This window comes from Caretta caretta, chromosome 2, assembly GCF_965140235.1.
Source record: "Caretta caretta isolate rCarCar2 chromosome 2, rCarCar1.hap1, whole genome shotgun sequence".
In the NCBI taxonomy this organism is placed as follows: Eukaryota; Metazoa; Chordata; order Testudines; family Cheloniidae; genus Caretta; species Caretta caretta.
Genome location: NC_134207.1, coordinates 120,270,589 through 120,385,669, shown reverse-complemented (window position 1 = coordinate 120,385,669; position 115,081 = coordinate 120,270,589). Strand labels below are relative to the sequence as shown.

The 115,081-nt window shown below is 41.7% G+C and overlaps 1 protein-coding gene and 1 long non-coding RNA gene across 7 annotated transcripts; one reads left to right on the top strand and one right to left on the bottom strand.

The window, feature by feature from the left end:
• Positions 1-22,004: 22,004 nt before the first annotated feature.
• DUSP22 (dual specificity phosphatase 22) lies at positions 22,005-79,295 on the bottom strand. Of its 6 annotated transcripts, XM_048839746.2 has the most exons (7): positions 78,950-79,295; positions 71,466-71,499; positions 59,697-59,779; positions 43,455-43,504; positions 32,091-32,165; positions 30,263-30,434; positions 22,005-25,277 (listed from the first exon to the last, which is right to left on the bottom strand). In XM_048839746.2, the coding sequence occupies exons 1-7, from the start codon at positions 78,968-78,970 to the stop codon at positions 25,092-25,094; spliced, it is 621 nt and encodes a 206-aa protein (XP_048695703.1). In that variant the 5' UTR covers positions 78,971-79,295; the 3' UTR covers positions 22,005-25,091. The 6 variants fall into 6 exon arrangements, with proteins under 6 accessions (XP_048695703.1, XP_074981499.1, XP_074981500.1 ...); XM_075125398.1 differs by lacking the exon at positions 71,466-71,499 and having other exon boundaries at positions 78,950-79,294; XM_075125399.1 differs by lacking the exon at positions 43,455-43,504 and having other exon boundaries at positions 78,950-78,970.
• Positions 79,296-79,333: 38 nt separating this feature from the next.
• LOC125632089 (uncharacterized) lies at positions 79,334-113,444 on the top strand. The gene is made up of 3 exons (XR_007355183.1): positions 79,334-79,531; positions 112,024-112,089; positions 113,376-113,444. It is a non-coding gene; the product is annotated as an uncharacterized LOC125632089 (long non-coding RNA).
• The last annotated feature ends 1,637 nt before the right edge of the window (positions 113,445-115,081 follow it).

The following is a 115,081-nucleotide window of genomic DNA, read 5'->3' as shown; positions in this document are numbered from 1 at the left end:
AACAGTTCACTGTATTTTCATTCATAAAGTGAGGTGTTTTGATTAGACACACAAGTCACACACTATATTTCTGTTCATTCATTTTTGAGTGTAAATTCATTAGATTCCGGGTTTTGGTGCAAATACAGTTTCAATTTTGATATTTGTTTTTTGCAAAAATTCTGTAATATTCATAGTTGAAAATCTAAATGAAGATTAGTAGATTATTTTTGCAATATTCACCCCATCCTAATCATATTATTGATATACGTAAACAGTGATGCAGAGAAGGCTAATGACTTACCCCTGGGTACAGAGAGAGTCTTCGAAAAGGCCTTCCCACTATAAAAATGATGCTGGCAATACGGACACTCTTCTACACACAAACACAAAATCAACCTCTCCATCCCCCCAAAAAATTAAATTAAACAATTAAAAATCAGAAACAAAACTCCCACGCCAAAGTTCTTACCCCCAAAAGGGGGATGAGCCAGAGACTCCATAAAATCCACAAGGGACTTTGCTACTGCTATTGATTTTATGTGGTAGGCACTAGATAGTATAGCGATAGGCGGCAGCATAAAACCTTCACATAGTCCGTATGAACCTGGACTAGATCCCTAGTATTCCAACTCCCATTTCTTTTCACTACACCAGTAGGAAACACTTTCTCCTTTTCAAAAGCTGAAATATTTTACCTATTTATTTATTACTTCAGCAACTGATTTTTCCATTTTTAAAAATAATGGGGGGGGAGGGAAGGAAATCTCACCAAAAGGAAAATTTTCTTCAAAAAATGATCATTCTGGTCAAAAACCATCTTTGTCAAAACATCTTTCAATGCACAAATTTCAACCAACTTCTGACAATCAAAGAGGAGATGCATTACTGCTGACCCAATTACACGAAAAAACTGGAGACTGGTAAAAAGATTTTAAAAGTCTGATATTTTACTAACCACAAATTAAAGTGCATATTACAATTTTAAAACAGGGAAAACACTTGTGCTAAAGCATCATATGACAATACATTTATAAATGCAATTAACACGGTCCCATCCTCATTGAAGAAAGCTTTTAGAAACACAGTAACATCAAAGCAATCTCTCTTTATGTCTCAGATATAAATAAACTAAAAGAAGTCATGCATGAAATGTGACTAGCCTGAGGAACACAGGGGCAAGAAAAAAATCACAAAAATAGCAAGCTGCCAAACAAAGTATAATTTCTAATTAGTAAAAGTCAAGATAAAAAATAAACATTTTCTTTTTTGTACTGGTAACAGTAAATATTTTCTCCTACTAATTTTTACACATAAGAGTGGTACAGTATTGTTATCTATTACATTAGGGGGATCTTACACTGTGATTTGGGACCTTCTGGGATCTGAACAATCTCCCAGGAGCAAACCTGGATTAACCGATGTGCACTCTGTACATTTGCAGAGGGACCCTGATCTCTGCAGGTCCCACAACCATGTTTAGGCCTAGGTTTGCTGCCTGGCTGGTTTTTAGCTGGCCAGAAAGCGAACATTGAGAACATTATGCTCAGCAGGGATTTAATTTTAGTAAACAACACTGCTGAGATTCTGAAGACCGAGCGCGTAGTCTCAGAGAGGTGCCGGTTCGACGTACGGGCATGTACTGGCTATTTGTGAGCCCTGTCTGTTGGTGTAATGAGCACCCCCATTTTTGAGAACCCGCTCTATCTTAGTCCTCCTATTTGCTGCCACTGCTGGGCACCCTGGCTCACTCCCATGGAAGGTGACAGAGAGGAGAAGTTGGGGGGGAGCAAAGTGGGACAGGGCAGCCAGAGATAGCCTAGAGCAGCTTGACAGGGGCGGGCTGGTTGTCAGGTGTGTGGGTAGGTGGTGCCAATTCAGATAGTTCTTGCAGGTGGGCAAATTCTCATCCTCCCCCTCCCCAGCAGGGGGGTCCCTGCTCATTCCCCTTCCCGCACGGACCCCTGGTCTCCCTTGACAGGGGACTGTGGGTCAAATTTCAGTGGTGCTGCAACCACGCAGCCAGAGGGATGCTCCAGACCTCTCTGGCAGCAGCCGTACTGCTTTAGTATGGAACCACTGCTTAAAAGTGGCGAGGGAAGGGGCCCCCCCCGGTCCATGGAACTTCCAGTAAGTGCAAAAACCTAGATGGCAGCAGCAGCGTTCCCCTCCCCCGCCTCACTCCTCCTACTTGGCACCACTGGGTAGCAGGTAGTGGGAGGTGGCTGATGAAGAGGGGTTAGGAGTTTCCTTGTAGACACCTTCTTCGGCCCCTGTCCTCTTCGGTATCTAGGGTTGCCAGCACTGCATTTTAAAAATAAGGGTCTGTTTTCTTAGCACTCCCACCCACCTCCCCTCCTGATATCATTATTATGCATAATAATTAAGCAGCAGTACTCACCTACATTCGTCAGGGGTATTTCTTGCTGCTTTTTGCAGCATTCAGCAACTCCTGATCTTGTGGTACAGAGATGAAAAACATAAGGGATTGTCCATTGTAATCAGGGACTGTTGGCAACCCAAGATTTGTATCCCCCCTTCAGCCCAGGCCCTATTCTGCTCTGATCCTGTCCCACTCCTTTAAATCCCTGTCATCTATCACATGCACCATTCTCTCCCCTGCCTTTCTGGCCTCTTTATCTTTCTTACTGCTGTGGGGAGGTTAGGAGAGGGAAGAGTTGGAGTAGAGGAGAGCTTTGTTCGCTCTCTGCTCCCTGGGTTGGGTGAGCAGCACTCCCATACAGCTCCACCTCCTTTGTTGGTGTGGTTAGAGCTTTCCTTTCTGTTTCAGACTTCATTGGGACAGCCAGGCACAACTCCTTTTCCCAGTTCCTTCATTTTGATTTGGATCCAGCAGGGGGAGCAGTAAGAGAGGAAAGCTTTGGCTGCCTTATATTCCTCTCCAAGAGCTCAAAGAGAAGCTTTGGAGAAGGGATTCACCAAGGGTGCAGGCCTAAGATTCCAAAGGGGCAATGGAGAGGTATAACAACTATATGAACATCACACCAGATGCCTGAAACTTGGCAGCCACCTCTGTGTTCCCAGGATTAAGCTCAGAAAAGTTTCAGAAGCCTCTCATTATGACCACCTGCTTGTTACAGGGAGGGGGAAAGAGGCCAGTTACCAGCACTTACATGCTGCCTTGCTCCACACTGGGAAGTGCTCTCCGGATCCCAATTCTTCCTCCTTCCTTTCCACTAGAAGGCAAGAAAAAGGGGAGGTGGGACTTAACCTCTATAGTAGTTTTCCAAGACTAGGAGCTGGCAGCCATGGTTATAGACTTCCCATGCAACAATGAACTCTAGGAGCACTCCTTGTTTCTTTGAGGAAGCCAGGTCTAGTGGCCTGAACTGCTACAGGACGGAGGTTGGAGGATACCATATCTGATGTGGATCTGTGGACTTTAATGGGAATTATTAGTGCTCAGTATCTCAGAAAATCAGGCTGGTTATCTGGGTGCTTAACTTTAGGAATCCAGGTTTGAATATTCTTACCCTAACCAATTTGTACCTCCATTCACCCAGGTATAAAATGGGCATAATACTTAGATGGATGAACTAATTGTGCCTAATTTCAAACCCTCACAGACATTATGGGTTCAGAAGATCAGTTACATTTTGAAAGCTTCTGGGTAAGCGCTACCCTTCAGAGAGACTCAAAGTAAAGAGTAGAGAAAAACAAAAATGAACTGGGAGCAAAAGAGAGAGAGATTAGAGTAGAGAAAAAATAGAGAGTCTAAGGGGTGTGGCGTAAAAAGAAAAAACCCTATATATAAGAAAGATATTTATGGGGTATTTTTCTTTTTACGCCACACCCCTTAGACTCTCTCTCACACTTTATTTTTATTTTATATATATATATAAATAAATTTAAAAAGTGAGGAGGAAAAACCAATCCCAAAACATTCCCCATTGGGATTTCCTCCTTCCACCCCACACATAAAGGGAGGAGATCTGCAAAGGAGGCAGGTCTCTATCTCCCTGCCGCTTTCAGCAGGGCAAGGAGCTAGATCCTAGGGTACTTGCGGTTGTTTAGCTTTTGTGGGTGTTAGGGAATGGTCTTCTACCCTTATACATAGCACAAGCAGCTCTTAACTAGAAAATAAAGCATCTGGGGTTTTTTGTCCTTCTGTTTTTGTTTTTAAAAAAGACATCCTTGGGGTTTACATTACAGAAAAAAGGTTCATGAATGCAAATTTGTTTTGCAATCCCTAAGTACAGCTGGAAGGTTCACAACATCCCAAATGTCATGAAGTTCCCCAGCCCTGATGATAATATTTATTTGCCTCAGGGAAGTTGTGAAGCATAATACGTGTTCATAAAGTACATGGAGATCCACAGATTGTAATGATATGTGGCGTGCATCTGAACATTCTAAGTGACTGCATGATCAGAGGTTTTAGAAAGTGAAAAATCATAGTGAAGGCACTATGTGCCTCATACAATTAAAGATATTAGTGTATTGTTTTGTCCTAACTGGATTGATGAGGAGCAAAGCCTCAACCCTGGGCCTGTTCAGCAACTGTTACTAGTGTGGTCAAGTGCTCCCTCTCCCAAAGCTTGTAATACCTTCTGAAAAGAAGAACTGCACAACCCAGAAAGAAAGACTGACCACTGAAGTACACAAGCAGGGACAAAATCTAAATTCTTCAAAGGAAAATCCCAGTGATTCATTATAATGCTTTAGGCAGCTGAATAAACACATCTTTTTCTGTAGAACATTGGTCTCATTCGGTCTTCAGTTACATCACTACAACATGGTAGTAAAGTAAAGTAAGTGAGAGATCTATATGAATGTACACTGGCAAGTGCATTTCACTTTGAAAAAAGAGTCAGTGCAGCCCCAAAAGATGAGCAGAAGAATGATTTAAACAGAAATATCTGTAGCCAAGGACTTAATGGGGCTGCATGGTGTCTAAGTCCAGTCAGAATTTGTCCCACTGTCAGCGATCAGTCTGATCAATATAAAAGCCAGAAAATATTTCCATCTCATTCTCAAAAATAGATAACTCCCTCGCCCCTTGATACATGATGCAATCATACTTCAACTTACATCAAATATCCAAATGTTTTTTAAAGAAACATTTGTTTCACTTCTATAACATGTGGACCTGATCAAGTTGCATTGTGATTTGACAAGTGGGTAAATGCTGCTAGAAACAGAAGTGCAGGCAGTAGGTTGATTTTCTAAACACCCTGTATCAGTGGTTCCCAACCTTTCCCATACTGCCTCCCCCACCCATTGCAGCTATCAGGGACATAGCTGGGATTCTTCCTCCCATTTAGCAATATGGGATGGGCAGGGTAGTCACAACTTCCTGATACCGGTCTGCAGCCCCCTAGATTGAGAACCCCATCTGATCGGATAGTTACCTAGATTCTGAATATTATTGAACATGATGGAATTACAAGGTTGGCTGCGAGCTCTATAGGATTGAGACCATATCTTGTTCTGGACAGTGCTGATCACATTCTTGTGACTCAACAAATAGTGCTAAATTGTGCCTTTAAGGCATGGTGCACATTAAGGGGCACTGTAGAGATGCCCCACCCAAAGGGAAGCTCCTTGAGGCATTGTATCTCAGCCAATGAACCTCCTGAACCACAGTGAGACTGCGGTATTCCTTAGTGGGATAAAATGCATGCTTATCCTGCCTAGGACAAGGTCCAGGGTGTGGAGGGGGACTCTTCACCGCCCTATATATTCTGGGAAATCCATTAATGCTAGATTTCTGGGGCCTAATTTTCAGAGGTTCCAAGAACCTGCTGCTTCCCCTGACTTCAATGGTTGTGTGGGTGCTCAGCATCTCTGAAGATCAGGGTCATTGCATGCAGGAGGATACACAGCTACAGGTGATAAACTGAGCTGAGCCCTTGCTCTGAGATAAGGGGCTGTGTGACATCTTAAAATGCCATGGGCAGGGGGCGTGGGGGGGGGGAAGGAGAATTATTTAAAAAGAATCACAAAGACATTCAGTTAGAATCACAGCAGTTTGATGTCTCTGTGCTGGAGGGATGCACCTCTTTACAATAGTGAAGATGAAGTTTAACAAAAAAAAAAAAGGGGGGGGTGGTGGTGGTGGTAGCAAAGCCTATTATTAAGTTTGCCCAACACATCCCATTATAAGATCCTATTTTCAGTTGCTTATAACTTTGCCAAACTTTGACCATTTGGCCTAAAATTTTCCATATCAGGGGTTTGCCTCAGGCTGTGTGTTTTGGTAACATTTCAGCTGCAACAGTTGGGCCATTTCTGAAAACAAGAGTAGGGAAAGCAACAGTGTTTTTCAATGTTAAATACATTTTGGTAACCTTGTTTTTGAAAGCCCTCATACTTTGAAGATGGGACTTGAAATATTGCAGGTGGTGGACTGTCAGATGTGCCATTGATCTTCCCTTTGAAAATCTGTGCAAATCTGACCAAGTTTTAAGCCTCTGACAAATTGTAATTCACACATTCTCAGTAGAGACTTACTACAGCTTGGCAGCTAAAATCCTTAAAAGTTCCATCCTCAGAGAGCTTCTTACAGTTTCTAGAGTTCTGACCAGACCGTGCATGTGCCTTCCCCACGGAGCAACTCAACATATTCTAGCCCCAGGCTACAGGGAGAAAGCTGGATTCTCCCTATAATGCCTGCTCCAGGCTGGGGTGGGACTGAGCACTAGGACTGACAGCAGGTAACCTATCTTCAGCTCTGGGAAAGGTAATCAGAGTGTCCCAGCTAAATACAAGATCGATACAGATAAGTAATTAGCACATATTCTAGGGATCATTCAAGGGGAAGTGACCCCATAACAGTCCCTTAGTTTAGCATAAGTAGTTAGCATATATGTTATCTTCTCAATCTTATATTTATCTGGGACACTCTGAGTACCTTTCCCAGACTCGAAAAGCAACTCTGAGTAGCTTGAAAGCTTGTGTCTCACCAACAGAAGTTGGTCCAATAAAATATATTACTTCACCCGCCTTGTCTCTCTAATATCCTGGGACTGACACAGCTACACCACCATTGCATACAGCAGGGAACCCTCTCTCCTTTGCTATCAGCGACCCTCCTGCTGGCCTCCAGGCAATGTGGAGGAGGAAACCATCTGATTCAAGTGAAGAAAGGACAAGAGAGTGAGAACTACAGTGTTACGGGAGAAAGCTGGATAAGTAGATTGGGACAAGGACTCCTGGGGTATGGAGACTGGTACTTGAGGCTAGTAGTGGGGGCACGGACTAACCTGGCAAGGAGACTATGCCTGGGAGCTGAGGAGCAAAAGCAGTGGGGAAAGAGACTGGGAGTCAGTGAGTGAGGGAAATTGGGTCAGCAAGGCAAGGAGACTGGGCACAAGGAGCGTGAAGTAGAGCGTGGGAGGGGACGGGGACTAAGGGTTAGGGCAAGATTGGGATGGGTTGTCTAGAGGGGTGACACGTTTGTGGCACAACCTTAATTTGGCCCCTTTGTGCTTATGCATTATGATACAGTCTTTAATTACATGATCACATTTTTTCTGCAGTACCCCTGCCTCTAAGTTCACAGAATGGACAGTGCTCACTTAATGAACAAGCTATTCGATATTTCATTTTCTCCTTGTTGTTCAATGTGTGGCCCCAGGCCTTACGTACTACATGCTATTCCAACCCTACTTTGAAGATAGAATTAATAATTCCCCTCAAGAGATTTTATATGATGCCTATGACTAATATGAGTGCTTCACAAACATTACTGAACATATTTTCAGCCTGGCTGTGAGAGAAGAGGATATTATCATCCCCATTTTACAGGTCGAGAACTGATGAAGAGAGAGGTCAAAATACCCATTAATTTTGGGTGCTCAATTTATGATGACCTGATTTTTCAGAGTACTCCACTTCATATGTTCAAAATTCAGCTCCCATTGACTTCAGTTGCCGCTGTGGGTGCCCACACACCCAGGTCTCTAGTAAAGCACCCAAAAAATGAGAGAAACACAATTAGTGACCACCTATGAAAAGCTGGGTGTAAGTGACTTGCCCAGCAACACATAGGAACAATGGCAGGAATAGAATCTAATTCCCCAGGGCAGCAATTAATTATCTTAACTGTGAAACTGTCTTGTCTCTTCCTGCTATTCCCTGCCTCATTCATTACAGCTCTTCCAGCTTCTGAAAATAAATGAAGCAGGGGTCCTAAAGACAACAGTCTCCTTCACTACACAACCCTGATTCATTCCAAGAGCTGGTCCATCCAGTGCACTGAATGAGGTAGGGGGCCAGTGGAAAAAATATAATCTGATCATGTACCAAAGATTGTACCATAATGCTTACACACAAGAGGGCTGCATTAAAGTTGCACCTGGTGTTGGCCACTGTTGGTAGACAGGATACTGGACTGGATGGGCCATTGGTCTGACCCCGTATGGCCGTTCTTATGTTCTTAACTGTTGCACAGACTACCTTAATTCTGGCACTTCCTAACTTTTGAGGGTTTCACTTTGCAACCTTGTTAATATTCTTTTTACACAGATTACACATGCACACGTGGACATAACTTCACCAGATAGCTGGTGCCTTATTGTGCAATTTTAAAAACCTGTTGAATAGGCAGAACACAGAAGACATGTCTGTATTAATGTATGGGGAGGAAGGTTTCATGTACATAATGTGTGTTTTTAGAACTACTTACCCCACAGTAGCCGGTTGAAGCAAGGTACTTGGGACAGTAAAAGGGAGATTTTCAAAGGCAAAAAGAGGAAATCAACTTTCAGTGGCAGTTGGATGCCTAACTTTTTTGTGCCTTCAAAAAATCTCCCACTTAGCCATTTAGAAACAAATGAGTTCTCCACCTTGATATTTCTATTTAACTTAAGGATATACAGGAGTTCTGTGATTTTCATCTGACAGTTGATGTTGGCCCACAATATTTTTGACAAACAGCCAGCTGCAGTGACTGTTGACAGCTGATCTAATCGGGATGGTCTATTTCATGAGCTCTGGCAACTTCTGTTCTTTTCTTCTGGTGGAAAAAAAAAAAGTCTCTGCCTGCATGGTTACTCTTGGTTAACACGAGCAGGAAGGACGTGCTGAAGGGGGAGTTCTTAGCATGGGCAAATGCTTCTCTTCTGAAGCAAAATAAAGCTTTGCACATTACTAATGAGGCAAATTTAGCCATGCACGATATGTTTAAGTAAAGCAGGATAGAAAACACCAAGAATTTCCCTCACCCACTCAATAGTACTCCATTTATTGCATAACTGTTTTGTTTTTTGGGGGGGGTGGGGTGGGGGGTCTGGATTAGATTTAAAAATCACCTCTGTTCAAATAAATTCTGGCTCCTGTTTTTCATTTATGGTAAATGTGATTATACACATCACAGAAAGGGAGGTAGCATCGTCTAGTGGTTAAAACAAGGATCTAGATGTCAGGCAACCTGCCACTGCTTTGTTGGGACATAATGGACAAGTCACATGACACTCCATACCTCAGTTTGCCCAACTGTAACTTGAGGATGCTCATACCTAGCAGTCTTCACAGAGCGCTTTGAGATCCTCATCAGGCGTTATGTGACAGATGTTTTTATACTCCATGTACAGTAATAACTGCTAAAGTTGGTTTAAAGACTGCTTATTTTATAGTAAAAATCTATTAAGTTTTAAGATCTTTATAACACCAATTTGCTTTCAGAGGCATGTATTCCTTTACTCCAACACACAAGAACTGTTTTTGCTGTGACGGGGTCTGGTATGTAGAGGAAGAAACTGACTTCTTTAAAAAAATTATATTTATACACACACACACCCCCCACAGAATTCTTACAATATAAAGAATATTATAAATTCTTTTAATGATATATTAGTGTTTACTGACAGCTCTCACTCTGTTCTCTTTTCTATAACACTGCTAGTGAGAGTGTTGAAAGAAAGAACTAAATGACCACATACAGTGAGTGTCCTTAACAAGCGTTGGGCCTGGGAAACTTAAAGATCGATCATGTTCTCATTGTGGTCAATAGGAGCTTAGCCATTGATTTCAATGAGAACAGGATCCTGGTTTCTTGTCAATTACAGAAGTTGTGGACTGCAAGTGAGGAAGATGGTGCACTGAACAGATTGTTTCTGATCTACCTAGGTCCTAATACGTCTTCCATCAACACGGAATCTGAGAATCAAATACATGGGAGAGATTTCCACACGAACAGCAGGCAACTAGTTTTTTTTAAGTATCTAGCAAAAAGATGGGAAGTGATACTTAAAAGGACACACAAGAAAAATCCTCACCAGTAGAATTGTTCTCAGGTAAAAGTAAATGTCCTGTGAAAAACTGGAGCAACAAGGTGGGTGAGGGAATCATCTCTCTAATATCCTGAGAGCAACACAGCTACAACAGTGCCCACTGTGAAAAATTGTTCACTTATACATTTATTACTCTGTGTTTGACTGAACTGAGAAATTAATTTGGATTAAGGGTGTGAATTTAAAGCAGACTATCTGTTCCTGATTAACTCCCTGCATGGATGCTCTTATTACAGAAGGGAAGAGCCTTATTCCAAATGAGCTCAATCCAAGTGGATGGGTGAGATACCACAGCTATATCTCATGCACTAAAACAGCACCAACAAGGGAGCTCAAGTTTACCTTAAAAAAAAAAAAAAAACTCCAAGAACTACTCTCCTAGTCTACCCACAACTCACTGTGCACTTAGCCAAGCTTCTCTGAGCACAAGATGCTGCAGAATCCCAATCTCCTATGCAATGGGAGGATGGAAATTCCACTGCATTTGGGGTCTTTTGTGGCCCCTCTGCATGCAGGCAGAACTTTTCCTCTAACATATGAAATATTAGCATGAAGAGTCAAAGTTAGGGCTAGCATGAGGATGCCTATTAAAATGTCAAGATCAGCACCTGCACTGTAGGCTTTTCAGTCTTAGATTTGCTTAACTAATCAGTTTTCTCAGTCTACATGATTATGGCCCTCTTTTGGCCAATTTAAAAAAAATCACTGTCTGCCTGGTGCTTGTTCCTGAAGAAATGCCTTCTTCATTTTGGTTTGCCTCTTTCCATCTAATAGCTGTAAAAACCCTATTGTTGGTCCTCTTTCAAGAAAGACATATTGCTCCTAAAAGCTGCCCTGGATCTCACATCTCTAGTTGCCACCATCCCCTATTTGTTTGATTATAAAGCCCCCACAGTTTGATAAAGCCACAGGAGCCTAATAAGCCAAAAATCAGAGTCCAGCCTAGCTCACATTTGAATGTGTTCCTATGTTTTCTTACCTTTAGTGACCAAATGAGCCAGTCCACTGTGACACTGGTTTAGTTCTCATTATCCATTATGATTTTCAGCGATCACACAATCTAAGCAGCTGTCCACTGCAGGGCAACACCACCAACTGTGATAGAAGCTGAGAGGTGGCTCATTGCTGTCATCCCTTGGGAGGGAGAATGAGTGTGGGGAATTTCATTATAGGACTGAAATAGATGATGACTCTGTGATCTTTCTTTTTCCATCATGTTCGGTAAATTACTTTCAAAGATGACAATCATTATCATCTGCATATCTCAAATGAAAGACTGTCCTGACTCCCATTCGAGTCATCAAGTGCTATGATGCTTTAAGACACACCACCTTACTGGAAATCCCTTCAAAATCTCAAACCAGCCTATATTCCATTTGCAATCTTGTAAAGATTACATAGAGCCCATCTGAGATAAAAAGTCTGCATGAAATGTTACCACACACCAATGTCTGATAGGGAGGCCTTGCTGCCAAATGAAAGAGGGCTGTTGTGATTTCACACCCTCTGATGGATTTCACACACTCTCCGGATGCTGCTAAACTAACTTCTGCCAGGGATGGCTTTTATCCTTAGGGCTCTCAAATATGCATCTGGAGAACAAGGCCCACATTTTCCAAAGTGACCAATGATTTCAAGTGCCTCGACTTTTGAGTGCCCAACTTGAGACACCAGGACTAGGCCTGATTTTCAGAAAGCATTCAGCACCCATCCTCTTCAAAGGGGGCTAATTTTCAGCTTCTCAGATTGAGCACCCAAAATAAATTTGTTAGATGTTAGATGAAAAAATGCTCAGATAAATTTGCTAGTCTCTAAGGTGCCACGAGTCCTCCTTTTCTTTTTGCGAATACAGACTAACATGGCTGCTACTCTGAAACCAAAATCACTAGTCACTTCGGAAAAGTCTTTTTCTTTGGAATGCACCAAATGCCTGCAACTCCTGCTGAAGATTTGCATTCCATTCTCCTCCACGATCTGCTGCTTTCAATTCACAAATGGGAAACCTCCTACAATATCAATATACTCAGTATGTCTTTCAGGAAGCAGCCAGTGCGTGCACTTAATATAAACTTATTTGCCAAGTGGTGAAGCCTCCTTCGAATACAATTTTGAGTTTCTATTTAAATGGGAAAACAAATGATTAGATTTCTCCAGTCCCTTGCCCAAGCTCTCTCCAAGCTCACGTACCCCATGCTTTATCTCCATTAAAGGATTTTTTTTTTTAAATTGTAGCCCCTTATTAAAAGATTGGAAGCACATCACTGTCCCCATATATATTTGTGTAGCTCACAGGTTTTAAAAACTTAATGGAACATTACTATCTAAACCATACTGTATTCTAGTCAATAACTAATTGTTTTTCTTTGTGGCTCATAGTGTTCCTGGTTTGAACAAAAGCCATGAAGAGACATTTTTAAATGAACCAAGCGGACTGATTCATGGATTGCTGCCTCCTCCCCTAAAACTTTCCCATAGTAATTGGGCAAATTAAAAAGAACCTGTTCCCTTGCCCCACAGTTGAACTGTTTTCAAAACCCAAGTCCCTATATTATTTGGGGGGTGTATGTACATAATGTGCGTTATCGGTATCCAAACAGTCTATTGTACACAATTAAAATAATCAGTTAAAGCATCATATTGATTCAAGTTATTTAATTGAACTCAGAGTTGAGTTGCCTTCCTCCTTCAACCCTGGAGTAAAAGGGGTCATTTGGGACCAGATTGTGAGTCTGAATCATAATCTGTTTTCTTAGCTGCTCCTGGGCCAGTATAACTATGCACTGCTCCTTGCTCAATGCCCGTAGCAAAGCCCCAATTCAGACCTAAGGACCAAATAAATGCAAGGCTTTCTTGATCAGTACCAATATAAAGAATTCCAGCTCTTTGTTTGGGTGCAAGGTAGAACTGGCACATGGGTGTTATATGCTCTGTCTGAGAAAAACTGCTCAGAAGAGGGGCAGCCACATTCGGCAATGGCTGAAGTTGCCAAATATTTTTTGGGGAAAAAAGGCGTTGCTACTTTAAATCAAATCCCAGCTCGACAGCAGCCCAGAAGCACCACCACTAGGACAATGGTCTGGCCCAATCAGCACTATTTTATGACCTGGTGAGTCACTTTGCCATACATTGTAACAGATTTCATTAAAATGTACTAGCTAGCCACATGTTTTTCCCTATAATGAGCCCATCTTTAACCACGGAGACTGTGGGCATCACTTCTTTTTAGCATTCTATTCATATGTCCAAAATACTGGCGGGACGGAGGTTCTCTCTCATTTCCATAGTGAATGAATTCTCGATCGTCTGGAATACCCTTTGGCATGTCTTATAGTGCTCACAATATTTTGGTCAATGCTAATTTCTGATACCTTTGTATTCTCGGTATGCCATTTTACCTCTATGGTTTCACTGCTCTGAATAATACTATGGAGGGGTGTAGTTGCATGACAATTACGGCTCACTAGATCCTGTATATGGAAAGCATGTTCAGTGCTTTCCTTAGTTTAAGTCAAAATGCAGTAATTTGTAGCCAAGGTTTACTACCATGATTTGCCTCCACTAGGGTCAAAACTTGGCAAGCAAGCATGCTCGGTACGCAGCTACCAGAATGCACTCCACCTATTAATGGGAGTATTGATTTGCATATTCTCTTGCACCGAGGATTAACAAAATTCAAAAAGGAAATGTAATAAATTTTCTCCTATAGATGCTCATAATTTAATAATAAATACTTAACTCTTATGTAGTGCATTTCACCAACGTATCTCAAAGTGCTTTACCAAGGAAGTTAGCATCATTTATCCCCATTTTACAGATTAGAAACTGAAGTAAAGAAGTGAAGAGACTTGCCCAAAGTTTCACAACAGATCAGCAGCAGAGGTGGGAACAAAATCCAAACCTCCAGACTCTGTCTAGTGCCTTGTACACTGGACTATGCTGCCTCCCTGACGGCTGATGGAAATAAATTGTGCCAATCATTCAACATTTCCTTTAAAGTTGAATCTTGACCTTTTGTTGACCTCTGCAAAGGACAGTGGACAATTTAGGATCAAATCTCAGTCTTACTTACAGCATTTAAGCTGTTCACCTGACATTTTGAACCAGTCTTGAAATTGGGTGCAATTTTAATGGACCGCTAATTAGAGGGGAGCACAAGTTTGACATTTTTAACGTAGATAATCAAAAGATCTGTTAAACAATTTGCAAAAATTGAATTATTTTCCCTCTATCATGGTCATGTTTGGTATGAAGCATCCAATCTGGGGAAATTAAGGTCAGCTCTATTTACTGAATTTTAACCAAGAAAATTATTGAAGGTGAGTGTACTGCAGATGCTGAAAGTGATAGCAGTCTGTCCCTTGTGTGGACTCGGCTGCAACTAATATATTAATAGAATTATTACTGATTGTGGCTGAGTCATTGTGAAACAGCCAAAAAACCTCTTACTAATGATACAAATAACAAATGACACTGATAGTAGTAAGCCAGTAGGGGCTGAGAAAGGCCCAGGAAATCCTTGTGTGATCCCTAAGGTTTCTAGAATTACAAACATTATTCAGTATTTTTCCACCCAAAAGAGCATCTTATTTCCAGAGCAGAAGGCAGCATTACTTCTTATGGAGCTTAAAATGTAGGGCTGCCAATCAATCACAGTTAACTCACACGATTAACTCAAAAAAATTAATCACGATTAATCGCAGTTTTAATCGCACTGTAATACAATAGAATACCAATTGAAATTTAATATTTTTCATGTTTTCTATATTTTATATATATTGTAATCTGTGTTATAATGGAAATCAAAGTGTATATTATTTTTATTACAAATATTTACATTGTAAAAATGATAAACAAAAAATAGGATTTTTCAATTCACCTCATACAAGTACTATCGTGGAATCTCTGTCGTGAAAGCGCAACTTACAAAAGTAGATTTTTTTTGTGACAACTTCACTCAAAAACAAAGCAATGTAAAACTTTAGAGCCTACAAGTCCACTCAGTCCTACTTCTTGTTCAGCCAGTCACTAAGACAAACAAGTTTGTTTACATTTACAGGAGATAATGCTGCCCTCTTCTTATTTAAAATGTCACCAGAAATAGAGAACAGGCATTTGCATGGCACTTTTGTAGCCAGCATTGCAAGGTATTTACATGCCAGATATGCTAAACATTTGTATGCCCCTTCACCCTTTGGCCACCATTCCAGAGGACATGCTTCCATGCTGATGACGCTCATTAAAAAATAATGCATTAATTAAATTTGTGACTGAAGTCCTTAGGGGAGAATTGTATGTCCCCTGCTGTTTTACCCGCATTCTGCCATATATTTCATGTTATAGCAGTTTTGGATGATGACCCAGCACATGTTCGTTTTAAGAACACTTTCACTGCAGATTTCACAAAACGCAAAGAAGGTACCAATGTTAGATTTCTAAAGATAGCTACAGCACTTGGCTCAAGGTTTAAGAATCTGAAGTGCCTTCCAAAATCTGAGAGGGACGAGGTGTGGAGCATGCTTTCAGACGTCTTAAAAGAGCAACACTCCGATGTGGAGACGACATAACCAGAACCACCAAAAAAGAAAATCAACCTTTTGCTGGTGGCATCTGACTCAGATAATGAAAATGAACAGGCATCGGTCCGCACTGCTTTGGATCGTTATCGAGCAGAACCTGTCATGAGGATGGATGAATGTCCCTTACAATGGTGGTTGAAGCATGAAGGGACATGTGAATCTTTAATGCATCTGGTACATAAATACCTTGCAACGCTGGCTATAACAGTGCCATGTGAATGCCTGTTCTCACTTTCAGGTAACATTATTAACGAGAAGCGGGCAGCAGTATCTCCTGCAAATGTAAACAAACTTGTTTGTCTGAGTGATTGGCTGAACAAGGAGGAGGACTGAGTGGACTTGCAGACTCTAAAATGTTACATTGTTTTATTTTTGAATGCAGTTATTTTTGTATATCATTGTATATTTGTAAGTTCAACTTTCATGATGAAGAGATTACACTACACTACTTGTATTAGGTGATTTGAAAAAATATTTCTTTTGTTTTTTTACAGTGCAAATACTTGTAACCAAAAATATAAAGTTAGCACTGTACACTTTCTATTCTGTGTTGTAATTGAAATCTACGTATATTTGTAAAAAGTAGAAAACATCCAAAAATATTTAAATAAATGGTATTCTATTATTGTTTAACAGTGTGATTAATTGCAATTAATTTTTTAATCGCTTGACAGCCCTATTAAAATGGAAAGTCGACATGCCCAAGGCTTTAGCTCAGTGGTACAACGTTACTCCAAACATGGTTAGGACCCGTAAACATTAGAAATTGCAGCCATATTGTAAACGGGTCAGCCAGGTCCCGTGAGTTGGTGATCTTTGTAAAGAGGGTGGGACTTTAGACAGGAGGTAACAGCTGGCCAACCACTGCATGAGGCAGAAGATGTCCCCAAATGTGGGGGCGGGGGCCTAATCCAATACCCACTGAATTCAATTGAAGCCTTTCTATTGATTTTAATGGGTATTAAATCAGGCCCATGGGAAAGATACTACTAAAACTGAGCTAAATAATCATCATCAAAGGATCAAATTAAAGAGGCACTGCAATAGATCAAAGGCTTTATGGCAAGAGACAAAGTTGGTCTCACATCTTTTTGAGGACACACAGGGATTGCAGAAGGGCTGTTACTTATTTATGAATGGTGAAGGGAGGCACCCTCTGTGATGATACATGTTCCACAGGCAAAAGACTGGCTATATCAAGGTCATCTCTGCATTTGCTCAGAATATGGTGCACCACTCTGTACTGATCACAAGCAGGATGCAAAACAGAAAGAATTAGGTAAGTTCATGGAGGACAGATCCATCAATGGCTATTAGCCAAGATGGTCAGGAACAGAACCCCATGCTCCAGGGGTCCCTGAACCTCCAACTGGCAGCAGCTGGGACTAGAAGACAGGGAATGGACCACTCAATAATTGCCCTGTTCTGTTCATTCCCTCTGAAGCATCTGGCACTGACCCTTGTCAGAAGACAGGATTACTGGGCTAGAAGGACCACGGGTCTGACCCGGTATGGCCATTCTTGTGTTCTTAAGCTGGATCTATGAGAGCGCCACTGCATAACTTTCTCTATAGCATATATGGATAATCAATAAGCTGATCACAACAGAGTGAAATGCTATTTAAAATCATTATGTAATCTAGAACCAACTTTTGGGTGGGTCATTCAAACAAAATCTCTCCGACATCTCAGGTAGAAGTTCAGGATCCTATGGCTCTTTTTCAAAACAGGTCAGGGACAACCTCAGCAATGTTGTGGGTCAACATGCCCTCTTAAGAGCAAACTAACATCCAGTGTTGTGAGAGCCATTACTGGGCACATGACTGTTGTAAATGAGGTCCACAGACGTCAAAGGACTGTCTGTACTTCAGGCATTAGTGTACACAGAGCAACAGCATACAAAGTTTGCAAGATGCTCCATGGCAAATATATTCAGTTGTATTAAATGTTAGTGATACTGTAAAGGGAGCACTCACCTCTTGAGTGCTTCCTAGCAGCTGGGTGTAGTACCACCGTCCTTTTCTCACCCCTCATGCCCACTGCAGGCTGCCAGCCAACCTTGGTGAATCTTCCCTGGCTTGGTTTCACAGTCCAAATGAACCCCTTCTGGGGTAGTAAAGAGTTCAATAAATGAACAGTCCCGTTGCCCTTGTGAGTGTCTTCCACTCCAGCTCTAGGCCCTTTAAATTCACCCCTTTCTTTGGGCTCTCAAATAAGACCTGTGCCCTTTTGGGGTTTATGCCACTGTGGTTCGTAGACAGGCCCACCCACTGCTCCAGGTTCCAACCCAGGGACCCTATAAACAGCAGCTATGCCCTGCTTGACTTCAGTTTGTTGCTGCTGCTTCCCTGGGCCTCCTCCATACCTAGCCCCTTTTAGCTCCACCCTTACCTCAGTGTTAAGGTTCTTAGGTCCTCGTGCCCTGCAAACCCAGATCAAGCAAATGCAGCCAGAAAAACTCTCATTATCCATCAAGCTCCTTTGGCCAGAGAGGAGCACCCTTCCTTGCCCAGCCAGGAACTCACCTGCTAAGGCCCTGCAGCTCCTTTTATCGGAGCCTTCTGGGCTCCAACTGGCTGCATCCATGAGGCCTCTAGGCAGGCCTTTGCTGCTCTTTTCCTGTCATTTCGGTGCTTCCTGGGGAAAGATGTAGCAGAAGCAAGGGGACTCCTGTAGGAAGCCGCAAAGGCCAGATATATCCCATCACAGACACAAATAAGAGATCTTGCAAAACTGTATAGTATGCTGGCATTTGCATTAGTTAACCTATCTCAGGGGTCCTGGGATAAACATCAGAATTTAAAAAAATATATATTTAAATTAACAAGGAAAAAGTTACTTAGAATTCACTTATTAAAAAGGTAGTCATAGCAAAGATTCTCTTCCTTGTGTCTGAATAGTCAAAACAAACATCACTGCCTTTTAACGCAACCTAGACACAGATTTTCAAACAGGACCTCCAGTAAATGCATGTGCACAAAACTTAGGCTATATTTTTGCACCCCTGATTATCTGTTGGCCCAAGCAGCAGACATATTGAACTACATGTTTGAACCTGAAGCCAAGTAGTTTAGAGGTCAATCTCAAAATATTTGATCAGTTTACACCAAGCTCTTCTTCAGGTCTGGAAAACGTACTCAGAGCATCGCAGCTAAATACAAGATGGAACAGATTATGCTAAACAATTCATCCCACCTTGTATTTAGCTGCGACACTGAGTAAGTCTTCCAGACCTGAAGAAGAGCTCTGTGTAAGCTCAAAACCTTGTCTCTCACCAACAGAAGTTGGTCCAATAAAAGATATTACCTCACCTACCTTGTCTCTCTAATATCCTGTGACTAACAGCTACAAAGACACTACAACTTTTTATTCATAATTCGTTGGAGATGCAAACTGGAGGATACAATTTTTTATGTATGAGAAATGCACCTGGAATAGAAGCTGGAATAAAACCATCTGAAAAATCTATATTAGCAACCTAATTCTGCCTTAATTTGATGAAGCTGGACCAGGTTTATCTCAGGAAGACTTTGACCTTTCATTAGGATTATGAGCTCTGCTGTATTTCCATGGTAATAATGCACCTGCTTATACTGTTAGGTGACAACTCCTAATAATTGTACTAGAAACTACACGAAAGCTACAGTATGTAATCTTGCAACTTGTGAGTGATTAACTCTTTGTAAACTGCAGTTTGCATAATTAGCTACAGCAAATGCAAACCTAAACTTGCAGATGTTCAGACAAGAATTTGCCCACTTGTCAAAGGATAAGAGAAAAATATTGGAGAGCTACAAAGTTTAGTCACAGATCGTTTAATTTAAATGAGCTCGGCCCATGTGGTAAAGCAAGAACCATATTTAAAGTTCTGCTGAGAATATAATTTATAAATAACTAACTTTGTAACAGTCACATATTTACATCTCCAGGGGATTCTATAAAATCATCATCAATGCCTTGAGACATTGCCCTCAAAAGAATCACCCCACTGTCACATTTAGCCCCCTGTATGCTAAAGACAGGACATGGGAAGTTTAGTGAGTACTGTCATGCAGTCCTAATATGAGCAATAAAGCAACACTGAGGCTCAGTGCTTTGATTTATTAAGATCCCAGTAACCTAGGACACATCATCTTAATCTTCCTAAGTGAGAAGAGGATGGTGGGGAGATGAAAATGATCACTGGTGTCTGGTTATTTTATAGTCAGTGATATAGAAGAGGATGCACCTCACACTCATACTGAATAATTATTAAAGATTCATGGTCAAGTTAGCAGTTGGCATTGAATAGAGTCATGCAGCAGTCAGTTCTGGGTCTGATAAAGTCCAACATTTTTCATTAACACCATGGAAGATGGAATGGAAGGTACGCAAATCAAATTCACAGATAATACACATCTTAGAGGACTGCAAATTCATGGAAAGTATAGCATTACATTGGCGAAACAGATTAAGGCCCCCAATTCTCTCCTCATACTGGTGTCCTTTCATTTGATTTCTTATTGCCTACCATGGTGTAGATGAGAGAAAAATCAGGCCCTAAAACTCAGTGCTAGAACAGATTATGTTGAAAAAGCTGTGGTTCACAAAGGAATAAATAATAAAATGAATCAATATTATGGAATCATGCTAACTCCCCAGCTGACTTGGGCTCTGGCTCAATTCAGCAAAGAACTTACAAATGAATTTTACTTTTAACATGTGAGCAGTCCCAGCAATGGGCTCTGGATCAGACCCGATATCTGAAAATCGTTGAAATATATCAAATTTTGCATTAAATGTTTCAGAGCCTCAAAATTCTCTGGGACCAACATCTTGTTTATACGACAAATGCAACTCTTACGTCAGCATAGCCGCATCTACGCTGGAAGTTTCGGAAGCATAGCTATTCCGGTTAAGGGGTGTGGGTTTTTTCCCCCCCATACCCAACCAACCTTTGTAGTGTAGATCTGGCCCGAAGTTCATTTGTTTTAAACCATGAAGCCATGTCTTAGGCAATGGCTAAACTGGTCAATAGTTTTGGTTTCCCAAAGACTACTGACCAGTTATGAAGCAATAATATCTTAGTGCCATAAAAACTATCTGAGTTAATTCGGCAGTTCTGGGAAGCTTAACTGTTTAACGCATTTCATATATTGTAAATGGAATACACTTTGTGATGACTGTCCCATAAGGGTCTGATTCATCAGCCTCTTAGATGGACCAGCCACTAGAGGGTGAACGAAGACCCACATTGTGGTAATGTGGGTTATAACTAGCACAGTGAGCTCCTAGGCGCTACGTTAGTAGAAGCAAGAAATACCACTGCACTGCCACACTGCAACACATGGTAAAATACAGTTAGTTGAATGAACAGCTAAAACAGCAGCATACTAGGAAAAGAATACATGCCAAAGGGGAAAATGTCAGCAAGTCACTGCATGTCTTGTTCTAGCTCTCAGCTGCCTGGGGAACTGCGTGCAACAGTTCTTGTCTGCTACTGCAGTGATAACCAGTTCCAGACAGGCTACTTATATGAAGGGGGAACATAGATTCATAGATACTAAGGTCAGAAGGGACCATCTAGTCCGACCTCCTGCTCAATGCAGGCCACAGAGTCTCACCCACCCACTCCTGCAATAAACTTCTCACCTATGGCTGAGCTACTGAAGTCCTCAAATCATGGTTTAAAGACTTCAAGGAACATGGGAATACACTAAGCAGAGCACAGGAGCTATTTAAATATATACATTAACACCGGGATTCCTGATTTTCAGTTTCAAGGCAGTTTTCACGCTGGTCTTTAATTGGCTGAACACTGACAAGAATTCAGACTCTTACAGCCCGGGTACGGCAGACAGTGGCACTACAGTGACCAAGTTTAGCAAGGCTTCCATTGTTCAGAGTAAAAGCATTTGCTAGTACTCCCTTCCCTTCCCTTCTTTTTTTTTTTTTAAAAACAGGTGGAGTGAGTGGGGGGGGGGAGGGGAGAGGGACATTGACTCACCTGGCCGAGATCAATGAACCCATGGAAGGATTCAGGAGATCCTTCTTGGGCTGCAGAGAGCTCTGTGATGCAAAGCACAACTTCACTTGAACACCAGAGTGAATCAGTTCATGGTAGGCTCTGTTTGTAAACAGTAGGGATGCTAGCCAAGGACCAGGGATCTAGCAGAGAATATTAATTTAGGTCTTTCAAGAAAATACACAGATAGGCTATTAACATTTACTTTTATTTACAGAAAATTGTAGAACTTATTAAATACAAACCATCGAGAAAAGCAACCAAAGATGAGGCTTTATTAGAATGCCAAAAGGAAGACAGAGAACCAAGCTTACTGGGCTTATAGTTCCTAACTGGCTGAAGTATTTACTGTAATCTTTCACTGACGTAGTAATATACAGTGACCATTATAAACATTTTGTTTTGTTTTTTTTAAAGTTAGAATTTGCCATAATAGTTTTCCAATCACCCCAGAAAAATAATCAAAGCAACAACTGTTTCCAGGTTAAAATCAGGGTAAAATACTTATGAAGTAACCTGTAGAATCATGCTAAAATGTTTGCTTGCAGTCACAAAAAAATATTAAGTTTACAAAATAGTACGTTATCCGTGTAAATCAGGATGCTCAATAAGTTGTTAAAAAGTTTCATGCATTTGATAGTGGAAGGCAAAATAAAGCAGAGAGGCTTAGAAATACAAATACAGAAAGTATGTGAAAAAACTGGACACAGTCTACACTGCTAAAGTCAATCACCTGAATGTTGACTGTCCTCTGGTGGATAATTATATATCCACATAGTCAATTAGCCCTTTAAGCTGTCACTGGAAGGCTGGTAAGAGAAGAGATTGTGTTATGTTTCTGGACAATGTCTGTTTCGCTCCTTTCTTAAAGGAGCGGAGGAAGGTTTAGGTGCGACTGCCATCCCTTCTGTGCCTTGATAACTTACTAATGCAGGGGATCCTACTGTCCCACTCCCCACATGGACAGGGCAGCCCAGGCTTCCCTATGCTGCTGTTGCCCTCTCTCTCCCTTAATTCTGTTCTACTCTCTTGAAGGAGAGGATGGTGCAATTGTGGCCTAGGTTTAGGAGGGTAATACACAACCATTGAAGATCAGGGAGATGAAGATCTACTCTACCCCAGCTAAAAGTATCTATGCAGATACCTTCCTCTGGTCCATTAAAGAGAAAGTGTGTGTGCTGGGAACAAACACTCCAGTTCCCACCTATGGATCTTCTTACTTTACTCTTGAGTCTGCTTTCCAGTTGCAGCTTCACAAGTGTGTGGGCTTTATGGCTATTGAGACATGTCAACTATGCAGGCATCAAATGTTGTTTCAGAGGTTGACACTTTGGAAGTCAACCAGCCAATTAAAACAAAAAAGCAAAGAACAAACCTGAACACAACACATTAGCAGATGTCTCCAACTGTTCTCAGCATAAAGGAACTTTAAATTTTTCAGCACCCACAGTGTTGCTGTGGAAAAAGAAATGCAACACCACATTCTGGAACATGTGTCATATGCAGTTAACATTGGTATATACAACTGTATGTTGTGTACACACACACACACACACACACACACAGACTTACTTCTGCTGTAAATACTTGGAATACTTTTGACAACTGTGTCTTTTTTTGGTACATGTGCCAAAAATGCTATACATATCTTATTGTGAATACAGGTTTGAGTTCATCATTCTCAATCTTGTGTGTAAGACTCTTTTACAAAGAGGAAAGTCTGCAGTCTACAAAAATTAGTGACCGTGAATGGAAGCTTCCATCAGTTGGATGCATAGAAGGTAGTATTGTCTTGGGCAATTACTAAACCTGTCTCCTATTGAAATTCATATAGTCTCCTGTTTGCCTGCTAGCCAAGTGTTATCTATGAACGATGGTGGTCTGCAAAGATTAAGTAACATGCACACATGGTATTCAGCAAGCTATTAGGTTAGAAACAAAAGTTAAGACTTTTCCACGTCTACAATATCCCAACACCTGCCACCAACAGAGTAACAATTTGTTCTGACCATATGTAATATACTAGCACTGTGTGGTGCGATAAGGCCCACAACATAAAGTTCTGGTGCAGACTGAGATGGAATATAGTAGTAATGTAAATCCTAATTTTTGCGTTAATGGATTTTTAATATCCATACTTTCCATTCCATTAAAATGGATAAGATGTCAAAAATATTTTGGGGCTTACTTTACCCCTACAGTCCGTCTCCAGTCCATCCCAGAGTTCATCATTGTGTGAAGACATTGGCAGCAAGCATCAAGGGGACCACGTTAAATGTTTGTAAGTTAGGGTGTCATAGGACATGAAATAAAAAAAATTCTGGTTAAGTACAGTGTGCTGAATCTCTCTCTTACTGAATGTCCAAGTCATCCACAGTATACACTTGAAATGTCCTTGCAGGTTGGGAGAGCATCCTTTTCTGTTCTGGAATCTTTAAGCAATACCCCTACATACTCTGAATCAAAGACTAAAAGTAAGGATTCTCCTCACCATAACACCAGTGTAAAACTGGAACAACTTCAGTAATTTGCTTGGAGTTACACTGTTGTAAATCCAGAATAACTACAACTGAGCTATTCCAGATTTATACCAGGATAACCAGAAGCAGAATCTGGCCTCTAGTTTTTTACTTTGGTTTAAAATTTAGTTTACATGTGCACTCTGACAAACTTGACCACTGGTTTTAAATTGGCAAAATAGATGGAATTCACACATCTTAATTTTTAATTCAAACCAGTGACAACTATGAATAATTTAAATGAAAACCAGAAACCTCTCAAATTTTTTTTATGACACACACACTTTGCATTCATCAAGTGTAAAATTGAGATTATACGAGGCAATTTTCAAAGTTGCATTTACAACCTCAGTGACAAGAACAGCATTTTTGAGGTAGCTAAGTTCGAACGGCAACCCGCAGCACAAGCAAAAAATGCATAAGTACTCACACACTTTGGAAGCTCATTCTTTGGAGACAATGTTATCATGCGCATACGAGTGTCTTTTAGAGAGGCACATATTACGAAGGGGATGGAGTTTGAGGGCAGTGAGAACCTGACATAAAGGGTGCCTCTCTGCAGGGAAGCTTACAGAGAGTGATGTTACATAAAACTGTAAAATTGTGTCTCACACACACACACGCTGTATAGTATTTTCATCACATTTTCCACAAGGGTACAGCTCGCATGACTTCTGTAGAGAGTGGAGGGGAAACTGGTGACATCTGTTTTTAAACAGGTCAAAGGAAAAAAGAAAGTGAATCCAGCCTGGAGTGATTAGGTCTCTGTTGTGTAGTTGTTGTATGACAGGGAAGGCAGTGAGGAAAAGTTATTATTCCACTGTCTCCCACCAGGACTTGGTTGCGTCACTGCCTGCTCTTTATATTTACTCAGAAGAACTTTGGCTTCTTGCTCATCCTGCAAAGAATTTTCTCCATATTCTTCCTTCAGCCACTGCCTGAACTGGAGAAGTTAAACACATAGTAGATATGCTAGTTATTAACACAAACCGGATGCAGAAAGAACACTCTTCTTACACCATCATTTAATAGTAAATAACATCTTTTTCAAGAACATTAAAGTAGTCAAAATAATGTCCAAATCACATAGTTTAAACCTTTTACAGTCTAACCCTGATTGTCTAAAGAAGAGTGCCCCAAATACTGCACTATATGGCTTTGAAACAGCAAAGCACTTAAAAACGTGTGATGAAGCATAGTTGTCGGCCCATTGAAGTCGATGGGACCACTCATACGCGTAAAAAGTTACACACATGCGTAAGTGTTTTGCTGAATTGGGCTCTAAATTTAGAATAAGGGACTCCCGCAGCACGTGCTTGTCCACAAATACAAGCACACTTTGGGCGGAAGAACTGGCAAAGTAATGGCCATTTTTACCAATTTAAATGTCACAAAGGTAAATTATGGAACTATTCACAATCATGGTGTCCTTGTCTAAACAGAAGCATCAACAGAGGAGGTTTTAGAATAAATTAACAAATTAAACTGATAGTATTCACCCAAGAGTTCTGAAGGAACTCAGATATGAAATTGCAGAACTACTAACTGGGGTATAAAGAAAAGGAGGACTTGTGGCACCTTAGAGACTAACAAATTTATTTGAGCATAAGCTTTTTCCACTGAATGCATCCGATGAAGTGAGCTGTAGCTCATGAAAGTTTATGCTCAAATAAATTTGTTACTCTCTAAGGTGCCACAAGTCCTCCTTTTCTTTTTGCAGATACAGACTAACACGGCTGCTACTCTGATAACTGGGGCATGTAACCTATTGCTTAAATCAGCCTCTGTACGAGATGACTGGAGGATAGCTAATGTAATGCTGATTTTCAAGAAAGGCTCCGGAGACTATCCTGGCAATTACAGGCAATTAACTTCATTACCAGACAAACTGCTTGAAACTATAGTAAATAACAGAATTAGTTTGGGGGGAGGGATAGCTCAGTGGTTTGAGCATTAGCCTGCTAAACCCAGGGTTGTGAGTTCAATCCTTGAGGGGGCCATTTAGGGATCTGGGGCAAAAATTGGGGATTGGTCCTGCTTTGAGCAGGGGGTTGGACTAGATGACCTCCTGTGGTCCCTTCCAACCCTGATATTCTATGATTCTATCAGACACAAACATGAACATAGTATACTGGGGAAGAGTCAACATGGTTTTTGAAAAGAGAAATCATGCCTCACCAATCTAAGAATTCTTTGAGGCTGTCAACAAACATGCAGACAAGGATGAGCCAGTTAATACAGCGTACTTGGACTTTCAGAAAACTTTTGACAAGATCCCATACCAAAGGCTCTTAAGTAACGTCAGCAGTCATGGGATAGGAAAGAAGGTGCTATAAGATCAGTAACTGGTTAAAAGATAAGAAACCAAGGGTAGGAATAAGTGGTCAGTTTTCGCAGTGGAGAGAGGCAAATAACAGAGTTCCCCAAGAATCTGTACTGGGATCAGTGCTGTTCAACATACTCATAAATGATCGAGAAAAAGGGCAAACAGCTAGGTGGCAAAGTTTGCAGATGATACAAAATTACTCAAGACAGTTAGGTCCAAAGCTGACTGCAAAGAGTTACGGAGAGATCTCACTAAACTGGGTGACTTGGCAACAAAATGGCAGATGAAATTCAGTGCTGATAAATAAAAAATAATGCACATTGGAAAACATAATCACAACAATACATACAAAATTAGGGGGTCTAATCTAGCTGTTACCACTCAAGGAAGAGTCTGGAGTTTGAGTGGCTAGTTCTCAGAAAACACCTGCTCCATGTGCAGCAGCAGTCAAAAAATCTATGATGAAAAGTTAGAGTGTCGGGAACCCTTAGGGGAGAGGGATAGAAAAGAATACACAAACCATCACAATGCCACTCGATAAACCCATGGTGCACCCACACCTTGAATACTGCCTGCAGTTCTGGTTGCCTCATCTCAAAAAGGATGTATTAGAACTGGAAAAAGGACAGAGAAGGTCAACAAAAATGATCAGGGGGATGGGACAGCTTCCATAGGAGGAGAAATTAAAAAGACTGGGACTGCTCAGCTTGGAAAAGAGACGATTAAGGGGGCGGGGATAGGAGAGAGGTCTATACGATCATGACTGGCATGGAGGAAGTGAGTAGGGAAGTGCTATTTACCCCTTTATAACACAAGAACAAAGGGTCGCCCAAGGAAATGAATAGGCAGCAGGTTTAAAACAAACATAAAGAAGTACTTCTTTACACACACGATATACTCATTGTCAAGGGATGCTCTGAAGGCCAAAAGTATAACTGGTTAAAAAGAGAATTAGATAAGTCCATGGAGGATAGGTCCATCAATGACTATTAGTCAAGATGGTCAGGGACATAACCCCATACTCTGGGTGTCCCCAAATCTCTGACCTGCCAGAAGCTGGGAGTGGACGACAGGGGATGGATCACTTGACGATTGTTCTGTTCTGTTCATTCCTTCTGAGGCACCTGGCATTGGCACTGTTGGCAGACTGGGCTAGATGGACCACTGGTCTGACCCAACATGACCGTTCTTATTTCAACACATCAATGCTGGGGCGGGGTGTAGTATATCGGCTGTTTAATACATACCTGGAAGTGCATTACTGTGCTTTTTAAATGGTTTAGTTGGATGTGGGGAGAAGGGAAGGAAAACTTAAATGTTTAACATTTTGTAAAATATGCATCTGCCAAAAAAAAAAAAATCCATTGCAGAGTGTGTGAGTGTGAAAGATACAACTTCAGCCTCAGATCCTGATTCTGCAAAGATTTATGCATGTGCTTAGTTTGATGTTGATGGGGCTACTCATGTGTATCAAGTTAAGTATGTACATAAGTCTTTGTGGGATCAGTGGCTAAACCAGGCGTTTTAAGCATTCAACGTTTTACATAAGGCCAGTTCCTCAGCAGGTATAAGTCAGCATAGCTCCAATGACTTCAATGGAGGCATGTCAATTTACAACCAGCTGGTGACCTGGCCTATATAATCTCTTGCTGTATCAAATAAACACATTACAAATGCGTGCAAATTCTTTAACCTGCCTCTCCTTCTTCCTGCCCTGACTCTTCTCCCACTTACCTGGCAGTGAAGCCTCAATGCAGGAACAATTACAATTGCTCCTACTCTGCTCAGCTGTTGCGGGGAGGGGGAGGCCCTCAAAGAATAAGTGGTTCCTGCTCTTTCTTCTTGCTTTTGTAGCTCCACTGCTGTCTATCAGCTGGGCAAAGCAAGGCTGGCAGGCAGCACCTTCCCACTCTAAGCCCTGCTATCACTGATTAGCTATGAAGGCAAAACTATTTTAGGTCACATGACTCTTTCCTAATCAACTGTGTAGTGTTTGGCAAGTTTAGGAAGAGTATGAAATATATTAGATTGGAGGTATCCATTCAGTTAGTAACTATACGGAGATCGATTCTGTAAGAAACTCAGCAATTGCGCCGTGACCCAGCAAAGCACTTAAACACAGACTCAGAAGCATGCAAATAGTCGTAAAAGTATTAATGGGACTGCTCACGTCTTAGAAGTTGAGCACATGCTTAAGTGCTTTGCTGGATCAGGACCATAGTGCTCAGCATCTTGCAGGATCAAACATACTGAATAAGCAAAATATATTTATATTGTAGTCATATCAAAGATGAGAACTTAAGGCACATTTAAGGGAAATTTATGAAGGATACACAACACAACACGTTAGGATCTTCAATGCCTAAAAGCCTAGAAGATCAAATCTAACGGATCAAATGTCCTGAAACCCCAATATACTTTGTACAGAGCTACCATGGACAAGTGGTGCTGTAATTAAAAACTCAGGCCCAGATACTCAGCTGGTATAAATTGGCATAGCTCCATTGAAATGAATAGAAGTACACTGATTCACATCTGCTGAGGATCTGGTCCCAAAAGTTGTGGTTGAGAGATACAACCGTTTGCAACAAGTTATGTCCACAGGTGAGCATTTCTTTTTGTAGCCTAGTGCCTCCCTTTCAGGGAAGAAACTGCTGCACCCTTCCATTGTGACATTAAAATAAAAAAAAAGACGTTACTCTCTTCTCAAGGTTATTTGCATATACAATGACAATTAGGGTTATTAGCTCAGTCCAATTAGATCTGAAATGACTGTAAACCTTCATATAAGGGAGGAAGGAGACTAGTCTGGAAAGTCCCTTTATATTGTATCTTAAAAAGTCAGTTACCCACCCATTAATATCAGTTCTGAATGATCCAGGAAATATTTAATTAAATAGTTTCCAAAAACAAATATTTACAGTTGAAAACTGCATTACTGAAATGCCACAGTAATTTCTCAGCTCTCTGCTGCAAGAAATCCTGGAAGAAAAATGAAGCCACCTCCCTACCTCATTTACTTTCTTTTAAAAAAAAAAGAGTGACTTGAGAAAGAGAGGACAAATGTGCTGAGCAATGTAAAATGGAGTTATGGTCAGAAAAGTGATTATGTAAAAACAGTGCCTCCTTACTCAACAGACCTGTTCCCAGTGTGTGTTCAGCTGTATTGTTTATGTTATTGACAAAAACAGGTTATTACTATTTTTCTAAACTCCCGTTAGCCCTGCAGAACCAACCCAGCTCAAGGAGAAGGAGCTGGATTCCATTCTGGTTCATGCATCATCCCCACAATTGTTAGTTAAGTTCCAGTGATACAAAATGTTGGTTACTGGTGATGATGCATAAGCCAGGAAGAGAACCCAGCTTGACTTTCAGATCTCAAGTTTTGTTTACAGCATTGTTAATTTGAAAAAACTATTTTTTCTTGCTTGAACATCCTAGGTAGATGTGAAAAAACAGTTTTTACATTAGCATCATTTGTACATTTGTATTATTGCTGCATTCTGGGCCATTTATCTTCTAATCTTTAACCTTCTAAAGTTATGAGACAGTCCAAAACTTTATGGCTTAAGCAACCAAATTGGTCAACAAAAATCACCTACATGGTCAACATCATGTTTTTCAAACTCCTGTAGCTGCCTCTGGAAGCCCATATTAGGATTGGCACAGGATCTCGATGCTCTTACAATAGACAATGCATCTTCCCAACCAAAGTCTGTGATTGTCATGACGTAAGCGACTACCAAAGTTACGCTCCTAGAGACTCCAGCAAGACTGCAGCAGAAATGAGACAAAATAAATAGATACAAAATATAAAAAGTCTTAAAATAAATACGCTCATTGTCTCATATAGCATCATAAATTTACACAGCACTTTACCAGGTAAAATATATTACCTAAACTAAGGAGATTAAAGTAATGAGCACATTGTGGTGGCTGTTCCTATATAACTATTAAAATATCTTTAGGTCAATGTACTGGACTTTGAAATGTAGAGAAGTGAATCCACGTGCAGTATGGGCACCCCAAGAGAGGAGCTGTACTGAAATTCAGTTCAGATGAGAGTTTTTTTAAACAAAGAACAAATAAAAAGCCTCCATGAGAAAGCCTGAGAACAATTTTGTATTTGTTGTTTTTCTTAAAAACTAGATACGAGTCACCCAGACATAAAAAACAAAACATGCCCCCAGAGAGAATAGGGTCATGAAATAAGAAGACAGATCTATATGTGCTGGAAAAGACTCATTTTAATGAGATTGGGTTTAAATTCATTAAAAACTTTCAGACAGAGTTGAACATTAGAGCACAGGACTCAGAGTTCTCAGTTCTATTTCTGAGTCTGCCACTGACATGCTCTGTGACTTTATTTCTCAGTGCCTCAGTTTCACCATCTGTGACACTGGGAGAACGAGAGAACCTACCACTGTCAAGTGGTTTGACAGCTCTGGATGAAAAGTGGTGTTATTACTATAGATAAAGAATACATTTGAGTGACAGTTGTAGATTTGCTCACTTAACACTTCACACTCTCAAAGAATATAAACAATAAAGCACAATATCAACCAACCATCTCAGAACACCCTCATGAAGTAGGTCAATATCCCCATTTTACATATGAAGAGAGCGAGGTACAGAGAGGTTAATCGACTTGTTCAAAGCTACACAATGAGCCAATGGCAGAACAGGATTAGAATGCTGGAGTTCCTACCTCCAAGCCCAGTGCTCAAACTACTGGACCTGACTCTAGATACAGGTTCTGAAATGCTAGTTAGACATTGCAGCAATGCACAGGGACCACAAGCAACGACAGTAAGAAAAACCATGATGGGCTTTCCTTTTCTATATTCTAACTCTTTGAAGGCAGTTAATGTCTCAGGACTCCCTCTCTAATCAGTAATCTGCTCGCAACAGCTGTGATATTTGAATGCTTCAGTGAAGCTTAAAACACCAGTTTCTGTTGAGAGGAACATTTCCAGCAGCCCTAAAGCAGCAAAAATAGTTGCAACTGGAACTGATAAAATTATTAGGATCACAGGAACTGTCTGTGAGAGAAGAAAATGGTGACTAGCATGAATCAGACAAATAGATGATGCAACACTACTGTTAAAATATAACACAGGGAACAGATAGTCCCAAGGTCTGAGTGGGGGACCGGAGTCAGCAGCTCTGGATTTCACTCCTGGCTCTGCCACCGACACATTGTGTGTTCCGGCAGCCACTTAACTTCTCTGTGCCTCAATATCCAGAGTGGAGCGAGGCTTAACAACCGTTTTTAATTTTGGCGGGGGATCCTCAGATGTGAGGTGCTGTATAAATGCAGAAGTATTATTGTTAAAAAAGAGCAGGGTGGGCAACACTCATTTATCACAGACTTAAAAAAAATATGGAGGGAAAAAAATTAGAATATTCTTAAACAATTGACATACGTACCAGTGAACAAGACAGCTCTCACCTCTAAGCCGGCACTCATGGATAAACTTGATGCTCTCTTTGAAATGTCTTGTCCTGAAAACAGAAGCAAGAGGGAAACACAAAGGACTTGGTTTTAGTAAAGTCATGACTCAGAGAAAAAATAAAAACTGAGAAAAAGATCTGAAAAGCCACTTCATATTGTTCCCAGAATACAGTACATTAAAAAGGCAACCAACAGATACTACGCAGTTGCCTTAGATTATTCCTTATTTTAAATATGAATGGAAACTTTGGTATCTCAGGCACCATTCTTATAATCACCGTTGACAAATACTTTCTGTGGTTGACTGGCAAATCTCCTTCCCTCCCGGCAAGCAACTATGTTAGTTTGTCTTTCTGACATTTCCTTGTGGAGGTCCTGCCATCAACTGAAATTTAGCACGGCCAAAACAGAGCTCCTGATTTTTTCCCGTAAAGACCTCCCTTCCCTCCTCTTTCTCTGTCACAGCAGACATCACAATGACTTGAGCTCATCCAGGCCACATCTAAAACTTGCCACTTCTTCCTGCACAATATCTCCAAGATCCACCTTTCCTCTCTGATCACACTGCCAAAAAGTCTTGTTCAGCCCTTGATCACTTCGCACTTTGACTACTGCAGTCTCCTCTTCTCTGGCTTTGACAATTCCAAACTCCATCCTCCCCCAACTCACATCCTTCCAAAATGCTGCTAAGATCATCATTCTTGGCTCATTACTCCACCTACAGCAATCCACTCAAAACTCTTCACTGGTTCCTCCTCTTCCACTGCATGAAATACAAAATTTATTCTCCTTAATTTCAAAGCCCTCCACAGTGTAGCCCCACCACTACGAAGAACTTGCGCTCCTCCTATTACAATTTGTTTCCCTGTCTTTCCTGCTTTCGATCCCAGCCTACTCGTTTGGCTCACCCACTCATTAGATGTCATCTTTTAGACTGGAAGTTCTTTAGTGTAGGTAGTCATTGTTATGTGTTTGTACTGCACCTAGCATAATGTGGCCATTAGGAGCTATTGCAATATAAATGTCTCATAACAAAAACCCAGTTACTTACTGGTACAGTCACGGTTGTTCTTCGAGATGAGTTGTGCACCTGTACATTCCACTGTAGGTGGATGTGCACCAAACACACTCCGGCTGGAGACTTACCAGCCATACCAGCAGGCAGCACAGGTGCCCCTGCTGTCTTCAGGCACCAAACCAAGGGTATAAAGGGGTGTGATCGCCATCTCCTTCTCCCTTTCTTTGCACTGCTGGTAAGCTAAACTCAAAGTAGTGGGGAAGGTGGGAGAGTCGCAGAATGTACATGTGCGCAACACATCTGGAAGAACAACAGTTCCTGTACAGATATGTAACCATTTTTTCCTCCGTGGAGCGACTGTGCGCACACACAGTCCACTGCAGGGGATTCACCAGCAGTTTCCTTGCAGCTGGTGGATATCAGATAACTTGAAGAGAGATTGCAACACCAACTGGCTGAAGTTGGCGTCCCCTCATGAACCTTGAGGTAACAGTATCTGGAGAATGTATGTACAGATGACCACATTTCTGCTTTGCAAAATGTCTGCTATTGGAACATTACTCAAGAAGGCTGACAAAATGGAAGGAACCCTAGTGGAGCGGGCTGCTTTCCTTTGCAGAGAGACATTTGCCAGATCATAGCAAAGCTCAATACAATCTGAAATTCAGTGTGAAATATGCTGAGCTGTGACAGGTTGCCCTTTAACCCAGTCCCCAGTAGTGTAGGCAACAAAACAGTCTAGAAGAGGATCTGAAAGACTTTGTGCAGTGCAGGTAAAATGTCAGAGCCCTCCCAAACATCCTATCATTTTCACTGACAGCAGCAGCAGGGATGTTGTTGCCAAAGGTTCAAAGAGGGGTCTCATCAAATGGGACAGTATTAAAATTCAGGTCCCAGGAAGGTACTGGTTCAGACTCTGGAGGGTAGACATGGATAAGACCCCTTCAAAATATGGGTACCAGAGGATTGAAAACCTCTCCACTCATGGGCATACTGCAGAAATTGATGCTCAATGGAGAGCTGAGAGACCAGAGGATTTCAGATGCAGTAACAGTCTGGCATACATATGTCTAATCTCTGTGTTACCAGGAGATAACTGATGCAATTCCACCCAGACTGAAAACCTTTTCCATTTTGCTTCCTACATGGCTCTGGTGTAATCCTTTCTGCTGTTCACCAGAACAGCTTGGACTTTTCAGGAGCAGACTTTCTCCTCATTGACCAACCAGAGATCATCAGGACTGTTAGGTGAAGAGATTGTAGGTAAGGGTGCAGTGACTTCCCTTGGTTTTGAGGCAAAAAATTCTCAAGCAGAGATAGAGGTGTGGGTGGCCAGATGGAGAGTTGCTGTACGTCCATGCACTAGTACTGCCTTGGCCAGGCAAGCGCTATGAGGATTAGGGTTCTTTGTCTTACTTTTCTTATCATCCTTGGAATCAGAGGAACTGGAGGAAACATGGGCAACACATGGGAAAAAAATAAAGCCATTGATAATGGAACCTGGGCTGTGACCCGCCCTAGAACAGAACCTCCTGCAGTTATTGTTCAGGTTGGTTACAAAGAGGTCTATTATCGGATAACCCCACTAATGGGGTTCTACTGCGGACCGGCCTCTTTATTGACCACTCGTGATGATCTATGGAGGTATCTGATGAGGGAATCTGCAATACAGAGTTCCTCGCTCCCAAGAGGTGAAAGGCATTTAGTGAGATATTGGTCTTTATACAGAAGTTCCACAAGTGGATCGCTTCCTGGCATAGCTGAGACAACCTTGCATCTCCCTGCTTGTTCAGATAAAACATATCGGTGATGTCTTTGGTAAGAACTGGAACCACCTGATGATGGTAATGAACATCTCACAGTCCCAAAGAATAGCTCAAAGTTCCAGCATATTTATATGGAATGAAAGTTCCTTAGATGTCCAAAGTGCTTGAGCCTGAAGTTGACCCAGATAGGCCCCTCAATCCCTGGTGGACGCATCTATTATAAAAGCCATAATTGGTTCTGGTGGAAGGAATGGAACCCCTCTGCCTATATTCTGAGGTGTTAACAGGGGCTGAAGCTCTTGGGCAGATACACAAAGCAGCAAATCCAGAAAATGTTTGCCGGATGCTATGCTAAGTGAAGCCAGGTCTACAGACATCTGAGGTAAAGTCTGGCATGCTGAGTCCACTCACACACTCTAGGCCATGTGACCCAACAATGCTAGACATTAATTCACTGTGGTCCTCAGGTTGGAACTGAGGCCCTCTGACAAAGACCATGGACTGGAACTTGTTTGTCGGGTGGTAAGCAATGGGAATCGTGGCATCAAGATCTACGCCTATGAAATTTACTTGCTGCATTGCTTGTAATGTTGATTCCTCTACATTCAGTTTTCAATCTGGACAAAAGAACAGATGTCTGACGATAAGATTGCTTTTTTGATTGTGAGATCCTGACCTTCCCTGACCAAGCCTACTGTCCAGGCAGAGAAATATTTTAACTCCTAAATGGTGCAGGTGAGCTGCCACTACCATCATACACTTGATAAATACCCTTAGGCCAAGGATAGGCTGGCAGGCAGCACAGTGTATAGGCAGTGCATGTTGTTTCCCATGAATCAAAGATACTTTCTGTGGCCAAGATGTATTGCCATGTGAAAATACGCATCCTGCAGGTCGAGGGCAGCATACTAATCTCTAAGAGAGGGATAATAGATGTCAGGTTGACTGTCTTTTTGATAAAATGGTTTGGATTTCTTAAATCCAGAAAGGGCCGAAGGCCACCTCTCTTTTTAGGAATCAGAAAGTAGCATAAATAGAAATCTTTCCCTATGTGTTGACAAGGAACTTCCTCTCTTGGCCCCAATTCCAATAGAAACTGTAATTCTTGATGTAAAACAACCTCATGGGATGGGTCCCTGAAAAGGGACAAGGAAGGCGGGTCAGGGAAAGGGAAGTATATGAACTCGATAACCTATTCTTCTCTTACCGGGCTGAGCACCTATTGGTCCAATGTAATCTCCGTCCATGCACTACAGAAGAGAGAGAACATTTCCAAAATGGAGGGTCTGGATGTAGAAGATGAAACACAGTCAGCATGCAGTCATCAACTGAGAAATCAAAAAACTGCTTCAAAGTGAACAAAGTCTGATGAAAAGGGTCTATGATGCTAATGGGGGACATCTAAGTGGCTTAGATCTCCTTCTAGAGGCACCCTGAGATCTCTGCTGGTAGTAAGATCTGTATTGTGTTCTGGGCCTCAAACTGCTTCCTCTTTTTATTACTGGGGTGTAAACACCCAGCAAACAAAACGATTGACAATCTTTCAACATGTGCATTGCATCATCAGTTTTCTGAGAAAACAGTTTAGCACCTTCAAATGGTGGATCTTCTACTGCATTTTTAATTGTTTAGGAATGCCAGAGGCCTAGAATCAAAAAGAGTGTCTCATTGAAATGGCTGTAGCCATCAGAAATGATGCAGGATCTGATGCACCAATAGCTGCCAGGACAGACGTTCAAGCAGTGAGATGACCTTGGAGACTATGACCAAAAACTGATCCCTATATTCTTCAGGCAGTTTGTCAAAAAAAATTCGGAGCAGTTAATAAAGGTGCATTTGGCCAAAAATGCCTTGTAATTTCACACCCTCATCTGAAGGGTCATGGTAATGTAAGCCTTTTCGCTATATAGGTCCAGTCTCTTACACTCCCTATCCTTCAGGGTAGCCTGAGGGTGAGACTGCCTCAAATGTTCTTTTGTTGCTGTTGCCACTAATGAGTCTGGGATGGCATAAGTGAAGAAATACACAAATTCTTGCTGGGGAACCTGATACCATCTGTCCATTCATTTGGCAGTGGGTGGAATGGAGACCAGTGTCTGCTAAAGGATCTTTGCAGGTTCAAACAAGGCTTAATTAATGGGATGGGCAACCCTTCCCAGAATGGGAGTTTGTAAGATGTCCAGGAGTTTGTACAAATGTGGCCACCCTCCTAATGAGGTCTTGAAAACCTTTAAAGTCCTCAGGAGGTAGTCATGTTTCCTCTGGGGAAGAGGAAGAAATATGTGGGGGAAATATTCTGGGGTTCCTCTCTAGGTGCCAAAAAGGAGGGAGGTTGTAGATTAGGAGGAGGAGGATCTTCTCTGGTTGCTATAGATACTGGAGAAGTTGACTCTCTCTGGGACTGAGTGGCTGAGAGGGGGCATAGATGCTCTTGGACCAGTCCAAGAGGTCCCATAAGGCCAAGTTGAGCAGTCACTCCTCTGATATGGTACCCACCACCAAGAGCATCTTTATAATATTGTTCCTTGCTCTCGATATTCACAGCCCTGGCCCTGGCCGCGACTCTGTTCCTGGTCCCAGACCTACCCCCACCTGTGGCCCCAGCCTCATCCTGCTTACCCCGTCTTCCCCCCCACCCCTGTCCCCCAAGCCATGGCCCTGGTTCCAGGAGGGCAGAGACATGGACAGGGGTAAGGGGGACTGAGCGTTTGGAGACTACTGGGTTAGATACTAGGAAACACTTTCTAACTATAAGGGTAGTTAAGTTCTGGAATAGGCTCACAAGGGAGGTTGTGGAATCCCCATCACTGGAGATTTTCAAGGACAGGATGGACAAACCACCTGTTAGGAATGGTCCAGGTTTACTTGGTCCTGTCTCAGCATGCCGGGAGGGATGCATTTGATGACCTCCCAAGGTCCCTTCCAACCCTACACGTATCTCTAGGATTCTATGAATGACCCTTTCAGAAGAGGATCTCCTGAGCAATTCTGCAATTCCAGACTTTAAAATGTGTGTCTATTCTAACATTTTGACTAGAACTGGTCAGGAAATGTTTTTTCCTTTGGATAAATTATTGACATTTTGTTGAAGAGATGAAAGCTGAAATATTCTGGTTTTCAGTTACTGAAAACCTGAAAAATGTAAGCTGAAAACTATGGTTTTCAGACATAAGTTTTTTGTCTGAAGACAGACAAAAGAAAGAAAGGTTGATACTTTGCGCAAACATTTTCATTCAGTCAAGAAAACTATTTTCCACTGAAAAAAGTTTCGACCAGCCCTAATTTTGACACCATATGGTGCTTGTGTTTGCTTGCAGGGATATAACCTGTAGGCAGCAGCTGAACCTAACAGACTTTATTAGCGGCATGCATGGCTTTTTAAAAAGAACTGTATCACAGTTAAGCAGTATTTCTCCAAGATCTAACTGCTTAGGTCAGTTAAAAACGTGATGCTTTTATCTGGATTTTACTCGACCCCTTTTTGCCCCTAGATCTCTAGAAAAATGACACAGGTTGATGTATGCAGTATAGTTGTAGCCTTGTCGATCCCAGGATAGAGACACAGACAAGGTGAGAAGTTGGTCCAATAAAATATATTACCGCACCCACCGTGTCTCTAATACGTTGGTGTGTTTTTCCACAGTAGCGCCAAACACCAATACATCTTCTACAATGACCTAACAAGTTTTTCTCACTTTCTTATGGAACATGCTTTGGGATGAAAAAATATCGAAGGTAAAGGGGTGATGTCTTTCTCGGGGAGGGAGGGAGAGAGAGTAATTAAGCATGGCTAATAGTGAACTTTTGGTCCAGTTTTATTAGTCATTTTCCAGATATGACATTTAGTATGCTGAGTCACTATGCAGCTAGTTTACTTGTTACAGCATCAAATTTAGACGTGTGGTAGTGTTCACCCACGATTGTCTTGTTCAAGTTTCATAAAAGTTAGAAGGGAAATCCTAATGCAGTCACGCCTGTCGAATTCATTACCAGTTCATGGAATCATGGAGCCCTGACTCTGATCAATGGGGCAGTTCACACCTCTTAGAGCTACTGTTTCAAGCAATCTGCCAGCTCAACCCGGTACTGGTTTATGTTCACCCCTTGAATAGCAAATTATTTTATAAAAAGAAAAGGAGTACTTGTGGCACCTTAGAGACTAACCAATTTATTTGAACATGAGCTTTCGTGAGCTACAGCTCACTTCATCGGATGCATACTGTGGAAACTGCAGAAGACATTATATACACAGAGACCATGAAACAATACCTCCTCCCACCCCACTCTCCTGCTGGTAATAGCTTATCTAAAGTGATCATCAAGTTGGGCCATTTCCAGCACAAATCCAGGTTCTCTCACCCTCCGCCCCCCCACACACAAACTCACTCTCCTGCTGGTAATAGCCCATCCAAAGTGACCACTCTCTTTAAAATGTGTATGGTAATCAAGGTGGGCCATTTCCAGCACAAATCCAGGTTTTCTCACCCCCCCATCCCCCTCCAAAAACCGCACACACAAAATCACTCTCCTGCTGGTAATAGCTCATCCAAAGCGACCACTCTCCCTACAATGTGCATGATAATCAAGGTTAACAGTGAAATAGGAAATCAATATTTGCTACATAAAAGTAAAACAACTGTCCTGATTAACCATCTACGCACTGGACTGACAATTCAGTGTAAAGACAATGTATTGTACAACATCCAACTTTAACACTTCTCTTGCCAACTTAATATTATGAACTGCAGCTTCTTTATAGTATCACTGGGCACATCCCACACGAAGTAAAGCAGTGAACGGGCTCTCCAATCATGCTTTAATAAAAAGGGTAATCTGATACAAATTAAATGAGGGATTTTCCATGTCAGCTCTACACTTCAGTGTTTAGTTGAGCTTTCAGAAATGCATTAGGGTTGAAAAAAGCATCAGTAGGGAAAGAAATGTAGTGGTATTGTCTCTTCAGCAATCCAACCTGGAATAGTCAAGAACTAAGAACTACTTAGAACTTTTGTATGATTCTTTGGCATTTTGCTACTGTAGCAATATCAGACAGACTGGCTGTAATATTAAATCTAAGCCAAAAGGAAGAGTTCAAAAGGCAACCCAATAGGCTCAGGATTACCATACATCCCATTTTGGCAAGGAGAGTCCCTTTTATTAGCCCTGATCAGTTGGCAAGAGCAAACAGGACAAATGCCCATTTTTTTTATTTTTATTTGTTTTAAATAAAAGTGGGGTGTGGTGAGGAGGAACATAAGCAGAGATGACAGCCCCGTGCAGGGGGGAAGCAGGGTTTGAGTGACTAATGATAGTCCTGTGGGAGGGGGATGAGAGAGGGCGCCAGCAGCAGCCTCGGGCAAGTGGCTGTGGGGAGCTTGAGCCAGCACCCCATGGTGTCCTGTTTTCACTTTGGGAAATATGGCCACCCTAAATAGGCTAGCATAACTGGGTATTAATTCCCTAGAAACACACAGTACAGAAATAAGATGGAGTGAGGAAGGGTATATTTAATTTCTACAGAATTAATTTTAGAGTAAAAGTTCCTTAGGAGAGGGCATTGTCAGGGAAATCAGTGACCAGCAGAAGTTAATGGCCTGAAGCCAAATTCCCACTGCAGAGGCCAAACTCACATTAAACTCCCAGGAAATGACCTAGGCCTCAATGATTGCTTAATTCAAATTCTAAGCAGGAGCAGAAAATGCTAGTAGAACTGAATCTTCTCACAGTTTGAAAGAACGTGAGCGTATTCTGTTTTCACTGTTGTATTTTATTGGGAATTGATTTCTCTCAGGAACAGGAGAGCCCTTAATATGCTTACTGTAAGTGCATCATGTATATTATACTTATTGAAAAATAAATTTCCGTGAGGAAAACATAGCTCATGTGAACTTAAGTTAGCAACTCCACAGTCCCAAGATCCACTCTGACCATGCATCAAGCCGGTCCCCTTCGACAAATGCCAGCAGCTGCAGAAAAGTAGTACCACCACCTCAGAAGAACTTTACCTGAAAAATCAGCTGCTGAGTAATACAGACAAGCATCTTATGTGATCCTAGTCAATTTCACTCGGCAGCAATCACTAGGTAAAAGCACTTTATATGCGATGCTATTGTTTTCCTCTGCAGCTGTCAGTCTCTCTCTGAGAAGGGGAGAGACACAAAGAAATCAGAAAGGGACAGATCCTCTCTTTCCACAGCCCCCCTCCCCCAAACTGATAAACACCCTATACTTTTAAACAGTGTTTGGATAAGATCATATTACATTCTTATGACCTGAATAAAACAAGCTTCTTTTGACCTTATGAAGTTTTTATATTAAAAGCAAGTACCATCAGTATTTAGAGACACTGTGCATTATACTTGAAGTTTTCCATCGTATAAAGAAGAAAAGTCAGTTACTCATCCAGTTTTCTTTTAAGTGATCAAATGTATCAATATCAGAAGTACCAAATTTGTTTGCAACCATCTGATACCGAAGCAAGAACCGTATATGCTTGCAGCATAACAGAAACAATACTCATGCAAATATCTTATCTTATTAATGCTTTAAGAATCTTGGTACAGTGCCAGAAAGCTAATTACTTTTGAATGCTTTTCAATGTATTTCCTTGACATGCAATGACTAGGGCTGGTTGCATTGCACGTGTAATTAACATTCGCTGGAAATTGTGTCCTCTTTCTATTCACAAAGTGGTCCAGATTTCTAATACAAGCAGCAGATTTGCAAACATTTTCACAACTACCCAGTACAATGACAGGTTTCAGAGTACCAGCCGTGTTAGTCTGTATTCGCAAAAAGAAAAGGAGAACTTGTGGCACCTTAGAGACTAATGACGTGAGCTGTAGCTCACGAAAGCTTATGCTCAAATAAATTGGTTAGTCTCTAAGGTGCCACAAGTCCTCCTTTTCTTTTTACAACTACCCAGTGGATCTCCAACTACTGACAAACGATTAATGACTACCCAAAAATGCGAATGAGGCCTCTGTAGTTTCTTAAGTTGCTTCCTTCCTAAAGGAAATGAAATGAAACTCCACAATTTTTCCAACCCTCCCTCAAAACAATGCAAAAAATTGCTTCCATATCCACCGTCTTAGTTCTGAAAATCCTATTCTGTTCTCTAACCTGGATTCCCACTTAATAGCCTATGGGCTACTATTATTTTTAAGGGAGTAATACACTCAGGGTCTGATTTTGAGAAGCACTGAGAACATGCAGCTCATTGACTACAGTTGCCTTTGAGGGTGCTCAGTACCTCTGACAGGGAAAAAACAGGCTCACGGGCTATGTTCTTACTACACAAAATTGTGTTAAATTGATTTTTATAACAACTGCAGAAACATGCCACTGAAAAGGGTGAAAAGAACAATTAAGAAACATCAAGTGTCATGTTGGAATCTCTTCAAGGTATGAGAAACAAAACACTCTAAAAATATCCACTGAAAGCATCAGCCGGAATATTGCTCTGATCTGAGAGAAAAAGCAGTGCTGCATTTCCTTCCGTAGGTACCAGGCCCTTTCAACTACTTCTGTTTCTCTACATAACTAGTTAGCAGGAAGTGGCTGAAACCCCCCCACCTCTCCTCAACATAAACAGTGAGCACTAGAAGACAGAGTTGGTCGCCATCCAAGTCTTCTTATGAAATATGTTTTGATTACTTCAAGATCATGGTTTCCTACATACCATCAATTCAAAGATTTGGAATGTTAAACCCAGGGTCAGCTCAACTAACTTTCAGGACAGTTACATGGACAGTGGATAGTTAAATAAAATAACAATTTAATTTAATTAAAAAAGAAGCAGCTTCACACAGATACATTCCTATTACAAGAAGCATAAGACCATAGGAATTGACATACTGAATCAGGCCTAACCCAGTATACTGTTTCAGCAGTGGCCAGGACCAGATGATTTGGAGGAAGGTGTAAGAACCCTACAGTAGGAAGACGTGCCATAATCTGCACCCCACATAGGTCTCCTCCGGGTCTCTAAAACGTAGAGATTGGCTACGGCTAAGGCTCTCTCTCTACCAGAAATGCTACAGTGACGCAGCTGCAGAGCTGCAGCTGCACTGCTGTGGTGCTGTTTTTCCATCGTTGTATTAAAAGTCAACTCAGAGAGGTTGTTGCTAGGTCAACAGAACAATTTTTCCATCAACCTAGCAGAGTGTACGCCAGGGCTTAGGTTGGCTTAATTACATCATACAAGGTCTTAATTTTTTCATAGTCCTGGAGGAATCTAGTTAAACTGACCTAACTTTGCAACACAGACCAGCCCTGAAGCACAAGGTTTAATATCCCTTTCAAAAATTTTGCCGTAACAACTCTGGATATTGTTGGTAGCAAAGCAGACATACCAAGTAGGAAAGCACTTAAAGAAAAGGGGTGAGGGGGGCGCTATTCTTCTGTCACCTCAATATAAATCAGGAGTAATTCCCCCTAAACCAACAGATTTAAACCTACATTGGTGTAAAATTGCTCAGCGATCAGAATCAGGTCCTTCAGCATATTTCAAAACAAGCATTCGTACTGAATTAAAAAAAACAAACCAAACTTACAAATTCTGCGAGGGTGAATCGGCAGCAGGAATGCACAGATATTTCACTCCCTGTATAAAGCAGTAAACAGGAATGAGAACACGACATTAGGACAGAAGCATAATGGTCACAGATCAATGGGCAAATTCTGCTCTAGTAGTTGTGCAGCTCCATTGATTATGAAAGAGGTGTAGTATTGCAAGTAACTGCAGATTTTGCCTCATCTGCCCAGATTTAAAACAAAGACAAGGTGGGTGCGGTAATATCTTTTGTTGGTGAGAGAGAAACAAGCTTCCCCAGAGCTCTTCTTCAGCTCTGTGTAAGCTTCCATATGGGCTGGGATGGTTCAGCTTGGAAAGAGAGACAACTAAGGGACAGATAGGAGAGAGGTCTATAAAATCATGACTGGTGTGGAGGAAGTGAATCAGGAAGTGTTATTTACCCCTTCGCATAACACAAGAACCAGAGGGTCACCCAATGAAATTACTAGGCAGCAGGTTTAAATACAAAACACAAGAAAGTACTTCACACTATGCACAGTCAACCTGTGGAACTCATTGCCAGGGATGCTGTGAAGGCCAAAAAGTATAACTTGGTTCAAAAAAGAATGAGATATGTTCAAGGAGGATAGCTCCATCAACGGCTATTAGCCAAGATGGTCAGGAATGCAACCCCATGCTTGAGGGTCCCTAAGCCTCCAATTGCCAGATACTGGGACTGGAGGACAGGGGCTGAATCACTTGATAATTGCCTGTTCTGTTAATTTCCTTTGAAGCATCTGGCATTGGCCCCCATCAGAAGACAGGATACTGGGCTAGATGGACCTTTGGTCTGACCTACTATGACCATTCTTATGTGATGAACCCACCCACCTTGTCTCTCTAATACGGGGGTTCTCAAACTGGGGGTTGGGACTCTCAGGGGATCGCAAGATTATATGGGGGGTCGTGAGCTGTCAGCCTCCACCCTAAACGCCGCTTTGCCTCCAGCATTTATAATGGTGTTAAATATTTTTTAAAAAGTGTTTTTAATTTTTAAGTGGGGGTCGCACTCAGAGGCTTGCTATGTGAAAGGGGTCACCAGTACAAAATTTGAGAACCACTGCTCTAATATTCTGGGACCAATGTGGTTACAACACCATTGCATACAGACTTAAAAAGTTGTTTTCACAAATGTTTTGTCGCTAAGAAACAGACAGCTTAGTCATGTTTACTCCAAAGATCCTTAAGTGAATTTTTTAAATGGCAGCATCTTTATTAGAAAGGTGTAAAACTTGTTATATTCATCATCTTAAACTATTATTCTTGTTATGTTTCATTGGAAACTAGTCACATCTTATACCGTTCTGACTTGTCAAAAAGAATGCTGAAAATGAAATTTGTGAAAAACTATTTCTCATGCAGAATGCCACATTCAGTTTTTCCCTTATGTATTTAGCAACACAAACAAAAAGGAGGGCATTTTGGAAGAGAAAATCGGTTATTTTTTTGAAAGCGAGGACTTTAAAACTCAGGCGTATCTTCCAATAAGAAGTCCTCACTTTATTAGTCAGCTATTAGTGTAATGAATTATGTACTGAAATAAGGAACCGCAATATATATATATTCTTAGAAGAACTCTGATCTGAAAAGTCAAGTAGGCAATGCCTTTTCAGGAGTGTTTTACAAAGGGCCACAGAAACAAGTTTAAAAAATGAGCTTGTCACTTTATTGTCCAAAGTAACAGATAAGTAACAAAAAGAGCGACGACAAAAGAAGTTAGTACTCCATACTCAACACACTAGTTTTAAATATACCTAGTTACTTCCCTCTTTAGGACATCTCCAGGATCTCAGATAGTGATCAGGCTCATTATGACCTCCTCAAATATAAACCTCTCCCCAGGCCATGATCTCCAACCCCACCTCTGGCTACTCCACACCTGAGCCAACAAACCTCTGATTGTGCAACCGTTATGTTCTCAATCTGAAGAGCCAGAGGTGGTATGTCAGAGCAAGCCAATGCATTCTTCACAGCCATTCCACTACCGCTTTCCAACCTCTTCCTAGCCCTTTAATCCACCTGTGGATTGTCAACTTGTTTCCACCTGAAGTGTGTCACAGAGTATACTGGTGAACTGTCAATGGTTCACTGAATAAGTGGCACAGACAGAGCGTGGGGATTATTGGAAGTGTGGAAGGCATAGCTGGGGGAAATCATGACTTAGGGAGAGGGGAACATTTGAAGAGGGGTTTACAGTGAAAGCGAGCATAATCTCAGCTAAGCTCCTGCAGAGTGGGAGCTGGTAATATTTCTGGAAGGTAATGTGGGGAGAGTTGTGTGGGCATGACAAAACATGGTTGGGGGTGGGGAAGAGAAGAGATTCAGCTGGTGAACAATGGAAGCTTGCCAGCTAAATGGCATCTCTGACATCTGTCAAAAAATGAAAACTGTCGAACATGGCAGCCACCCCCACTTGAATCAGGGCAAAGCAGCCCTAGTGTGGATGCAAGGATAATAAACCTTACAGAGTCAAGATGGCTAGCGGAGATGCACTCAACTGGTGGTAGAACAATGTGCATATAAAACAATAGATTGCTAATATCATGGATTGATTTCTCTAGACTAGACAATGCTACAATATAGAGCTGGTATCATTACCTCCTTACACAGTGGTATTCACCATGAAGCTTTAGCTTTGAACTTAAGAGGACTGCTCAGATGAGTAAATTTTATAGCATTAGGCCCTACATTTGCTGAAGCTTGGCAATTTACGTTTTCAGGTCATATTAAATGCTCTTTTCTCCTTTGGACAATTCAGTACCAGGAGCCCAGTACTCATTAGCTACCCTTCAACAAGGCAGAACATGGGAATGAAAAGAAGGTGGGGAAGGGGAGAGAGAGAAAACACATTGAGGCCAGCATTGTATCATGCAATTAAAGGTCCCAATCCTGCATCCCATACTCATTTAAATAGTCCCACTGATTTCATCAGTTACCACACATGCTGAATGCTTCCAATAGCTGAACTAAGAGGGGCTTTCAGAAAATGTTCACTTTAAAAAGAAGAAGTACTGTCAGTTTTAGAGCACACAGTGTTCTTTTCTGTCACAGATGGCTGATTCCCATTCTGCGTGATGCCAAGAGTGACGTGAATTCACAGCTACCACAGAACCACATGCAAGCATGAAACTAGCCTACAAGAGACCACATATTGTGCAAAATAGCTCCTCCAAGGCCTGATCCTGGGAGGTACAACCCAATAAAGCCAACGGGAGTTACACTCAATGGGAGGTGCTCATCACCTCTCAGGGTCAGATTAACAGGGCCATTCAACACAAAGGTTCTGGAATTCTGTGCTTTACCAATGCGTGCCACCTTGGAGCGTTTTAGCACCGCCTTCCAATGAACTCCCCTCCCAGGCCTCCCAGGAAATCCCCCCTCCTCCAACAGGAAAATGAAAATTATGGGTAGAATCTCAAAAATGCTCAGTGTTGGCCTCTCTCTGTCCCACTGAAATCAACAGTAAAACTCCCAATGACTTCAACTGGAGCACAGTTAGAACAGCACCGACCAACTTTTTAAAATCCCACCCCATAATCAGATTTTGATCCTAGATAGTTTTTAAAAAAAAAGTCTTAGAATCAAAAGCGTTAATTTTAATTGCATGAATTAAATAGAGGGACTATACTGGTTGATACTGGGCAGTTGTTTGTAAATGAAACACTTAGGCCACTGTCCAATAGAGATAATTTATGTGTTACTGTTGATAACAAGACTTGCCATGCTGAATTCGCTTTTCTTCAGGCAATTTTGATATATTTACAAACTTAGTGCACTTTAAAAAAAAAAAAAGGATATTGGTAACAGGAAGTTATTTAATTTCTGAGCCCTCTTGTCTATGTGATAATTTAAAAAAAAACCACCCAACATCGTAGTGTTCTTGTGCAGTTATGCCCCAGAGACATCACAGTCTTTCCTGTGCACGTACAATGCATATAACATCTAAGAATTGTCCCAAAGGGACTCTAAACAAAGCAGAACAGTTTGTGTCAACGTAACAAGTAAATACTGTAGACTAAGATTTTCAGATGCTCATAGCTTGTTCATTAGTGTGCAAATATGCCATAGGCTTCACAATTTCAGTAGTTAGTAGCGTTTGCAATCTTAGAATCGTCAACAAAGACCAAGTCAAAGGAGGAAGCAAAAACATCACCGAGGTGTCTGCTTCCTTGCTTGGGTATGTGCTCATCATGACAACAAGGAGTCTGTGCCTGGTCATAAGATTGCTGAAGTCAATGGGAAGACTTCCAATGCCTCAATGGGCCTCAGATTTATTCAGGAAGCTATAATATTGCTAGAAAATGTCAAGAATAAACCCTACTATGTGATTTAAATTAATAATATTAACAAAGATGGGACAGGCAAACTAAACATTAAGTGTATGTGTATAACTCAGTATTTCTTTCAAAAGGAAACTTGCATTTTGTCATCTGGTAGAATAATAGATGGATTTTTCAGTGAAAAAACTGGATTTAGGTTCCAGCAGACCAGTTCCACTCATTACATTTGTTGAGTTCATAGAATATTTGCCCTTCTCAAAAATGGAATTTTTTTTTAGGTCAGAGATAAAACCTTATTACAAGAGCTGATGACAAAGCAATTATTATAAATCCAACGTGAAGGAACGAATCCACATTACTTACTTACTGCTGCAGTTGGTATATTCACATTGAAATATTCCTTCAACCGATATCTTGCATGCCAACATTTTTTCCTCTTTCTCCCTCCAAACAGACCCTTCCCTGGATTAAACCAAACCAGCTTTTTCATAAAAAAAATTAAATATTTTCTCAGAGTTATGAAAAATGACACATTGCTGTAAAGCAAACCGAATTCTATGCTCCAACTGAGGGAAAAAAAACAAACCCTCAGCAGTTCACCACACAAGTTCAAGTGTTCGTACAAGCTTCCTAGATCTATACATAAGCTGAATAACCAACTACATCATAGTGCCTCTCTCATGACCACTTAATTCAATGCTATGCTCCAACTGTTGCTTCTAAATCCTTATCATCCCACCCCCACCCATACACCTACATTCATTTTTTAAGATGTTTTCTAAGGTTATTGATATTAGCTCGTTTTCGTATGATGCCAGAAGCAATTGAGGTCACGCACGTTTTTTCCAGTGCAGTTAATGATACGTGATAGACTGGAGAGCTAATATACTGAAAAGAAAATGATCTTTTAGTTTTCTATTTCAGCAGACAGAGTAACCACCAAAACTAGAATTTTGTCTCTTAGGCCCTGAAACTAAAGGCTACAGTTAAACCGATACAGTGAGAGCTAACAAAACCAGAACAAGTATTCTGATTTCAAGATCGTCAAAGCTGAAACAAGCGAGAGTTAAGTAAAATTTCTAAAATTCACTGTTATTTGTGAAACAATACCATGCTTGCACCATTTCGCCATACATCGTAAAATAAAGCCAAATCATTACACTATCTCTCTCAAGTTTTCAAAAATGAGAAACAAAATTTAAATATATTTTATATAGCCAGGGTTTACACTGAGAGCTAATAAAAACCTATCAACTGAACAGCAAATATGTTATAACTTCTAATTATTTTAGGTGTCATTACCTATTAAGTTCTGAACACTGCACACTTGTTTAATGTTTGGAATCTTCAATGAAACCATAACATATTGTGTGTGTGAGAGATTTTATTAGCTCTTTTTTTTTTTTAATATAAAGTCTTACATTTTTGGATTATATTCAATATTTTATATAACACACAAGAAAAAAAGTACAGGAAAAACAATGAGTATCTTTTATGACCTAGTTCAATTTTTTCCTATTCTACTTATCTGTGGCTAATTTGAAATGAAAAAAATAAAGTGGATGTTACTTTCCTAGCTTAATTTTATCAACCGAACTTAAACAATTTGAACTTTCCTATGCAGAACAAGACTTTGCAGCAGCAAAATGATGCAACCACATCTAGTGCACTTGAGATAGTAGGTTTGTATGTGAGAATGGGAAATCCAAACAGCACATTGCAGATTTCATCTTGACAAAAGCAATACCAAGAATCTCCAGCAAGAATAAGCTAATAGAAGCATGACAAAACAGATACGTCTTGTTATTTCTTCAGGTTACAAACATAGGATAGTTTGTTATAATCAAAGACACATTCTGAATTCACCAAGAATGATGCCTGATTAACTTAAAACTATAAATAAATAGTATTGTATGGTGTATTCAGAAGTATAAAAAAATCTAATAAAGTATTTGGGTGTTTTTTGCTTTAATGTTTTTGAGTAATCTAGCAACACTATGTGGGGGGAGGGAGAAGAAAGTTATAGAACTTAAAAAACAGACTCATAATGCAAAGTAACACTTAAGATAGAGTTTGACTTCAATGCTCTATCCCCTTTGAGAGTTCTCAGTTTTGTAACTTTAACATCTCCATTTCTACTCAATCAGTGGTGGGGGGGAAGAGAAATACGAACCCTGAGTTGTCCAAAACCACCACCACAATTTCTATTCTAAAATCATTATTTTTTAAAAGATAAATGTTACATTTTTGGCATTAAACTTCTCGGTATTTAAATTTATGTAAAGATACCATCAACGACTTCCAAGAAATTCTTTTTTTTAAAAAAAACAACCAAAACCCCTCAGCTTAAATTTGTGAACCCAGATGCAAATAGGAAACCTCTAGCACCTGGCAAGTTCTTTCAGGTTAGTCAAAAGCCATGTGTTAATCTGACTTGTCACATCAACAGATGAGGATGGGAGTACTTATTTTTGTTTAGGGGCATTTCAGCAAAAAAGCTAAAGTGGGAAACAGCCAGCAGATAAGGTTTCCTCAAGGCAAACCAGCAAGAGGTTACCAAGAGTTTTGTCCAGTACAGCTACAGAACCATCTAACTGAAAACCAGTCAACCGTTGTTTGTCCTTTCAGTTACTTTCTGGAGCAGTTACAAATGCTGTTGATTTTATTAATGACTCATAGAAAACACATTTATATTTCAGCAATAACCATTAATCGACCACATTGTAGAGTTATTTCATGTTTGCTTTTGAGGGCATCATAAATAAATGAAATAGACTTATGGGGAATCTGAACTACTGAAGCTGGGAAGGTCCTGTAATATTTATTTATTTTTAATAATACAGTAGCCTTTTTATATTCACAGCACTTGATTACATAAGGATCTTACAGCAATCTTATGAAGTATTTTCAGATTTTTTAAAAAAATCATTAAGATCAGAAACAGCTACATCTATTTTTAGAAATGAAAATTAACACACTTTCCACATCTTTTCCTAGATGGAAGTAGAAGGGCTCATTGTGTTCCAGTGAATGTGGTATGGGTCAATACTGACCCATACCAATCAATATCCAATCAATGGGTCAATACTGATCCGTACTTTCAACAACCTAACCCCTAGTAGAGGTGCCTCAATAGTGGAAAGATTCTAGAACCACCCTTCCACCAGATGTTAGTGCTACCCAACAAAGGCTGGAGTTCTCCTGGAAGGTGGAATAACTAGGGAAACCAAAGAATGAACCGAGTCAGTATATCGCCACAGCAGTCTCCACCAAAGATGACTAATGTTGAGTGTCTAACTTGAGACACTACAAGGAACCAACATCAAGAGGGTAAGTGCTCAGCACTTCCTGGAATTCAGGCCTCTTTCAGGTGTCTCATTGTGGACATACAAAATCACTAGTCACTTTTGAGAAATTAGGTCAGAGTTCCCAACTCCTCATGGACTCAGCCAAAGTCAGAAGAACTGTACTTTAAATAAAGGAGTCTTCTCGCACCACTACAGCTGAAAGAAAAATGGTAGCTATTTTGCTCAGCACAATCTTTTGAAACCTCTCATGGGGAAATTCTTCTAATCATGAATAAGCAGTGAAATGTATATGAAAATTATATTTATTTAAAATGGGCACTTCTGAGCTTCCTCTTGATTGTGACCAGACTGTTGAAGAATAACAATTTGTGACACTAGTTGAGGTAGGAGCCTATTGGAAGAGACCCAAACAGAACAGTTTAAATCTGACTTTAATTATTTAACAACTGGAAGAACTAATTTTCACTCTGGTAGCATGTTAATGACTTGGAAATTGCATTTTGTTGTATGCTATCTGGCCAGCAGAACGCACTCATTAAGAGTCCCCTAAGACTGGCCTACATACAAAAAGATTGCAGAGCCAGTGTACAGAATGTGCTACACAATCACTACTAAAGGATCCATTTCTTCTCCTCATCGGTTCCTCAAGAAGCAATTTTTATTTACAAATAGCTTCTTGCATCTCAAGAGCTGCTCCATGATATACAGTACAGAAGCTGTATTTTTTTAAAAGGTCTGGAGGTTTACACATAATGAGCAGCATCAGTCCAGATTTAGCCTGAACTCAAAAAATGCATGGGTTGATAGGGGAACATTAGGAAACCAATTTAGCCATCATGTGTCAGAGCAATGATGCACTTCTAGTCCAAACCAAAGACTTATGGGCTGGTTTCTGAGTGTGGATATTCCCTTGAGATTACAGAGCTAAAGAGAGAATACTGAAGGTTAGTTATCTTCTGCACCTGTAGTTCTACCAATTAGGGAGATGGAAATTGCTTCTTTCATCTTAACCCAGGGTTTTCCCCCAGAATTTTGGAAATCTCTTAAAGTGCATCAAAGAGAGGGGGGGGAAAGAGTCCATTTCAAAACTAAAGTTAAAGGTAGTGGAGGAAGCTTTCAGGACATGGAACATGGTATTAGAAAACTGAAACATGGTGTGGCTATCACCATTTAATATTTCAGTGGAAACCCTATGCTGAGCATGTCCCAAATAACATTCTTAGGCACCAAGAGCTGATATCTTAGGCAGCAGCAGGAATATCAGCCAAAGACTGTGTTGAAGCAGCTGATCTGCTCTATGCCAAGAAACTAGCTAGTTCCTCTGCTCATCTGGAACTTTTTTGAACCCAGAAGCTGCAAAATGTACAGCCCACTTTAAGTTTGATATCTGAAATGTTTGGCCATACACAGAAATTTAAGAAATTTCCACAAACAGCAAATCTAAGTGTAGGCCCATAAGGATATATTATGATTACCAGGTCTCTAATAAGTATCAAACTGACATCTCTCTTCCAGGATAATAGCTGATAGTAGAGAGATTGCATGGCTTTTGCTAGCAGATCAGCCACTTTTGTTAAGTTTCCTCAGAACTCCTAGATCTTCCATCCAGTCCAAGGAACTTGTTATTTTTCAGCTTGTTCCAGCACATCCTCTTTTGACTTCTCCATCCCTAAGAGTGCCTGAAAAGAACAGGTATGTCCGCAACATCGTCTGTGGTGAAAAACTGACGCAAAGAAATCATTTAGCTTCTCTGCAACGTCCTCATTCTTTTACTTCCCCTCATTCTCTCACACTCACTGATTTGAATATAAAAACAAGATACTCTAAGTATATATTTGCCTCTATACTCAACCATTCACTTGTTCCTCTTAAACTCACCTTATATTTTACCTGCCATGATTTGGGTTCCTTTCTATTAGCTTTAATTGGGCTGAATTTCCATTTTTTAAGAATCCCTTCAAAAAGTATGTGGGCTTTACTCTAAATCAGCTCTTAACTGCAGGCCTCAAAGAATTTGGCACACACTTTGTTGGAGAACTATTATTTTAAATCCTGGAGTCCAAATTAACATGCTGTCAACCTCTTGCCACTAGATGAACTAGCATCATTTATGCTAGCAGAACTGAAAATAAGCCATGCATTGACTACTTCTGCAAACTCAAGGAGCTTGAAGGATTGTTTTCATGGCTCTCAGAAATATTCCTTCTTGCCTCCCCCCTGTCAGTTTCTGAGTGACTGTATGGAAGATCAAATTTGGGATCTAAATTCTTTACAAGGGTCCCTTGAAACTTCAGTCTTCAAGCTACAGTTCATTCAAGATATGTGACGACAGGAGCACAAGAAAAGCTAATAAAATCGACCAAAATAGATAACTGCATTAAATTGTCTCGAGGTTTTTTGTTTTTTCCCTTTCTACAGAGCATACAAGCCATAGCTTATTTTACATAGCTATTAGTATGGGGGAGGGGAGGTATACACAGCACTATTCTGGAAATATTGTGCACAAGATCTATCTTGGCATAGTGAATGGGATCCGAATTTTTTTTTAAAAGAACAAATAACTCTGCTTCCTGCAGGTGCTCTGGTTAACTATAAAGAATGAAAAAACCACACTACAAAAATTTACATTATAGAAGAGCTAGTGGAGGAAGATTATGATATTTCATTGGCATGCACCATAGAGTGTTTCCTAAGCAGCAATCACAGCTATTTTATGCTCTAAACAACTATGTATAATACTTTCAAATCCCTATATTTGCCCTAGAAAGAAACTGATCATCAAACCACAGAAGCTCCAATGACAGGACTACCTTACTGATGGACCACTTATACAGACTTGTATCCCCACATAGGCTAGATATCTCTTATAGACCAAAGACTGCACCGGTGTGTGGATGGGCTATAGACATGTATTACAACTGCCTACAATGTAAAGGGAGCGGTGTGATCTTAAAAAACCCAAAAGCTTGTCTAGTTTGGGGGGATTTAAATATAACTCAACTACTTTAGCCTCACCTGGATGGTTTCAGATTAACAATTGCAACTATATATCCCTTTCTCTTCTAATACCCATGAAAAAGAAAAATCAATTCTTTTAGAAACAGAAAGCAAGAAAAAAAATCACACACGTGCACAAAGCACAAAACCTACACAAGGGCCAGCTTCAAATGTGACTCACTGTAAACGGAATGGTGAAGATCCAAGCGTTCTGTGACAGAAAACAGCACTACAGGCTACTTTAATGGGAACATTAAAATGCCTCTAAGGTCATGCTACTCTTCATTTTTTCAGAAGCATGAGTCTCAAAACGAAAATGTCTTAATTATGTCATAGAATCATCAAATCATAGAAGATTAGGGTTGGAAGAGACGTCAGGAGATCTAGTCCAACCCCCTGCTCAAAGCAGAACCAATCCCCAACTAAATCATCCCAGCCAGGGCTTTGTCAAGCTAGGCCTTAAAAACCTCTAAGGATGAAGAGTCCACCACCTCCCTAGGTATTCCATTCCAGCGCTTCACCACCCTCCTAGTGGAATAGTTTTTCCTAATATCCAACCTAAACCTCCCCCACTGCAACTTGAGACCACTGCTCCTTGTTCTGTCATCTGCCACCGAGAACAGCCAAGCTCCATCCTCTTTGGAACCCCCCTTCAGGTAGTTGAAGGCTGTCATCAAATCCCCCATACAAATCTGCTATACAACAGTGTTCCATCACAGCAAGTTCTGTACTGAGGCCAGTCTGCAAATGACAGAATATTGTAAATTAATGTCAGGAGACCAGATAACCCCAGGAGACGGGAGAATAGGAATCATACACTTACTGTTTCAACTCTGGTCTAGCTTAACAGCAAAAATAATATACTAGTAACTGACAAACATTTGTTGAATTCTATAAGAAGAGTTCATAGTGTCAATCCAGTTCTTGATGGACATATGGCTACTTCTCTTGCACACATCTTCTAGAGAAAATCCAGCCTTGACTTTACAATTGCCAGTAATGGAAAATCCACCACAAACCTTGATAAGTTGTTCCAATGGTCAATTACCCTGTCTGTGAAAAATATGCATCTTCTTTCTAGGTTTGAATTTGTATAGCTTCAACTTCCACACATTGGATCTTGTTATATACCTTTGTCGGATACACTGACGAGCCCTCTATCAAATTTCTGTTCCCCAGGCAAGTCCTTATAGACCGTGATCAAATCACTCTTTAAACCTTCTTTTTGTTAAGTTAAGCTAATGCTTGAAGACAGGCTAATAGTAACTTACTTAAGCCCTGCTCCAAAGCAGAGTTGGGTGACATTTGCTAAAATAGAAAGCACTCAAATGCACTCTCTCAGTATTTATGTTGTGCTCCTCACTGCAGGCTCTGAGCACCTCAATGAATGCAACACAAGAATAAAATAAAAACAAAAAAACTTCCACCATGAAACAATATGGGGAAAGCTCGTATTCCTGCTGCCAGTGTTGTACCTGCCTTGGGACAGATTCAAAGCCCACAGAAGTCAATGAAGAGACTTCAGTGGGCTGTGTGTCGGGTCCTTTGTGATAAGTTATCTCCCGTCAGCCCACAGCAACAGAAATGAAACCTGTAAAAATCAGCTTTAAGGATCATGTGTTGGCATTGCTGAGAGCCCTTGTAGATTCTTGTCTTCAGAGGTTTCAGAGTGCATGTGGACAACAACTCTAATGGCTTGGATATTCCTGGAAGCCACGGACTTTTTGGGTGTTCCACTGCAAAAAGCAGGGCTGGTTACATGCTTGTTCTCACCTCTGGGTTTTGTCTGAAGATCAGATATTTTGATCACACCCCTGGGTCAGGTCTGCCCATCAACCTGTGCATGTTGATGCTTGGTCTATTCCAAACCTGTGTCACCACCAGAGCCTATTGCTTGTTGCATCAGAGGCGCTGATGCTAAGACATAGCTGACATTCCCTTCATGCCATGGAATCCATCAGATCACTGACCGATATTATCTTTTAGAGGAGGCTCCCAGCTCACCGATTCCTTGTTATTTCTCATGCCCAGAGAGCACTGGGAGTTTATATCTGGAATTTGAAGCATCCAAGCAGCAAATTGGTGAGGTGATGGCCTGGAATCTGAGCATCTTCTATGCTAGGATTTTATGTGACATACAGATCTATGAACAATCATCTGTGGCCATGCAAGTTCAGCCTCTGCTCTGGAAGAATGCTTGGATTATACTGAGGAACTAACACGTCAGAGATACCTACTCCTTGCCCAGGCAAAAACAGAAATGATGCTGGTAGATAGAGAATGGTGGCCCACGTGTCCCTGTTTATTGGGGGCACTCATTTGAAGTAGTTCATGATCATATTTTGTAGTCCCTAGTGTGTTCACAATCACTTCATCCGTTTTTTCCTGACAAACTTTTAGGCATGTCTTTTTAAATTACAAATGGCTGTATGCATTGTTAGGATATCTGTATGAAGACTGTGTTCAGCATTTAGATTGCTTCAATATTGGGGCTTCATAAACAAATTAATTACAGGCTCTATTTTTAAAAAGATAACGCTAGTTTACATTAAAATAGTGTTACATAGAGAGCAAAAGAACTAAGCACACAACAGTGACAGATTGCTCAATTCATGTTCTGTTAATTTTTTTCCAATTTAAGTCATGTCAAGCTTCACCACATACCTATAATATGCCATACCCTTCCCTACAAAAAGTAAAAACAATCCTTTAAAAAGCTGTTTTCAGCCTTTATTGTACCACAAGTAGAATACAAGACTTTATTTACTTTAAAAACATTTTGTCTGCAGATATTCCATTCTGAAAGCAAGCAATAGCTTCCTGAGCCTAATCTTTGTTAATTAGCTAACTATAAATAGCAAACTCAGAGGATTTATAGAGTTGAACTTTACCAGAAAGGGCTTCTGAAAGCAAAACCCACTGAAAAGTTATTGGTTTCTCAATTACTTCTCCTGAAAAAACTTAAAGCATTTTTATATGAACCCCAACCAGGCAATCATTTTCTCCTGATGTGGCAAGCTGGGGGGGGCAACAGACATTTCATACTTCCTAATAGTGCAGAAAACAAGGAACAGAACAGGAAAAAGTAAGTTAAGAAGGTATTTGGTTCAAATACACAATCATTCTCAGGTCAAAAATAATTTTTAAAAATGTCCTCATCGGCATCAACAGATTTTTAAAATTAGATTTTAGAATATACACCAAATATACTATTCATTGTTTATGATGGCTGTTTGCTTTTTATTCTTGACTCAACGTGGACAATGAAATTAGACTGATCAATTCCATTTTCTGGTTCTCATGTACTAGCAAGATGCTACCGTGTTGCATATTCAAATTGAACAGAAGAATTATTATTACATCAAAACAAAAAACTATTATTGAAATTACAAAAAAAAAAGTAACACCTGGTGGTAGTAGGTTTTGCAAGAATTTTTGAGAGCTAACCTATGTGACAGTGACCCTTTAAGCATGATTCACTAGAATGAACACAATTTCTCTGGTCAATAAAAAGAACTTAACACATTATGTGAAAATGAATGTGACTTCATAGTACTGATCATCAGCTAACTGAATACAGCCATCACTTTAATGTACTATAGTTGTAATATTTCTTAAACTTAGGATAGGAAATTAAAAAACAAACAAAAGAAACCCCACACACTTTGGCAAATGTTCAATTCAACTACCATCTTGATTTTTAGGGGTGACTACGGTATCTATGTAAACAGGAAAGTTTACTAAGGGTCTGATTTTAGTGTCATTCCCTGTATTAATCTCAAAATGATTTCAGCGGAATTTCCACTGACAGAGCAGCTACAGAACTGGGTACTTAACGCTGTGCCATTGAAGTCAATAGGAGCTTTGCGTTGACTTCAGTGGGCAAGAGAAAAAGCCAAAGCTACTAATCTTTTAAAAGCAAATAGAATTTATAGAAAGCCTAAACCCTAAACATTATTTTTCAATGCTCCAAGAGCAAGACAACCTGCAAAGTACCAACACATTGTTTTCCACATATCTTAATTACAACCTGACAAGTAATCATACCTAAATAGAACTAATGAAGTGCTGTAACAAGATTTTCTAAACCTTCATTCATCAGTAAGTACTTAGTTGCAAGTGAATACCGGATTAAAACCATGAATTAGAATGTAATTAAGAATAATTTTGCTGAAAAACAAAAGGAACTTGCAATCTTCCTTCTACTTAAAGAACTGTGGACAAATTGTAACACTGGTTTTCCACATGAGAGGAGGTTGTAGACTGAATACTGTGACTGCACCTGGATTCTGCATCGAGTAGTTCCCCTACCTTGACTAGAAAATCATGACAAGACAGATGCAAGCTTCTGTTTATTTTAGAGGACAACACCCCAGAGGAAACACATGCAGCACAGACATAAAAGTGTGATTACATCTTCCTTAGTGAGCGCATCTGTATATCACTCCAGTTAACAGCAGTCTTGAAATTCAATGTGTTTTTAGACCATACAGTAGGCACACCTTAATAAGTCAAACACACACTCAACGAAAAGTGAGCAGGTTTAGTTTTGCTGATCCATAGTACTGAGCCCAAAGACAATCTTCAAATTCCAGTTCACCTTTAACTGCCTTTCCCCTAGGGATGCCAGCCCTCCAGGATTGTCCTGGAGTCTCCAGGACTTAAAGATTAATTTTTAATTAAAAGATTATGTGATGAAGCCTCCAGGAATACATCCAACCAAAATTGGCAACCCTACTTTCCCCAGGTAGGAATTTTTTTTTTTTTTTTTTTAAATACACCCAACCTATTCACTGGCTTGCCAGGTCAAATGGAAATTTTACAGGAGTGGCTAAATCCATTGCTTTTTTTTTTTTTACTGGAGGGGAAATGGCACTAGAAGCAGAAGCCCTCTGATTGGTGGAGGCATTAGGAAACAAACAAAAAAAAGCCATATAAGCTCAGAAGGAGAGCAGTAGCGGCAGCAGCACCAGCAGTCATCTTCTATATTGTGAATGCGTTCACAATAAGTAAAATAAAATGGGGGAAGGAATGGATTAATTTGCAGAGGGGGCAAATATCTGCCCACGTAAATTGAATGAGTGGTTTTTTGGGGTGTAGCAGCACAGGTGTATTCCCTCCAGGCTACTAGGCTATGGCATTTTTTTTTGTCAAGCCTGGATAATTACATTTTAGATAGAAAAGGATTTGAAGCCTCTTGCACAAATAATTTGCCGTGCAGTGTTAGCAAGGGGCATGTTATGGTAAAGGGATATTTTTAAATGGGTTTTAACATCCTAGAAATCAACACAGAATATTTAGTAATCTCTGCTACTGGGCGAAGAACATGCACTCTCACCAATAGAAGTTGGTCCAATAAAAGATACTACCTCCCCCACCTTGTCTCTCTGATAAAACAGAATGTCAATCGATAAAACACCGTAACTGAATCCTCCTTTGACAGCTGGGATTGCCTGTTGTAACAATACCAGTGATGAAAACTGTGACTGACTCACAAAACTGTGACTGCCAAATGTTTCCAAGAGAAAATATGGAAAATTGTGTCAAACAATTGTAATAAGGATCAAATTAAATGAAGGTTGACAGGCCATTATTTCATGTTCAGGTTAACGAGAGGCATGATGGATTCCCCCTTACCTCAAGCATAGGCCTAGCACCATCATGGATTGACAGAATGTGTGTAACATTATTCTTGCTCAGTTGCTCCGCATCTCGAGCATCTGTAGTGGGGGTAAAAAAGATTATTTTTTAAAGTTTCTCTTAAAAAGCTTTGTTCCTAGTTCGCTCACACATGTTGAAAATCATGATCTGTGAAGTTCTTCTAAAAACACCACAATCAAAAAGACAAGAACTCCAAACCAAACGATATACTATATAAAGAACAAGGTTAAGAAAACATCCCTAAATTATTAAGTCAACAGTTTCACATATTTTGCATCTGAAAATTGAGTGTGTCTGTGTCACGCACACACACCATGTGCGCAGATAACAGACATATGATAAATTTTAGAGCCATGTGATAAATGCAAGTTATCATACACCTTTGACAGTCTCACCTATTCTCTGCCCACTAATACTAATCCATCTGCACTTGGATTTATGCTTACATTTCAAACCCTGTAGCACTAAGCAGCTTCAAAACTGCCATCGTTGTTTAAGATCAATTGACCACACAAGTGTTCCTACTACCTTCCAAATAGAGAGTCCCACCTTCATGTCCCCTTCCACCACCCCAACACACAAGTTACACTGGCCAAAGCAGGCAATATTCAGTCATTAAAGGTTTATGGCCTGATATCTCACAATTCTGCAGAGCTAGAAACATGAGATTTCTTACACGGCACAGGAGAAATTCCCAGCTTCCCAAGAAAAAACACCCCAATTGCTTCTAACCCTGGAAGACCCTAAGTAATCACATTTTAAGTCGAGAAAAATAATGTTAGAGTTTTTTTAGAGGGGGCTTACATTTATCATTTTCTCTTCCATCCAAGATTTGTACAGTTGTATCCCTTTGTTGGTAAAATCAAAAGTCCAAGAAACAGTGTATGTGTATATATACACACACAAAAATTGAGGAATATGCAATACATACACTATATACATAGTGTATGTGAAAATGTGGTATTACGATTTTATAGATATTTGTTTGAGATGACCTGCAAAACTCACTAGGAAAGTTGGTGGGGAAAAGTTTAGGATTTTTGTTTTGTTTTTAATCTCCCCCGCCCAAATATTCAACATTTCATCAAAACTCACAAGATTTCTATTAGCTCTATAGGAAGCAGAGCAACACGGAGAAAGGGAAATTTATAACAATTTAATCAACTTTTGAATTTTGAAATTTCTCATTACTTCAACCAGCTCCACTCATGGCTAAAGTAGCCACCCCAACAAAGCCTTTACATCATAGTACCCCGTCATGTATTCACTATGCATTATGCACAAAACACACACAGGGTTACCCTCACAAACAAAAGTATAATAGAGTCCTTGCCTGAGATGTTTAAAACAAGATTAAAAGTTTAATAGTCATCAGTGAGGAGTGAATCTGTGGAAAAAAGCAAAGGCCCCTGCCACTTCAGCTTCTGGAGTACCGTCAGCGTATAGCAATACTGGGTTCTTATTCTCTGTAGACTAGCTACTAGAGAGGGACATAGTAACTGTAACATACCATACCTGCTCTACTCCTTTTAAGTTCGGCCAGTGCTTATAAAAAGATTTGATAAGTTTCAACATGGGAGAGGTACCAAACCACATCTTTAACTAAGTTACATCAAAAATAAGAAAACATTGTACTAAATAAAATCAGATTTATTTAGTACATTTTAATACATTTTATTAAGTAACTTTGAGGAAGAAATTTTCCCAAGGTGACTTTTAATCTTGAGCCCTTCATTATAGGTACATGAGTATTCAGAATTACCATGCGGTGCTCAGAACTGGAATGCAGGTTAAGGCCTGAAAATTTGATGCTAGACATTTTAAAGAAGTTTAGTTGGATTATGTCTACATGAACGGAGTTAAAAACAGCAGCTCTGGAGACTGAAATCTTCTGTAGCCACAGTGCAACTTCCCTACACTGGCCCATCAACAAGACCAGGAGGGAAGACCCATGGGAGTCAAAGTTCAGTTTGTCTCTAATCTTTATCTCTTGACTGAGAAAGGCTGCCATACGTGTCAATTATAACAGTGTTCTTTGTTATGTGGACACCTGTCTTAAAACCAGCCTATACAATTAGTTTGTGTTAGCCTGGTTAAATAGATTTGAAACCTTTGTGGTCTGTGCTTTTTTAAATCGGCTCTTCCTTGGTACAAAAATAACAATAATATCACCTGTATGTTCTTTATGTACGTGCAAAAGATCAATCAGCATCTCTTAATTCGAGTCATTACTCTCTACTATGAGGTTTCAATACCCTTTTTAAATCAGAAAGCAGAAGGTGGCATTTAATCATATTGTCCAACAGACAAAATGCTGAGGATCTGAACACAATAGAAGAGAGTTAACAAGTCCATACCCGATTATGAAAAATACTCTATCTTAAAGGTCTTAGCAGCTCTTAAAATCAGAGAAAAATCAAAACTGTCTAGTTTCACCTACTCTGAAGGTCCAATATGTGTGACGAGAGCATAGGTGTTTATTCATTTGGATTCCTGTGTCACCATTTCAGACAGAATTCAGCACCAAATAATTCAAATTCTTTAAGGTCTCTTCATAACAAGAATGAGCACTTCCAAGGATAACTATGAGACTTGCTGACACTGTAACCTGCTAGAGCTTCAGAGGAACAGAGTTGTTAATAATATTAAGTGCATCCTTGATTATTGAGGTCTCAGAAATCACCTGTAAAGTGATGGGTTTGGAAAACTACAGAAGCCAGCCCAGTTGGGCTTTTAAGTCTGTACTGTGCACCCTCCAATATAGTTGCATACTTCAGGGCCAGCTAGCTGGAACCTAAATTTTAGTTTTAGGGAGGTAGCATTTCCCAGTGGATACGACACTGGATGGGACAAGGGATGTGGTTTGGCCACTGACCTAAATGTAGCCTTGAGCAAGTCACTTCATCTCTATGTGCCTTCGTTTCCCCCTCGCAGCCTTTAGCTCTCTTGTCAATTTAATAAGCTTTTCAAGACAGGATCATCTCTTATTACGTGTTTGTACAGTGCCTAGCACAGTTGGGCTCTGATCACAATTAGTGCTAGTGTAAGACAAATAAATTATAATTTAAGAGAATGCTAATGGCTCAGGAGAAACTGTGCTCCAGGTTCCCAAAGCCCTGTCAAGGCAAGCAGCTTTGCAGCTCAGCCAGCATTACAATACAAATGATTCCCTTTAAAAGTTGACTGGCTAGCAGTGTCATTAAGAACACACAGTACTACCCTTGCAACATTTTAGTCCTTCAGTTAACTGGAGTTCAATAAAAATCAACGCTGTGTAGTAAGACAGTGGTTTTGGGATATTCATAGAAGAGGACAGGAGAACTACACATTGATCCTGAAACTGTGTACCGAGATCAATGAGGTGGGTGAGGTAATATCTTTTCCCTTACCCACCTTGTCTCTCAAATACCCTGGGACCAACACAGCTAGAACACTACAAACAATGCCAAGATAAACTGCAGTTCACAGTATACATAATTCAAACAGAAAATATACAGAGGAGGAAAAAAACACAGTCCCTGGCTGGTATGTTATCCAAGTCTCTAGACCCATGGAATATATAAATTTAAAGAAGGGAAATTCCCTTGCTTCTCCCCAATGCAAATCACTGATATAACAGACAAGATTGAGAAGCTGTCCTCAGTAGCTATACAGATTAGATACCCTGTTCCTCACAATACTTCTGCATAACAGAGATGTTCAATTTCATATCTAAAATGGTTATGTTAAGGGACCAAAAAGCAAGAACATTCAGTGCTAGAACTATAATTCTGATTCATTATTTAGCATATCCCTATAGTACTGCACCATACAAAGCAGGCTGATGTTTCAAGGTCATAGTGTTAGATTTCTTTTAGCTCTGCTTTCTAGAGAGTGTATCTATCTGTTTAGGTCCTGCACAAGATTCTTTCCTACAGCAGGCTGTCTAATGCTTCATCCAATATAATTTAAAACCTCTCAACTCATGGGGGCATCAAACAGTTTCCTTGGGAGAGTCCTTCCTCACATATCTTGATATATTTCCCCCTTTCTCCTCTTCCCCCCACATTCAGCCTAGGTTTCTTTTGCTTCATTTTCTTCCGCGCTCCTAGCTCTAGCTCCTCATACTAGTATGGACAGGGTCACAGCCACATAGCCAAGGAGGAAGATTAATTTTGTAGTTAAGGCACTGGAACAGGATTGGTAGAATCTGGATTGAGTCTCCACTGTACCACACACTTCCTGTGCCTTATTTCCCCATGTGTAAACTGGAGATAGTACTTCCCCTACCCCACAGGCTCCTCTGAGAATATATTAATTAATGATTGGGAGGATCTTCAGTACTGACATGATGGGGCCAAGTAAGTACACAGGCAGACCCAACTCATCATTAATAATCCCTTCAAGAGATGGGTGGTGAAAACAATTATTTCCCTTTCATTCGAATGACATAAGAAGAATTTCCCTAAGATTTTGTCACCTCCCCTTTCTTCAAAATTCCTAGAGTTTTCCCCATCCCTTCTTATCCAGTAAAAACCAAAACCATTCTGGTGGAGAAAGCCAATTACACTGATGCAGGTCCATGTCTGTGGCATCAGACTGTGAGGCATCCCGCAGCTAAAATAATCAGATCAATAAGATTAGCTCAAACTAGATTTGTATTTCTTGGGGTTTGGGGGCAGAAGGGGGGAGAAGTGGTGGGTTATCATCTTTCTCTCACCATACAATGTCCTCTAGTTCAGGGGTGCTCAAACTGGGGGCTGGGAGGTTATTACATGGGTGGTCATGAGCAGTCAGCTTCCACCTCAAGCCCTGCTTTGCCTCCAGCATTTATAATGGTGTTATTTATATATAAACTTATAAACTATATATAAAGTTTTTAATTTATAAGGGGGGGAGAGTCACACTCAGAGACTTGCTATGTGAAAGGGGTCACCGGTATAAAAGTTTGAGAACCACTGCTCTAGTTTGTATGCAGTCTCTCCCTCCTCCAAAACACACAACCCTGCAGCCTTGCCTTCACTAGGGAATAAAAGTTGTGCTCTTATGTGTTAAACTAACACATAACTAATGAGGTAAAACCCTAGTGAAGACAAGCCAGCTATAGTTTTATCACATGTTAGCAGCTTGAGGCAAACTCTCAGCTTCCTGCTAACATTTACCTCAACCTGTGAATACATTTGAAAACTACCTTGCCTTCACTAGGCTTTTAACACATGGTAAGAACACATCTTTTCTCCTAGTGGATACACCCTGACAATATTTTTGAGAAGAACTAGCTGGAGGCCTAGGCCAAAACTTTAAAATTTTGGTACCTTAGTTAGGCACACCTACATAATAGGTTTCCCAGGTGTTCCGTTTTCAACTGGAACATCTGGTCGAAAAGGAAAACTGGCAGTGTCCGGTCAACACAGCTGACCGGCCACTAAAAGTCCTGTTATCTGCAGGTTTCAGAGTAACAGCCGTGTTAGTCTGTATGCGCAAAAAGAAAAGGAGTACTTGTGGCACCTTAGAGACTAACCAATTTATTTGAGCATAAGCTATCTGCAGTAACCAGCCTCCACCACTGGGGGTGGGAAGAGCAGCAGCTGCTGCTGGAGCAGCCTTGCTTAGCAGCTGCTACTCTTCCTACCACTCCACAGCCTGACTCCCAGACCAAACTCCAAAGTATATACTGGTGCCGTCGGGGGGTGGGGCGGGGAGACTTGTCTGCCCCTCCCCCCAGCCCGCTGTGCCCTGATTTCCCCACCCCCTCGGTCTGGGGACTGACTTCTGCGTCAGCTCCTCCCAGCCCAGCTCTACAGGCAGCAGGGGAGGAGGCCAGAGGATGGGGGGTGAGCGAGCGAGCAATGGGGGGAGGGAGGGTGGACAGGGGGCAGAGCCTCGGGGGAAGGGGCAGGGCAGGGGTGTTTGGTTTTTAGGTATTAGAAAGTTGGCATCCCTACTACATAAACTGCCTAGTTTTCAGAGATACTGAGCACCCACAGCTCCCACTGAGGATTGTTTCCCACCTCCCCTCGCTCCCCATGGTTCCCAAGGACACGCTTAGTTCCATCCATAATATGCAGTTTGTCTGTGACATCACTGAGTGCCTAGGCAAAACTTCCACCCTTCCTGTTCCCGAAACTTTAATTCCTGTAAATAAACTTGTTCAAAATTTTAAGTAGTTGCATTGTAAGTGGGGGGGGGGGGGATCCTGCAGGACTCGTGGCCATAATAGCAGGTAAAATGTACTTTGCTGCAGGCGGGGGGGAGGAGGGGGGAAAACCAGACTGCAGTAATTTGTGGGAAAACACTAAATCTCCGTTTGTCAAATAGAATTTCGGCAATTTTTTAAATAAAGGTTTTAATATGTAAATTTAAGCAAGGGATAGAAAGAGTTGATGTCTATTACAGCAGGAGTTAATGTATTTTTTTACATGGTTTAAGCAAGATTTATTTTATTCTTTTAGTGGTAAAAATTGTGTCTGAATTCCATTTTTATTTTAAAAAAAAGTCTGTTAATGTATTTTATAAAGTAGCATGGAGGAATCGGTCTCTCTCGTGGGCTTTGTGGGATCTAAGGTTTTTGTGGGTCAGACCAGGATAAAAATGCAAGAAACAACATGGGAGCAGGTGGGAGTGGGAATTGCAGGGCAGGACAAGAGCGGGATTAAAACAATAGTCCCACAGAGGGCTCTACCCTGTACCTTCTTCCCCTCCTAGGGCAATCCACATTTGAAGCTTTCGCTGTACTAGCCTGTAAATCTAGATTATCTGTGAATTCCAGGAGGGCAAACCTGAAAGATACTAACCCCCTCTTCTTGCTTGAAGGCTGAACCCCAAATGGGCCCCCACAAAGGGAACTTTTCCTGAAAGAACCTCGAACAAGCTTATTCAGAGGAATTCAATGGCACTGTGAACACAGCAGAATCATTTGCTGTGCACTGCGTCTTATGTTGAGGAACAGGAAGAGTGGAAACTTCAGCTAAGCTGTCCACTTCATCCATAGTGCCACTGGACTCTTTGGGGGAAATTAAGCCTCACATTGTGGCTTTCCCCTCAGAATTAAAAATCCCCCAAATATTCCATTGGAAAAACTCAAATCTTCCAGACACGTTTGCAAGCACAAAGGACATGTATTACTTTGTATTCAAGCTTGAAGAACTGCATGGCCTTTAACTCTTATTACAGTTTATTGAGCCTTGGTTTTTGGAATCAATTGTACTTGAAAGACCCAGCTGGCACTCATGTAGATGAAAAATATTTCCCTACTGCTGCATGGGAAAAGAGGCAAAACCCTTATACTGTCCCACCAGGGTATTAGAAAAAACAGGAAATTTCTTCAGATGGGAATACAGAAAAAGCTGTCAGCTGCTGCACAGCAGACACCAGCTTTCTAGTGGGAATAAAGGCATACGGGGGCTTTCAGACCTACAGCTATTGACTGACAGCTTTGCACTTCATCAAGGGAGATTACATTAACTTGTGAGTGGACTGCAGGACTTTGATTTCCATTTGACAGACCAGAATTCTTTCAAATCGGGGGGGGGGGGGGGGCGGGGGAAGGATTTATTTTGAAGAGGGCTTCTTCCAACCTTCAACCCCTCCATCCCCACATCTCTTATCAAGCTACCAGTCCCATGGAGTTTTGTTCAGGAGCAAGGCTTTGCTCCTGAACAAAAGAAAACCCAGAAGATAATCAATCTGTAAGATTAATTGTCTCCTGGGTTTTAAAGGTGAACTCTTCCTCAATATTTTGTAAGAAAGGCAGCGGTTCTGCTTGAACTGCTCAGTTCTCTGGATGCACATTCTCCTAAACTTTGTACCTTAGGAATGTAATTCAGTTTTAAGTTTTAGCTGAGGTCCCAATTCAAGAAAGCTCTTAAGTTCCTAAATCCATCTCTCTTCAGAAAAGTATTGTGAGCACATGCTTAAAGTCCTATGGACTTCAATGGTTTCCTGAATCAGTACTCTACAAAGCTTTCCACTCCCAAGGATCCCAAGACGCTATCAAGGCACTCTCACTCCACCTGAAGCAGTCTTTTCGAAAGATTAGAGCAGTAGCCTGCAAGTCAGGAGTCCAGAGTTCTATCCTCATCCATACCACTGACTTACTCTGCAACCATTTCATAAATCATGCTTCAGTTTATCCATAAGTTAAACGTGTCTGAATCTATTTACCTTACATAGACAATTTGAGGCTTAACTTCAGAACAGCAATTCAGGAGCCCTGAAAGACAGGTTCTACATAGCTACAAAAGTAGGATTGCTAGTCTGGTAAAAAAATTCCATGGTCAGAACATCCAGTCCCTTCCAAACAATGGAACTTCCAGAAGCACAGCACCCTCTAACATCATGCTGGGGTATTACAACAATTTTGATGAGAATGCAGGGAACCACCTGCTTGAATCACTCATACCACTTCCCATAGCACCTCAGTTTCCTTAGAGGTTTCCCATGCAATTACTAACCTAGAACAGCACTAGTCAGCTTGTGAAGATCTGTGATTTTTAACCACCTAAGGGGACGTCTGTATCACCACACATTTTTAATACTCAAAAAAAAATCACTTGCAAAACCCAAGCTTTCTTTGCATGAGACACCATAGAAGGACCCGATTGTCAGAAAGCACTGAGCACCAACTCTCTGACTATGGGTGTCTCAAGTCCAACACCCAAATCACTACTCACTATTCAAAGTCTTATCCTGTCTTTCGTACATTGCATGTGATGTAAATCAGAACATTTGCAAAAGAACTCAGTAATCAAATTCCTTTATGCAAGCTTATATTTGCCTTGTTTCAGCAGCACTGTATTACTTCGCAATGTTAGCACTCTGTCACTGTTGCTATTAGCATTATTAGACTGTTAAGAAATTTTTTTAGAAATTCAAAGATTAACTTTATTAAAGTGTTGTATCTGTGCACAAAGTAGATGAGGTAATATCTTTTATTGGACCAACTTCTGTTAGTGAAAGAGAGAAACTTTTGAACATACATAGAGCTTTTCTATAGGTCTGACAAAGGTACAGTGTCTGAAGAACTCTGTGTGGCTTGAAAACTTGTCTCTTTCACCAACAAAAGCTGGTCCAATAAAAGATATTCCTTTCCCACCTTGTCTCTCTAATTAACAAAGTGCTTTAACAGCATCTGATACTTTAATGCATCCGATGAAGTGAGCTGTAACTCAAGATAGCTTATGCTCAAATAAATTGGTTAGTCTCTAAAGTGCCACAAGTACTCCTTTTCTTTTTGCGAATACAGACTAACACGGCTGCTACTCTGAAACTTAACAGCTATTGTCACTCTTCTGCTCCAGAGATGTAACTAACTCGGAGATCAATTTACCTACTGACATGACCTCACAATGGTGGAGAGTATTGATTAAATACTATGTGAGCAAAGGCCATTTAAAAAAAAAACCCACCTTTATTTTTATTAAACAAACAAACAGCGACAGTCACTCAAGCAGACATTCATATTGACACCAGCCCTTCCCCCAGATAAGAAATAGCTGATGCACTTCAGCTTCATTTATTTTTAACTGGATCCCAATACTACACACTCATCCCACCTTCATTAACACCATGTTTTTATCATGCTAAAAGTTATTTGACAAACCATTTATAGACCATTTTCAAGGCACATAGCTGAATGGTTACAGCAAGACAAGCCAGAAGGGTTCTAGGATCTAATCTGGGCTGAGGTGCTGACTCACTCTGCAACTTTGGCCTACTCCCCTTCATCTTGCCTTGCCTCAGTCACTCAGTGGGTGAAAACAGTACCACACTGAGAAACAGATGCTGGGTCTGAGTTTCACTCTCTTGGGAGTATTATCAAAAGTTTTGCCACCACGGCTGGCATGACGACAGGGCCAGTTTCAGAGTCAAACACCATGCACTATGGGCCCCTCCCCCTCTCACTGCACTTTGAAAAACTGAAGCAATCTGACATCAAATGCGAGATATCGTTCACCCCTCTCCAGTCCTCTCCCACTTTGTCTCATCCAGCAGTGAGGCCAAGATTAGCTCTGTCACAAGCAGAAGGTACTGCCTCAACTCAGAAGATACACCGTCTCTGGATTTTCTCCCTCTCTCCCTCCTTATTTTCTCCTCCCAGCCCCCCCACGCGCCCTTTCTGATTTCTGTAGGTTCTTTAAAAGAAAAGGAGTACTTGTGGCACCTTAGAGACTAACCAATTTATTTGAGCATAAGCTTTCGTGAGTTACAGCTCACTTCATCAGATGCATACGAAAGCTTATGCTCAAATAAATTGGTTAGTCTCTAAGGTGCCACAAGTACTCCTTTTCTTTTTGCGAATACAGACTAAACACGGCTGTTACTCTGAAACCTGTATGTTCTTTGTTTCCAGACCCTGTATCCCATCACAAACTTGTCATTGCCTCCACTCTCGTTTCCTTCCCCTCCATCCATCACCTACACAGCTGACACAACCAACTTCCCTCCACTCCACACAGCCCAGCACCATCCTCATGTTTGCCACCTTGGATGTGAGTGTCCCTCAAACTTGTCCTGCATCTCTGGGCAGGTTCCAAAGATGCTCCACACAGAAAGGGGAGCAAAATAACTAACAGGATGGACCCTGCAATTCCGTCCCCCCGGCAACAAGGGACAGCAGGATCAGATACAGACAAGACAAATAGTGCCAGTTTCCTGTTGCAGGTTTATGCTACCAAATACTTCACAGGGGGAGGGGTGGAGAGGAATGTTGGTGCAGCACCACCTAAATATGAAATGAAAGGAGCAGACCTTGTCCAGTCACGTGAGCAGACCAAATATATGGAGGCATGTGCAGTCTCCACTCAGCACACTGCTGTTGCTCACAACTAAGCGTAGCTCTAGGTAGATGTTACCAGTTATTTATTGGCGGTATTGCAATAGCATCTAGAGACCCCAAGCTGGGATCAGAGTAGCAGCCGTGTTAGTTTGTATTTGTAAAAAGAAAAGGAGGACTTGTGGCACCTTAGAGACTAACAAATTTATTTGAGCATAAGCTTTCGTGAGCTACAGCTCACTTCATCAGATGCATGCAGTGGAAAATACAGTGGGGAGATTTTATATACACTGAGAACATGAAACAGCCCCTCTGTGCTAGGTGCTGTACACATATGTAATGAGCAGATGGTCCCTGTCCCAAATACTTAACAATAAGTAATTTCAGTGGGAACTGCTGGGTGCCAGGAACTTTTCTCAGCCTTAGCCTTCTTAAAGATAAGGCTCTACAAGTACTAGGTTAAAAATCAAATGGAAAGAAAAACCACACACAGAGAGGGAGAGGGAGAACAGGTCTGAGTCTACAATATGAACACTATATACTGCTGCTCAAACATCAAACTCTGTATTTCTCAGTTTCACAAGCATTTATAATAGGGCTCCTGAACACTTCTGATCTATAACCACAATAATGAGAGCAATGAATTGGAGGCAAATTAAGCCACTAATAATGAGGAGGGCTTGCAAAAAATGGTCTGGCTCACAGGCCAGTCTGAAAAGTGCACTACCAATTTACAACAGAGGCCAACATTTGGGAATTCTAGGTGAAGCATGCTCCCAGGAGAGTGTGTGCATTTTTAACCAGTTGTGCAGTGCATGTACAGGTGACAGAGAAAACATTCTCTTCTTAGTGCTAGCAGGTAGATTCAGAAATTAAGCAAAATGGGGATAAAGAACTTGCACAGATTTTAGCAAATATTGTAGGGCTGTGTATGACCCAACACTTTCAGACTTTTAAGTAATCCTAAATTGTAACCATAAAACTAATCTTACCTTTAAAGTTGCCAAGGAACAAGCCAGGCAGAATCTGTGAGAAAGAAATATAGTATCAAATATAGAGGTCTTGTGGTAGCACAGTTTGACAATGTTTGATTTGCATACAGGATGGAACAGATTTCTGTCGTAGACTATTGTCTAATGGAATCTAAAGGTGCTGGCAGTATTATATATTTCTCCTTGTAACTTTCCCATTCTATAATGCTTCAGGCATGCTGCACTTTGAAATGTTTCAAACATGACTAAAGGTTGATAGTAATATTTGACAGTTACACACCATTTTCCACCCAAGGATCTCAAAAATAGGCCCTGTAAAACCCTTGTTGTAATGTCTTATCCTGATTGAATCAATGGGGAATCAAATACAAAAAAGGTTAAGTGACTTGTCTAAGGACACAGAATAAGTCAGTGAAGGGACTGGAAAATAAAATCCAACAGATCTTGTAGTGCTTGAAGCGGAGGAAGGCAAGTCAGATCACTGTCACCCTACATTTCAGTAAGGTACTCTTAAATATAAGAAATCACTGCAAACAGCACTTATGAACAGAGTGATAATCAATGAAAGTCACTCAGTTGCGCTTCCGCGCCCCTCTCCCCCAAACTATGTGCTCCTCAGCAGTGCTCCCATATGCTCTTGCTATTCTCAGTTACATTACTTTCTTTAACTTGGGAGTTTCAAGGTCTTCTTCAGGGTCAGCTCTGTGCAGTCCGAGTACATATGGTTAACAGTGTGATGTTACCCATTCCCACCCTTTCATAAACCTCCTCTGCACTGAAGCCAACACACAAAAGAGCATGTATGGAAAGAAAAGAAAAGGGCACACACCACAACACAAAAGTAAAACCTTTGTTCTCTCCCATTACATGACAGACACCTGGACATCTATGACCAACATCTAATTCCCCTGAAGAAGCAAAAACAAGATAGCTAAAATACGATCCATTTTCCTTTACACGCCTGTAAAGCATACCACCATCAATGACATGTCAGCACCAACTTCCTACTGCCTTAGCAACGCCCTAATGTCATCACAACTGCATCAACAATCTCCCTAGCACTGCTATTTAAAGGAAAAACTCCCCCCACTTTGCTCAGTCCAGCAATTCGGAAGTTCTAAAAGGTATGAAGTACTTTCGCCAGGGATTGGCATTTGAGACCTTTCTTCACAACAACCATCTTGTTGAAAAGGGACATGATTTGTGTCATGGAGCGTAGCAGCCCAGCATATGGGACTGTAAATTAGTTTCTAGGATGTTTTACCATATAGGTTGCACAAACAAAAACAATCTTTAATACTTATTATGCCACTATCAATCAGGTAAGAAAACAGAAGAGCCACATTTTCAGGCCAACATTATTTTGCATGAACCTCCCTCCCCTACATCTTTAACTTACATTCCCTCTCCATGTCAGGTCACATCATATCCAACCCTCGGCTTCAATCCTGTCAACAGCTCTAGAAGGCCATGTTGCCTAGACCCAATGGACCTTTGCAATTCCCTTAACTATGTACAGGGCTGAACGACGCTCATCCATTTCATTTTTATTTTTGATTTTGCCATACTGGGATCTGAAGGAATGTGAAACTTAAAGCGAAAGTCAAGGGCTGCAAAACCACATGAACCAAAGCTGACAATGTTTGACAAAAAACCTATGCAAACAGAGACCTGCAAGTTTAACACAGCTAATGCGTGCTCATGATTTACCCCTGTAGCGGGACAAGATTCACCAGTGCAGCAACTCCTGCTGGTAGTCCAGGGAATTAGCTCTTCACCAGCACTGGAGCGCCCTCTACACTCCGGTGTCTCACCTGTCACTGGCCCCATGTCCCTCCCAGACCTCAGTTCCTTTTTCCCTGGGGTTCTGCCCCAGCAGGATCCCCACTCTGGGTCTCCCCTCACAGGGAACCCCCAACCCTCTAGACCCACCTTGCCTCAGTGGCTACTGCCAGTCATCAGCTAGCCCCCGTTCACGGGGGCAGACTGCAACGTAAGCCACTCATCATTGGTAAGAGGGTAGGACCTACTGCCGTTGCCTATCCTCAGACTGCCCCTCTGCAGCCCCAGTGCCTCTGTAGGCACTCACCAAGGCCTGCAGCCTCAGGGTTTATCAGGCTGGAACTCCGCAGCGCTGCTCTGCTTTAGCACTGTTTCCAGGCAGCTAGCCCTTCCCACTACAGTGGGACTCTTTGCTTCTAGCCCCCAGCCTTCTTATAAGGGCCAGCTGGGCCCTGATTGAGCTGGCCACAGCTGTGGTCAGCTACTCCCTCAGCTTCCCCAGCTGTTCTTAATCCCTGTAACCCAGCTGCAGCCCTCTCCAGGACTGCTTTTAACCCCTTCAGGGCAGGAGCGGGGTGACCACCCCACTACAACCCCCCTTTTGGAGTTTTACTAATTAACATCCTTTATAAAGAGAGCAAAGGATGACCCATCTAGAAAGTCATTACTTCAAGAGTGCATGTAATTTGGTCTCCTTAGTATGGACCACTGTGGGGACCCATCCCTGAAACTTTTCACTCTCTCTCAAACGTGCTTGAAAAAAACAAAAACAAAAAAAAAAACCAAAACACACCTCATGGTACTCTGGTTAGTTTTGTTTTTTTTAAAAAGATGTGGTTGTGTCTCTGACTCAGCTTCAGTCTCTCCTAGTTAAATAGGTGTGGGCTATTGCCTCTGTTCACATTAGCAGCTTCTCCCAGGAGTATTGTACCTGTGACATAAGTGAAGGGCCAGTGGCCTAACATGCTCACAATGGCACAAAATTCAACAACCGAACCCAGCCAACTACCTCAGTCTGAGTTTAAATTTCCAAATACAAATGCAATATTCTGTATGTGTAGGTATGCTATAGTATTTCAGACTGGACTGCAGCATTTATCTAACAAGCGTATATTCCCAAGAGAGGATTAGAGCTTACATTCTAGTCATTACCACTAGGGTTAGAAACCATAAAGAGAAAATGCCCAGACTGGGTAGACGGACAGACTGGAGGAGGGATAAAAAAGGAAGATGCTCTTTAAATAGGATGTCCTTAGTGAAGGTGGAAAAAAAACAAACGTGTGTATTTGTGCATTACGAAACCAATAAAGGAAATTAGGATGTCTTGCAAGGAAGAGGCTGCCTCAGGAGTCATTCTAAAAGAATGAAACCTTACCAAGGAGGAAAGCTACCTGGAAAAAGGTGACTCTTCCTATAGTGCTTACTAATATTTCGGCACTATGCTATGGTTGGGAACTTTCAGCTGTGTCATCTCACCCTGACTTCAGCAAATGCAATTTCAGACTACGGAGAAGGGAGGATTAGAACCAAATGAAGAGTGATGGATGGGTGTTTACATGTGAGAGAAGAGGGGAGGGAGAGGAGAAGGGTGGCCATATCATGAACTTTTCAACCACTGCTTTGTGAATAAAACAAGAGCTCTTCATATGAGCTGAAACACAATATGAAGCAAATGCTATTTAGTAAATACGACCATGGACAAGATCTCTACTTTGCCACCAATCACCAAGGCCATCTAAGTCAGTCATCAGTTCCTAAGTGCATTAATGAGAAAGTCAGAATAAATATTGTGATGGCACAGCCCTTTTAAGAGAGAGCTACTGATACTTATCAACCTCCTAGTAATTCTTCAGATCCACTTAAAAGATTTATGTATGTCTGAATGCCCCATTATTTTCTAAATAGACACATACTCTCAGACTACATTAACATAACTTACTGCATAAAGTTGTTTTGACTAATATCTATTAAGCAATCCATGGAAATTCACTGCAGTTTAATGGGTTTTGTGCAGAGATTATGAGAAGAATGTGATGCAGGGCAAGAACAAGAGGATTAGCCTATTTCACTAAGCGTCACAGGAAAGTCACATAGGTCGATGGGCCAGATCCTCACCTGATGTAAACTGACATAGGTCTATTGATTTCCAAGGAATTATTTACATCAGCTGTAACTATCTAGATTAACTTAGAAAAAATGTAAATCAATCTCTTTATTAAATACTATTTACCTATGCAATTTACATAAGGCACTTATTACAAGATCACTAAGCACATGATATATAACACACCTACACGAAGAAATCCCAAATGCCATTTTAACAGTGCCACTAAAAGAATCTTCCCCTATGAAATACTGAGACTTCCACCATCCCTTCAAGAAAGCCTGAGTGAATAAGAAGAATTGATCTTCAGAGTATCAGACCAAGAAGGGAATGAATCCCAGTGGAAGGCTCTTCACTGAGAATGCCTTTCACTAAGAATGCCTTGCTTACAGATAAATAAATCTAAGTTTTATCAGTTAGAGCATTATCTCCCATCTGATCTCAGCTGCCAAACCACAGAATGAAAAAGAGGGGGTTCTAAGGTCATGCATGATTTTGAAACACAGAAATCAACATGAATCTTGAACTAAAACCCAGGTCAGAGATAAAGCATGAGCAGTTAGAATAAGAAAAGGAAAATGTAGACTATTAAGAAAAACTCTCAATCAGATCAGTTGGACTGCAGAATAGTCTTTCCATGGAAGTGGTGGAAAGCCCATCACTGGAACCATTTTGACTGGACTAGAAAGATCTCTAGAAACTACTGTGATAGAGGATGGGCTAAGTAAAGAAAAAGATCTGCGGGAGTTTAACCCTCAACTGAAGAGGTTAAAGACAGAGAGAAGGTTAAAAGAAAAGGAGGATTGTGGCACCTTAGAGACTAACCAATTTATTTGAGCATAAGCTTTCGTGAGCTACAGCTCACGTCATTGGATGCTCACGAAAGCTTATGCTCAAATAAATTGGTTAGTCTCCAAGGTGCCACAAGTCCTCCTTTTCTTTTTGCGCATACAGACTAACACGGCTGCTACTCTGAGAGAAGGTTAAGGCATTGAAAATTAATTGCAGTTAAGTGATGAATTTGCAGTTTGAGAGGGCTTGCTAGCCAGCCATTTTCCCATAGTTGTGTTGCATGGGAATAATATTACAATAATAATAATATTACAAACAACTTACTTTGGAAGAACCCGGAGAATGACTAGGTGCCAGGCTTGAGAACAACAAGCACAGCTGTTTTTGCTAAGATGTAACAGACAAAAAGTGCCTCAGTCCTCTGCAAGCCTTTCTATAAGCTGCAAAACCCATATAAAAATCAGGTACACTTACTCCTATGAAATACATGTATACCACATTTCTAACTAAACGCAAAACATAGGAACCCCACTGCACTCATGACTAGAAAACACAACAGTGACAAGGGCTCAAGAACCAACAGACGCTGTAACAGTCTCTGGAGCTTTTCCATTTCTGAACCATTAGGGGCAACAATTAATCTTCTCTTGGCTTCAGTACAAAGAGATGCTCTTAATTGAAATAATCCACCATCTGATAAGCTGCTCAAATCATGTCCCTCTGTAGTCTCCATCATATATGGCTATACTGCAAGAAGCACTCAAATTATCAACTAATGTCACTGATATTGAGAGGCACTGATGACTCAGGGGGCCACATGCATCCAACAATCAGCTTTGATGATTCCAAGCCCCTCTTAATCCCTTGTGTTACTGCTGGCTCACAACACTGACAGAAAAGGCAATATGCTTGGTGCCACATTCTAACAATTCCAAGAATAAAACCAGCAACCAAGATCTTCAAAAATGATTCTGGATTTTGAGGACCTCAATTTTTGGGTATCCAATTTGAGATACATTAAAAGGAGCCTGCTTTTCAAGAAGTGTTGACCACCTACCATCTGTGAAAACCAAGTAATTAGAAGGTTATGTCCTAAATAGCCCAAATAAAGCAGAGGGAGATCCATAATTGATTTTCAATTGACCACACGTCCCCAAAGTCACATATAAGGCAGGTATGTGTTACTATTCCCGTTTTGCAGAAGGGAAAACAAATAGGGAGAGGTTAAAGGTCTGATCCTGCATCCATTAACTTCAGTGGATCCAGGATCAGGCCCTCAGTGATTTACCCAAGGCCTCACAGCAAGTCAGTGTCAGAGCCAGGAAATCCTGGCTCCCACCTCATGTTCGGTCTACTAATCACATGGCCTTCAAGTGCTAGACAGATACATAAAAAGTGGGATCCTTGACACCCCCAATAGTAAGTGTGAGGCAAAAGAACCACCAGGAATGTGTTAAACCTTCTGCCTATAGTAATCAGTAAACAATCAGCCTCCATATGTTAGTTTGAAAAATCTAATTAACTTGCATTAAACAAGCATCTGAACACAAACAGAGCTGATGCTGGAAGAGAGAAGAAAGACATCCAGATTCCTCTGTACTGAATGGCATCAGCTAGGAAAATCCAGATAGTTATAGGTTTCAGAGTAGCAGCCGTGTTAGTCTGTATTCGCAAAAAGGAAAGGAGGACTTGTGACACCTTAGAGACTAACAAATTTATTTGAGCATAAGCTTTTGTGAGCTACAGTAGCTCTGATGAAGTGAGCTGTAGCTCACGAAAGCTTATGCTCAAATAAATTGGTTAGTCTCTAAGGTGCCACAAGTCCTCCTTTTCTTTTTCCAGATAGTTATAGAAATTCAAACATTTCTTCTAGGACACACCCAAAAACCCACTTAAGAAAACAAATAATACAACAAAAGAGCCAAGAACCACAACAATCACGATAAAGGTTTTTTGACTTGGCTTCTTCAAGGCATGTGGTATAACACAACATGTCCTCAGACTGACTCATGGGGGGGGGGGGTTACTGTGGAAGTGTTAGATGCCTAGGAGATTGCGAAACATAAAGAACGCCATTTATTTTCCTCCAGCAGCTTCACTAGATACCCACGCAGTCAACAAGTCTGGCATCTTGATCTTTCTACCCCTCTGCGTGATGGATGGTTTTAAAGAGGGTGCCCAGAATACTCCTTGAACATCTAGGTAGCTGTAAGGACTCTAGCTGCCTGAAGCATTTCCGTCTTCTCATGCAAAACCGAGAAACACACACACACAACAAGGAAACAAACGACAACCGAGAAATATACATATACGCCCTGAGTACTAGTCATGTGGACAGCAGGTTTATAAAGGCGCGTGAGGGATCAGGAGTAGAATTGTCTAGCTCTCCCACTTTGCTAAACTAGTCTACAGCAAATGTATTTTGCAGGGAGAGGAAGGAAGACAGACCTACTTAGTACCAGCTGAAACCAAATCATCGTGCATGCATGGCAGCTGCAGATTGCTAACCAGGAAACGCGCCCCCAAGGGGAATTTCAGCCATCGTCTCCTTCCCTTTCCAAAAAGCCAAAATCGAAGTTAGGCAGAAAAACCTCATTTGACCTTAGCTGGCCATAAACGCCTATAGCAACGGCTCGTTACCCCTCATTGTATAAGGATGTTTACTGCAAAACAAAGCAGGGAGGGGGAGGAGACGATGTGGGGAGGCGGTGGACTGATCTTTACAGCAGCTTTTCGATCCTGGGGAGCCCCACACACCCCGACGCACACGCACACAAAGAATAACAAGAAGAAGCAGCAGCATTACCTTGTTCATCCCATTCCCCATGGCTCTAAGCGGACTGAACTTTAGTACTGCGGGAGAACTCTTGGCTGCAGGCTAAGCTTGCTTGCACGCTGCAGGTCAACGTGCATGGGAAAGTGTTTGCCCTGTGATGAGAGTGTGTATGGGGTGAGGGGGTTACTGTCAATTCTTAGCTGCAGCGCGCAGGATCATCTCTGCCCCCAGCGTGGCCAGGCTTTTCTCCTAGATGCCTTGTGATCAGAGGAGGTTTTCCGCTTGGCTACCCCTGAACCTCGCTGCACGGGAGAACAGCTGAACTAGTCACCAGGGCGTCATTGCCAGGAACCACCTCTCGGCTCTCGCCCTTCTGTTTGCAGGGCTCGCCACCCCCACGTGTGATTAGAGCCCAAACGCCTAGGAAGCGTCCTCCCCCACCCCCCGCAGGCTGCCCTGGGGCTTGTAGTTCCGCCGCTGCCGGCTCCCCCGCCGAGACCCGCCTGAGAAAACTACACGTCCCGCCGTGCAAAGCGACCCCGGCCCTCCCCCGCCTGTAGCACACGCGGAGAGAGACGAGGGTGAGCCCGGCCCACCCTCATTCCTGGAAGGGTGAGTAAGCGGCGGCGGCGGCTGCTGCTGCTGCTGCTGCTGCGGCGGCGGGTGTGTGGGATGAAGCGGGAGGTTGTTTAGTTTCCTAGCAGTCAGGGCCAAAATAACACAAGTTGCCACACTGAAATAATCAAACCTATTTCTTGCCGTTTATGCAAATCAGGCTTGGTTTTAAAAAAGAAAAACAGGAAAAAAAAAAAACCACCTTCTGTTCAGGGCCTTGCGCCAGGAAACCGCTGCTGGGCTTTAGGCTGATCTGTACAGCGGTTTCCAAGGGTCTCTGTAAAGCCCCCGGTACCCCAGCTTTTTTCCAGGATCAGTCTGTGTTCCCAGTAGGGCTGTAGTGTAGACGCTACTGCGATGGAAGGGGTTCTTCTGTTGTGGTCGTAAATCCGCCTCTCTGAGAGGTGGTGGCTAGGTTGAGGGAAGCTTGGGGCTGCTTAGGTGCCACACAGGGTGTGAAATTGTTCACCTGAGCCATGCTGTGAGGTCGACCTATTTTTGTAGTGTAGACTAGGCCTTAGGACGTGTCTACATTGCAAAGTTCAGTTGACTGAAGTTACGTCAGAAGCCACTTTAATTACATCCACCGTGCACACACACACAACGTTCCTCGTGTCGGCGGAGCGTGTCCACAGTTGGTGCTCTTGCATCGACAGAGCATTGCATCGTGGGTAGCTAGCCTCCTGTGGAACTCGCCACCCTCTGCCGCTGGGAGCTCTGGGAACAGATCGCAGCGCATCCTGGGGGTGCGCTCTCCATCCCAAGATGCAGTTCTTTCCCTCCCATCATTCCGTGGGCTTCCAACTTCATTTTGCACCTTTTTTGAATAGCCCCTGTAAACCCGCCATCTCTGCCCCCGCCATCTCTGCCTGAAAGCCTGGATCCTGAACTGCTGACAACAAGCTCCCTAGTTGTTTGATATGTTCACAATTAAATGGGAGATGAGAATTAAATGGAGGCAACGGCAGGTACAACCAAGGTCTCAGAGTTTGATCCTGCTCCTGTTGAAGTCAAAACCAGAAGTTCCATTGACTTCAGTGGTAACAGAATTAAGCCCTTAATTTGATAAACTGGCAGTTATTTGGAAGTTTAAGAATCACTGCTTTAATATAGTCATGACAAGGCCATAGCTGTCTAAATGCCCTACAGTGTCATTCCTTATGTCGTTTTCTGATGATAGCAGTTCTGTTGAAGGAGAAGAACATAAATTGGTCCGTGTGCAGTAGTTAGTGCCTTCCTCCTCCCCTCCCTTGTGCCTAACCAATGGAGAATAGGAACAGTCTTTAATATTTCATTGGCAATGCTCCCCCAAATGTATTTTATTACAGTATTTTTGTGAAATGTAGGCTAAAAAGAAATTAATTGCAGTTTGCCATAATATTACTTCTGCTAGAATTCTGCACCATTGTGCAATGGAGAATTTGCACAGAATTAATGTTCCTCGCAGAATTTTATATTTTCACGCAGAATTTTATATTTTCACACAGAATTTGTGATTTCCACCAAAATGTTTTTTTTCTGGTTTTGCAAATCAAATGTATTAGTTATGTATACACATAATGTCTTTGCACACACATGAGCACTACTGCTGTGTGAGCAGCAAGTCTCAACGTAAAAACCTTATGTATTCCCTGCCATCCTGAACCCATCCCCCTCCGCTCCAGCCCGAGGGCGTTCATACCACCTCCAGAGATGAATGGGTGTTGGCTGGCAAACCATGTACACGACCCAACCCACACACACAGAGTTTACCCTGGGTCTCCTTTCCCCATGCTAACCACTGGCTATCCTACAATTAAACTACCACAACTCACCAACCCCCCCACCCATTACAGTGGCATGACCCAAAAAACTTACAATACACATAGAAGCTTGAACTTGGACAAGACATGACAGACACAAAACAGTCCTTAAGGCTGCTATCCTCCTTTTAGGCCAGGTCGTTACAATACTTTTGTATAACATACTTTTGTATAATGATTTTGTTTAAATGAAACATTTAGTTTCACTGAACCAGAAGATAGTTGTCAACAAAGATACATCAAGTTCGGTATTAATATGCCTACTAAGGAATCTATTTGTCAAAAAACATTTCCTGAATCTTTTTCGTTGTCTATATTGTTACAGACATACTTGCTGACAGGTATTTTGAAATAAATTACCAAAATAATTGAAACTGGCATGATTATATTGTGCTATTTTGACAAACAAAATATGTAGAATTTTGCAGAATTTTAAAATATGTGCAGAATTTTTAATTTTTTTAGTGCAGAATTTCCCCAGGAGTATAATATAGAAATGTAGAACTGGAAAGGACCTCGGTAGGTCATCTATTCCAGCTCTCTGCATTCTGTACCATCCCTGACACGTGTTTGTCTAACCAGTTCCTAAAAACCTCCAATGATGGAGATTCCAGAACTCCCTAGGTAATTTGTTCCAGTGCTTAATTACCGATACAGTTAGAAAGTTATTCCTAATGTCTAACCTAAATCTCTCTTGCTGCAGTTTAAGCCCATTACTTCTTGTCCTGTCCTCGGTGAATAAGGAAAACAATTTATCACCCTCCCTTTTATAACAACCGTTTACATACTTGAAGACTTATGTCCGTCCTCTGTCTTCTCTTCTCCAGACTAAACAAACCCAGTTTTTTCCATTTTTCTTCATAGGACGTGTTTTCTAGACCTTTAAACAATTTTGTTGCTCTCCTTTGGACTTTCTCCAGTTTGTTCACATCTTTCCTGAAGTGAGGTGCCCAGAACTGGCCATCCACACAGTATTCCAGTTGAAGCCTTATCAGTGCTGAGTAGAGAGGATGAATTACTTCTTGTGTCTTGCTTACAACACTCCTGCTAATGCTGTTCAATTTTTTTTTTTTACAACAGTATTACATTGTTGACAAATATTTAGTTTGTGATCCACTATAGCCGCAGATCCTTTTCCTACGCAGTCATTTCCCATTTTGTATTTGTGTAATTGGTTATTCCGTCTTAAATCTAGTACTTTACATTTGTCCTTATTGAATTTCATCCTATTTATTTCAGACCATTTCTTCCATTCATCAAGATCATTTTTGTCAAGATCATAATCCCCTCCCAGCTTGGTATCACCCACAAACTTTATAAGTGTACTCTCTATGCCATTATCTCTTACACTACCAGGTTATTCTTAGTACTTATTTTCTTATTTTGTTGTTGTATAATAAACTATTTTATATTGCACACATGTCCAGATCCTCAGCAGATACGATCAGTTAAAGTGAATGGAGCATACACTGATTTACACCTGCTGAGGATGTGATCCATCATGTTAAATATATGCATTGTTTTCAAGCCTTTAAAGCCAAAATAAATGATAGAAATATAGGGCTAGTAGGGACCTCAAGAGGCCATCTAGTCCATCCCCCACGGCTAACGCAGGATTAATTACATCTACATCCTCCCCAACAGGGGTTTGTCTAACCTATTCTTAAAATCCTGCATTGAGAGGAATTCCACAGTCTCCTTAAATAACCTGTTCCGGTGCTTAACTATTCTTATAGTTAGACAGTTTTTCCTAATATCTAACCTGAATCTCCCTTTCAGCAAACCAAGCCAATTACTTCTTGTCCTACCCCCGGTGGACACAGAGAACAATTAATTACTGTCCTCTTTATGACAACCTTGTACATAACTGTCTTCAACTATGTCCCTCCTCTGCCTTCTTTTCTCTAAACTAAACAAACCCAGTACTTTCAACCTTTCCTCATAGGTCATGTTTTCTAAACTTTGGATCATTTTTGTTGCTCTCCTCTGGATTCTCCAATTTGTACACATCTTTATTATGTGGCATCCAGAATTGGACTCAGTTCTCCCCCTGAGGTGTCACCAGTATGGAGTAGAAAGGAACAATTATCTCTCATGTCTGACATACAACACTCTTGTTAATACATCTCAGAAAAACATTTGTCTTTTTTTGCAGCAGTATCATATCGTATTCAGTCTGTGATTGACTACAACCTTGACTGGCAAGAGCAATCTATAACCAAGGTGATCACATTGAATAAACGCACACTCTAGCTGGGTATGAAAGCACTTGCTGGATCTGATAGCTTTCAGCATTCCTGAGAAGTGGCATTATTTTAGCATAGCATATAACCACAAAAATCCTATTTTTTTGTATTGCCAGGTAACATGTGAAGCATATGCAGAGCAATAGCCACTTTTTGACATTGCATACGTGAGTTCAGTGATGCTAAGTTCCCTGATTGCTGCATCTGTCTTTGAGGCAATTGTCTGGGTAAAAATCAGAGCCAAACTGATGGCGAAACTGACCATTTTTTTAAAAATCTAGTCGTCTGCTTTAACTGCAGGTTAAGTTTGACGCCCTTAAAAGAAAAATAAATGAATAACCCATGCCTGTTATCTTCTGATCCCTTGGTAAATACAATGGGCTGCTGTGTTTACACTATACAACAGGCAGAAAGCAACCTCATCCTTCCTTTATCTGGCAGAAACTGATTCAGAGTGGGGCTGGCTTCCAATGAAAGGGATTCATGACTAATTTTGCAGGGCTGGCAAGGAAGAAGATTTAAAAAAAAAAATCAAAAAGTTTCCAATGGAACAGTTTTCAACTGGAAAATGCTGATTCTATGACATCGAAAAGTTTTGTGGGAAATAAATTGAGCTTAAAACCAAATTAATAAACAACAAGGGGTTAGGTAGTGATTGGATTGGGGGAGTGGTCAGTAAAGGAGAGAGAGCTGGATGCAGGGCAGTCTCACCGAATTCTGGGATTCCTGCTGGATAACTGTAATATATAGTTACATAAAACTACTCTAGCCCATACTACATTACTAATGCACTGCAGAAGACATAGCACTTTGAATATGAGTGATAAGCATTATCGTTTATTATAATGATGGTTTCCACTGAGCTGAATTCAGACACAATTTTATTAATTCAAGGCCTTAAGGGCAAATTTTGCTCTCATTTATGCTCGTGTAAATCTAGAGCAACTCCACTAAAGTCAACTGAGTTGCTCTTATTCAAATCCCCATGTAACTGATGAGAGCAAATTCTGACCTTTAAATTTTATAGTGAACCGACTTAGGGCTGCACCTGCTGGCCAGAATAGCTGGATCACAGTCCTTCCCTAATCGCACCCCTGATCTGCCCCTCCAATCCTCTCCACCAGTAGGTGGCCTGGAGGACATTCCAGGATGTATGGGGTGAATCCACAACTGAGGACGTAAGGCAGAAATGGCACAAAGGAGCCTTACAAGAGGTCAAGGCCCTGGCCAAAAAAGTAATGGACAATTCAGACAGAAGGAGCAAACCTAGCAGTCTATCAAAATGCTGTTGGAGGAATGTAAATGTAAAAAAATAGCTCAGACTTGTAACGCTTTTTGGAGAAATGTACAAGATAATCTAGATGTAGGTTAGCTGCCATAGCAACCATTGATCAAATAACTGCATTTTCATATCTGTAAAGCTATCATTCAGCAACCTCTGTTTACATGTACCTAAAGCAATTAAAAAATTAATCTAGCTGAAAACTCAACAGGAATGGCTGATGGGTTACAGCTACTTGGTTTATTTGACTGTTACGAATTTCTTGGTTAAAATATGTGGAAAAAGAGTACTTAAAAGGCCTTAACAATTCTGATTTTACTCCATTTTTGAAAGGCCGTTTTGGGGAGGTGGGACAAGTGGAAAGAACATGTTAAAAATAGATCATTGCTATAACTTTTAGAGCAGTGAACTCTAACCAATGACTCGTACTGCCTTGACTTTACCATATCCACTTACCTGATCTGTCTTCCACCTTCACTTTTGCTGCATATGTAAGAAAGTAAATGGTCTGGTCAACAATTCGGTTTATCTTTCATAATTAGATAGCAAAGTGTTACAAAAATAGTAACACATTTTCCATCAATTAAGAATCTTCTTCAAATATAATAAAATACTGGATTCTGGAACTCTACGTTTTCCAAAACATTAAACATTTTCAATGGAGACAAGAACATTAAAAAGCATATTGCATATATGATTAGTTACTATAAATAACCCGTTGTTGAGTGGGAGTGAAATACCAAAATTTACTCCTGCTCATAAGCTAAAAATTTATTTGTTTCTGTTGCTGTTCATTGTATACAAGGACTCTAGAGGAAAAATATTGTTTTAATAGGGCATTTTCTGCTCTCAGTTTACACCTGTGCAAGCTCACTAAAGGTAATCTTCACAACTCTCCTGTGCAGCAGGTAAGTAAATAGCAATATGTGGAAGAGAGATCCCTAAGAGGCGACAAGAACTTTTTGGAGTGGGCAGAGCTCAATTTCTTGAAATTACCATTTAAAAAATTACTTTGAAGCTTGGTGAGGAGCAGGGGTCTCATCAACACAGAACCATCAGGAACATGAGCTGACGTTTATTGAATCCAGTAGGAGACTTTGAATCAGGCTTTAAAAGAAGCTGTGATTATGCCCATGAGGTTAGCCTAGCACATTGTTTTCAGCAGACATGCACCATAGATGTTTTTCTGGAAGACACTGCAAACTGCTGGGTAGCAAGACACAGGAGACAGTCTCCTCACCCGTTCCTTTCAATTTCTTGGCTTTCTTCACCTCACTGCATGTGAAAATACTTTGCATGGTGGGCTCTGAAGAGGAGAGCGCTCTAAAAAGATCTGATCATTCTGCTTTCATACTGTAAATATATCTGGTTGTCCTTTTCTCCATCACTGCTTATTTGTTTAGATTTTAGAAATGCTGATGCAATCTACAAGGTTTGTACGACTAAGGGAAAGTTACAGTCAGTCAGATGTGGTCTGCTTCCATTCAGTATAGCCAAATGGTGAACTGAGAAATGGCTAACATAAGTTAGACCAGCAAGTACGTCCTCCTCCATTCTTGGAAACTTGACTGAAACTAAACGCCTTGGAATGTCTTGACTGAATTTGTGTTTTGATAGTCCAGATGAGCTGTGTGGTGCACCAGAGAAGACACAGCATAGCATTGCTCTTAAAATGCCACTAAGCCTTTCCCTGAGACAAATGTGCAAACTCTTGGGTCAGATTCCCAGCTGGTATGAATCATCAGTGTAGCTCCACTGAAGTCAACAGAGCTACATGGATTTACACTAGCTGAGGATCTGGCCCTCTTATGTTTAGCAAGTTTTGTGTGATTTCAGTAGGAACAGGATGGGGCCCACGAAGAACAATTTTAGCAAAAGAATCACTTGACCTTAGCTTTCTGTAAATAAAGAAAGCAGACGTGAGGAAATTTCACAATATCCTTTTCTCTTCTTCTTATTTCACCTGCTTTGATGGTTACTTTATTTGTCACTGGCAGAAAATGAAACTCATCTTATTCTCTTTTAATATCTGAATAGCACCATAATACATACAGATGGATTTATATTTAGGAGTGGTGCCAGCACTGAGTAATTTTACTATTTAATATAGTTGATAATATCTGACCAAATATTCTAGAATAAGTCACTATAGAAATGAAGGTAGGTTTCCTGTGTGGCTTGCAATATCATGCTAAAGTACAAAAGAAACCTGACTTGGTTTCAGTTATGAAATAATAGATACTGAGCCATTTTCAAAAGTTCCTTTGTATTTTCTTCATTGTTTAAACAGGTGTGCTTCTCAGACTTCGAAAAACAAAAGCTCAGCTAAAAGCAAGTTGACGTTAGGAAGCAAAACCAGAGCTGAGTGATAGTGCTTCAAAATTGAGAGACAAGAGTGGGTTTAAACAAGAACTGAAAAGTTGCATCAGTGCTTTTAAAGTGTCATCTCTTATATTTTAAAAAAATGTACTAAATGTTCGACCGTATTCTACAGTTATGTTCCAAAACACTACAGCTTATAGTAGTGTTACTGCAATGTTTTGGATTACAACTGTAGAATATTACAGTCCTTTATTTTTAATACAAGGGATGTTACATTTTCATGCCAGTTGGATGCCCTGTAGATTAGGAGTCAATGTTCAAGGTCATAAATGTTCAAAGCTTATTTTTTCAGAACATTTGCTTTGTGTATGCGGAAGACGGGCAACAGTCTTTTAAAAAACACTCTTGCCTTCCCACTGCCAGTTTACCAGAAATAGAAAAACCCATATATAGTGAGCACAATTTCAAGTTATATACAGGGTATTCCACTCCAGTGACAGCTACAAGAAGACAGATTTTCAAAAGAACTCAGCTCCTATTTAGGTACCAAAGTAAGTGTCAAGATTTTAAACAGAGAGCTTTAAAAGTACCAGTTCACAAAACCACTGTCTACTGACCTACTTCAGTCTGAGCAATATGACAGGTCATCTCTCTGAAGCAGGATGAGACCTGACAGCAATACAAATAGCTGTCTCTGAACCAAATTCTGTCTGTAGGTGCATGCGCTCTCTTCCAGTGAAGTCAAAGTTTGGACTCTGACAGTTTGGGAAATTTGTCTGGGTAAAACTTAGGAATTCTGGTTCATTTTAAGAAATTGCTATATCATGGAATACCTCAGTGTACATTGAATCAGCCATTTACTAACAGGGGTCTTGTCTTCAATGTTAAAAAAAGGTGCATTTTTTAACACAGGGTAACTAATAATATGCATGAGCTATCCTACGGTAATGGCACAGTGAAGACCAGACACCACAGTAAGGTAAAGAGCCCTATACCTCTTCCAGGGGTTAACCTCAGTACATTTACCTCACGGTAAAACTAATGTGCCTGGTCTTCCTGAGAAAAACTGAAAATTTTCCAGGAAAACGGTTTTTGTTTGGTTTTATCCAAATTTTCCCTGGGAGGAGAGGGAGAAACCATTTTCCAGTCAACTCTACTCACCAATGCTTTCCTTTCAAACACCATGGTTAAATTCAGGAGGGTTAGGCCTTGAGAATTAATTCCAGGTACATCTCACTTGCACCGCCTTGACCCAAAAGCAATATCTTTTCATACATTAACACCTACTCCATTCGTGTGTTCCCCTAGGGCAGTGTTAGACTTTAGAGATTAGATAAGATTCAGCATTTAAAGTGCAGCTCTATTCTGAAAAATGATTCAATACCAATGGCAGTGAGATATCATGTTTGCTATCTCACAGTGGTTTGCATAATAAATGTGTTCAGCTTCCAAATACGATGTTTTTATAACTGCCAGTGATATAAACTCAGCCAGGCGTTTAAGAGTCAAGATAGAATCTTTCCTTCTTGCACATCCTCATCTGTAATAGAGGGTCTGCAAACCAAATTATGTCCTCAGCTGATGCCTTTAGCCTTCCCTGGGCACCTTGATGTGGTGGGAAGGCTTTTGTGTTCCAAGGATTCCGAGAGGTATACCAGCGGCAGCTTTAACTCCGGGTAGGGCTGCATAAGCCAGACAGGTCAAAGGGTAGGGTCCAGACAAAAAACAGGCCACTGGGCCTCCAGGTTGAGGGAGGGCAATAGGCCAACAAACTATCCTTGTTAAAAACAAAAAAAATTAAATGCTAGAAACAGATCAAGGTAGCCATTCCAGGAAACAGCATGGTAAACAGGGGTGTTTGTGCCCTAAAGTGATGTCTGACAGCACAAGAAGGATTCAGGTTCAGTCTGATGCCTATATAGTCTCATTGTCTTCAATGAGTTTGAGCATGTAAAATGGACAGGAATTTAGCCAACAGCTCTGCTGCTGATGCACCAGATGGAATGGAATCCAGTTCATTTTCCCTTAGCTGTACGTGGCTCCAGAGGACTCACAGGAGTAAAAACCAAGAAAAAACTTACTTTGGGCACCAAAGTGAGCAGCCAACTCTAACTGCATGCAGGGACTGCTTCTATAGAGTAAGAAGGTGCCGATCTTCCATAGTGGCTTTTCAGAGTAGAACCACACTTTAACCAGCTTGTGGTTCTCCTTAGGCATGCATACGACTCTCTTCTCAGGGTGGATTGAAGCATCAGGTGCTGACCTACCATGGCATTAATTTGATGGTTGGGAAAAGAGAAAATTGTTACTTCAAATAAAAACACAAATGGAGACAGACATATGGGTGTCAGCAAAGTCAACAGAATCAGACTTCTGGAAAATGATGGCCAACCAGATCTCTCCCTAGGTCAAAGTGCTCATATTGTAACCATTATTAGTAGTTTAATGAATATTTCAGGTGTTATTCAGCAATAAACTTGTTACATACTGTTGTTGGTATTCTGAATATTGTTTCAATCGTTTGCGGCTTTTCAAATTTTCGTTTAATGATTTGGTGGCTTTTCGCCTGGTAAAGGCTGAGTGCTGCTACTCTGTTGTGTAGGAGTCATTGCAGGAGTGGTATGCGTGTAAAAAAAGTTGAGCTGGTCTGGCACCTACACCAAAAATACATTTCTAGACTGTAAAATGTAACCCCAATCTTAGATTATATTAATTTTAGACATTTTCCCATCTCAGCTAATATTCTGAGCAGTGTCATTAATCATCTATGAGTGGGATTTTCAAAACCACACTGTATTGGCCTAATTCGGCCTGTATTACAGTCACTTGTCATTTTACCATTAGCTTCAATAGGAGAAGTTGTTGAAAGTCAATGCTGAGCACATCTGAAAATTCTGCCCTGTATTTTTTAAACCTGAGACCATCCACAAAACCGAATGTTGAGGAGAGCCTCTATCAAAATATACTCAGGGCTAAATTAGAAATGTCTAAATTTCACTCTTAAAAACAATCCTAATTTCTAATTGTGGTTCTGTACTTTACCAGCAAGTTTCTGTCATCCTGCTGTGGATCTGATCCCCAACATTTCACATGTTCAGAGTCAGGAATCCAGGTAAGAGAAAGGGGCGGTTTAGCCATAGGAATAGGTGACATCTATGAGAGAAGTAGCTATTTACATAAACAAAACCTAAATAGGGCTAATTAATTTCCCCCATTTCTAGAACGCACAGGTGCTGCTTTTTCAAAGTCTCAACATTTTCTATGCCAAATTTCAGGGCCTGCACAAACTTCTCCTGTACTTGTTGGCTGACTGACACTACTGACCATTTTTCAGAGTAACAGCCGTGTTAGTCTGTATTCGCAAAAAGAAAAGGAGTACTTGTGGCACCTTAGAGACTAACCAATTTATTTGAGCATGATTTGTGCAGGAAATAGCCCGACTTGATTATGTAAAGAGTTGTCACTTTGGATGGGCTAGCACCAGCAGGAGAGTGAATTTGTGTGGGGGGGTGGAGGGTGAGAAAACCTGGATTTGTGCTGGAAATGGCCCACCTGATGATCACTTTAGATAAGCTATTACCAGCAGGACAGTGGGGTGGGAGGAGGTATTGTTTCATATTCTCTGTGTATATATAAAGTCTGCTGCAGTTTCCACGGTATGCATCCGATGAAGCGAGCTGTAGCTCACGAAAGCTCATGCTCAAATAAATTGGTTAGTCTCTAAGGTGCCACAAGTACTCCTTTTCTTTTTACTACTGACCATATTCTTCTTGAAATCTTGTCCTTCCTCAGCTTTTGACACCCCACTTTCACCTAGTTCTCTAATCATTCCTGCAGAGATTTTGTTTGGGGGATCATGATGCTTTCTCACATTTGTTGGGGTCCCACCAAGCTTCACCCTTGACCTTTCTTTAATCTTTCTATATATTATCACTAAGGCTAAGATTTAGTCATGGGTATTTTTGGTAAAAGTCATGGACAGGTCACAGGCAATAAACAAAAATTCACGGCCCCTGACCTGTCCATGATTATTACTATAAATACTCATAATGACTAAATCTCTGCTCCCAGAGCCTGCTGCTTTGGGGGCCCCCTGCTCCAGCGGTGGGGGCTGACCACCCAGCAGCCACTGCTCCAAGGCCCCTAGGGACCACTCTCCTGTTGGCCTCCAGGGCCACCAATGCTCAGGTGCTCCCCAGGGCCAGCTGCCCAGGGCCACCCAAGCAGCAGCCAGTGCGGCTGGCCTCAGGGTCACTCCAGCAATGGCCAGTGTGGCTGGCAGGCAGCCCTGGGGTCGGCCACACCAGCCACTGCAGCTGTGGAAGTCAGAGGTCACAGAAAGTCAGAATCTGTGACCTCCGTGACAGAATCACAACCTTACTTATAACTGGGTGATTTTGTTTGAAAACAGTTTCAGATATCATGTCTACATTGACCACTCACAGATCTGACTCTAGTCTGGATCTTTCTCTTTCCATCCAAACTAAAATTGTGACCAGTCTTTCTGGTTGTCCAGCCAACAACTTAAGGTCAACACAACTAAAACTAAGCTCTTTATCTTTCTCCCTCCTGTCTTCCCCACTATCTCATGTACCATGGATGTCACCATTATCTTCCACTGAGACTCATAATCTAAGTGTCATCTTTCACTTATTCATCTCTCTAGACTTACATTTCCAAGCCATGTCTAATTCTTACACAACATTTCTAAGACCCATTCTTCCTTTCCTCTCAGTCTATAGAGCTAAAACTCTCATCCAAGTTTGAGATCCAGAGATACAAGGTTTTCATTTGGGACCATCTCTGCTACTTATGCATCTTCACTCTCTCTGATCTTTTGGAAGACCCTTGATACTCTATACCAGTGGTTCTCAAACTTTTGTACTGGTGACCTCTTTCACCCAGAGCCTCTGAGTGTGCCCCCCCTTATAAATTAAAAACACTTTTTATATATTTAGCACCATTATAAATGCTGGAGGCGAAGCGGGGCTCAGGGTGGAGGCTGACAGCTCGTGACCTTACCCCCCATGTAAGAACCTCGTGACCCCCTGAGGGGTCCTGACCCCCAGTTTGAAAACCCCTGTTCTATATTATCATTAATTCTCTACTTTCCATTGTAAAAAGGTATATTATCTTCTACATATTCTTTTACATCCTCCTAAAACAACTGACACTTCAAGTTAGTTGAAAATATTAAATTTAAAAAATATCTTTAATCTAGGTAGGCTACAAATGAAGATGGCTCCCTTGATCTTAGTACCTTTTCTATCAATCTGTATTTTTGTATATTTCTTTTCTTTTTTAAATGAGAGAAGGATGCTCTTGTGGTTAAGCCACTGGATCTGGGATTCAGGAGATCTGAGTTCAATTCACTCCTTTGTCACAGACTCTGTGCCCTGGGAGAAGTCATGTAATCTCTCTGGGCCTCGGTTTCCCATCTATAAAATGGGAATAATACTACTTCCTTTCCTCCTCACTTTGTCTGTCTGTGTAGATTGTAAAATCTTTGGAGCTGGGAGCGGCTTTTAGTATGTGTTTGTAAAGAACAATGGGGCCTCAGTCTTGGTTGGCGCCTCTAAGCATCATCTCTCTCCACCGCCTGGTCTACACTACACAGTTAGGTCGATATAAGACAGCTTGCATCGACCTAATTATATCAGTGTCTACACTGCAGCCTTGTTGTGCTGATATACGTGTCCTACCACACTGACATAATAACTCCACCTTCACAAGAGACATAGTGCTTATGCTGATGTAGTTAGGGTGACAAAGTGTCTGTGGAGACACTGCATTACTTACATTTGCTGTTGGCTGTCTTGCTCCTGGCTCCACACTCCCAGCTGGGCTGCTGCCTGGAGGCTCCCTGCTCAGGGAACTGAGAAGCTCGGGTCGCTGGCCCCTTCTCTCCCCCGCATCCCCAGCTGGGAGTGGGGAACCAAGAGCCCTGGTAGGCAGCTGGGCTCTGGGCGGGGAGCAGCCCAGAGCTGAGAGCCTCTCAGCCCCTGAATCTGCTCTCTTTCAGTCGGTGGAAGCACTCCCGGTGAGGATGTGCGCCACCAACAGAAGGAGGGTAGTATGCTGTAAATTGGCCTAACATAGGGTGACTTAGGGCTGTATTGTAGACATGCCCCACCACTCACTTTCAATCAGCACAACATGAAGCCCAGTGACATCACAACATGGAAAAGAAACTACCCTGTTAAATAAAAAGCACTTCTGCAGACCAGCTGGAATGAGAGATCCTCTTGCACAGAAATATTATAAAGGCAGTAAGGAAGCTGCTCTTGCTGTGTGTTTAATTCCCTTCAGTCAGGTCAATTTCAACTCTGTTGCTGATGATAGAAGATTGCATTATAGTAATACAAATAACAACAATAAAATACAAACAAACCTGTGTACACTAAAACTAAAGTGCTTTTCTCCCCTGATGCCGCTTGAGTAATTTCTCTGAGTATGATAGTTACTGTGGTGCAATTGAAAGCATAATTTTGCACCTCATCCATTTTTTTAAATAAGAACATAAATGAATGCAAGTTTTGTGTGCAATTTTTAAAATGTACCAACAAACTTTACTAACTGACCTTTTAAAAAGATACTCAATGTGGTCTTGTGCAATATGCATTTCCTGTTTCATTGCAGCCTCCAGTTGAGATTCCCAGTTCCTGAAAGAACGACTGAGATTAGCTTTTGTGATTCACTTTTGATCCTGCAAGTAAGGATAAGAAATACAGCTGAAACTAAAGTCTTCCTTAAACGTTCTTTCTTCTGTGAGTACTTTTGAATATCAGGTGTTAAATGAGTGGGTGGGGGAAATTCAAGTTTGGGTTGAACCAAACCTCAGAAAAAATGGTTTTGGTGGAACTTCCCAAACCTTTTCTCACCCTCTGGTCCATTATGAAAGATTTTGCTGATTTTTGCATGATTTCCATATTCAACTTGTTTTGGGTCATTTACACTTGCAACATTTCAAGTGCCTCCAAATTTAGTTTTGTAAATCTGATCCCTCTATTTACTTTTCAATCCTAATACTAGTTCTATAGGATTGGATGATACAGTCCTTATTCAGGCAAAGCTCTCACTGACTGTAATGAGAGCTGTAACTAAATAAGGAGTGTAAGATCAGGACCTCAATTGTCCTCTATCAGCAATGGAGTTGAAATTGACCAGACCGAAGGGAATTACGCACACAGCAAGAGCAACATCCTGATTTTGTATTAACAAAATAAAATGAAAGATGCCTTTCAATATTTCTGTGTAAGAGGAGTGTTCATTCCAATTAGTCTGCAGAAGTGCTTTTTATGTAATAGGGTAGTTTCTTTTCTATGTTGTGATGTCACTGGGATCCTTGGAGTGCTGACTGAAAATGAGAGGTGGAGAGAAAGCAAACTACACATGGCGGACTATTTTAATATTTCTTGCATGAAACTATTAAGCTTTAACCACCAAAACATGACATTATAGAAGTGAAATGAAATTTTAAGCTTTGAAGCTGAAACTGAGATACATTCTCATCTCATTCTCACCTGAAGTCAATGACAAGTAAAGAAGATAAGATGTTGGGAGGTAGGGTCTGAAATCAGTTGGGCTTTTGCCTTGGACATCACTAGAAGCAGGTTCAAGTCCATTTTCTATCAAAATATTGTCTTCATTAATTTTGGTGCATTTTGAGGAGCGGTACCTATGGAAATGAATTATCTGATGGAATGTGAACACATCAAAAGATAAAGTGACTGCACACATAACACCAAATACAAAACTAGCTCAACTTTAGGCTGTAAGTTCTTTGGGGCAGAGATTGTCATTTACTTTATATTTATACAGTACCTAGTACAATGGGGCTTCAACCTGTCAGGGTGGTGGCCGACAGTCCATCTCAATGGTTAGAATCGGGCTCAGGGGGGCCGGAAGTCGAGCTGGAAAGTAAGGATCAGAGCTGAAGTTGGAAATCAGGAACCAAAGGTCAGGAAGCAGAGCCAGTGTCAAGAACCGGACCAGAGGTTTGACCCTAAGCCAGGAACCAGAGCTGGAGTCAGGTGCCGGAGCAGGAACCAGGAAGGAACATGGGACTAGAGAAGGACAGGAACAGGACAAGTTAAGAGCAGAAATGTTGAGCAGAAACGTTGAGCAGCCGGCAACTAGCTGCTGCTACTGATCTTAAAATCAGGGCTGTCTGACTGCCTTCAGCCAATCCTACCACAACCCAGCTTGCGTGACCAGATAGCAAGTGTGAAAAATCGGGACACTTTTTTTTTTTTTTTTAGGGGCAGAGGGATAGTTGCCTATATAAGACAAAGCCCCTAATATCAGGACGTCTGGTCACCGTAAACCCAGCTGAGCTCATTAATTTGCCTGGAGGCTGGCCTGGTTAGTCCTCAGGCTCATCTGGTAGTGCTCAATCCTGACACAGCCTGGCTGAGGCTTCTAGGCACTGCCGCATAATGAATGATAAATAATAATAGATCTTGCCAATTTCTCCCAAAATAAAATTGATAAAATACAATGACCTTCCCCTCAGCTTGCCTTCTCTTCCCCTTTCCCCTCCTAGAACTCTCTCCTCGTCCCCTTTCACAGACACAAGAATTTCTCATCCACTTTCCTCCTCTAACCTATCCACTTGACACAGTTGGCCATGGTCTTCTTGAAATCTTGCTCTCCCTTGTCTTCTTTGACTCCGTCCTCTCCTCTTACCTCTTTAATTGCTCCTTCAGCATGTCCTTCGAAGAATACTCTTCATTCTTCCTTCAACTTTCTGGGGGGTTCCACAGGGCTCTGGGCTCTGTCCTTTGTCCCCTTCCCTTCTCCCTGTACACTTTACCTTTGGGTACTCTCGTCCACAAACACAAATTCAGCCACCATCTCCAAGCTGATCACTGTCAGAGCTATCTGTCTCCTTCTGTCCAAACTACAGTTTCACCTGCCTTAAAGCTGGTTGGAATTTTTTTGTTGAAACTGGGTTTTTGACGGAAAATGCCAATTTTAAAATCAGAACATTCAGAAAAATTGATCTCTTTAAATGGCATTTTGTTTAGAACCCCCCGCCCTGAAGTGAAGCATTTTGAAAATGTTAAAATGTCCCCTGACAACATTTTCAGAACAAAGCGTTTTGATTGTTTATTTTTGAAATGACTATTCAAAAGAAAATTTATTGTTTTTATATAAACCGCATTGTTGAAGGTTGAAATCAAAATGGAATGCTTCAGTTTTATCTAAACAAGACATTGAAATTGACCCCAAACTAGTATTTTTGTGGAAGTTTGTTTGGTGGGAAATTTTCAATTTGTACTTGTTTTTTTCTTTTTGTTCCATTTCAGAATGGAAAAAAATTCAATGTAATGGATTTTCCTATGAAATGGAATATCTGGTTCCTAACCAATTCTAGCCTGTCTCTCTGATGTCTCCTCATCAGTTTAAGTTCAACATGGCTAAAACACAGATCTTAATTATTCCCCCGAAACCTTCCCTGCTACCTTCTTTCTCAGTCACCATGGACAAGAAAGTGTAACTAAGGTCCACAACCTGGGTGTTATCTTTGGGTCAGATTTCTCTCTAGGTCCTCACACCCAGGCTGCATCTAGATCTTGCAGATTCTTTCAGTAGAACATCTCTGCAATTTGGCTTTTCCTATCCATCCTCACAGCTAACATGCTCACCCCAGCTCTCAGCATCTCATGATTCAATTACGGCAACATCCTTATTTCTGGCCTTGACCAATGCAATCTTGCCCCTCTCATATCTATTCAGAATGCTGCTGCAAAGATCATTTCCTAGCCTGCTGCTTTGTCCAAGTCACCCGTCTCATGAAAAATAAGCCACTTGTCTTCACTTTCAAGGTCCTTCCCTCTCCCCCCCACCTACTTGTCATTTCTCATTCGCTATTGAAATGTCACCACCCCCCACCTCTGATCAGTCCGTGACACCAGCTTCCATCTCCCACTGGTTAAATTTTCAGACAAGCAACTTTGTTTTCTCCCAGGCTGCCCCTCACACTTGGGAGGAGCCCCTCATAAATATCTGCAAAACTCGTGCACGAGCCTCCTTCAAATTCCTCCTTAAAACTCTCCTTTGCCATAATTCCTATAAAAACTTGACAAGGATTAGGCTTCCAGTATGCTGAAATCACGGCCTATCATGCTGACCAATAGCGTCTCTGTGTTTCCTTGTGCTTCCCCATCTGTCTGTATTCATTTGTTGTCTCTTGCCTTATACTTGCATTGTAAGGTCTGTCAGGCATGAGCTTTCTTTTTGCTGTATAATTGTACAGCACCATGCACAATGGGGTCCAGGACTATATTGGGGCTCCTAAGTGCTATATTATTACAAATAATTATTAATAGCACTAATAGAATTATATATTGCACAGCTAACAGTGCTAGTAACTTTCTTTGAGATGTGGTCTACGCTTAAAAATTAGATCGACCTAGCTACTTTGCTTAGGGCTGTGAAAAATCTCATTCCCTGAGACCCTAGTGTAGATGTGGCTAAGTCAACAGAAGAATTCTTCTGTCAACCTAGCTACCGCCTCTTTGAGAGGTGGATTAACCACAGTGAGAGAAAAAACGCTTCCATCAATGTAGCTGTAATGTAGACTCAGGAGATACTCAGGAGAATCACACATTTAAAAAAAAAAAGAGTTGGTTTTCTCACACAGCGTGAAACGTCCATATAGAAGACTAGTAATATTTGGAGAGTATAAAGGTATCCATATTACTCTAAGCAACCACACCACCACCACATCATATAGTTTGGGCCTCATACTCATTCACAGTAATACCTCTGTACAAACTCTGGCAACAAAGCGTCCATAACGTGGATACAAATGTAATGGATGTCCACTGCAAGTCTCCTTTACACTGGCAAAGCATTGTAAAAGGCCTCAGCGCAAACGAGAACCAGGGCCATTCTGTATTCCAGGCACAAAGTGTAAATCGTATCCTTTCAGTCTGGATGACTTATTGTAGACTGAGGAAGCCAGCAGGCAAACAAAGAGCAAAGACAGAATTCCCAGAACAGAAGGCAGCGTGTGCAACTCACTCGGTAAGATCCTCTCCATGCTGAGTGCCCGGACAGCTATGCCCCTTAGCAGACAGAAGTGGGAATGCCTTACATTTAAATATGCAGGACACAGAAAAGAGTGAGAGCTACCCTACATCCCACTGCAATACTGTATTACTTCTGGGTGGTGCAGGCATGTTGGTGGATGACTGAAAAATCTGTTGTGTAGCTATTCCTTTAGCCAGTTAGGATGTGCCAGGGTTGAGTACCTTCAGCTGAGCCTGTTGACTAACCAGGCCAGCCTCCAGGCTGATGAATGAGCTCAGCTGACTTGTGGTTGGAGCCAGCCCACCCGATTGACTGAAGGGCCAGCAGGCCTGCTTTCAAGCTCAGCAGCAGCTCAGCATTGGCCACCGTGCTCCACGTTTCTGCTTGCAGCTCCAGTCATTCTTATCCTGCCGTACTCTTGTCTTGCTCCAGCCCAGCTCTGCCCTTCCTGACTCCAGCTCTGACCCCTAGCTCTGGTTGCTAGCACCCTCAGCCTGGTTCTAACCATTAAGCTGCACTGCCAGCACCCACCCCTGATGGGATGCTTGAGATGTATTTGTTTTCAGTCTAGTCAAAGGAAGCAGCCCTGTGGCCACAAGTTCTATGGTTATTAGAAAACGAAAGTATTGACCAGCAACTGATTAATACCTTATAAATATACCTTGTGCCCATTTGTTATACAGAGACATGGATAAAAATCCCCTCCAAAAGATCCTGAGATTGCTTACTCAGGCAAAATTTCCATTGGTTTCCATGAGCCAGATTGTTCTTCCTGTGGAACGGCCTGAGGGAAAGAAAACTCTGAGTTTTCCCATTGGGGACAGTTTGCCCTGCTACAGAACAGGCAACAGGATCAGCTCCCAAGTCTGCAGATCCCCTGAGATCCAGGCAAATGTGGGGGGGATCCCATAGACATCATTTGTACAGAGGCCATTGTTCTTCTGCAGCAGCTTCAGGGTCCCCCTATTCCCTCTTTCTCCCCAGCTCCAAACGCCAGGGACTCCCCCACCTGTGGCTGAACCTGGATTTCCCCCTAAAGGGGGAGTTCCCCATAGTAGAGGGGACTCACAGAGAATAAATGCAGCCTCTGGCTGTTAACCTCTCAGCAGATTCCCCAAGGGACTGGTGGAGGGACTATGAGTCTCCTCCCCTAATCCACCCTCTCACTGTACCTGGTTCTCACACACTTCCTGAACCCTTCAAAAACTCCATGGACGGGGTTATGGTGTCAACTGAAAATGCCAATGAAGAAGTGGGAGGATAGGGGTAAAGGGGGGCTGACATCCAAGTACTGATCTTGGGGAGATGGTCCAGGTCAATCGTTTTATCTGAGTAAAACCTGAGAACCAAATTCTGCTTTGCTACACTGCTGTAAATTCATAGGAAATCCACTATAAGTGGAATGCAGAAAACAGAAAATATGCGATTTGTGAAGGCAGAACACAGGGGAGATGGCAGGAGAACAGGGGAAGTTTACAATCTTACACAATGGTAGAGTTACTCCCAGATAGCTGTCAGAGCAGAATTTGGTCCTGAGTAAGGACTTCAAGATTTGGCCCATGATATGTTGTGATAAGGTGACTCAGCACTGAAGGGAAGAGAATGACATTTGAAATGACTATAGAAGTAGGGTTAAACACACAATATAGATATAGCTTTCTAAAGATGCTCGGAATTTAAGAGGAAAGCACTGATCCTGAGCACAAAATACAGATCCGAGCCGATCCAACCCCATAGGAGTGAATGGGAGTTCTGACTGACATCAAAGAGAACATGAGGATTAGGCCTCACATTGTGCCAGAGGTTTTTAAATCATTTCCCCAACTGTTTTTTTTCCCTTCGATGTCTAGCGCTTTGTACACTTGTAAACTTCCCCTGTTGTCTTGCCACCTCCCCTGCGTTCTGTCTTCACAATTCACATACTTTCTATTCTCTGCATTCTTCTTCTTTCATGTCGGTGTAGTGATTCACTCTGCATCTTCTTTAGGGTCAACCGTGGTGGTTTCACATTCCAGACTGAGTATTAAGTGTGGGGGCATTTACAGGAACTTGGAAGCATTACTATAACACTTGAAAGAAACCAAGGAGCTTACAAGTAAGGTTTAGGGTTTTTCACACACAAGCATCTTCAGTGATTTCCCATTGTATAAACAAAGAAAGTAAAAATAATCGTTAATGTATCATGATGACATATCAGTGTGAACAGTTTCAGTGTGATGGTTTATTAAATCAATCTGTCTTTTTTTCTGTGTCTAACAGTGACATCTTTTGTTTACCCTGAATTAGTGCAATTCTCGGTTTTATTTTATTTCTATGATGGGGGAATATTGCAGCTAGAATTTGATGGATACAGTTTACCATGCCATTAAGCATGTTCACCTCATTATTCCTGCTGGAACTCTCTTTTGTTCTTTATTAGAGATGAGCCCAAACAAAAACTTCAGACCCAACCCCACCACCACCAAACTCTGTAATTCATATCCAGACCTGTTACTGGATCAGGTTCTGAACTTTGTGGCTTGGAGCCCATCTTTCTACCTTATCTCTACACTACATCTTGGGGCAAAATTCTTCTCTTTAGATCCATATGGCCACAAACACTAAGCCAGGCTGATCAAATGTGTGCTCCACCCCACACACTTTTAAGGAGGGCAGAGTATGAAACTGCCAAAGAAAAAAATTTGAAGTTAATAGCTTCCTCTTCCCCACAGTGTATCTTGTCTTGTCTGTGTTGTCTTTTAAGCCTCGGGGCAGCCTTTATTTACATCTTTTCTATCAGCAGTGCTCACCAAATAATAACAATGGCACATCTCAATGCCAATATTCTTTTCTCTCACTCAGATCTAGTAATGGGAGTGCCATAGGGAGAGTGGAGCTCATATCAGCCAGGTGGACTGAAAACAGAACAGGAAAAGAAGTCTTGGCCTTAGGTATTGTTCAGGACTAAACTGTTTTATTTCCCACATTGGAAACTAGCGTCTTAGTCAGCAGAACAGCAAATATTTCAGCCTGATGAAGCAAAATTTAGATTCCTTCTATTCTAAGGGGAAAAGCCAAAAAGAAAGCAATAAAATGAGTCTCAGTTAGGGCTTGTCTTCACATACAGGGCTGCAGCACTTTAGTGAAGACGCTACTATGCTGACTGGAGAGCTGCACCCATTGGCATACTTAATCTACCTCCCCAGGAGGCGATAGCTATGTCGATGAGAGAAGCCCTCCTGCCAACATAGCGCTGTCTACACCAGGGGTTAGGTGGGTATAACTACGTTGCTCAGGGGTGTGGCTTTTTCACACCCCTGAGAGGAGATGTAGTTATACCAATATATGTTTGTAGTGTAGACCTGGCCTTGGAGAGGGAACTAAACCAAACTCCCAAGGCCAAACCCATCTACACTTTGGGAAAACTGGGATTCAGATCTGAGCTTTTCAGCTCGTGCCCATCTCTCCTTGGTTTAATAAAGCCCAGAAGTAAAGAGTAAAACAAAATAAGATATTCAAATTGGTGGAGTAAGTGTTCTGTGGTGAAAATGGCAGAACTTTCATGCAACATTTGGCAATTTCCATATACAGGGACTTGTGCCAAACCATTTCAGTTGTCATCTGTTCATTTCCCATGAGTTTTACTCCACTTCAGATTTGAATGAACCCAAAACCTCAACAAAAATTTCTCTGCTGAAACCATCAGGTTCAACTTGACTCTAGGCTGAAACCAAGGGAAATGGCCACATTGTGTGCAGGTCACCCAGCAAAATATAATCCTGCCCCAGTTCACCAAAAGAATCCCAAACAACAATAAATCTTTTGACAAATCTGGGCCCAGGTTTGTAACTCAAGTTTGGGCACAGCTACAGTCCACTGTCCGTGTACCACTGTTTAGTGGATAACATTGCAAAATGCTGGGCAGCATCCCAGCATTCGGGATGCAGCTGTAACAGTAAATACTGCAGCTAGTTCTCATGGGTAGTTTGGAGGTCAAATGGCTAACCAAGGTCATATCATGACTTCAAATAATTTCTATCAAAGTGGGCAACAGTCACAGGCAATGGCTGTGGGTGAAACACGAGTGAAAGCTGCAGGTGCTCTATGTCTGATACCACTATCGCAAAAAACCCTGACAGTTTGACTCTTCCCTTCTACCTTTTCTCTCTTCATGCCCATTCACCTCACACAGCATGTCATTAATCTGTGCTGTCGGGCCACATGCTTAGAGGCTAGAATCCCTTTGGTTTCAGAGAATTTTCATCATCAGGTATAAGCAAACCGTGAAGCACAATCAAGATTTTCTTCAGCATTAGACAGATGAATATTCTCTTGACCCACCTCTAGGTTTTAGCCCTGTAAGGAAATGTTGATTATGGCAATTGTAAAGGGTCACTCAATATTTCTGGCATTTTAACAGGGAGTGCGAAAGTTAGGGACCTGAGCCAAAACCATACATCCAAGCTCCTCCGAGGGTTGTGACTGTGTGATAGGATCTATCAGGTGACCAACAAGACAGTCCTCCAGAGGCCTAGAAAGGTCAGGAGAAAATACAGACCAATCAGGAACTAATAGGCCATTTAAGAAGGCTTACTGCCTTTTGCTCAGGAGCAGAGCTGGGTGAGACTGGGACAGAGGAAGAGCTCCTCAAGGCTAACGCAGAACCCAGGCCAGTGCCTTGCCCTAAGTGTTGCAATCAAGCACTTGCATTTAGAAGGGTTTTTTCCCCTCTTTGTTTAAAGATGCAGACAGCTGAATTCTGAGTTGCTATTTTGTTATTTGGTTGTTTAGAGACTGGTGCCAGTTTATAGGACAGAATACCCTGCCCCAAGCAGGTGGCCAAACCTTTCAGACTAAGGCAGGGATCTCGTGCAGTCCCACATGTGGCCCTGAGGCTGGCTGGCCCCCATGAAGGCATACACTTTCTCCACTCTCCCATGCACCTGCACAGTCATAATGCATCCCATGAGAGGGGCTGTCAAAGCAACAAAACCTAAATCATAGCAAATCTGCTGCGTGTCAAGGTTCATTAAGAAAAAGAATCTCTTAAAATAATGTTTTCAACTCTGGTCATCCTGAAAACCCTTCACCAGACAGAGGGGGCACAATAGGCTTGCTTGCTGCCTTGCTCCTCAAAAGAGCTAGGTGGGAATCAGAGGAGAGGCTATCATGGAGACCATGAGCCACAGAAGAAAACTTTCCAAGAAGGGGAACTCCCAGGACTCATCAGTGGGAGGAGAGTCCATGAAGAAGTTGATTTAGGCAAGTTTCATTTCACAGTGAAACTGACAAACCTTTCCCATGTTTGCTGGCGATGCTTCAGATTTCACTGAATTGTCATTTGCACATGAACCCAAAACATAAAGTGGAGCGTGAGGGTAACAGAGCCATGTGAAGCTAATGCATGGGTTTCATTTTGCCAAAATTGTGTGTTGTGTCTTTTGCCCATTACACAACAAATGTAATCTGGAAGAAATACACAATGGGGTCCAAATAATCATGTGTACTAGCAATGTACAACATGCAAGGCTTAGCTACATACAGACACTGCTGCTCTGGCCTGGTTCTGCTAGCTTCTAAAACAGACAAACCAGTGAAGCTACTAAAGGGTTCAAACTATTTATAAGGTTATGATGACCCACTTCTTTTATACTACACTGTACAAACAGGAACAGGCATATTTTGCATAGCTTTACTGGCTGATGAGGCAAAAAGTGAGAATACTGTGGCAGTTCCATTTCCATTTGATCTGGTGGTGAGTGGCCATCATACTGGACTCTCCCCTTGCTACCTTCTTTGATTCTGCTCTTGAAAAAATGCTAACTTTTAAATGATCCTTGAAACCCCCATGCCTACATCTCTGAGTTCTTCTGTGCTTCCTTTGGCCCCACACAGAATCCCAGGGCATAAGGCAGTACAGCAGGGATGCTCCTGTGGATAGGGCAGTAGATTCAGAAGATATAGGTTCAGTTCCCTGCTCTGATACTGACTTCCTGTGTGACCGTGGGAAAGTCTTTTTATACCTCAGTTCCCCATCTGTAAAATGGGGATAATAACACTTCTCTATCTTACAGGAGAGCTGTGGAGCTAAAGGCATTAAAGATTGTGAGGTGTTAAGGCAATGGGGGCCATATAAGCACCATGGATAGAGGCATCACCTTGTTCTAAGCCTGTATTTGTTGCTGAGAGAAGTGATTTCCCTTGGCTGGAGATCAATTAGTAGCATTCATTGACCTTTCAATCGCTATTTACCTTATCTAGACCTATGAGATCCCCAGAGTGTGCAGGGCCCCTTTTATCATCACCATCACCTCTCACCACTCACTGGCACACACTGCAAAGGATATGGCTGATGCAAGCTGTCAGAAAATGCTTCCTCTTTACTTAAGGAAATGGTACAATGTGTTCTACTGACAGTTAAAACTAATTGTTTGTTAAGTGTCTTGAGCTTCACCAGTATATGGATGGGAGATCTCCAGGAAAAAAGCCAGGATGCTGAAAGGATGCGGCAACTGGGATTGAGTAGGTAGCACTCTTCCCTCTGAGACAGCACACTGGAAACACTGTGCTGTTTGTATTTGGATAAAGCATATTAAAGGTTCTAGGTATTAAGGATCTCTTGACACTTTTGGGAAGTACAGGTTGTTAACCTCAGTATCCTGGTCAAATTCTAACTTATCACTTATATATATCTCCCCTGCAGTTTCATTTGGATGCAATAGTTAGTTTGTTTTTAACTTTCTGCCCTAACCTGTGGAACACTATTGCTATGCATTATTACATATATTTTTGAACCCATGGGGATAAAAGGCACTATATGTAAGACAGTATTAGCAGAAGTGACCCCATTTTTCAAATTTGGCAGGTAAATCTAAAATTTACCCACCTCAATACACACACTGATTTTTCAGAAGTTGGCTGTATCCCTTGAGATCACTGGGAATTTGATTATTGAGTTTCCCACAGTAGTTTCTATAACAGATCTCGTACATTTATTTTATTCACTTTTCTAATTGGGGAAACAAATCTCTGAAGCCAAATTGTGCAATTGTCAGTATTAAAAACCGCAATAAAGACACTAAGCCTAACCTCCCATCTAGATTTTTAAATTCTGAATTCCTCAGAAGATTCTAAACCAGATTTTAATCTCAGTTACAATTGATTTCAATGAAGTTTCTTCAGATTTCTACTAGTGTAACTGAGAGCAGAATCTGATTCTGTGATTTCACTTGTCTTTGAAAGCATTGAGCAAACTACTCGCATTTAACAATAACCTTTTTTTCTGTTGTTTTCTCAGTGGAGGGTAGAGGAGATCTTTATTATAGAATTTTTTAGACTAAAATATACACTCACTGCTCTTGTACTAGTTATAATAATTTATGTAAACCTTGAGGACCAAATCCTGCAGTACCTACTAAGGCAAAATTTGGAATCTTTGCTTGAGTAAAGGCCTTAGATTTTGGCCCTTAATATTATTCTTTCTGTATACATGCTTGTTACACACTTTTTTTTTTTATTTGAAATTTAAAAGCAAGGTGGATTAATGTCACTGGAAATGTCCAATTTAAATAAAACTCAATGATCTGGTGGTTGTGGGTTTGGATTTTAGGGCATCAGATTCTTGGATCTGGTCAAGTTATGCTCAGCATGGCACTCAAGTAGGCAGGTGAGCCAAGGAGCTTTTCTGCCATCATTGCTCCCTTACTCATGGAGATAAGCAGTCGGTGGCTTGTGGCAGTGTGTAACAATTCTCTAAGGGCCATTATGACAGAGAGCAGCAAGTTCTGCCCATGCCCCCTGCACAGATGTGGGTTTTTGAAAGGGGTAGCTCAGCACCAACTGGGGATTCCCCTTGCTGGGGAATTCCCCAGCTGTCCCACTTTACAGCCAACACAGAGAGGGGCTAGAGCAGGGCTGATGATCTGGTGCTCGACATTTTGTAGACTGAAAATTTACAATTACATAAAGTGATGTGCGCTGAAAAACAATGAAGAGTTTATGCATAACACAATGCATATAACAAAGCTACATGTAAACAACTGGCCATCAGCACATTCACTGCTCAACTTCTCATGGGGTTGTGAAGGCCCAAACTCAATTACTTATGGTGGGGAAGGAAATGTTTAGCAGAAGAGTAATTTATCAGTCACTGATAGATTATAATGTTATGTAGACCTCCTTGAGCAGCTCTCACTGGCCTCAGGTAAGTAGTTGTAACCCACAAAAGAAGCACAGAAGTGAAAGGGAAATTTAAAAAAAACAAAAACTAAGGACAATGAGAAAAGTAATATAAAGGGTGGGCACATGCTGAAATGAAACATGGATGAGCTGGTTTCTCACTATGGAATTTTCTAAGGTTATTCAGTAGAACAGGTCAACAAACTCTGGCTCTGTTCACATTATTGCAATTATATATCATAGTTTTATGTTCACCCCATCCATTATCCTCCTATGTAGTTCTACTGTGACCTCTAACCTATGAACTCCCTTAAGGAGCAAACCCCAATGTCTTTTTTTCCTAATCCATCCTCCAGGAACCCTAAAACAGAAGCACTGGTGTAGTTCCACTTTGCATGGAAGATGGCAGCATGTTGAGAAGGCATGCAGGAGAGGTCTACCTCCCCCATATAAAATAGAAATGGATTCTGCAGGGCCTTATCCATAACAGTGCAAGGAGGTGGCCAGCAGATCTGTGACAAACTCCTCGGTTTCCGGCCAATGGGAGCTGCAGGGGCAGCACTTGAGGGCACGGGCAGCGCATGGAGACACGCTGTGCCCCTTCCCCCATGGGTGGGCAGAGATGTGCCAGCAGCCAGCCACTCCCGGGAACAGCGTGTGGCCACGGCATGCAGGCAGGCAGCCTGCCTGAGCCCAGCTGCGCCGCCGGCCAGGAGCCACCTGTTGTATACACCTCCCAGCCGGAGCCTACACCTGCACCCCAACCCCCTGCCTCAGGTCAGAATCCCCTCCTGCACCAAACTCCCTCCCAGAACCCACACCCCTCACCCTCTCCTGCACCCTAGCACTCTGCTCCAGCCTGGAGCCCCCCTCCTGCACTCAAACTCCCTCCCAGAAAGAAACTAGTGTAACAGCTGTTCTAAAGTAAGAAGTAGGCTATTTTGAATTAACTTAACTATATTCTACATGTTTTAAGACTGAAATGTAACCACAGGACAGGTTTATGTTAATTAAAAGGTAAGTTTAATATAGCGTTAATAGCCTCAGTGCCATAGTTGTGATAATTTTGTTTTAAATTAGGAAAAAACTTGTATACAGGGGCCCCCCAAAATCTAATAGCCCCGGGCCCACAGGAGAGTTAATCCAGCTCTGGTATGGATCAGCTGTGAGCTGCATTGAACATTCCTGTGTGTAGCCTATATACTTAGGCTGTGCTGAGGGACTGAGGTTTGGCCGTACAGGAGGCCAATCCAGCGCACTCTAACAACTTATATTTTTACTCTTTGCCTGCTCATAAAGGTTCAGCTGTAACCTTTTTATAACTATTCAATATAGACACACGTAACTGTGACTTATATAATAAATTATGTTATGTAAGGACAAAACTGCTCTGCCTACCCCTTGAGAGTTCAGGGGTATTGGTAAGGGATTTGGGAGTTTAGTCTGACAACTAAAGTATTGCTTCAGTGACACAGCATTATAACCGCGGTGATGTTGCTCACGTGTGCTGTATTTTCAGCCATAAACCCATCATTTGGAGATGTTTTCTGAACAGTTAGGAAAATTACTCCAGGCCCTAATGAGAGTGTACATCTATATTACATAATTTGCAATTTCTTTATTAAAAATAAACTAAAAATGAAATACCCAGATTTCAGACAGAAAAGGATACCTGCACCATAGATGGTACTTTCATTATTCATAGCATGGTTTCATTATGCATGTGGTCCCCTTCGCTTTCTCTCATCACTGAGATGCTTCCTTTTTCAAGATGGGTGAACTATGCATGGCTGAGATATCATGCTCTGGGGGCACCCTGCGCATCGCTGTCAGACCCTTAAGGATGTCCCCATTCTCCTACTTCATGCACCACATTTTAGCCACGCTCTTTGTAAATGAACTGGAGGAATTTTCTCTTCTGTGTTTCTCAACACCACTCTCTAACTGATTTACAGAGTCACTGTTGAGCAGTGTTGGGCAAATGTAAAGGGGATGAGGGCTTAGCTATAAGGTTGAGCAAACCCAAAACAGACAAGGTGAGATAACTACTGAGATGCCAGCCCAGCAGAGCCAACACTTCATGAATGGAATACAGGGGGCGGGAAATTTAAGCAGTTTATCCTTTCTCCCAGACTTTAAGTGAGAGGGCTCTTTAGGCTGACGACATCATCAGGGTGCATTCTGATGCATAGATTCATAGATTTTTAAGGCCAGAAGGGACCACAGTGATCATCTAGTCTGGCCTCCTGCACAGCACAGGCCACAGAACTTCTCCAAAATAATTCCTAGAGCAGATCTCTTAGGAAAACATCCAATCGTGATTTAAAAATTGGCAGTGATGAAGAATCCACGACGAACCTTGGTGAATTGTTGCATGATGTGATGACTTTGCAAAGTGTGAGTCCTTCAGACTCACGGTGTTCAACATCACTTTGAAGGAACTTGAACAGAGCTAGTTTGAATGTGCTTTTATTTTGTTCTAACATATAGTGTCCATAAAGTAAAAGTGTACTACTCACTATGAGCGAAGTACTTCTGCAGGACTCCCAGCAGAAAAATACACACACACACACACACACACACAAAGTGGCTGACAGAGACAGGGAAATGCCACAGTCTTTTGTTTTGCAACAGGGCTCACCCTACCAGTAGACCAATTATTATTCTTTATCGTTTGCATTGTGGTAGCACCTAGAAGCCCCAGGAATGGATGAGAATCCTATTGTGCTAGGTGATATACAACAGAGATCAAAAAGATGATCCCTACCAAAGCATGCGTGTTAGAGTCCCTGGAACCATAGGTTCAAATCCTGGCAAGATCAACTCAGCCCTCCATCCTTCCAAATTAGAAATATTGAGTACTATTCCAATAATTACATATGCAAGATTCTTTTGAATGAGACCTTAGCTTGCAAGAAAGGAAGTTGGAATGTAAATATACAGGTGCAACTTTAATAGAAATTACTCTGGGCTAAAATCTTTTGGCCTGGATTGTGACTAATTTAAGGAAAATATCTATCCATGTTTTCACTTATACTTGTGAGAGACTCTCTATGTTAAGATATCTATGTTAAGGAAGTATGGGCTGGATGAATGCACTATAAGGTGGGTAGAAAGCTGGCTAGATTGTCGGGCTCAACGGGTAGTGATCAATGGCTCCATGTCTAGTTGGCAGCCGGTGTCAAGTGGAGTGCCCCAGGGGTCGGTCCTGGGGCCGGTTTTGTTCAATATCTTCATAAATGATCTGGAGGATAGTATAGATTGCACTCTCAGCAAATTTGCGGATGATACTAAACTAGCAGGAGTGGTAGATACGCTGGAGGGGAGGGATAGGATACAGAAGGACCTAGACAAATTGGAGGATTGGGCCAAAAGAAATCTGATGAGGTTCAATAAGGATAAGTGCAGGGTCCTGCACTTAGGACGGAAGAATCCCATGCACCGCTACAGACTAGGGGCCGAATGGCTAGGCAGCAGTTCTGCGGAAAAGGACCTAGGGGTGACAGTGGACGAGAAGCTGGATATGAGTCAGCAGTGTGCCCTTGTTGCCAAGAAGGCCAATGGCATTTTGGGATGTATAAGTAGGGTATAGCGAGCAGATCGAGGGACGTGATCGTTCCCCTCTATTCCACATTGGTGAGGCCTCATCTGGAGTACTGTGTCCAGTTTTGGGCGCCACACTACAAGAAGGATGTGGATAAATTGGAGAGAGTCCAGTGAAGGGCAACAAAAATGATTAGGGGTCTAGAACACATGACTTATGAGGAGAGGCTGAGGGAGCTGGGATTGTTTAGTCTGCAGAAGAGAAGAATGAGGGGGGATTTGATAGCTGCTTTCAACTACCTAAAAGGGGGTTCCAAAGAGGATGGCTCTAGACTGTTCTCAATGGTAGCAGACGACAGACCGAGGAGTAATGGTCTCAAGTTGCAGGGGGGGAGGTTTAGATTGGATATTAGGAAAAACTTTTTCACTATGAGGGTGGTGAAACACTGGAATGCGTTACCTAGGGAGGTGGTAGAATCTCCTTCCTTAGAGGTTTTTAAGGTCAGGCTTGACAAAGCCCTGGCTGGGATGATTCAACTGGGAATTGGTCCTGCTTCGAGCAGGGGGTTGGACTAGATGACCTTCTGGGGTCCCTTCCAACCCTGATATTCTATGATTCTATGATATCCTGACCACTAATTACCCACACTGTCACATGGCTGCTTTAGTTAATGGCAATCCAGGATTTCTTAAACCCATCGGATGACTTTCAGTACCAAATAGGCTTTTACCTGAAGTCAGTGATTTAGCAACAAAATGAATGATTATGAGGGTATCTGTGTCACCCACATTGTCTTAATAAACATAGATCACTGTGTAATAAAGAGTGACATTCCATTAGCTCAGTCTCTTGGGGTCTACTCCTTGTAAGGTACGTGTGCCCTCCACTCCCACTGGCATCAACAGGAACTGAAGGTACCTTCCAGGAGGCACTCAGGCCCTTGCAGGATCAGGGTCTTCGGTTGGATCCCCACTTCGCTTGTGGATCAACAGCTATGAACTACATCTACATCTCACTCTCTGGTTTTCTTCATATTATTTGGTTTGGTCCTGGGTCTTGCTGAAAATCCTTCCTTGGTTTTCGTGATTCCAGCTCTTTCCCTGTGGTAAGGCTCTTTTATTATTGCTGATGGCAGAGATTGAGATTGTTCTAGTCATCAAACACATCAGGGACAGGAGACACTGTTTCCTTCTTTGTCAGACACATCACCTCCCTCAAACACAACCATTCTTCTTCCTCTCTCCCCTAGTCTTGATTTAAAAACTATTAATATATTGAGTATGTTTAGTTGTGGGGGCAGTGGGAGGAGGGAGATGTGGGGACAAACCAAGGCACAGCCCAGGCTGTAGAGCCCACCCACAAACCCTGCGCAGCCCCTTGGCACTGCATGGGTCCCAGGAAATGAAAGGGAGGCCAGGGCCATCCTCACAAAAGCAACATCCTCATGTGCTGTCAAGATTTCTATAAGCAGCAGCTGGCCTTGGGGCCCTCCACCCCTGTAAAGGGGAATCCCATTGTAGAAAAGGTCGGCACAGTGTGTCTACACAGTGTGTAGATTTACAGCCCGGCTTGCCATGCGCTCTCTGATCATGTAGACAAGCCCTGTGTCTTTTGTGGTTTGAAAAGTTCCTAATATGCTCCATAGAAATAAATTGTAACAATACCACTGAAATCACTTAACAGAAATGAAAAGGGAACTGTGGGCTTGATTGTGTCCCTAAGACATGCCAGGACCCCCTTTGCACACAACTCTCCCTCTTCCATGTGGGAAAAGAGTCAGTTGCATCCATAGCAACATCCTTTCTCTGGAGGCCACAGAGAGTTCTCCTTAGGTCTGGGATACCTGTGTGATGGGAGGAGACTGACAGTGGTCCAGCCAGGTGACAAACATGCAACAGGGCAGAGAAGTAATTCAGCCTGGGGCATAATCCAGGTCATGGCTGCATTGTGTTGGGTGCTGTGTAAAGACATATAAAGACATGGTCCTGCTCCAAAGGCAATTAGGCAGATCATAACAAGTGCTAACAAAGTAAAGGTTGGGAGAACAAGAGTTAAATGAGACACGTCAACATCCTCGTTGTGTACACACCTTGCAGGCTACTCCAAGGTTGAGTGAATGACCTCTGCAGAGAGCTGATCCAGGATGGCAGTCACATAAGTGGGTGAGTGAGGGGAACTGAGGGCCAGTGGGGTCATCAAGATGGACATTGCTGTCCATAGGGAAGAGAGAGACTGGGAGAATACGTCCTTTGATAATAAATGTAATACTCCTTCCTTGAGAATACTACTTTCCAAAAGCAACGTTGTGAAAAGAAGAAGCTGGTGCTAGCAGGCCAAGTAGCATCTCAGACCAGAAACCCCAAGAAGCAACTTTAGGACTGCTGCTTTCCCTGGTATTTGTGGAAGCCATGTGCATGTATTGAAAGCACTGAGTCATCATCAAAGTATGATATTTAGTAAACACTGATGGACGGCACAAGTTATTCACACAGCACTCACTAACCTTCAGAAGTCCTTCCCCTGCATGCAATGAGCTCAGTGTAAAAACTGGGAAAGATTCTCTGAGTTTAGGTTCATCTTCAGTTATTTAAGTCCTGGTTGGGAAGTTGAAGAGGGTGTCCACAGCCCATTACAGACTCTACAAAAGAGTCACTCTTGCCTTACTCAGTCAGTTAGCACTGGTTTCACCACTGGATTTTTTTCAAACAGGGGTTGGAGGATTTAGTCACCCACATTTAAATATATATATATATCTACACACACACTTTTCACAAACTTATGCTAAAAAAAAAAAGTCAGATGTTAGGTTGAGCTCAGCTTTCCAAAGCCAAAAACTCCACTGTGTCGTCCCCCCACACCCCCCCACTTTGATCCAGACTTAGCAATCAATATGTGGCTTGAGGGTGAAAATTACCACCCACAGGTACATTCTCAAGACACCAGCAGAGAGAGGAAAGCACATGTGAAGCAGAAAGCAGTGAACACAATGGTGATGGGTGAGAAAGTTTCCAGCAATAGTGGAAATAATGCTTCTCTGTGGCTTGTACTGATTATTAGAATGATTGGACCAAATTCATCTCTAGTGTAACCATTGACATCAATAGAGTTTCACCAAGGATTCATTATTTGGCCTGTTATTGGCTACTATTTATTATTTCAGAGTAGCAGCCGTGTTAGTCTGTATCTGCAAAAAGAAAAGGAGTACTTGTGGCACCTTAGTAATTTATTTGAGCATAAGCTTTCGTGGGCTGCAGCCCACTTCATCGGATGCATAGAATGGAACATATAGTAAGAAGATATATATATATATATATATATATATATATATATATATATATATATATACACATACAGAGAACATGAAAAGATGGAGTAAGAGGCTAATTAATTAAGATGAGCTATTATCAGCAGGATGTTCTTAACGGCAGAATTCCATGTGTTTTCACAGTGAAGAACAAGACAGTGCTGTTAAGGAAATGATGAGTGGAGTGGCAATGGAAAGAAAGATCTGTCTCCACTAGAACAGGTGTGACATTTTCCAGCAGTGACAAAAAAGAAAGTCATTTATTGTACCCACCTCATGTGTAAGGTACTGAAAGTACATTCTGGGAGGTATTTTTAATGAAATGTATTGGTCTTGAAAGGTCCTGATTCCAAACCCGGGAAGCCACAGTTATGGCATAAACAGCAGCAAGTGCCATCTTTCCCAAACTCCTCTGCTAAAGTGCCTCAATCTTCCTGAGCCAGGGATAAAAGGAACATCTCGTCATGACTAAACCCTAAGCCTAACTCTCAGGAGCGGCTGTTTTCGGGTGGTGTTTTTTGTGATGTGGATGCCCACTGGCAACTGGATCAAGGCCACTAGACTTGTGTCATGTGGACCACTGAAGAACTAGGAAAGAATAATTTCTGATCACTGTTAATCTGGGCTGGATTAGAACATGTAAATTGGTGGTGCAGCTCTTTATCTTATTCTGCATCAAATTTCTGTAAGAATGTAAGCCATCTCAGATACGACCATTCCTAGCGGCTGGAGCTGAAAGGCCCCCATTGTCATCTCCAGCACCCCCTGACAATGTAAGATTGTTTCCCACAGTAGAAGCTACTAAAGATTGACCCAGAGAATGTAAGTGTCCCAAACAATGGGGCTTTGCCACTTCCTTGTGGAGATTCCACATTCTACTAGGACAGGGGTGGGCAAACTATGGCCCGCAGGCCAGATCCGGCCCCTCAGGGCTTTGGATCCGACCCTCAGGATTACCACCCCCGTGGCGCCGCAGGCCCCGCACCTCTCCCAGAAGCGGCCGGCACCACGTCCCTGCAGCCCCTTGGGGAGGGGAGCAGAGAGCTCCGCGCACTGCCCTTGCCTGTGAGTTCCTGGGCAATGGGAGCTTTGGGGGAGGTACCCACAGGCAAGGGCAGTGCACAGAGCCTTCTGCCCCCTCTCCCGCAGGGGCTGCAGGGACGTGGTGCCAGTCGCTTCCCGGAGCGGCACGGGGCCAGGGTAGGCAGGCAGGGAGGGAGCCTGCCCTGGCCCTCCTGCACGCCGCTGCCACCCCGGAGCCACTCCAGGTAAGCGGTGCCGGGCCGGAACCTGCACCCTGAACCCCTCCTGCACCCCACCCCCCTGCCCTGAGCCCCCTCCCACACCCCTCCTGAACCCCATCCTCCTGTCCTGAGCCCCCTTGTACACCCCGCATCCCTCCTGCACCCTGCACCCCAACTCCATGCCCTGAGCCCCCTCCCACACTCCTCCTGCGCCCCAACCCCCTGCCACACTCCACACCCCCTCCTGCACCCCAGCCCTGTCCCGAGCTCCCTGCCGCACCCCACACCCCTCCTGCACTCCAACCCCCTGCCCTGAGCCGCCTGCTGCACCTCGCACCCCTCCTGCACCCCAACCCCTTGCCCTGAGCCCCCTTGTATACCCCACACCCCTCCTCTGCCCCAACCCCTTGCCCTGAGCCCCTTCCTGCACACCACACCCCCTCCCACACCCCGCACTCCCTCCAGCACCCCAACCCCCTGCCCCAGCCCTACATTCATGGTCCTGCATGCAGTTTCCCCACCCCGATGTGGCCTTTGGGCCAAAAAGTTTGCCCACCCGTGTACTAGGAGGTCCTCAAACTAGAGGAAGATTTTTCTAATACTGAA

Bases quoted from the DNA above. Each gene is read 5' to 3' on its own strand.
- DUSP22 (XM_048839746.2), bottom strand. From the start codon at position 78,970: ATGGGGAATGGGATGAACAAG. The intron at 43,505-59,696 runs GTAAGGGGGAAT...TGCTTTATACAG, and splicing joins GTGCTAGGCCTATGCTTGAG to GGAGTGAAATATCTGTGCAT. The intron at 25,278-30,262 runs GTAGGTGATTTT...TAACTTCTCCAG, and splicing joins AAAAACATGATGTTGACCAT to TTCAGGCAGTGGCTGAAGGA.